Genomic DNA, 138,233 nt, shown 5'->3' with positions numbered 1-138,233 from the left:
AAGTAATCTCACCCCGAAGGAGCTGCAGCTGGGACAATTATCAGAGATCAGGAACAGGCCTGACTTCACCAGGCACAGCTGTGACCAGTGAGAAGAAGAGAGATATAAGAGAGTGGGTGGCTGGTGGAGAAGGGAACGGGGATTGGTTGGCTGCATTGTGAAGGAGAAAGAGTCAGTGCTCTGAGGAGCTGCCCACGAGAAACACCAAGGTGTGAAACTTTTGTGATAGGGAGACAACAGCATGGAACCCCTGTGATGAGATAACAATGCCAAAGGCTCTGCTTGGTCTCCCCAGGATGCCACCACTGCAGAGGAGCCAGGGCAGGCACAGAGGTGCCCTGGTGGGGCAGGCACAGCTGTGCTGAGGGTGACAGATGCTCAGAGTCAGCCTGAGGCTGAGCCTGGAGGTGGCAAAGACAGTGCTCAGGTGAAAAATGTTCCTGTTCTTCCTGGGGAAAAGCAGGCGGCGGGAAGGAAGAATTGCAGCTTCTGGAGAAAGACCGGCCAGTCTTCAGAGGTTTCAGATGTTGCTTCTGTCTTTTCTTTCCCTGCAGACAGCTCTTCCCAGCAGTGGGAATGGCATCAGAGACACGAGCTGCAGCTGGTGTGAGCTGGCCCTTCACTGCCAGAGGGTTCATTGGCCCAGCTGAGCCCTCTCTCCCTCTGGGTGTGCCTGGGGTGAGCAGGCCTGGCACAGCGAGCAGGAGGTGCTGTGACAGCTCACCCAGAAGATGAAAACACTCCCTACAAGGCTAAAAATAGGAAACATCTCTCCCTCTGTGCTGTTGCATTAAGAGCACAGACAGCAAACAGGACATGAACTGCTCTGTTTGCAGCTGCAGGTGATGGGGCAGCAGCAGCAGGAGGAGGAAGAGGAAGGAGCCCAGCTGCTCCTTGGGCTGAGGTTGAGCAGTGTGAAAAATGCCAGTCACTTTTTCAAAAAATTTTAAAAGTTTAATGATAATAAAATGGTTATTAAAATAGCAATATAGTTAGAGTAATAAAAATTTGGACAATTAGGTTTAGGGCAATATGAGACAATAGAAACAAAGAGTTACAGACAGTCTGAGTACCTCTTTCTGGCTAAAATAAGCCTGAAAAAGGCCCCATGTTAACAGAGGATTAACCCTTAAAAGCAACAGCCTGTTGCATATTCACATACCTCATCCATGGTGCATAAATTCCATTCAAACACAGGATTCTGTCTGGGCAGTGCCAGCTTCTTCCTCTGAATCCTGAGGGTGTCTTCAGGGCTAGCAAGGCAGGAAGAAGTTGGTTTCTCCTGATAATGGAGCAATAAATTCTCTTTCTCTGAAAGACTTGGGTGTCCTGTAGCTGCTGTCTGGTGTGAGTCCTTTCTTTAGAAAAAGTATCCTACATACCATAGTTTCTATTTTAACATTATGTTATAACCTAAAACTACATTTAAGACACTACTTAAGAAAATTAATACAGCATCACTTTCTAACACAACACATAGAATATTCATTTTAATATTTTTGAAAAGCCAATCATAAAACAGGCATTTTTCAGAAGCAGGAAGGAACCCAGCTGCTCCTGGGCTGGGCTGGAGGGGCTGAGGTTGAGCAGGAAGGAGCCCAGCTGCTCCTGGGCTGGAGGGGCTGAGATTGAGCAGGAAGGAGCCCAGCTGCCCTCTGGGCTGGAGGGCTGAGGTTGAGCAGAAGGAGCCCAGCTGCCCAGCTGCTCCTGGGCTGGGTGGAGCTGAGGTTGAGCAGGAAGGAGCCCAGCTGCCTCCTGGGCTGGAGGGCTGAGGTTGAGCAGGAAGGAGCCCAGCTGCTCCTGGGCTGGAGGGGCTGAGGTTGAGCAGGAAGGAGCCCAGCTGCCCCTGGGCTGGAGGGGCTGAGGTTGAGCAGGAAGGAGCCCAGCTGCCCCTTGGCTGGACTGGAGGAGCTGAGGTTGAAGAGGAAGGAGCCCAGCTGCCCCTGGGACTGGAGGGGCTGAGGTTGAGCAGGAAGGAGCCCAGCTGCCCCTGGGCTGGGCTGGAGGAGCTGAGGTTGAGCAGGAAGGAGCCCAGCTGCTCCTGGACTGGAGGGGCTGAGGTTGAGCAGGAAGGAGCCCAGCTGCCCCTGGACTGGAGGGGCTGAGGTTGAACAGGAAGGAGCCCAGCTGCCCCTGGGCTGGAGGGGCTGAGGTTGAGCCGGAAGGAGCCCAGCTGCCCCTGGCTGGGCTGGAGGGCTGAGGTTGAGCAGGAAGGAGCCCAGCTGCCCAGCTGCTCCTGGGCTGGAGGGGCTGAGGTTGAGCAGGAAGGAACCCAGCTGCTCCTGGGCTGGGGGAGCTGAGGTTGAGCAGGAAGGAACCCAGCTGCTCCTGGGCTGGAGGGGCTGAGGTTGAGCAGGAAGGAGCCCAGCTGCCCCTGGGCTGGGCTGGAGGGGCTGAGGTTGAGCAGGAAGGAGCCCAGCTGCCCCTGGGCTGGAGGGGCTGAGGTTGAGTAGGAAGGAGCCCAGCTGCCCCTGGGCTGGAGGGGCTGAGGTTGAGCAGGAAGGAACCCAGCTGCCCCTGGGCTGGAGGGGCTGAGGTTGAGCAGGAAGGAGCCCAGCTGCCCCTGGGCTGGAGGGGCTGAGGTTGAGCAGGAAGGAGTCCAGCTGCCCTTGGGCTGGAGGGGCTGAGGTTGAGCAGAAAGGAGCCCAGCTGCCCCTGGGCTGGAGGGGCTGAGGTTGAGCAGGATGCTGAGGGTGCTCAGCAGGATGCTCCTGCCAGCCTGAAATTGTTCCAAGGGCATCACCCTGAGGCAGCAGCCCTGTGGCTGTCCATGCAGGGATCCAGCAGACACACACCACCTCCCGCTGCTCAGAAGGCTCAGGGATGTTAAACTCACTCAGTCAATGTGGGTTCACTCCTCCTTTGCTCTGGCATTCCTATTAAGGACATCCAGGAACTTGGGCTGTAACAAAACACGAAAGCTGCAGAACAAAAGGCGCGACATGGTAAATTCTCACCATTCCAGGAAATCCAACCCAGTGCTGGGAGGACAGACTATGCTTTGAAACAGTGCCATGAGCCATTCACCTGAGGAAGCCACCAGAGACCTAGCAATGGTTCTGAAATACATTTCAAATACTTCATCATTTCTTATGCTCAGCCTTCAAAACTGGAGCCATCCTGATATTTCTATAGTAGCATACATTTTCATATAAAGTTTAATTTCAAAAATGTTAAATGCAATAGCAACATCCTTCTGTTTTCTAAAATAACTTCTAAATTTTTGTAAATATACATGGATGGTCAAACTGAGTTCACTCGCTTGGGAGAGAAAAAGAATGAAGGGCACAGTGGCCACTGAACCACTGTGCTGGCTCTGCCCTCTGGGCTTTTAAATCCAGCTCAGGAAGGGGCAGACGGGGTTGGATGTACAAATACCTGGAGCTGCAGGCAAGGCAGGTAATAGATGTGATTATTTTTATGAATGATGGGCAGGAGCTTTGATTTCCATGGGTGAACCTGTACCAGCTGCCAATTCCTGCAAACCCACCAAATAAATCTGCGTTTTGTGTACAACTTAATTTCAACTTCCCAGCTCAGATGTCTGTGTTTATTCCTGGCAGTAAGCACTACTTGTAGTTCCCACACAATGCAGTTCGTAATTTTTTCACACCTCTCAGCACAGGTGACAGCTTGTGTGCACAGTCCAATTCATTCTCACACTGAGCACTAAGTTGCAGTTTTTAATGCATCACAAACAGCACATCAAAACAATCCCACAGACAGACCATGCCCAGTCCCAAATCACCCTCTCTGTGTCCACTGAGGCCACAACCAGCCCAGCACTGTCAGGCCTCACTCTGTAATTCCCTCTTGTGCCAGGCTCCTTTTTAATGAATCCCAGGAGGCCTTGTTATGCTAATTGTTGTTCTGCACTGAGTTAATTTCACAGTGTTGGACTCTAAATGAATCTCCCCAGGCTATGAGACACCACGGGAAGGTTCTTTGGCTCCTGTGACCCCCTCCATCCCCCTGGATGCTGTCACTGAGCATCACCAAGCATCACTGCCCACTGATGAAGGTGACTTCTCCCTCCATCTGGGTGCAGGCAGCCACAGCCAGGAATTCAGGATCCTTGCTGAGAAGTCTTTGAAGCCCCTTAAGCTGTAACGTTCTTTGATGTGCCATAATTGCATTTAGTCAAGTTTTAGGTGTATTGTAATGGTATTGATTGTTAATAACAAAGCTGTGGCTGCTTAATGCCAGAAGATGATTCATTTTCAGTGGGAGCAGAAAGTCTGGGGGCAAAGTATTATTTTTGACATGCAGTCATTTCTTCTAGCAGGATTATTTTTCATTTTTTTTCCTCACCAGCTCTGTGTTCTGGAGGCCGATGAGTGAGTGGGCTCCTGGGCAGGGTGAGCTGTGTGTTCCCACGGGACAGGGAGTGCCTGTGGGTCCCCAAGGGCACCTCTGGTGAAGGGTTTAAGCCTCCTGCTCCAGAAAAGTGGCTGTAGCCAGGTGGGGGTCAGCGTCCTTCCAGGCAGCTGGCGGGAAGATGTGAGGAAACAGCCTCAAGCTACTGCAGGGGATGTTCATGTTGGACATCAGGAGGAATTGTTTCATGGAAATGGTGGTGAGGCATTGGAAGGGGCTTCTCAGGGAGGTTTGGAGTCCCCACCCTTGGAGGTGTCCAAGGAACAGCTGGAGATGGCACTCAGTGCTCTGGCCTGGGTGACAAGGTGGGGTTTGGTCAAAGCTTGGACTCTGTGATCTTGGAGAGCTTTTCCAGCCTCAGGGATTCTGGGATTCTGTGAATGGGCAAACACTGCAGCACACAGGCTGGGATGGAGCTGCCAGTCTGGGGCTCTGGGGAGGAGGAGGAGAGAGGGACAAGCTGCTCCCACCTGGAAAGGGCCTTTGCACTTTTGGGAAAAGCCCCAGGAAGTGGCATGGGCAGCCCTGGGAACGGCAGCTGGGCTGGGATGTTGGGATGCTGGGAAAATGTTGGGAAAGGTGTTGAGATGTTGGTATTTTGGAATGCTGGGATGCTGGGACCTTGGGATTTTGGGATGTTGAGATGTTGGGAAAGATCTTGGAATGTTAGGATATTGGGATGTCGGGATGTCGGGGTATTGGGATGTTGGGGTGCTGGGATGTTGAGATGTTGGGAAAGATGTTGGGAAAGATGTTGGGATGCTGGGATCCTGGGATTCTGGGATGTTGGGATGTTGGGATATTGGGATGTTGGCATGTTGGCATGTTGGGATGCTGGGATTCTGGGATATTGGGATGTTGGGATATTGGGATGTTGGGATGTTGAGGTGCTGGGATGTTGGCATGTTGGGATGCTGGGATTCTGGGATGTTGGGATATTGGGATGTTGGGATATTGGGATGCTGGGATGTTGAGGTGCTGGGATGTTGGGGTGCTGGGATGTTGGGATGTTGGGATGCTGGGATTCTGGGATGTTGGGATGTTGAGGTGCTGGGATGTTGGCATGTTGGGATGCTGGGATTCTGGGATGTTGGCATGTTGGGATATTGGCATGTTGGGATGTTGAGGTGCTGGGATGTTGGGGTGCTGGGATGTTGGGATGCTGGGATGTTGGGATGTTGGGATGCTGGAATTGAGATGTTAGGAAAGATGTTGAGCTGTGGAGCAGCTTTCAGCTCCCAGGTGAACGTGGGGCCACACCAGCCTGTGCACCTGTACACCCCCAGGGAGGTGTGATGAGCGAGGCCTCGTGGGGACTTGTCACATAAACAACAGAGAAGAAAACCCAGCAGTTTCCTCATTCTGAAATTCCCCCCACATGTCCCCTTTCTTGGTTAATCCTCCCAGTTAACAAAATAGAAGTTTCTGATTAGCTTTTAGCTCCCAGATTACTTATGTGCAATGCAAAGTGTATTAAAATGTAGTATACTTTTTAAAATTAGATTTTTTTGGTGATAATCCATTCAGCTATAAATGCTTTTCAGTCACAGTGAGAAGATGAAAGAGCCTGAGCCACGGCATCACTGTAAGTAATCAGGCTGGAGGCTAAGGGGGGCTTTCTTTTAGCTGACAAATGGAAGGAATAAATAACCTGGACACTAAAAGTTGCATTAGGCAAATAAACATTTCCAGAAGAATTATGCGTGACATTCAAGGGAAGGCAAATAAACCTTGACTTATGGAAAGCTATCAAAGCTCTCAGAGAATTAAATAACAGGAGATCATTATATAGCATTTGCAGCAGCTTTTGGAGACTGTCTTTCCTTTGGGTACTACTGGAAATTTGGGGTGGTCAGCTGGTGCCTGGTTCTGAGCAGAATGAATGATTTGGTTTCATCTGAAACACTTCTTATTTGTGAGAAAGGAGTTTTCCTGTACCTCTGCCTCTCTGTGCTGTTGGTGCTCCTGTCCCTGTGGGACCATTTCAGGTGTGATGGAGATTTTCCTACAGGGCTTGGCACACAGGCAGGGCTGATGGCACTAACAATGCCAGTCCTGCCCTGGGGTGGGAACAGCCCCACTGGGGATTGCATGGGCCTCAGAGCAGGGCACACAGTGAAAGCAGCTCCAGCTTGGAACTAAACCCCAGCTCTGACACCAGTACATGGAGCTCTGCCAAAAATGCAACAGCCAAAAATGCACAAATAGCACCAGCACTGCAGCCAGGCAGCCCCTGTGCCTCCAGTGCAAATCTCTCTTTTCCACCATGCCCAAACTTTTCTTCAAGTGCCCCATGTGTAAAACCTTGGTAAACCTGTATGTAGAACCTTGGGAGAGGTGGCAGGAAGTGGAGCAGGTGAAGCAGGAGGTTGGGCAGGTGCAGGGGAGGCTGGGCAGGTGCAGCAGGAGTTTTGCCACGCTGCAAGTCCACAGGGTCTTATGAAGGTCTCTCCATCACTGTTCCCACTGGATCCAAGAGCCAGTGCAGCTGATGCGTTTAGCCAGCCTGTTCTGGGGCTGTTTTGCAGTATCTGATCCCCTCAGGATTCAGCAGATCCTGCTACAACACCTTGACAGCATCTCCTGAGCATCCACGGCTTGTTTCAAGGCCTGGGTTTGTTGTTTTCATCTTTTCTGTGGCTGCACTGTTTGGAAGAACAACTTCCTGCTTAATTCAGATTATAAGAAGTTAATCAAATAACATGAAGGCAACACCCAGTGCTGTGAGCCCTCCTGGGGTCAGCCATGGCTGAAGGCTGCAGGAATGTTTGGTTCCAGCAGCAAACACCCTGGTTTTCAGTTTAGCTGATGGTCCTTGTGGTTAGTTGTGTGTTGTGTCTGCTGCACCACGCACACTGGACAGTTCTCAGCAGCAGCCACAGTGTTTTGCCACTTTTAAAAGGCCATTTTTCTCTGAGCACACTTTCTATTTACTGACCCAGTGAAGCATATTGGGATCAAAGCTGTGTTCTGAGGAGAAATTGATGTAATCAGCTGCCCAGAGCTCTGTATTTGTGACAGGAGAGCAGCAGGATGGGTTCAGTGAACAGGAGCTTAGCCCTGAGCAGGGCATGTCAGATGGAATTCCCTCCCCACTGCCTTGGATGATTTTTCCCATTTTTCCCAATCCCCATGGATGATTTTTCCTCTGGCACCTCCAATGCCCTCCAGCCTGCTAGAGCCACGAAGGAAATCATCCCCTCCTGTGAAGGGACAGCCCTTTGGGTTTACAGCATCCCTGAGCTCAGCCCTGGGCGTGGCAGAGCCGGGGCAGCATCCCGAGGCACTGGCACGCAGCCCATTCCCCCTGCCCCCAGCCCCTGTGGTGTGGGCACAAACCCACTGTGCCTTGGCATGGCAGCAGCTCTGCCAGGCCTGCACAGGCTGAGGGGGCAGAGCAGTGGAGGAGCTGTCCTGCCAACTGCTTGGGGACAGCGTGGGACAGCAGTGCTCTCTGGGGTGGTCACCTGGAGGAGAGATGGGGATAGAATGGTGGGGATGGACAGAGACCAGAGATCTCTGGAGCCAGGGCTTGGAACTTGGTGTTCATTGCAAAGGGCCTGGGGCAGGGCCCTGCTGGGAGCTGCCAGCCACAGCTCAGAGCAGGGCCCAGAGAGGAGAGGGGTAAAGAGGATGAGAGAGAGAGAGAAGATGAAAGGATAAGAGTGTAAGAGAGTAAGAGAGCGAGGTTCCCCTTTCCAATACCATAAATCTTCTTCTGTGCTGAATATTCTAATTCTCACTGACCAATCCAGTACAAGATACAAATCCTACAGCATTTACATACAGCCCATAAGAATCATTACATTACCACCCTGTGTTCCATTTTAAACCCCAAAAACTCCTCTCTGGGCCCTCCTGCCAGGCCAGCAGGGTCTGCTCTGCCCCTTGGAGCTGCCTGCAAGCAGAGGGTGTTGTTTGATCCCAAGGGGATTCCCTTCAGCTGGCCATGCCATTGTTTTCCAGGTGTTCAGTTACTGAGGGATCTCAGAGCTGCTTTCATTTTAACCTCACTTATAGTTTCCATATTCTCAAAACCTTTTGCCAGGCAATCCTATTTATAAGGCTTTCCTGTTTCACCTTCCCCAACAGTCACCCTCTGCTGGCATCCCCAGAACTGGGAGACTCTGGAAAAGCCCCTGACTGATGTGCTTCACTCCTCACACAGCTGCCAAGTGACCAAACTGAGGCAGTGCTGGGTTCCCTGACCCAAAACAGAGCAGAACACGAGGGCAGCACCTGCCAGGGCAGCCTGAATCCCTGCAGCACCCCAACAGCACCCCAGCAGCATCCAGCATCCCTGCAGGGCCCCTGGCAATCCCCAGCCCCAGGAGATGGGACCTGCAGGCTGCCAGGTGTGCCAGGGCCTTCCCTGGCCTGGCAGGGGGCAAAGAACAAGAGGTTCTGTGCCACAGAACGTGGCTCTAGAGATGGTTTTAAATTAATCAATTAGGGGAAAAGGAGCTGTGCAGTGTAAAATGTCCTTACTCCATAAGAGTCTTTTGAACTATTAGTTCTCTCGAGGAGATTAATTATGAGCGTACAGAGCTAATGCCCTCTTAATGGAATCAGTTATTCAGTTTAAGGAGTCCTGGGTACTGAGCAGGCAGGCATTAGATATTCATTGTGTAAGTTCCAGATCAAACAGGAGAGGATCAAGCTGATCAGGGCTCTTTACTCTGCTGAGCTGAGCCACACGTGCTGATCTGAGGCGAGCCACAGACTGGGAGTTGCTCAAATTGTCTCTCCTCCATATGTAATTCCAGAAACTGGCTTTTAACCTGCAGTAAAAGGGTTATTTACAAAGTGCATACATTTGCATCTCAACTACCTCTCCTCAGCTGGCTGAATCTTGGGGATGAGCTCTTGGCTTCTCCTGGCTGCTGGGTTGCAGACAGATTCCTCCCCACATCCTGCACGGCTTTTTCTGCTCCTCATTCTGACCTGAATTATCCATTTTTAGTGTCCCTGGTTTTAGGTGCCCATTTTAAGGTAGCAAAGACCTAAGCTCACATGGCTCCCAGCAGCCTCGTTAGTAATTGGAACAATTAAGGATGAGATGTGCAGACACTCCAAATAGCAGCACCAAGAGCAAATTCACTTTATCAGCAGCAAATTGCACATGGGGGATTGAAAGCAGCAATCTTTGAGAGAATTCTAGAAGAGAGGATCTTTCCAGAATACCTGAAGCCCCTCTAGGACTCCTTCAGAAGGGCATCTTTGGCGCAAAAAGGGTTTGTTAGCTGGGGTGAGGATGGGCTGTGAGCCTGGCAATCTGATTAAAGAGCCATGGTTTTTTACCAGGTTGAACCCAGAAATCTTGTCTGTAGACACAGGCTTCCTAGAGAGTCAATATCTGTTTTTTTTGTAGGCCAGCCTAGTCAGACATACCAATTATGGATCTGACTGGTGCTGCAGCTTTCCCACTATGGCAGCCAGATCCATCTCCAGTGTTATTCTTTTTCCATGGTAGAAACAAAACATTTGCTAAACCGAGGAACATTCATTAGCACACAATGGAAACGACCCAGTATTTTGGTTTCCCACTTGTCTAATTAGTTTTTGCAGATTAGCAAGCAGAACAGCTGAACAATCAATTGGACATATTAATCAGGCCTATTTTGGAAGCTTTAAATAGAGAATATGTTTCATCTCTCCTTTCATTTAGGATATAATGGCTGGTAAATGGACACACACAACATGAATTACACCCTCTAACAAGATGAGAGGAGAAAATGGTGACGTTGAAATAGGGAAAGCTGGAGGATTTATTGTCAACTCATTGAGCTACAGCCTCCCAAGCTGATGAGCAAGGGGGGTGCTGAGCCCCAGCCCCACCACATGCCCCAGCTCCATCCGCTCTTTCCTTCTTGGACCCATGGGTGAGGGCTGTTCTGATGGGCCATCCAAAGCTCCATGTCCCTCCCAGGGCATGTGACAACAGGCAGGGAAAAGACCCAGCAGGGAACAAGAGACACGGGATGGGATGGGATGGGATGGGATGGCATGGCGTGGCATGGCATGGCATGGCATGGCATGGCATGGCATGGCATGGCATGGCATGGCATGGCATGGCATGGCATGGCATGGCATGGCATGGCATGGCATGGCATGGCATGGCATGGCATGGGAGGTCTGAAAAACCATTCCAGGAGCAGCTCCTGGCAGAAACATCCCAGCCAGTGCCTCCAGCTCTGCACAGGGATGAATTTCCATGTGGGATCTCTGCTAGAGCTACTCCCACCTCCTTCCTTGGAGGCTGAGGAATAAGCAGCCATGGCTCACATTTCTTTGATGCATTTCTTAGGAAAAAATGGGAGTGTATCCAGCTGGGATTGCTGGCTGGCAGGTACAAATGGGGAGGAGGTTTGAGGTCCTTTGTTCTTCAGGTGGTCGTGACACCGGTGGAGCCTTCCTGAGTGACAGAATGGCTGAGCAGGGTGGCCTGGTGGGCACTGAGCAGCTCAAAGTTAAACTTGAGAGTGAGGTGCCTGGCTTAGGCAGGAGGGAGGGGAAGCAGCCGCTGTCTGTGTGCCCATAGCTGCTGGGAGAGCTCTGGCTATCAAAGGAACAAGGTCAGATGAGAGAGAAATCTTTTGTACCTGAAAACCTCTGCCATCAGATCCCGAGCGCTGCAGCTGACTCATACCTGAGCAGTGCTGCTGTCTGTAGGTGTGAGGCAGACACAGAGATATGTTTGATACATTATTCCTATTTGCAAAGGTTCAATAAAAAAATGTGTGGGTTGTTGCAAATTATTTCTCCCATCCTTCTTGCAATGAAGTTAACAGCTGAGCGCATTCAAATGCATCAGTTGTATAAATTCGTGGGGCATTTTCATGTTTCAATCTAGTTATGTATTTCTAGTTGACCAAACATGTTCAAATTACCATTAACTGCAATCCTATCACTTGGTTCACTGAGCAGAAAGGCAATATCTGTGTTTTAACCCCTGCAGAGCTGAGGCTGGAGATGGAGAGAAAGGAGGGGAAGTAGGAAGGGGGGTACACAGGTCTGATCTCCCTCCCAGAATTGGGAATAAGCCCCAAAATCCAGTTTAGGTGAGAATGAGGGTCTGTAGGGCAAGCCCTGCAAGAGAGGGGGCAGGACCAAAGGAGTGGAGGCAGCAATTCCTGGGAAGGGCTGCTGGGGTGGTCTCTGCCCCAGGGGCCCCAGGCAGGGCAGACCTTCAGCAGGCTTGATGCCTTTTTGGGCTACCTAAAAACAGAGGCCAGACCAAATCAAGGCAATAAAAAGCAATTCTATTTATTGAAGGCCTTCAGGGACATTTAGGGCAGACAAAGCCCCCAGGGGCTGCACCCAAAATGGACAATGGGTCACAGGTTTCACACTTTTATAAGTTTGGGCCATTTGCATCTTGGGGGTTCATCTTCCAATTCCAGCTTCAGCTAATGAAGTCATTGACCCCAAGTTTGCTCCCCCAACTCCCTTTTGTTTCCATCTCTCAGGGCCTGAGGCAGTGAGGTGTCCTTGATTGCCAGGCCAGTTTAACTTTGAGCTGCTCAGTGCCCACCAGGCCACCCTGCTCAGCCATTCTGTCACTCAGGAAGGCTCCACCAGTGTCACGACCACCTGAAGAACAAAGGACCTCAAACCTCCTCCCCACTTGTACCTGCCAGCAATCCCAGCTGGATACACTCCCTTTTTTCCTAAGAGGAAGGAGAGGAATTGTTGTGTCTGCCCAAAATGGGGAAGCAGCAGCTCACACTGAGTGTGGGGTTTGGAGTTTACTCTAAAGAACTGCAGGATTATAAATAGATGGAAAATATAAAAGCTGATATCCTGAGGCATCAGGTTCAGTGCCATGTCTGGCTCCAGCAAGGTGGGGACATGTCCCTGCATTCTCCTGGCTGCATCCCTGCCTGCTGAGGGCTGTGCTCATTTTATGACTGGCCTCATGTCCTGTGTCCTTCCAAGGGGTCTTCCTGCACTGCTGGCTGCTCTGGGAATTATTTCATCTCCCACTTCGGTTTCCAAAGCTGCTGCATCCCACATGAGCTAAGCTAAAATGAGGCTGTGCCAGGAAGAAAAGCAGAGCCAGGGCTGGCTGGCAGGCTGGTTTAACCCTCCCCTCTGCCCCCTGTGTCCTCCAGCACCCCGATGGATCTGACCAGCACCTGTCACTGACATGTTCTATAAAAAATCCTTTCCTTAGGATTTTTCCCTCCTGAAAGCTGAGAGGCCTCAGGAACAAACTGTAAACAATTCTTATCTGCTGCTGTGGAATGCAACAGAGGGCATCTGGGATTGGTCTCATCTGGTTGTTTCCAATTAAGGGCCAATCACAGATCACCTGCCCAGACTGTCTGGGTCACAGACAAACCTTTGTTATTCATTCCTTTTCTATTCTTAGCTTAGCCTTCTAGTGAAATCCTTTCTTCTATTCTTTTAGTATATTTTTAATATATTATATATCATAAAATAATAAATCAAGATTTCTGATACATGGAGTCAACTTTCTCGTCTCTTCCCTCATCCTGGGACCCTTGTGGACAATACCACACAGCACCTGCTGCTGAACCTGCCTGTGCCCCCCAGGTCAGCACAGCATGTCAGGCTCCTCACTGAGGATGTCCCTCCCTGGGGTGACCCTGTGGCAGCACCACATAGGCAGGGACTAAATTTGAGCACAGATTATGGTGCAGGAGTCCCCCAGTGACTCCCCCAGTTGATGTTGCCTGCCCCAGTGCTGCCCAGCCCCAGCCTGACCCTTGGACACATTTCCCAGGGCTGGAATCCAAGAGTTGGCCCTGGTGGAGCAGCTGTGGTGGTGTGCAATGCAGCCTGTGACACAGAACAGACATTCCTGACCCTTTCTAAGCCCCACAAGGCAAAAGAAAAGAAAGAGAAATGAATGTTAAAATCTCAGTGTGTAGCACACTGGAGATCTGTCTGAATACTGCTGCAAGGAAAATGAGACATGGTCTGAAGTCAGCATGAATGACACTGGAATTACCTTAAAAATTCACCTTATTTTAATCACTGTGATGCAGGAGAACTGTTTTTCACCTGCAGTTTGGCTCTGCTGCCCTGCTCTGCAGGAGCAGCTCAGCTCTGTTGCTCTTAGTCTGTGGGGCACCAGTCATTCCAGAGAGCAATTTCTGGGCAAATTGTTCATCAAAATTCTCCTTTCATTGATAATGCTATTTGATGCCAGGCAGAAGAGGTCTCCTCCAGCTCAGCCAGGGCTCCCTCAATGCAAACCAAACCCCGTGAAGAATGTGCAGTGTCTGGGGTCTGGCTCTGGCAGGAGAGATGGGGACAGCAGGGAGATCCCTGGGCAGCTCAGGAGATGCTGGGAGATTTGTGGCTGTGGATGTGGATGACATTGAGGATAACAGAGGTGAGGCAAGGCAGAGCAGACCCACTCATGTGTTCCTAAACCCCCCATAAAGGTTTGGGGTGTGGGAATCATCAGCAGGCAGCAGTAACTGACAACAGCCCTGACTGCTGCATGTGTCAGCTGGGACTCAAAAAGCTGGAGCAATAAAAAATAGATAAAGGAACCATTCCAGGCTGCTGCAAACCCCCTAAATTGCACTCCTGACTTTTAACACCCATCTGCCTGGTGCTAAAAAATCAATTTCATGCAGGTTGTGACGGGATGTGAGTCTGGAGGAGCCGCCACTCGTGGCTCAGCCCTGCCAGGACACCATGGTCCAGGAGGGCAGGACACTGCCAGCTCTGGAGGCACAGCAGGTCTGCCAAGGGGGCAGGTCAGAGCTGCCAAGCTGCTGGAGTCAGGCCAGCCCCACAGCTTGCTCCAGCTACTTTGGAGGAGCAGGAGCAGGCTGATGAGCTCGCTGTTTGATGTGAGATTTAACCTCGGGTCAGCTGGAAGCTTTCCTGCGCCCGGCTGAGGCTCTGCAGCATGAAAGATGCTCATCAGAAAGTATTTCACCTTGATGATATTCTCTTGTCTCTCTTCTGGCAACCAGCTAAGACACACCATTATGGTTATTTTGAGAAGTCAGTCTAACACAGGCTTTTCTCTCACTCAGTGTATCCCTCCCACGAGACTCTGCCTGCCTCACAGGGACCAGGCTCAGGCTCTTCATGCATTAGTCATTACCCAGGAAGGAGCCATAAATCTAATGAACATGCCAATGTTTCTTCAAGGTACCAGTAGGTACTTTCAGAAGAATTAATTCTCCGTAAAAATCAGATCAAATAAATAACGCTCGCCTGGAATGTCTGATACAATTCATCATTTCAGAGCCCAGGACTGGGGAGGATCACTGGATCGTGTCTCTCAGCTCGTTTAGAATGTGGCCCATCACACACAGTGTCTGTGAGGATGTGGCCCTTGTCTGAAGCCAAGTGGGGTTGGGCTGGGCTGGGCTCCTCTCCCAGCCATGGAGAGCATCCCCCTTCCCTGGCAGAACATTCATCTGCTCTCAGGACATCTCTCTCATCTGCCTGATGTGAACATCTCCTCCAATCCTCCTTCCATCTGCCCACTTGTTTTGCAGGTGCTGCCCAAGAGCTGCTGGCCTCAGTGGCAGGTGAGTGTTAAATCCAGAGAACAGGTGGAAAAAGCCACGGAGGGCAGGTGCTTGTAGTGGTCATTGCTCCAGAGTCTCACCTTTGGAGAAAGGGGAAAAGGCCTCACAGCATTTGCCTTAATTAGTGTCTAGTCTCTGTGCAACTTGACATCTCCATTTAATTTTGTTTGCAATATACATGCAGGGGGGAATGATAATGTAATACTGTAATGATCATTCCTGAGACAGTCACTTATTCAAAATATTACTCCTGTTTAATCAGTGCAGCCAAGTGATTTATTGACTTGCATAACCAATCTTGCCTGGCTGTAATTAAAGCAGCGACGTTCCCCGAGTCCATCACATGCAGTAAATTGTAAAGAGCCATGTCAGGGACACATTAGTGCTGATGATTCACAGGGTGACAGCCAAGGCCCTCCCAGCTGGGCTCATCCTCCTCCCTCTGCTGAGGATGGCAGGGCAGGCAGGAGCTGGAGCTCAGGGAATGTGCAGTCCTGGCAGGTGACAGGGACCTGCTGGATATTTTGGTGGTGTCCAGAGAAGGGGCATTGTGGGGGTACCAGCTGTGGGTTTCTCTGGCTCTGGATTGAAGGCACTTGAGGCAGCAGTTCATGTTCACACTCAGGTGTTTGTTATTTCTTATCACTAAAACAGTCTCACTGCTGGGAGTTCAGCAGCTTTTCATCAGAAGGCACAAAATGGCCACAATCTCTTGGTACAAGGGCTTTTCAGACTAAACTGTCCCATTAAGAGCTGACACCTGGATTATTTTCCCTTTTAACCCAATAACTGATCCCACAGAGCCCCAGTGCAGACTTTTCTGCCCAATTACAAAATGCCACCCAAACCCATGGAGAAGGAGGAAGAAGAACCATGAAGAAGAAGCCCAGGATGACACCCTGTGCCCTCCATCCTGCTGCCATCCACAGCACACTAAAAACCCCAAACCCTCAATTTCTCACCCAGTGACACTCCTGCACTGCTCTCTATAATCTGTTTCACACTTTTGTGGGTTCCAGTCTATTCTGGAGTTTAGGAAACTTTCTCCATGAGTGAGGGTCAAAGTCAGAGCTGCCCTGGGGGTCAGGGCACCCCAGAGCAGACAGAGAAATATTCCCAGTGCTCTGGGTTTCCACAGGCATTTAGGGCTTTTCCCAGGAGTGCTCTGGGGGAATGAGTCTGTTTTTATCAGGTGATGCTTGATCCCTTCTCAGTTTATGGTCAGTGTGAGAATCTCAGTGATGCTTAATCTGGACCAGAGGAGACCCCAAAGCTGGGGCAGAACCTGAGAGCTCTGAGTGAGCTGCTTGCTTCTTTCCAGGCCTTGACAGGAGTGAATGAATTTGCAGCCCTGGAGGCAGAAGGCAATGGTGGCACAAGTGTTTGAAATGCCACGAGTAAATCTGGTGCTCCTGGCTGTGAAGAATGGGAAGGTCACACTCTGTCCCCCATTCTCCTTCCTGAGCTCTCTCAGCAGGTCCCAGCACATCAGATCATCCTGACTACTGATAATTTCACTTTTATTACTGAAGAGTTTGTGAAAATCAGTTTCTTTTTTTCCCAAGTCAAATTCCAACAACCAAAACTCAGATATTCTAAAAAAAAAAAAAAAAAATGTAGTGGAAGATGTCAGCTTGTCATTGAGAAAAGAACAACTGTCAAAACCCAAAGATTTTCTGCCAAAACCCACTGAAAAATGTTGGCTGAAAACTGCAGAGCATGAGAAGCCAGTCCAAGAGAGTCAGTTTGGGAGTTGTCAGCCTTTTTTTGACAAAAATTCTAAATATTTTGAAGGAAGGGGCAGCCTCCAGGAATTTCTGTTTTCAACAGCTCCACATTCTGCAGGTTCTGACCCAGAATTCCCCAGTGGGAGCCACAGTGGTGCCTGCTACAGCACTGACCCACAGAAACCATGGAGAGAAGATCATGGTTGCAATGATGGGGCTCCTTGCTGCCCCCAGACCCTCTCCAGGAAGGAAGGAGTAAGGTGGGGATTGGAGAGGAGAGAGTGCCTTCAGCCCTGCTTCTTTTGCTGGTTTTTTATTGGTGTGGCAATGCCCTGCCCAGGAAGGATGCTCAGAACTTATACCCATGCTAAGAGCTGTCCCCAGCATCAGCCACGCCAGCCCCTCACTCCTGGGCAGGTTGGAGAGGTCTGGAGGATGAAAAGGAGACAAAATTCCTGTGTCCAGTTCTGCCCCTCAGTTTGGGGAGGATGTTGGGATGTTTGAGAGCATCCAGAGGGGGCAATGAGGCTGGAGAGGGGGTGGGAACACAAACCCTGAGAGGAACCCCTGAGGGAGCTGGGGGGGCTCAGCCTGGACAGACGGACACTCAGGGCTGCCCTCATCACTCTCACAGCTCCTGAAAGGTGCCTGTGCTCAGCTGGGGCTGGGCTCTGTTTGCAGGCACTGACAGAACCAGAGCTCACAGCCTCCAGCTGCCCCAAGGGAAATACAGGCTGGAGAGCAAGGAATAAAGTTTTCCATGGAAAGAATGGAAAAGTTCTGGAATGTTCTGCCTGGGGAGGTGGTAGAGTCCCCATCCCTGGGGGTGTTTAACAAAACCTGGAAGTGGCACTGGGTGCCAGGGGTGAGTTGGGGTGTTGGGGCTGGGCTGGACTCGATCTTGGAGGTCTCTTCCAACCCAGTGATTCTGTGAAGTTCCTGCTGTGGAAATGGAAAGCAAAGAGCAGCAGCCTGCAGTGAAACCATCAGCCCCAGGCAGTCACCTCAGAGAGGGCTGGGAAGGAGGCAGGGAAAGGACACGAGGTGCTGAAGGGCAGAGAAAACCATCTGGATGACTCTTGACTCTCACCCAAGGCTCTCGTCTGTGTGCTGGAGAGCTGTGGTGCTGTTAAAATCCACAAAAGGATTCACCTGGCAGGCTCTCACCTGCCTTGGCTGCTCACACTGGGCTTGCAGGGCTGTGGCAGCTGGTGTGGGGTCTCCACTTCCAGCACAGACAGCCCCAGGAGGGGTGGGGGTGTCACACTGTCCCCATGGATGTATGTGAGTGTCACACAGCCCCTGGCAGGAGCTGTCACCACCTGCAGTGTCCCTGGGGCTGCCTCAGCACCTCAGTCCTCACCAAGGAATTAAAATCCACCCCAGGTCAGGTTTTTAGTGCCCGAATGCCACTGCACTTTGGGGTCACTCTGCTCCTTAGCACTCCTGTCTCTCCTCTCCTGAGTACCTGCTGCTCACAGAACATTTTCCCCTGGAACTTTTTCAAGCCAATATTTTCCTTTGCATCTTCCTCATCTCAGAGATACAAGCTTGAGTGTTTGTTTTCCCTCGGGTCTGATGTCAGGTCTCCTTCAGGACAAGGGAAGGGGAATGAAAAATTCAGCATTTTTTGGCCACCCACTCCAAATAATTTTGCAGGAAACCCTTCCTCCTGTTAGGCATGGGACTGGGACCAGTGGCTGCTCACCTGAGGCTACCCCAGCCTGCCCAGTACCTGCTGCTCACAGAACATTTTCCCCTGGAACTTTTTCAAGCCAATATTTTCATTTGCAGCTTCCTCATCTCAGAGACACAGGCTTGAGCATTTGCTTTTCCCTCAGGTTCAATGTCAGGTCTCCTTCAGGACAAGGGAAGGGGAATGAAAAAATCAGGTTTTTTTGCCCACCCACTCCTAATAATTTTGCAGGAAATCCTTCCTCCTGTTAGGCATGGGACTGGGACCAGTGGCTGCTCACCTGAGGCTACCCCAGCCTGCCCAGGTGTGGCTGTGGGCAGGAGGTGCTTTTGGCTGAGCCACATCCCCCAGCACTGAGCCTGGCAGCCCTTGGAGCAGCTGAGGCTATTTCATGCTTGGGTAGCCTGACAACCAGGAGTGATTTATAGCTCCTGGGGCTGCTGCCTTCCCTGCCCAGGGCACTGTGTGCTGCTCCAGCAGTGGATGGCTCAGTGAAGCCATGCTCAGAAACATCTGGGGTTTCCTTCTTTAAATTAAAGGTGCAGCTGATGAGGTGAGGGGTAGGAGCTTGAAGGGGAGGGAAAGGTGTCAAACCCTGAGGGTTGCCCCACAGTGCCTGTCAGGAGGAGCACTGTGTGTGTGCTGGAGAGAAAGCTCAGAGGTGGGAGAGCAGACAGAAATCACCACCAGCAGCTCTCCCAGCCCTGCTGGCCCAGCCAAGTGCGTGGCTGCTGGGAAGGAAGGGGATCATGCTGGGGAGGAGGTGCTGGGGGCACACAGAGCCCTGGCAGTCCCGGGTCATGCAGGGTGTCACCATTAGGTTGGATGTGACATACACACACGTGAGCAGGGTCTAAGAAGAAAAAGTTTTTATTCTGCACGTTCTCTAGCTTATATACTCTTAACAAAGTGTGATCTTAAGTCATTAACTACATCACAATAACTTATTATATTCAGCCTCCCTTAAAATAGAAAATGTTAACCCCCTCTCTCTGAATTGCTATAAATTTTAAATTAAGGGGCTCTCAGGCAAAAATATGGGAGCAGGAATAACAGTTCTTTACTAGGGAAGAAAATAAAAGGATAAAATGAACAGTGCAGTGAACTAAACCAACCCTGGCAGAGGCAGAGCACAGCCTGACACCCTGTGGGTCAGGGGGCTGGCAGCAGTGCCACTGGAATTGTGGCTCAGCCCTCCTGCAGGGCCAGGGCTGGTTCTGCTGGAGCAGGGATCCTGGAGAAAGGTGCACTCTGCCTCTGAAGGGCCAGGGGAAGGGGCAGCTGCTGCTCCTCTGGGAAATCCAGTGCAGAAGCCATGCTGGTGTTCCAGAATCTCCAGATTCTATCCGGGTAGGAATGCTTGGCTCCTCCCCCTGGGCTCCCATCTCCCAGTGGGATGCTGCAGTTCTTATCAGCCATGCAGGGACATTCCATGGCCTGTTATCAGCAGGGGTCTCCTGGGGGAGGAGTGGGTGTGGGAGAGATAAGGAAAACTGCCCCTGAACAGGAGACAGCTGCCATACAGATGGCAAATAGAACACAACTTGTTGGCAATCCAGGACAGCTGCTCAGAAAGTAACCCAGGCTCTTTGAGAGCAGCGAGTGTGTAATGATGGGAGACCCTCTCCTGGCTTGGATCTGAGCTTGGATCCCAGGATATCGGGAGTGAGGGGAATAGTGGATTTGTCTTTCCAAACCAGCTCTGTGTCTCCTGGTAGGTAAAACCAGCACTGGGAGATAAAAGAAACAATGGGAAGGATTACACTGATTGACAAATGGAAAAAGAGATTTGCCTGTATAAATAAACTTTAGGTTTGCTGATAAATGAAATTGGACATTGAAAGATGAAAGAAAAAATGTGGAAGAAAAACCCCTAAATTCTGTAAGAATTAAAAATGAAAAGGGAGGGTTGTACATTAGAGGGGAACCTTTGGGATCAGGTGTTTTGGGGAGTCTGAACCTCTCAAGTACCTCAGAAATGTGGAAGAGAGAAGGGAAATGCAGCTGGGAAATTGGGATAAAAAGGAGGCTGCATCCTCCAAAAACTGGAGAGATCCCAGAGGATGCCCCATGGCCTTGATTGGAATAAAGTTCCAGGACTCCTCTGTTTCCTTTTTTGGACACAAACCTCTGACGTTTGTGGATGAATTTTCCTGACAGGTGTGAGAAGCGGATGGGGGGTTCTGTGCAGCCCCTTCCCCAGTCCCCGAGCAGAGCCTGTGGACGGAGCTCTCTCCTCCCCCATCGCAAGATGCGATTGCCACCTACAGTTCTGCTGGCACCGGCAGCGCCGCTCGCTCCTGCTCCAGGGCAGCGCTCCGGGCACCGCTTCAGCTCCTCCCAAAACAACCCCCTTCGCCCGGATGTGGAAATTTTCCTTCTCCAGGGCATGGGAATTCTCCTCCTGGATGCTTTGGGCATGTTCCTCCCTGCGCAATCCCCGGCTCCTGGCTCCGTCCGCGGTGCCCGTGCTCCTCCTCCAGCCTGGGTACAGCGCAGCCCCGTCCCCATCTGTGATTACAAATTAGCAGCCTAATCCTAAATATCTCTTTTGCCTGAAGATGCTTGTCTGAATCTGATTTTTAATCTGTCTTTACCAGCTGCTCCTGCTGCCGCCCTTTGCGATTTATTTTGCGTGTGACTTACGCTGGATAAAAAAAACTATCTGCCTAATTTTCTCCGATGTCAGACATCCTTTTTAGCTGGAGATGGTGTTTTTCATGTTCCACAGTACACGGGGCGCTCTGCCAGCTCTCTCTCTGCTTTTCCTTGGGGTTTATTGACTACAGAGAGGTCCTGCTCTAATCTTCTCCTCTCACACCCTGTTTCTTTTCCTAAGAACCACTAAGCTCCTTGAGTCTCCCGTATCATCTCTGTGATGGGCAGAGCTCCTCGCTGCTCATCCCCTGCTCAATCCCACTGAAGTGCAGGGCAGCGCTCCGCATCCCAATCAGCACGGATTTCTTTTTTTTTTCCCTTGAATAGCCTGGTTTATGCACGCTCTGAGGGAGACAACCAGCCTCCTGAAGACTAAAATCCTTCCAAAAGGGATTTTACGTATTTCAGATAAATCTTACTAATGGTAAATGTAGCTATTCACTCCCGGCTCTTCATACGAGGGATTTGACCCTTTTTTATGTTAATGCCGGCGCTCCGTAGGTGCCCCTGCCTCTCCCTTTTCCTGCCGTCTGCCACCAGCCATCCATCCCCGCCCCGAGCTGGGGGTCCCCAAGCCCCCAGCCCTGTTTTATACTGTGGAGGGGCAGCTCCTTCTCCTTCTCCTCTGGGAGCTCCGGGGGTGGTGAGTGCTGGGGGGGATGGCCAGCCCAGGGCAGGAGGCACCAGCAGCAGGGGCACAGGCTCTGTGTCACCGACAGGTGTTGTAATTTTTATGCTTTATAATGGTTTTGTCTTTGTATCCCTTTTTTTTCCCCCAAAATGGTTTACCCCGGGTTGTGTCCCCTCCCAGGGATCAATGCCAGCTCTCGGGGACAGCAGGGCGGAAGCGTGGCACTGGGATATTTTCTGAAAAATTCCCTCGCCAGGATTTCTTCTCCTGGCAAGATGAGAAACCTCAGCTTCTCCATTTTTTGCTGCTTTGGAATGTGATTTGGAGAATTGTTCACCCAGCATGTGAACTGTTTTTAATTAATGGCCAATCACAGCCAGCTGTGTCATATGGGTTTTTATATTCACTCTTGTCCAGCCTTCTGATGCAGCCTTTCTCTTTCTTTAGTCTAGCTTTAGTATATCATTTCTTTTAATATAATATCATAAAATAATAAATCAGCCTTCTGAGAACTTGGAGTCAGATTGTCATCTCTCACCTCATCCTGGGGACACTCACAACACCACAACAGGAACATCCCCTTTGGGAATGGTTTCCTTAGATGGCATTTCTGTCCCCAGGCTGTGCCACGCTGGCACCCCGGGGCTGTGCCCGGGGTGCCAGTGTGCAGACACTGACAGGGCTGAGAGAGAGCAAATCACTGTGTGCACACGTGTCTGCCCAGAGTTGCTGTGCAGAGATACCCTGCCGTATGAAACGAGCAACAAATTACACCGGGGTCTCACCAAAGAAAGGAAAGAAGGAATGTAAGAAGGCTTCTGGAAACGTTCAGGAGGAATTTCTTGGCGTTGCTCCCTCCTGCCTGTCTGGGGCTCGTCAGCAGCTGACAAGGAGCAGTAAATGGATCGGGCAGCGCTGTCAGGAGTGCTGGGCTCCTTCTCCCCCCGTCACTCAGCTCTGCCAGCTCCATGGAAGCTGCAAAGCGACATTCTCCGAGCTCCTTCCCTTCCCTTCCCTTCCCTTCCCTTCCCTTCCCTTCCCTTCCCTTCCCTTCCCTTCCCTTCCCTTCCCTTCCCTTCCCTTCCCTTCCCTTCCCTTCCCTTCCCTTCCCTTCCCCAGGGGAGCACCTGGACAGAATTCTCCCTCTGCCTCTCTCTCTCTGGAGGTGGCTGTGGCAGGGTGAGCTCTTCCCGACGAGATTCACCCCAGCAAAGCCCGGGGACTCTGCGAGGCTCACGGTTCCTCGGGGGAGCTCGAGCACTGAGGTTTCTGAGGAAATTCTGCCTCTCTCTGTCAGAAGCGCGTTCCCGCTCTGTGCAAACGCTGCCCTGGGAGCAGCTCCAGAGCCCAAACCACAGAATCACAGAATGGTGAGGTTGGAAGAAACCTCCAAAATCATCCAGTCCAACCTGTGCCCTAACACCTCAACTAGACCACAGCACCCAGTGCCATGTCCAGGCTTTTTTAAACACATCCAGAGATGGTGATTCCACCGCCTCCCCGGGAAGAGCATCCCAGTACTTTATTATTCTTTTGGTGAAAATTTCTTCCTAATATCCAACTTCTACCTTCCCTGCCACAGCTGGAGACTGCGTCCTCTGGTTCTGTCAGTGCTGCCCTGTGGAAGTGACCAATCCCACCTGTCTGCAACCTCCCTTCAGGGAGTTGTAGAGAGCAAAAAGGTCACCTCTGAGCCTCCTCTTCTCCAGGCTAAACACCCCCAGTTCCCTCAAACATTCCTCATAGGGCTTGTGTTCCAAGCCCCTCACCAGCCTTGTTGCCCTCAAAGGAACACAACGAGCCCGTGTGAAGCAGCCAGAGGAGGCTCAGGAGCCACAGGAGGCTCAGCAGCCACAGGAGGCTCAGCAGCCACAGGTGTTCACAGCTGAGTCCCTCTGAGCCAGGGGAACCCTTGCAATGACTGCCCCAACCATCCCCCGGGCTGCAGCAGCCCGTGCTGCAGCAGGGTTACCTTCCCTGATTGCTAATTTAGATTTTCCTGCCATCCCACACAGTGGAATCAGGGGAAATAAAATTACAGACTTATTCACTCTTTTTGTACAGCTGATGCACTGATTACCTGTCAATCACAGAATTGCATTAACATCTGACAGTGTGTGCATAACAATTACCCCCATCAAATTAAGGAAACCTTTCACACTCAGAGACACAGAGAGGGAGGAAATTCAATCAGCGTAATTAGTTCAATCAGAAAAGATCTTCTTTTCATCAAGAAGGGGAAAAACGTACAGTGGGAGCAGGGTGGGAGCCAGGTATGGCTCCAGGAGGAGAGGGTGGCTCAGCCAGTGCAGCAGTGCCTGGCCCAGCGTGGTGGGGTTGGATCCCCAGCCATGGATGATGAGGGTGTGCCAGGCTCTGTGCTGGTGGGGAAGGTGAAACAGGAAAGCCTTATAAATAGGATTGCCTGGCAAAAGGTTTTGAGAATATGGAAACTATAAGTGAGGTTGAAATGAAAGCAGCTCTGAGATCCCTCAGTAACTGAACACCTGGAAAACAATGGCATGGCCAGCTGAAGGGAATCCCCTTGGGATCAAACAACACCCTCTGCTTGCAGGCAGCTCCAAGGGGCAGAGCAGACCCTGCTGGCCTGGCAGGAGGGCCCAGAGAGGAGTTTTTGGGGTTTAAAATGGAACACAGGGTGGTAATGTAATGATTCTTATGGGCTGTATGTAAATGCTGTAGGATTTGTATCTTGTACTGGATTGGTCAGTGAGAATTAGAATATCCAGCACAGAAGAAGATTTATGGTATTGGAACAGGAACCTTGCTCTCTCATCCTCTTTTACTCTCTCTCTCATCCTCTTTCCCACTCTCTCCTCTCTGGGCCCTGCTCTGAGCTGTGTCTGGCAGCTCCCAGCAGGGCCCTGCCCCCAGGCCCTTGCAATAACCCCAAGTTCCAAGCCCTGGCTCCAAAGATCTCTGGTCTCTGTCCCTCCCCACCATCCTACCCCCAACACTTCTACCCCATGCTTCTTCCCCACCCCAGTTCAGGAGCTCCTGCACCTGGGCTCCTTGGTCTTTTAGCAATACTCCAGCATTGGAGGTGACATTTAAAGCACTTGGGGGTGGGACAGGATGTCCTGTCACTGGGGACACTTTTGAGGCAGAGAGGAGTTGTTGTGGAGTGAGACCGAAGGGTCTCCTGATGGATGTGAAGCTGGCAGAGAGCAGGATCCTCACTCTGAGCACGTGTACTGGAAGATTGTCAGCCAGGGACAGTGAGGGGTGAAGAGGCTGCTGGAGAGGGGTCACAAGGGCCAGGAACATCCCTGGGACTGGAGCTGCAGCCAGGCAGCCCCTGTCAGTGCCTGTTGCTGTGGTTCTGATATGCTCATTATCAGTTTTCATAACCCAGCTCTGCAGGAGTGCTGGAGGTGAAGGACCCCACCCCTGCCCACCTGCAGGTAACCAAGAGAGCAGGGAGGGAGGAGGGAGAGCCCCAGGCAGCCCTGGCCTGTGCCCCTGCCTCTCCTCTCTGAGCACAGATGTACAAAGCCACGTTCATTTTCTTTCCCCAAAATATGGTCTGTAAATGAATAAGCAAGTAAATAAACCCATCCTCTCTCAGCAGCCCTGCTGCCATCTGCTTACCATTACCACCTGGCACCCACCCAGAGCTTGTATCTCCCTTTTGCTCCAGAGGATCCAAAGCATTCTGCAAACCCGGGGCAGTGCTTGGCTCTCACTTGCACCTGTGCATGTGCAGAACAGCTCAGCTCTGCCTGTGTCCTTTGAGAAGTTGATTTTAAGGCTGTTTAATGCCCACTGATACTAGCCAGCCACACAGCAGCTGCCACCTTGGTGGCCTGGAGTTGGCATTTAGTGAGGGACCTGCCATCCCATCCAAGTGCCCTGGTGGCTCACAGGGCACCTGTGCTGCTGCCACTGTCATATTTTCTGGAAAATCCCTTCACCAGGATTTCTTCTCCTGGCAAGATGAGAAGCCTCAGCTTCTCCATGTCTTGCTCCTCTAGAATGTGGCCTGGAGATTTTTTATCCAAACATGTGAATTGGTTTTAATCAATGACCAATCACAGCCAGCTGTGTCAGACTCTCTGGTCAGTCAGGGGTTTTCATTATTCAAACTTTCTGTCTGTATCCTCCTCTTTCTTTAGTATAGCATAATATAATACTGTATAATATAAAATAATATAATATTGTATAATATAATATAATATAATATAATATAATATAATATAATATAATATAATATAATATAATATAATATAATATAATATAATCTAATATAATATAATATAATATAATATAATATAATATAATATAATATAATATAATATAATATAATATATATCAGCCTTCTGAGAACATGGAGTCAGATTCTCTTCTCTCACCTCGTCCTGGGGACCCTCATGCTGCAGGATTCATTTCCAAAAAACCCACCTGCTGGGCACAGGGAGTAGAGTGGGTGTGCTCTTCCAGTTCCTCAGGCCCCAGCTCTGCACAAGAATTCAACTCCAGATCCAGAGTCAGGCAAGGAGGAGCAGAGCGAGGAATTAGAAACAAATTGTGAGCAGATGTTGGGCAGAATAATAAGGAATGTGTGGGAGGCCCAGCAGGATCTATGGAGGAAGCAAAGCCAGCAGCAGCTGCTGCCCTGGAGGGAGCAGTATGGGGAGCAGGGACCAGCCTGGAGAGAGAAACTTGGGCTGTGCAGGTTCTGCTCCCCAAGGCTGCAGCAGCTCCTGCCCTGCTCTGGTTGCACGGTGTCAAAAACACCAATCACTTGTTTTTAAAATGTTTAAAGTTTAATAGTAATAAAATGGTGATAAAATAGTAATACAATTAGAGTCATAATAATTTGGACAATTAGGATTTAGGACAATATGAGACAAAAAAACAAATAGTTACAGACAGTCTGGGTACCTTTTCTGGGCAGCATAAGCCCAAAAAAGGCCCCATGTTAACAGAGGATTAACCCTTAAAAGCACCAGCCTGTTGCATATTCATACACCTCATACATGGTGCATAAATTCCATTCAAACACAGGATTCTGTCTGGGCAGTGTCAGCTTCTTCCTCTGAATCCTGAGGGTGTCTTCAGGGTGTCTCTTCCATCCCAGTGACTCTGCCACCCCTCCCTGCTCTCCATGGTTATCCTCAGGTGGATGGGGATCAGGTCCTCACCTCCAGCACAGTCCTGCTGGGTCATTCTGTGATGAAAGGGTCAATTTGTGCATCCTCATCCAGAGGAGCAGGAGCAGGAGTGGAGCCAGGACCTGGCTCAGCCCATGTGCCAGGGGAAGGTTGGGGCTGCAGAGCTGGGGCTGTGACCCTGGTGCTGCCCAGAGTGCAGGCAAAGCCTGTCAGGGCCCAGGTAATTTGATTGGAAATGACTTGGCCTACATCAGAGCCTGAAAAATCCAACAGATTTGCTGCTGATAAAATTAAAATTAGAAACTGAATTGATTAGCCTGTGCCAGCAAAGGAACCAAAATGTCAGAGGCACCAGCTGCACATTTGCATTTGGTACTTAGCAAAGTTCTCACCAAAGCGAGTGAGAGATGTTTGACATTTCCATGATTTCTGCAATTCTAATGTATGTTTTATTGATATTAATTTCAAAATGCAAGGGCACAATGAAGAGAGGAATGACAGGAGGGAGTTTGGTCATTCCAGCTCGGTGTCTTACACAGACTGTGGTGTGTGGCTCCTGCTCTGTCATTTTTGGGAGAAATTGGTGTTGGACTGGGTGTGTGTCATTTTTATGCTTATCATGCTGGAAAAAAGAAAACTTGGGGAGTGTAAATCCTGGTGAAGTTTTAATTGGGAAGAGTTATTTTGAAACATTTTCTTCTCTGATGTATTTTTCCTTGGGGACTTATTACTGTGGGAAAATCCTATCACGTTTATGCAAAGTTTTCTGCCAGAGTCTATTGGGATATTTTAATTTCAGTTTCACAATGAGATATTCAGGAATATTATGAATAAATTGGAATGATTTTACAAAGGGAAATTACGAACATTTTCACCAAAGGAGGAAATTTTTGGTCTTTTTTTTTTTTAACAAAAAGCTCCAAAAGTTCATTTTCCCCTCCTCAAATCCAGGGGCATTTCCAGGGTGCTGTGTGAAGCTGAGCCCATGATTGCTGGTTTTCAGCAGCTGCCCATTGCTGCCAGTGCCTTCCCCCTCCCCATCCCAGCTCTCTGCCATCCCTCACCATGCTTGGCTTCCCTTCTGTCCCTACAGACTAAAATTATAAATATGCCAGATGAAAAGCTTTGTTCTCTTGGAGTGAAGGTAAAGGAAAGCCTATAAATTTTGCAGCCTATGTCTGAGAATCCAAAGGACAGCTGCAAATTCCCTTTTAAAGAAAAATCCCTCCTGCTTTATAAATATTAATTGCAAGTCAGTGGTAAGGAGAGAGAGGAGCAGCCTTTGGCTCTGATCTGTGGTTGTTTGACTAATACAAGCAACAGCTGAAACACGCCAGTTATTATTTGATGTGACACTAAATTAGAAGTTTCACACTTCATATTAAAGCTTGGCTTATTAAGGGCAGGAGGAATGTCATTGTGCAGGTCAGGATGATGCTCAGCAGATCTGGAGATTAAATCACTGCCAGGTGGGTCAGGAAGGTGCCACCTGGGTGAGGTCCCCAGGGATGGCATGGCAAGAGTGAGGCTGTGCTGGTGCCTTTTTGGGGCTACCTAAAAACAGTGACCAGACAAAATCAAGGCAATAAAAAGCAGTTCTATTTATTGAAGACCTTCAGGGACATTTAGGGCAGACAAAGCCCCCCCAGGGGCTATACCCAAAATCGCCAATGGGTCACAGGCTTCACACTTTTATAAGTTTGGTCCATTTGCATATTGGGGGTTCATCTGCCAATTCCAGCTTCAGCTAATGAAGTCATTGACCCCAAGTTTGCTCCCCCAACTCCCTTTTGTTTCCATCTCTGGGACCTGAGGCAGTGAGGTGTTCTTGATTGCCAGGCCTGGAGAGGAATTGTTGTGTCTGCCCAAAATGGGGAAGCAGCAGCTCACACTGAGTGTGGGGTTTGGAGTTACACACTAAAGAACTGCAGGATTACAAATAGATGAAAAATAGAAAAGCTGAAATCCTAAAGCATCAGTGCCAGAGCACACCCCAGGAACAGAACTGCCTCTAAATCTTACAACTAGGCACTGGAAATGTGGGAAAATGGAATGTTTCTTCCCCCAGCAACATTTCCTTAGGGTCTGGGGGTCTGTGCAGCAAAGCCTCAGGAGAGGGTGGATGAGGCACAGGGAAGGAGCAGGATGCTGGTCCTCTGTTTTCCCCAAGAATACTCGGGCTGGCAAAGGGCTCCTGCAGCAGCACAGCCAAAAACCAGGTCAGGTGTCTGCACAGGCACCTGGGCAGCAGATGGTGGGGAGAAAGGTGTGGCTCCAGAGGAGCAGGGAGTGGGCATGGAATCAGTGGTCATTTGGGTGATCCAGGAAGGGCTGAAATTCATCCTGTGGTGCATTAACTGGGCATTACTTGTACCCACCTGCACCACAGGCTTTGGCGAACACAGGACATTGTTTATTTTTTGTGGCAATCATGAAATTAATTCAGCTGATGTTTGTGAGGCAGGTTCAGGTGATGGGTGAGCTGACAGCTTCCTGCAGTCACACCAACCCATAAACAGCACCAGTCCCAAAACCTGCCTGGGGCTGAACAGAGTCCTGTGGATCCTTTGGGAGCAGGCATACAAGGAATAAGCTAAGGATAACCAGAAAAACCTCCCCTGGAATCCAGGACCTGCTCACATCCCCTCACAATTCAAAGCCCAAGGCAGAGCGACCCTGAGTGACTCTGACCATTTGAAGTCTGTGCTGTAATGCTGCTAAAATTACCAAAGCCTCACAGTTCTTAGGAAATAGCCATTATCAGGAGCTACTTTTATTGCCATGGAAACAGAGAGATAACAGAGCAAAGTCCAGCCACATCTCCCAGCTGAAGGTGGCTGTGTGTGATGGTTATGGATGAGCTGCTGGCATGGGGGCACTGCCAGGCCAGGGGTGTGCAGGGTTCATGTGCACAGGTGTGTGTGCATGTGTGTGATGGTTAGGGATGAGCTGCTGGCATGGGGGCACTGCCAGGCCAGGGGTGTGCAGGGTTCATGTGCACAGGTGTGTGTGCAGGGATATCTGCCAGCCTGTAGCCCCACATTCCTCTTCACAGAGAAAAGCAAGGCACAATTCTTCCCAAGAATATTTCTGGGATTCACATTCTCTGAACCTCTCAGAGAGAGAAAACACAATTCTTATCATTTGCTGTGCCTGTGTTTGTGCCAAAGCAGAATGCAAGCTGGAGATTGTTTACCCAGAGATGGTGTTTTGTTTTCTTGGCCTGTCAGGGCCAGGTGTGTGTGTCAGGACTGTCATGAGATTCAGGGCAATGTGAGCAGTTGTGTGCAAAGCTGAGTGCTTGGCAGGTTCAGTTTTAGATGTATAGAATGATAATATAATATAATATAATATAATATATAATATAATATAATATAATATAATATAAGATAATATAATATAATATAATATAATATAATATAATATAATATAATATAATATAATATAATATAATATAATATAATATAATATAATATAATACTATAAATATATGAGATATTATAAATATAAAATATAAATATACTGTATAAATATTGTATATAATATAGAAATATATAATAGTATATAAGTATATAAATATATTTATATATTCATATATTTTATAAATATAACTATATAATCTATATATAAATATATAAAAGTATAACTATTTAAATAAGTATAACTATATATAGTTATACTATATATAGTTTTATATATATAAAAGTATAACTATATAATATAAGAAATACATAATAAAAATTAAAATATTATATAAATTCTATAATATATGTGATATATTAATTATATTATAAAATAATATAATAATATGAATAGAACTATACATATAAATATACATATAAATATAATGTATTATTTTAATGAGAATAAAAATAATATAATTATAAAAATGTAACTATAATATATATTAATATATTATATACTAAAAATAGAAAATTATGTCATAAATAACAAAGAATAATTAATTAGCCTGCTGATATCAGTGGAGTCCTCCTCATCATTCCTCCTTCATCAGGGCCCTCACAACACAGCTGTAGATGTGGAGAGGTTCATGTGCCCATTTGTGTGTGGATATGTGTGAGAGCACAGATAAAAATGTACCTGGGAACCTAAGGAAAAACCCAGCTTTGTGTCAAACCTCCAGAACTCTCTGTTGTGGCCAAACACTGAATTTTGTTTCTCTGGACTTGTAGAAGGTGTAAGATTGATTCAGGCAAAACCCAGAGCAGGAAGGGCACCTCGTTAGCCCCTGCCCCATCTGCACCCCAGATTCCCCCTTGTCCCTCAGGTTTGGGACGCAGAGCTCCAAGGTAGGGCAGTGGAGCATGGAAGGATGTGGGGCCGGTGCCACAGGAGCAGCTGCTCCTGCAGGGCTCTGGGGCAGGGCCAGCTGACAGAGCCCACAGGGCCTCTCTGCTCTGCAGAAGAGAGAGGTGATGAAATTTTAATCCCAACTTCCCCAAAGTGCACAGGGCTGTAAGGGAAGCCCTCAGAGTGCTGCTCCACCTCCATCTTGCTCCTCCTCTCATCTCAGGCCCCATCATCTGTGTCGTAATTCAGGACATCCCTCTGGCTGTCCTGGATTGCCAGGACCCCTGCCAAGGGGCTCAGAGACCTTGGCACAGAGCCCAAGACCCCTGTGCCTTTGATTATGACCCATGGAAAAAGTTACCAACCTTGTATGAGGATCTGCTAGCCACAAAAGTATAAGTAAAATAATAATCAGTTTGTCACGGGGTGAAAAATAGATTTTGGGGTTTTTAGAATGGGGTTCAGGGGACAAGGTGGAGGAATCTGGGCATGTCCTGCCTTTCTCCTTCTTCTTCTCGGCCTCCATCTTCTGCTGTGATGGTGGCACTTTTAGATTGGTTTAGAGTAGAAGCTCACTGTCTAACACAAGTGATAGGGATTGGAAAGTTATTGTAAATAATGTACATATAGTTTTTAGTATAAAAACTTAACAACACTGCCCCAGGGCAGGCGGAGTGTCTCTGACTGTCCTGCTGAATGGACCTCAGCAGGAGAAAGAATTTTATAGATAAGAAACAATAAACAACCTTGAGACTGAGAACTGAAGAGCCCTGACTCTTTCTTGCAGAGCTGGGCTGGGTAAAGAGACTTTGTGACACATCTCAGGGGCACTGTGAGCAGCTAGAAATGCCCTGAGACATCTGCAGAGCCACCTGAGCGTTTTGTGCTCAGACTTTCCCCAGGACTTCAAGCCACCCAATTTACGTTCCTTTGAAGCACTAGACCTGCTCAATCTCTAATTTATATTTTTAATTAGGACACCAAAGCGTGAGAGAGCTCAGGGGAGCCATGTCCCTTTTAAAAACAAAGTTATTGCTTTAATAAACATGGCAGGAAAGCAGTAATGGACATGAGAGCTTCCCCTGGTTAAAAATTTAGTAATCCAGCCCTGCTCTTAATGAGACTGAGGATGAGTCCCAGGGAACAGTCCCAGGGAACAGGAACCTTTTTCTTGGCAGTGTGATAAGGGTGGATGATGTGGGGAGTGTGAATGGCACAGCAGAGTCCCTCTGGCAGGAGGCTTTGGGGCTTCCTCACCTGCCAGCCTTGTTTGGGTCTCTCCATCAGGGAATTCATGGCCAGGGCACCCACACCTGGCAACCAGCTCTGAGGAGATGCTGTGATCTGGGTGATGACTCTGCACTCCTGTTAAATCCCATTTTGTGCTGTGCCTTTCATTATTCCTGTCACCTTCTCCATTCCCCTGCTCCCTTTGAGGCTTTGCAGCGGCCCTGGCTGGCCCCTGGTGGGGTCATCATTTCTGAGGAGCACATCTGCACAAGGACAGCATCTCTGTCCTGGAACAGAGGGACTCAAAACACCCCAAGGAGTGGCAGGGGAGAGGTGGGAGCTGGGGGGGCCCCACAGTGACAGTGACAGTGACACTCACAGCCTGTGGCACTCGGTGCAGCCCTGGTGACTGAGCTGTGGAAAGGCTGGTGTGTGGCTGGTGTGTTTTTAAGTGGCTTAAAAACAGCAGTAACACCTTTTTGGAAACAGAAGCAGTGACACCAGTGACTACCCTGAGCACTCCCATTTCTGTCAGTGCTCAGGGTAGCAGATTCAGCCATCAGGGCCAGCCCAGTGTCAGGCAGTAGGAGTCTGCCCCTTTATTCTGCTTTTCAGCTTCTCCCTCCTCTGTTTCCAAGTTAAAGGCATAATTCTCTGTCATATCTTGCTTGGCAGCATGTCAGGAGCCTGTGCCAGGCAAAGCAAGAAGTGAGACTAAAGGATTTCCTTTAGACACTCACTCAATGTAAGATTTTCTCTGTGTTCACCAGATTGTTTTGCGTTTGCCCTTGAAAATGCTTCTTGTGCAGAAAAGTCTCAGCCAGCCCTGTCCACCTGGCCTGAACCTCCTCGAGGCTGGAGCAGTGTCTGGCTGTTCTCTGGATGGCTCCAGCTCTGTTCCAGCAGCAGGAAACCCAAGGGCAGCCCCCAAGAGCACACACAGCCACGAGACAAACAGGAGGATGGGTTTTGCAAGACAAGCCAGTATAAAAGGCATTTATTCCTTCTTTATTGTTCATTACAGCTGAAATGAGATCTTTCTGCTCAGAATTCAGATGCTTGGGATCCTTTCTGAAAGTGCTGTGAGCTCTTTCATCTCATTTTGGAAGAGCTGTATTCACATTGCTCCTGATGCACTTTGTTGTGTCCCGAAAGGCTGGCAAATCTGCAGGCAGGAATTGCAGGAAAATGCAAGTAAACCCAGACAAATGGTGATTGCAGTGCCTGCCACAGACCCAGGCCAGGTGAGCAGTCACTGACCTGTCCTGTGGCTCCAGGCTGTGCAGGGATGGAGATCCCCACTGCACTGTGACCTCCTCTTGTCCCCAGCTGCCCTTCACAGTGACTCCTGGCAGGGCTGCTGCTCCCTCTCCCCCTGCAATCTCTCCTCCACCATTTAGGGATGTTTTCAGCCAGGCCATCCTTTCCCCAGCTGTAGTGCAGAGTGTGACACTGCCCTGCCCTGCCAGGGGACAGGAGCTGCCTGCTGCTGCCATTGGGTCACTCTGGGGGGTGGCTGTGTGTCCATCTGACATCTGCACTGTGCAACGTCCTCCTGATGCCTTGTTCTCCCTGCTCTGGGGTTCTGATCCCTTTTCTGGGGTTCTGATCCTTGTTCTGGGGTTCTGATCCCCTGTTCTGGGGTTCTGATCCCTGCTCTGGGGTTCTGATACCTGTTCTCCCTTTTCTGGGGTTCTGATCCCTTGTTCTGGGGGTCTGATCCCTGCCCTGGGGTTCTGATCCCTGCCCTGGGGTTCTGATCCCTTGTTCTGGGGTTCTGATCCTTGTTCTGGGGTTCCAATCCCTTTTTCTGGGGTTCTGATCCTCTGTTCTCCCTGCTCTGGGGTTCTGATCCTTGTTCTGGGGTTCTGATCTCTTGTTCTGGGGTTCTGATCCCTGCCCTGGGGTTCTGATCCTTGCCCTGGGGTTCTGATCCCTTGTTCTGGGGTTCTGATCTCCTTTGCTCCCTGCTCTGGGGTTCTGATCCTTGTTCTGGGGTTCTGATCCTTGTGATCCCTGCTCTGGGGTTCTGATCCCTGTTCTCACTGCTGTGGGGTTCTGATCCCTGCCCTGGGGTTCTGATCCCTGCTCTCACTGCTCTGGGGTTCTGATCCCTTGTTCTGGGGTTCTGATCCTTGCCCTGGGGTTCTGATCCTTGTTCTGGGGTTCTGATCCTTGCCCTGGGGTTCTGATCCCTGCCCTGGGGTTCTGATCCTTGCCCTGGGGTTCTGATCCTTGTTCTGGGGTTCTGATCCTTGTGATCCCTGCTCTGGGGTTCTGATCCCTGCTCTCCCTGCTCTGTGGTTCTGATCCTTGTTCTGGGGTTCTGATCCCTGCTCTGTGGTTCTGATACCTTGTTCTGGGGTTCTGATCCCCTGTGCTCACTGCTCTGGGGTTCTGATCCCTTGTTCTGGGGTTCTGATCCCCTGTGCTCACTGCTCTGGTGTTCTGATCCCTTGTTCTGGTGTTCTGATCCCTGCCCTGGGGTTCTGATCCCTGTTCTCACTGCTCTGGGGTTCTGCCTTAATGCCTTTGCACAATATATATGCATTTATTAGTCCTGTGTTAAGCAATTTAATGAATCCAGGCCTTTGGGGAGAATTAACAGTGAATTAACTCTGCATCTGAAAAATTAAAGGAATAGTCAAGCAAATTTCTTTTTATTGACTTTTAGTGAGCCATTTAATCCAAACATCTCGTTAACTGCAGTGTAACATACACCGTAATGGCTTCTGCAGTAAGAACAATTAGCTTTGCAATTAGCAGAAGAGTGAGCACTCTGCAAGGGCTGCACTTGGCAGGAGCACCCTGTGGAGAGTGAACAGCAGCATTTCCATGGGCACAGCAATGTTTATTCACTTTAAACCCCAACATTTCCCCTGCTGACCCAATGACCAAGGTGTGGGGTATTTGCTGGGTCCCCAGGATGAAGGAGGAATTGAGAATCTGACTCCATGGTTAATATTTTTGTGATATTATATGTATATATAATGTATATGATATTATATGATGATATATTAGATGATATTATATTAGATTAGATATGATATATAGTATATTATATTATAGTATATGTATATTATATTATATGTATCTTATATTATATTAATGATATAGATTATATTAGTATTATATTATATTATATTATATTATATGTATATTATATTATATTATATATTACATTATATTATATTACATTATATTATATTACATTATATCATATCATATCAAGCATATAATATTTTATTACATTATATTTTGGTTTATTTATTATATTATATTACATTATATTATATAACATCATCTTATATTACATTACATTTTATTATATTATATTACATTATATTACATTATATTATAGAATACTATACTAAAAATCTACTAAAGAAGAGAGAAAGGATACTTACAGAAGGCTTAACAAGATCCAAATGAAAAACTCGTGACTCTCTTCAGACACATCTGGATCATGATTCATCATTAAGTAAAAAACAATTCACAGGTTGGATAAACAATCTCCAAACCACATTCCAAAGCAGCAAAACACAGAAGAAGCAATCAGATAATTCTTATTTTCATTTTTCTCTGAGGCTTCTCAGCTTCCTAGGAGGAGAAATCCTGGCCGAGGGAGTTTTCTGAACATGTGACAGTGACCAAGGTGTGGGGTGCAGGCTGGCTGCCCAGGGCTGTCTCATTTCTCCCCAGTCACTGGCATGGCATTGATCCTGAAGTCATCAGCCTGTCCTGTCAGTGCCCATGGGCTCCCCAGGTGGGTGCAGGGTGGTTTTCTGGGGAAGCCTGGGCTACTCTGGAGCAACCACCCCTGGAGTCCTGCCTGCCCCAGGGATGATCCTGGCGAGCTCATGGCCAGGCAGGCTGCATGGCTGAGGGCACACACAGGTATTTCTGCTCCAGGAAATTTCTCTGCCAAAGGCAGAGTGTCTCTGTGGCTGCCCTCAAGCCTGTTTCTGGGAGAATATCCACCTGGGATTGTGCTGAGCTGTGGGATGTGATGGCTATCCACCACTCCAGGCCCGCTCTCTCTGCAGCTTCTCTTCCCTAGAAAACTGAAGACTACAAGCTTTGACATCTCAGCCTATTGAATAAATAATAACCATCAAAATGTCAGCATTTAGGTTTTATTTAAATCTCCTCACCAACAACTCTAACTTAAACTTTATGATGCACTATTACAGCCTCCGAGAGCGTTCTGCCTGCTGAACAATATGTTCCATGAAAACTGATATCATCTGCTTGTTATCTGCAGCACTGCTTTGTAGTGGGGCTTTATTGATTTTCTGCACAATCACAGTAAAAAGCCTTTTTTTTCCCCCCCCTCTGGTATCTTTTCATGATTCTGGATGATTTGTTTCCGCTCATCTGTCATTTTTCACCCACTCTTATCTTGGCTGGTTTATAATGGTGAAAACCCACAAGTCACTATTTATTTGCTGAGCCACATTAACAAACAAAAGCTGGAGTGGAGATGAAGAGAGAACTCCCCAGAGCTGCACAGACACACAGACACACAGACAGACAGCTCACAGAGGGGTGCCTGGAGCAGGAGACAGGAGCTCTGCCACCCTGGGAGATGCTGGGGATGTCCTGCCCACCCAGGGGTTGGTGCTCCTCTCTGAGGAGGAGTGTGGTGGGGAGGAATGTGCTGCCACTGGTCTGTCCCTGCTCTCTGCCTCAGGGACCAGAAAAGGGTCACAGCTGTCTCAGGGGGGCTGAGGGAGCTGTTAAGGCTCACTGAGATGTCACAGCAGTGGCTCTGACCCAGCCATGGGTGTCTGAAACCACCCCTCCCATGGGGTCAGTGTCCCCTTGCTCACACTCTGCTGCCTTGTCCTCACTCCAGCTCCAGCAATAATCTAAAGTCAATTTGCTATAACAATTGAGACTGTACCCTTTGATGAATTCCTGTTTGCCTTTAATTTGTTACAAGATGATGAGAGTTGGAGGAAATGTTCAGCTGTCAGGAAAGTGCACTCTCAGACACTTAAATTGGTGAACTTTGATATCATCAACTGAGTCATTTTCCAGGGGCTCTCTTCTAACTCCCAGCACTGTCAGAGCTGGGTTTTCTGTCTTTCTCACATTTTCTATGGCACCAGGCTGGAGATTTTACATAGGAAGCCTACCTGTGCCTTGGTGAGATTTAGATGCTTTGAAATGTCACTTGCCATATGTTGCCACGATTATTATGAATTACATTCAGATGAAGAGCAGCTTCTCCCAGGTCTGTAGTGCCAGACCTTTGCACTTCACAGGATGCCAAAGAGCTCCTCAGGAAATGCCACTAATAAACAAACCTCATCTCTGCCCAACCAGGCACTTACTTCATTTTAAGCTTTTGAGTTAGTGGCTTTTGAACTGGCTTTTCGACTTGACTTTTTTGCCTAGAACTTGCAAGGGCCATGGCAGGGCTCAGCAGGGACATTCTAGTGGCACCAGGGTCCCAGATAATGCTATTATTCCCAGATAATCCCAGCAGAGCCATTGCCTCAGCCCAAGGCAGGGGTGTAGGGCAGCACTGCTCAGGCAGGGGATGCTGGAGCTCAGTGCCAGACACAAAACTGGGATGGATTTCCTGCTTTTCCCCCACAATTTTGCTGCAGCTTCCCTTTAAAGCAGTCAGGGATACAAATGGGGGGGAAAAAAATCTCTTTGCATTTCTGAGGGTTATGAAATAATCAGGTGGCATTTCCCTTCATCACTACTAATCACAAGAACAAGCTCTCACAAGGAATCAGTTTGCACTAAACCTTCTGTAAATCCTCGAAGCCACAGACGAGATACTGCAGAACTGCAGATTATGACTTTTTCAAGTTAAATTCATTACCTCAAATTAGCATCAAGCTCCAGAGCCCTGTGAGCAGAGCTGATGGCACAGCCCCTGCCCTGAGCTGTGCTGCACAAACCCAGCAGCTCCAGGGGGCTGAGGCAGAGCAGACTTGAGAGCCAGGCTGGAGAGGAGCAGCTTGTGTTGCTTTGTGCTCCAAGCAGGGTCTTCTCTTGCTAGGAAAGATTACTGGGTTATTAGGAAAAATAGATTTTAGCATTGATTTCTCATCCCTTTCAAGACACCTTTTGCTATGCTGGTCTGTTTAAGCTGAGCTTAAGAGCCTGGGCATGGGAGCTGTGCCCCTGCAGCAGTGTGAGCCAGGGGTGAGGGAGGAGGAATCCTGCTCTTAGAGTTCTGGTTGGGTGAGCTCCCATCTCCCTGGCAGGGACAGAAAAGGGGCAGCAGGCTCTAGGGTGTTAGTTATATTTTTATCTATCAAAAAAAAAACCAAAAAAAAAGTCTGAAGAGAGGAAATGAGGGAGCTGCTGCTGGAGGTGGTAGATCTGCTCCCCTGCTCCTGAGGGAGAAATTATTACAGCTCCAAGAGCAGGGGAAATTTCAGAAATAATTTTTGAGACTGATGAGTGTGAAATTCCAATAAATCCTTGAGGGGTGCTGGAAGGACCTGGGCAGTGGGAAACCCAAAGCTGAGCCACGCTGGTCCTGCCAGGAGCAGCATGGTCTCCCTGGCTCCTCTCAAGGGGTGGGAGAGGAGCATGCAGAGGACAGGTCTGGCTCCTGGGAGCATCCTGGGAAGGTGGCACAGAGTGGCCCTGCCCCTCCCCGTGCCCAGAGCCATCTGAGGGGGCAGCTCATTGCTCAACAGCCAACCCAGGTTCAGTTATATGTGCACAATGGAGGGAAATGGCTTTGCTGTGGGATCAATCCTTCAATCTAACTCCTCTCTCTCCATTGTAACTGCATTTCATGACCTGCTAGAGGATTTTCAGGTTTTTCTCTTGACAGAACAAGAGCTGTGGAGAGAGGGACGTGAGGATAAAGAGCTCTCTGCTTTCCATTCAATACAGAATGACCTGGGCAGGAATGAAAACTCATGAGCTGTGATGATACACTGCTCACGTCGTGCTGCTCTGTGTTGTGGCTTTGTGGGGTTTTAAAGCAGGGCTCACCACCTCCTTAAGCATCTTCTGCCACTCATGAAATGCTCCTGCCAGCACGTGGCTGTGCCTCAGCCTCTGTGCAGAGGAGCAGGGCTGGGCAGGCACAGCCAGAGCTCCTCTGCCAACCCAAAGGGGATTTGGCAATGTCAGAGGGGCATCGTGAGGGTTCAGGAGGTCCTGCAGCCCACATTCCCTGGAAGGCTTTTCCAAGCAGCCTGCCTGGCAGCTGCTGTCTCAGGGCTTTAGCTGCTCAGAGTGACCTTGAGATGTGTCACAAAGTCTCTTTTCCCAGCCCAGTGCTCAAAGAAGGAGTCAGAGCTCTTCATTTCTCAGTCTCAAGGTTGTTCATTGTTTCTTATCTATAAAATTCTTTCTCCTGTCCAGCCAAGGTCTGCTCAGCAGGACAGACAGAGACACTCTGCCTGCCCCTGGGTCAGTGTTGTTATCTTTTAATACTAAAAACTATATGTACAATATTTACAATAACTTTCCAATCCCTATCACTTATGTTAGACAGTGAGCTTCTACTCTAAACCAATCCAAAAGTGCCACCATCACAGCAGAAGATGGAGGCCAAGAAGAAGAAGGAGAAGGGCTGGACATGCCCAGATTCCTCCACCTTGCCCCCTGAACCCCCATTCTAAAAACCCCAAAAATCTATTTCTCACCCTGTGATAAATTCACTATCATTCTACTTAAACTTTTGTGGCTCTTGGTAATTGTTTTTTCCAAGGGTTAATCAAAGGCACAGGGGTCTGGGGCTCTGTGCCAAGGTCTCTGAGCCCCCTGGGCAGGGGCTGGAGTCCTCCAGGGCAGCCAGAGGAATGTCCTGGGTTCTGACACTGCTGCAGACCTGGAGGCAGCCACAGCACTGCTGAGTGCTCACCCAGCCTGAACCAAAGGCTGTGGCAGTGTGGGGATGGCCCAGCCCTTCCTCTGTGCCTTCAATCAGGTGATGCTCCAGTGAGCCAGAAACTGAACTGCAAAAGCCATTAGATCCAGCAACAGCACAGCCAGGCTCATGCTCACAGGCACACAGAGCTGTCTCCCCAGGCTGACCCAGCACCTCTCCTCCCAGTCTTGTTTTCATCCATTTTTCATCACCCTGGGCTGCAGCTGCATCGGGGGGTCCCAGGAGCAGGGCTGGGTGGGTTTTCCATCATGATTTTGGAGCAGACTGGTGAGGGGAGGGCATGGCCTGGAGCCCTGGGCACAAGCCAGGAGCAACAGGCTCCAGGGCTGTGTCCTGGGAGGGACCAAGGGATCCCCAAGTGCCACCTGGTCCCCAGACAGCAGCAGGCTGAGCCCAGGTGTTTCTGGCAGCACCAGCCCTGTGCCAGGAGGGCAGGACAGGAATGTCCCATGCCCGACACCTCCCTGCAGGAGGCACACCTCCCCACAGCAGCAGTACCCTAACAGTCCGTTTGTCAGGACCCAGGACATTCCTCTGGCTGCCCTGGGTGACTCGAGACCCTGGCAGGGGCCTCAGAAACCTTGGCATGGAGTCAAAACCACCTGTGCCTTCAATTTTAGCCCATGGAAACAATTCTCAACTTTGTGTGAAGATTTACAAGCCACAAGAGTTTGAGTAGAATGATGGTGAATTTGTCACTGGGTAAAAAAGTAGAAATTTGGGGATTTAGAATGGGGGTTCAAGAGGCAAGATGGACGAATCTGGGCATGTCCTGTCCTTCTTCTTCTTCTTCTTCTTGGCCTCCATCTTCTGCTGTGATGGTGGCACTTCTGGATTGGCTTAGAGTAGAGACAGACTGTCTAACACAGGTGATAGGGATTGGAAAATGATTGTAAATAAAGAACATGTAGTTCTTAGTATAAAAAGCCAACACCACCCCAAGGGCAGGGACTGTGCCTCAACCTGACCTGCCAGACAGACCTCAGTGTTGGGAAGGATCAAAGTTTGACAAGAAAGTCTCACAGATATGTGTGCTTGGCAGAAAGATTTCTGAATGTAAAATCTGAAGAAGGAATAGAGATGGAAGCAAGTTTTGATATAGAAGAAAAGAATTGCTGAGCCAGTCTTAGTGGATAACCAAGGAGGCAAAGGGTGTGTGAGTTAGAAGGGGTTTTTATGGCTTAGAACAAAGGATAAACCCACCCCAAACAAGATGATTTTACCAAGCAGGAAGAGAGCACAGGCAAACAAGTCAGCAAATGTGGCAAGCAGAAAAATGGTCTCAGAATTTTCCACTGCAAGAAAACTGAAAACCAACTTCGAGCTGAAACTGTAATGTACTGACTGTGAGTGACTGGAGAGCAGTGACATGAATATGGTAATTACAGTAGTTATGAGAGGCTATAGATAAAAGTTAAGGGATAGATTGGTTCTACTCTATCAAGATGCTCAGCAAAGGAAAGTATAGAATGCATTGTAACCAAAAGAAAAGTATAGAATGCATTGTAACCAAAACCAAAGGGTCTCCAGGCCTGCCTGCAGCTGGAGCTGACAGCTGTGGGCACAGCTCTGTCACCCATGACCCCGGACTGCTGTAATATCCTGGATGTAATAAACTGCATTTTGAAGAGCCTTTGGAGTCCCACATCTCTCATTCAGGCTCTTAGACCTCAGCAGGTCAGAGAAAGAATGTTATAGAGAAGGAAAAATGAACAACCTTGAAAAGCAGAACCAACGAATCTCAACTTCTTCTTTGGTCACAGGGCTGGGAAAAAAGAGACTTTCTGACTTTCTTGGGAGCCATTTCAAGCACAGAAACCCGAGATCCATTAATTATGCCATTTAATGAGATGACAAATATTCATATTTCAGTAATGACTCTGCTGGTGCTGCGTGCAGCTCCTCGGCTGCAGTGACGCAGCTTCCCCCCGTTCCCTCACTCCTAATGAACAACCACTTAGAATTTTAAAAAGTGGAGAATATCTTTCTGAGTTAATTAGCTTGAAATTAGCTTAATCACAGCTCATTTAAACTTATCTAAACAACAGCATGAGGAACTCTAGGAAAACTTGGGCTCAGCCTTACTCAGCTTTCCACCCAGCGAGCCGGCCGGCTGGGGGTTTTACTCCTCTGTGCCAGGCTGATTTGAATATTAATTGTGTGTGACCTGTTGCATTCAGCTCATGCAGATCCAGCCCACAGCTACTTTATTTACCTGCTCTGCCTCCTGCAATAGCTGTCAGGAGGAATGAATAGACCCTGAATTTGATTCTGAACAGAGAAACGTCATGCTGGAACAAGTTTATTATTTCATGTGCTTTTCAGGGCTCCTGAACACGGTGTTAAGATCTGATCAATTGAACATCTGGGTTTCCTGGAGGCTGAGGCAGGATCATGCAATATTTACACCAATAGTCTGAGATCAAAGAAGGCAGCGAGTCTTCAAGAAAACCTCCATGCAGAGGGATGAAATGGAGTGCAGGAAACCACAGCTGAAATCCACATCAAGCCCTGTCCTGCCCCACTGGAACCTGACAGAGAAGGACACCAGAAGGTCCCTCAGTGCCACAGGGAGCTGCTGGGACTTGGGTACCATCAGAAGGAAGGGATCCACGAGATCCTGGGATCCACTTGGCCCTCTGTGGGTGGGAGCACACCTCAGGAGTTTGCTCTTGTGCCCTCCCACCCAAAGTGCCATGTTTTTAACCTGCTCTTAGCTTCAACTTCAAAGGAGGCAGACCCTTTAATGCTGAATTTTGGTCTTCAGAGCAAATTCCACAGCACATTCCCCCCACAAGCAGCTGGGAGCTGGATGGTAGCAGGAGATGCAGATGGCAGGGCCAGCCCTGCTGCTACTGCAAATAGGAGGAGAGAGAAGGGTGAAGGCAGAACCCTCAGAGACCTCATTAGTAGGAAGCATCCTCCAACTGCTGCTCCATGGCTGTCAAAGCCCAGCCTGCTCAGGGCTCCAGCACGGCCCACAGAACCATGTCCTGGGCACAGAAGGGAGCAGGAACAGGCTGGGCTGGGCTGGGTTACCTCTGAGCAGAGGGCTCTGGGCTGCAGGTTGTTCCTGAGCTGTGCCACTGCCCATCTCCTCGCTGCAGGAATGGAGGAGCACCCACCCATCCCCACTGCAGAGATGGAGGAGCACCCATCCATCCCCACTGCAGAGGTGGAGGAGCACCCACCCATCCCCACTGCAGAGGTGGAGGAGCACCCACCCATCCCCACTGCAGAGGTGGAGGAGCACCCACCCATCCCCACTGCAGAGATGGAGGAGCACCCACCCATCCCCACTGCAGAGGTGGAGGAGCACCCACCCATCCCCACTGCAGAGATGGAGGAGCACCCACCCATCCCCACTGCAGAGGTGGAGGAGCACCCACCCATCCCCACTGCAGAGGTGGAGGAGCACCCACCCATCCCCACTGCAGAGGTGGAGGAGCACCCACCCATCCCCACTGGAGGGATGGAAGAGCACCCACCCATCCCCACTGCAGGGATGGAAGAGCACCCATCCACCCATCCCCACTGGAGGGATGGAGGAGCACCCACCCACCCATCCCCACTGCAGAGGTGGAGGAGCACCCACCCATCCCCACTGGAGGGATGGAGGAGCACCCACCCACCCATCCCCACTGCAGGGATGGAGGAGCACCCACCCACCCATCCCCACTGCAGAGCAGCTGCTGATGGAATCAGAGGTGGAAAGTGGGAGGTTCTGTTTCAGTTCCATTACACCAGTCTGAGGCTTGTTCTGTTGAGGATGAGGAGCAGCTCACCCCAAAATGCTCTGCTGAGGATGAGGAGCAGCTCAACCTGGCATGTTCTGCTGGGGATGACAGGCAACTCACCCAGGTCCCTCTCTAATTGCCGGTTTGCTGCGTGAGCAGATTATTTTCACTGTGTCAGTGCTTCCCAGAAGGAGCTCACTTCAGGGACACTTTTATTTCCTGTATCATGGAAAATGTAAGCAGTATTTAGGGCCTGTTTCACCACTCTGGTATTTGTGCCACTCTCATTAGCTGTGTGAGGCAGCACTGTGCTTCACCAGGAGTGACACAACTCCTGTGTTTTTAAATCAGACACAAGATCAAAATACTTGAGGGCTCCTTCAGCAGAGAAACAAACACCCTCTGCCCACTGCAGTCATACCTGGTCCCTCTGGTTTAGTCACTACTCTGCAGTTAGCAACAAGGTGAATTTTAATTCCAGACCATTTTTTCAGTCCTGCTGCTCCTTGTGTGTGTTGTGTCTAATAACAATGTGAGCCATATGGTGCCTCCAGCGCTGGGACTGCAGCCATGGGGTAACAGATGCAAAATGGCCCAAGATAATAGATGGAAAAGTTTGTCTTCTCACTTTTGAGGAGTTTGAAGAGCTACCAAAAGCAGCAACATGAAATATTCAGCGAATTAAAAGTCCAGCCCAGCTGGAAATAAGTTCTTCTGGGGACCCTTTCTAGGACACGTTGGAGGCACAGCTCCAGAGCCATTTCTGCAGGATGCACTGAGAGCTGCTAAAACATCTCCTTCACTGATCCTTTTAGGAACTACCCAAAAAATGTCCATCAGAGCCAACTGGGCTGGGCCTGGAGCAGGGAGAGGGCTGAGATGGCACCCTGAGGTCCTTCCCTTGGCTGCATTTGAAACCCCCAGACTCTTTTCCTAGCCAGATGCTGGCCTTGCCTACAGCCCACAGCTGAGCTCTGCAGAATCCTGCCTTACCCAGACAGCCAGGTCCCCTTGTCCCAGAATTTCTAAACTCGTTGGCACAAAATAATTGAAGCAAAATGAAAGTTAGATTCTAAGGGATAACTTTTACAGCTCCTGCAAAGAACAGACCTGGTAGAGGACAAGTCAAAGCAGCTCCCAGCCCATGGCAGTACTGAGCTGAGACACCACGAGGGCTTGGCTTTGCTGTCAGCTCTTCCCAGCCCTTTGGCTGCTCTGACACAGGGAAAGGAGTGACTGGGGGACAGGAGGGGATTGAACACCAAGGAAAGCTCCTGAGGATGGTGTGTTTGGGTTCACTGCTCCCAGGGCACAGCCTGAGTGCTGAGGAGCTGGTGTTGCTCATTAGAAAGGCATTAAACCACGATTTCTAATGACTGTGGAGTTCCACAAATGCCACCGCCCCATCAAACAGTTATTCAGTTATTGATTTGCATTAAACAAGTAGATAAATACTTGATCTGAGTAGCAGCAGCACTCTCATCATAAAGTGAATTAGTGCCTAAAATGTCTCTGGCTCATTAGCAGGCTCAGAGCTGTGTCACTGCTCCCAGGGCTGCAGCCAGAGCTGTTCATGACCCACATCCCCCCAAGCCCCATGGCTGAGCCCCACAGGCTGCAGGACATGAAATGAACTGCAGAAAGATTCATTTTTAGAAGTGCTAAACTGATTGAAGGTTTTGTCTCTTCACGCTGTTGGTGGAAAGGAAAGGACTGGGGGAAGAAAGGTGTTCTAAAAGTTTATTTAGTTCTCATCATTCTTCTTTTCATTCTGTTAATAAAGTTTTCTTTATACCCTTTAAAGTTTTGAGCCTGTTCTGCCCCTAAAGCATTTTCTCCTATTGCTTATCTCAACCCCATGAGCTTTATTTTAACTAGTTTTCCGCTCCTCTGCTCCAGCTGTAGCAGAGGAAGATGAGTAAATCATTTTTGTGAGTGCACTGGCCTTTGGCCAGCAGTCAGCCTGCTACAGGGAGCCACAACCTGCTTTGTCCAGTGCCTCCAGAGGATCCTTGGGCAGCAGGAGCAGCTTGGGGGGACACAGCCTGCTCCCACTGTCGCTGGGAACTGAGGCACCTCCCATCCTGCCTTCCCTCAGCACCCCAACTCAGCTGTGATGAAGTGTGGAGAGCCAGGGCAAGGGAACAGCTGGAATCTGTGCTCCTGCAGCTCCTCCTCTGTGGCATTCACATTCTCTGAAGAGAGAGAGACAGAATTCTCTCTCTCTCTCAGTTTTTTTTCCTGGAGAAGCACAGAGATCAAAACTATTCTTATCTCCTTTGCTGCTGCTGTGTTTGTGCCCATGTGGAATGTGTTCTGGAGATCATTTACCCGAGGTGACCAACTGGATCCACGTGTGTGGGTTGGGACTCTCGGGCAGAGAGTCACGAGTTTTTCAGTAGTGTTAGCAGTTAGAAGTGAGTATGGTTAGTATAGAATGTATCTCTCTTTAATATAGAATAATGTGATATAATATAGTTTTAATAAAGCGAGCATTCAGCATTCCAAAGCCATGGAGTCAGATGCCAATCATTTCCCAGACATTGGGGGCTCCCTGTTTTTACAATACTCCTGTCTGTCCAGGGGCTGTGCTGGGGCCCTGGTAATTAAGGTTTTAAAAGGTAATTAAAGACTTTGGACAACTTTCTTATTACAGGTAGGAACTAATATTGATAACCTTCTTCCTGAGCTATTCTCCTGTGGAAGGACTTGCTGCAGGAAAGTAACTGAGCAACATATGAAAAAAAAAATCCATTCTCATCATCCCTTTTCACATCCCATCCTGCTTCCCAGGGCACCTCCTCTCCTCCTGCCACCTTTCAACAAACAGTTTGGCTCTAATTGCAAAGGACACTCTTTAGAGCTGGGAGCTTTGAGCCCAGCAGGATGGATGGGCAGGGTGGGATGGATGGGCAGGGTGGGGGTGGGATGTTCCCACAATGGCACCGTCAGCCCCCCGGGATGCATAGGCAGGGTGGGGTGGGATGTTCCCTGCACTGACACCATGAGCCCCCCAGGATGGATGGGCAGGGTGGGGTGGGATGTTCCTCACACTGACACCGTGTCCCAGCACGGGGTGGGAGCAGCCTGGGCTGATTTACTCCAGATTTGAGCTGGGAGTAAATTGGAAGGCATGAATCATCCTGACGCAGCCGCTCCGGAGATGGATTACCTGCTTTGGCAGCTTGCTCCTCTCTTTCCACAGCCGTGCTTTTCTCCTCTCAGTGAAGCTGCATTCCAGACACAGAAGCTTCCTGCTCCATGCCCATGCCCCAGGGAGCCCCGTGTCACTCTCCAGGTGCTCCCATGGCCAGGCTGGACCCATGGATGCCGTGGCACTGGGTGATTTCTGCAGGTTGGAAGCTGGTGTCCCCCTCCAGACATGGGCTTAGGGCCCCCTCCTTCCATCTGGCACCTCCAGACTGTCAGCCACAAACAGCACTTGGGTTAAAATAGTGCCACATTGGCTCTGTCCCCTGTGTCAGTGGGTGCAAAGTGCACAATCTCTTTCTGTCCAGGCTGCTATGGGTGTTCAGCACAACCCTTCCCAACTTCTTCCCCCCAAGAATTGCATCTTCTTTTGTCCCAGACTGCAAGGCAAATTGTGTTATATTTGCCATCTGTATGGCAGTTGTCTTCTGTTCAGTGGGCAGTTTTCCTTATCTCTTCCCCAATCACTTCTCTCTCAGGGGAGACCCCTGCTGATAAGAGGCCATGGAATGTCCCTGCATGGCTGATAAGAACTGCAGCATCCCATTGGGAGATGGGAGCCCAGGGGGAGGAGCCAAGCATTCCTACCCGGATAGAATCTGGAGATTCTGGAACACCAGCACGGCTTCTGCACTGGATTTCCCAGAGGAGCAGCAGCTGCCCCTTCCCCTGGCCCTTCAGAGGCAGAGTGCACCTTTCTCCAGGATCCCTGCTCCAGCAGAACCAGCCCTGGCCCTGCAGGAGGGCTGAGCCACAATTCCAGTGGCACTGCTGCCAGCCCCCTGACCCACAGGGTGTCAGGCTGTGCTCTGCCTCTGCCAGGGTTGGTTCAGTTCACTGCACTGTTCATTTTATCTTTTTATTTTCTTCCCTAGTAAAGAACTGTTATTCCTGCTCCCATATTTTTGCCTGAGAGCCCCTTAATTTAAAATTTATAGCAATTCAGAGAGAGGGGGGTTGCATTTTCTATTTTAAGAGAAGCACCTGCCTCCCTTAGCAGACACCTGGCTTTCCAAACCAAAGCATCTTTTAAGACCTGTAGCTGAGCAGCCACATGCAAGGCCTGGAAGGCTGCTGCCCCTCCTTGGCAAGTGACTTTTGCCATCTCCATCCCTGTAGAAACCAGAGCTGGAAGCACAGGGAATAGTGGTGCTCCACATTTCATTCACCAGGCAGACAGACTCCCACTGTGATCTCTGGGGCTCCAGCAAAGGGCAGCACACCTGAGAGAAATCTTGACTCACTTGTATGATGAGGCAGGACTCAGCCTTGCTCAGGTGCAGCAGGCCTAAATTCCCACTTAAATATGGCCTGACACCTTCTCACCTTAAAGAATTCAGCACTTCAACACCACAAATTATGAGCTAAACAGGCAAATAAGCCCCAGCCCCGTTTTGCAGTGATTGCAGCAATCAGAGCCCAGCTCAGGCTGGCTCCCAGGGACTGTAAATCCTGAACTCTGCAGGCACAGCCCCGGCTGATGGTTGATAGCAAGTGATTAGCCTTAATTCCACTCTTCCTCTCTTTTAAGATGGTTCATCTGGAGCCCCCATGGTGTTCCTCTGATCACAGCCCTGTGCAGGAGCAGCACAGGGGGCAGAGGCTGCCTCTGCTCCTGCTCAGACACCTCCAGCCTCCCCTTCCTGCTTTCCTTGTCTCCAGCTTAACTCCTCCTGGCACGGCGGTTTTCCTTGGTGGGAGGGGGTTTGGAAGCAGAGGAAAATCTGGGGATGGAAGTAGCCCTCTCCTGAAGGGTCCTTAGAACAGCCCTGCACCCGACACAAGCTGCTGCTTTGGGGCAGGTACATTTTGGGAGCCAACTTCTCCTGCCACTCACGGCATCCAAGCCCTGACTTGGGACATCCCCAGCTCTCCCCAAAGCTGGCATTCCCAGACTTTGCCATTCCCCAATGTTCCCAACTAGCCTGTGGGGCTCTGAAGTTAACAAGCAGGTTTGTCTGCATTTATTTTTAAGAGGTGGTGGATTTTTGATCACAGCCTTGCTTCCACCCTCCTCTCCATCCCCTTCTCCAGCTTTCTTTGAACAAATCATTCCATTTGCAGAGTCCTGTTGTTTAATTTTGCCAGTTGCTGAGTCTCAACCTCCCGTTAATTGGTTTTGCCCGTCTTTGTGCATTCTGTTAAATGAGAAAATGCCACACATAAAATTTTAATTTTGAAAGCCGCCTTGTTTGTTTTATATTGAAATTACCCACGCCACGTCAGCCCACAGAAACAGACGCTTTCTCATTTCATTAAAAAACTCTTTGTGATGATAAAAAGCAGCAGAAATGAGATAAAGAGTGGTGTTTCCTTAAAGGCACATGAAAGTGAGAGAGATAAATCCCATGTATTGTAGGGATCAAATGCAGCGCAAGGCTGCGAAGTGGCGATACGAAGGAGGCTGTGCCAGCAGCAGTGCAGCAATAGCTCCTCTCCCAGGACGCTGCAGGCTCTGTCTGGCCTGGCCTCTGTCACCTGCCAGTGCTTCTGCCCCCTCTGTCATCCACCAGTGCTTCTGTCCCCTCCATCACCCACCACTGTTTGCCCCCAGGTATCTGTGCTGAGGTGCACAGGAGCCCCCCAGCTGTGTGCACCCCAGCCCTGTGTGTCCCCTACCCTGCGTGTCCCCAACCCTCTGTATCCCCAGCCCTGTGTGTCCCCAGCCCTGTGTGTCCCCTACCCTGCGTGTCCCCAACCCTCTGTATCCCCAGCCCTGTGTGTCCCCAACCCTGTACACCCCAGCCCTGTGCACCCCAGCCCCGTGTGTCCCCAGCATTGCTGATGGCTGGCATGGTAAAACCATCAAAGCACCAAGGGCAGAGGGGCCCTTTGCTGCCTGGCAGGTGGGTATGGGGAAGAGGGAGCAGCTCCTTCCTCTCCAGCCTCGTGTTTCAGACCTGCTGTGTGAGCACACACAGGGGATTTAGCCAGCTCCTCGTGAGGGATCCTCAGAAGGACCAAAGCCCTTGATGCCTTAGGTTTTAGCTTTTATATTTTTCAGATTCTGTGCTGCTTTAGTGTGTACTTCTGAGCTTCATATTAAGGGATGGTAGGATCTCTTCACAGAGTAGGGAGACAAAACAATTTCTTCTCCAGCTGGGGACCAAGGCCAAATGATCCAAATCTCAGACCCAAGAGCACAAACACCGTGGGCTGAAGAGAGAAAAACAAGAAGGATGGGACTGCATAACCTAAAGCTGTAATTGGACAATTAACTCCAAGATGCAAATGGAGCAGAACTTATAAAAGTGAGAGACCCTGTGCATTTTGTGACCATTTTGGTTCATCTTGGGTGCAGCCCTGGCTGGGCTCTTGTGCTGACAAAGTGTATCCATTGAGACCTTTTAATAAATACCTATTTATTCTTTAACTCCATCTAGCCTCTGTTCTAGCTCAGCCTTCTCAAGGCATCACCCTCAGCAGCTTGAGACACTCTCCAACAGCTGCTGGTCGTGGCAAAGCAAATTTATTGTCACCACTCTGCTGTCCCTTGCTCTGGGGCAGATGTGACCACTGAGCACAAAGGGAGCTGAGGCCACTGGAAGGTCCTGTGCACAGGGAAGTGTTCACTAATCCCCTGGGTGCTCAGTGATCCCATATTTATTCTGCCCAATGTGATCTGTAAATCAGCACAAATGAAGAACAAACTTTCAGCTTCAGACTTGATTGCTTCACTTCCCTTTACATCAAAGTGAGTTTTTTCTACTTGATTTTCAATCTTCTTCAGCAGTTGCTGAATTGCTATTCAGCTTTGCACAATTTTTCCACCCACTGCCATTTTAAAGGTCATTTAATTATTATTACAGAGAACTACAAAAAGATAGAGAATTGTTTAAATACCTTAAGCTACAACAGGTTATTGGCATGGATTTTTTATAGTCATGTTAAATGGATCAGTATTTACTGCTGGAGTCTTTCATTGCTCTGTAACCTGGTGATGCTCAGAGCAGTGAGCCAGCCCAGCAGCACTGCAATGGGAGGTGCTCAACCTCTCCCTTCAGGAAGAGTCAAAGGCATTTCTTTGGAAATTTCAGACTCCTCATCCCCACAGCATTCCTCTCTGGGCAGCTCTGCAGACCGTCCTGCAGGACTGTGGAGATTCTGGAGCAGCCTGAAACAGCAAAACCCAGAAACTGAGGCTGCTGGTGTGGCACAACACCTCCTGAGGAGTCAGAACAGGCTGCTGGGTCAGTGCTGTTCATGGTTCTTAGGGAGCTACTGCATGCACAGGCTTTTCCTTTCATTTCATCAGCACGTTAATGTCTGTTAAAGCAAACTGGGATGGGAAGCAAAATCCAACCTCCTGTTTTCGTGAAAACAAGTTTTCTACCAAAATGGGCAACTTTCCACCCTCACAGAAACACTGCATGGAGCAGGGAGGAAGAGAAGGAGGTGCTGCTCTTCCTGGTTTGCAAAGATACAGGATTGCAAACGGGGACAGAGGTGAGGCACACCAGGTCCACCTCCTGCTCTGAGCAATCAGAATTTGCTGTAGAGAGAATTGAGATTATAAACCTAAGGACAAGTTTTCATTTCTGCCCATCAGACTGGACCAAAATCCCAACGAAGAATATGGGTTTATCAACAGAACTGGAAGAGGCATTAACCAGCCTTGGCAAATCGTTAACCTGCTTTCTGCATCTCATCATCCGTCTCATCCCAAATGCTCGTTCCACCAAGTTGAGACAATAAATCAGGACATTTAGACTAAGCTGTAAAGCCTCGCTTAGGCCTCTAGGTGGAAGGCTGAGAAAGGAAATCTGTTTCTTGGGGAAAGGGGCAGTTGTCCCAAAGAGGAAAACAAACGTGCAATCCCTTCTTTGCCCCTTTTCTTGATGTCAGCTGTGAATCAGGTGTGTGGGCTTGGGAGGATGTTAATACTGGCAAGGTCTTAACTGAAACTGTCTGACAAACAGACCTCAGATCCCACACACTGAATATTGTGTCTCTTGTGCCTCCGCTCCAGAAGCTGTTTTGCAATAAATGCATCACTCCTGCACACAGTTGTGTAAAAGTGGAAAGACAGGCTGGGGCCGGGCAGGGCTCTCCCGTTGTGGTACAGCAGAGGGACCAGGATTTGGGCTGGGGGTGGCAGTGCCTCAAGCCTCCAGCCACAGCATGCTGAGTTCCGTGCTGTGCCAGGGCAGCTCCCGTGGCCCGGCCAGCACACAAACAAAGCCCCAGCTCCCGGCTGCAGGCAGCGCCCGGCTCTGCTGCGGCCCCAGAGCAGCAGCACACGCCTCGCAGCGGGAAATCCCCAGCCGAAGGAAGGAGCGAAAGCACGGTGTTGCCTCACTCCGCTGGGTGTTCCCGGAGCAGGAGGGGAGGCTGGGGCTGCTCGCTGGGCTGGCGGCGAGCGTTGCACAACTGCAGCCAGGGCTGCTCCGCTCCGCTCCCGCACCGCTCAGCCCTCCTGCCCGGCACTGCGAACCTTTCCCCTGCTTCGCGGGCCGGCTAACACCTTCTCCAGATGGAGCCTGAGCAGGTGGGAAGCACCTCCTGGCCCCTGCCTGCCGCCTCGCTGACACTCCCTGAGTCACACCGCACCGGCCGCTGGCGCTGACATCACGGCAGCGGCGAGCGGGGCTGTGGCTGTTTGTCTGTGTGTCCCGCTGACACACATCCGTCCCGTCCTGAGGGACGCCAGCCGCTGCCCCACATTGCGCAGGCCGGCGGGCAGCGGCACGGCCCCCACGACCACACGGCCCCCATGACCACACAGATCCCATAACCCCAAGGCCCCCATGACCACACAGATCCCATAACAACACAGACCCCATGACCCCATGGCCCCCATAACCACATGCACCCCACGACCATACAGACCCCATAACCAAATGGCCCCCACAATGACACAGCCCCCATGAACATATGGCCCCTACAATCACATGGCCCCCACGACCACATGGACCCCATGATCCCACAGCCCCCATGATCCCACGGCCCTGTGGCTGGGGTCCCCACTGACCCTGCTGGCCCACAGAAGGAGGAAATTAATTTCCTCACAGGCAATATGTGGTGAGAACCAGGACCTCGCATTCCTAAGAAAAGCATTGGGGAAACTCAGCCTGTCCCCCAAGTGATTCACCAGCCAACTTTGCAGAGAGGGTCCCAAAGTTGTCCAGGAGTTAACTGGTGGGTTTGGGATTTCAGAGGGGCTGCCACGTCCTTCCCTGAATCCTGGGGTGCCCAGGGCAGACACTGCTGCTCTGCTTTTCCGTTCCTTAGGAAAACCACTTCCCAGATGGATGTGACTTCTTAGGAGGTATTTGCTTAGCAATAGGCATAAATCTTCTGCTCTTCACATCAGTCTGGGTGAGATAAAATATTCTGTGACTGTCTATTTAAACATCTTATGTTAATACCATGAAGTGTTTGTTCAAGTTTTATTATTCTTTTAGTTCTGAACTAGGGAATGCTCCCAGGCATGTCAGAGTACAGCAAATCCAGAGGTGCAGACACTGCATCCAAACTAAGCTGGGGCTGAGCAGGCAGGGATATTTTTGGATAAGGGGACCACTGACATTTTCCGGCAGAGAGGCCGCAGCTGGGAAGAGCTGAGCAAAACAGTAAATGCTGCTGTCACAGCCACTTGCACAATCGCTCGGTTTTCCCCAATCATTTATTGCTTGAATTTGTTGCTTCTCTCTGCTCTTGATCCAGCTGCTGAAAGCTGAGGTTGCCTGGTGGGCCTGGAGCACTGCTTCAGAAGAGAGAGGGTGCTGCTGGAGTGAGGATGCTCTGGGTGCTGCTGCTGGACACGATGCTGGGATGAGGTGATGACAAAGGGAAGGTATCACCAAACACTAAACCCCTGATGCAGCCTGGGCAGGGACAGTGGGACTGTTCCCCCCTGGCTTTGGCACAGGGGTGTCAAGGAACTGCTTGCAGCTGAAAGCCCAGCTGATGGTGAGGCTTCTGCTGCCTCTGCCACTTCCGCCCTCAACAATGACAGATTTATAGCCCAAAAGGCTGTCAAAGGACAGTTCTTTTCCTTGACAAAAGTGCATGAGAAAAAAATTGTCAGGGTGTGCCCAATCCATCTGTCATTGAGGAGATAGGCTCATCCTATAACTTAATGCCATCAATCACTAAGACCAAAGGTAGAGATCAAGGCTGCTTACTCAGAGGAGTACCTAAGGCCGTGTCTAGTCAGACACACAGTGACAGCCAAATAAATTTCCTTGGTATGGTCCCTGGGGAGCTTGCACTCTCCTACAGAACTCAGAAACATGCCTGCTCTGCAAGGAGCCCTCTGGCTACCCAGGGAGTAGTTACTCTGCAGAGTGCTTACAAGGATCTCCTTGAAGCCCATGGAATAAGTACAAAATAGAATGTTTCAGAGAAAAATCCATCCATTTGTCTGCAGCTGCATAGGAATCCCATACTTGGGAGGAGCACAAGCAGTGTGACAAGGACTGCAGGCATACAGGCTCAAAATGTGAGTTCTGCACATTCTTGATAAGCTCCTCCTCTAGTCCTCCCTTCCTACATTTTCCTTTTTTCTGAGAAGAGCTGAGCTTCATTTTTCCTCCGGAATCACTGCAGCACACAACACCAGGGTCTGGAGGCCAGGAGCTCTTGCCCAACACACAAGTGGGAGGAATCTTCCCTCAGTGCCTCATGGCACTGGGCATGTGTCCAGCCTGGCTTTGCTCAGCTGGCAGTTTTCCCTCCAGCAACCTGTGATGGTTGTGCCATCAGACCCTTGTTCATCAAGGCCAGTCAGAGCAGCAGATCTCTCAAGTGGCATCTCCATGAACCTGAGTGGCTGCACTGTAAAAACAACCATAAAGGGATGTTGCTCAGCTTTGCTTCCAGCATTACTGCTCAGCTTTCCTCATGTGTTGTAGTGTGTGTTCAGTTCCCAATTGAGTTATCTTCCCTGTTTTGTATTGTTTTGTGATGATTCCCCTGGTCACAACCCTATACCCAGTTCGATGGTTCAGTCCTGGTTCCCCCTTTCCCTCGAATGGTATCCTCCCTGTCTGGGCTCGCTGCCAAGCCCTTGTCTCCACCCCCGTTCCCCTGGCAACTGCCCCTTTCCCCTCCTCCAGAGCCCCGTTCATCTCCTGAAACCCCCCCATCCTTCCAGAAACTTCTCCCTTCCACAGGGGGTGATTGGGCAGGTGCCCTGAGTCCCTCCTTCGTTCGTGTATCACTTGTTGCCACCCCGTCAGTCATGTTGAATTCCCCTCCTCAGTTTCTCCCAATTGGTTCTTGTACACCCCTTTATATACTGCTTCTCCCCCTTTTGTCTCGTCTTTTCCCGCCTGGACACAGTGGTGTCTTTTCCCGCCTGGACGCGGTAGAGAAATGATACATTAAAACCACTGAGCTACACCGGGCGTGTCAAGACCCTCTTTTCTCTCGGCTTCTCCGCCTTGCCGCTTCTTTTCGATACTGTTGCTGCTGTCCTGCCGAGGAAGGCGCAGCCCGGACGTCCCTGATGGATCTGGGTAGTGCCCCCTTAGCTGCTAGCTGCTGCTGTGCTCCGAGCTAGCCCCGGCCGCCTTCCCCCCCTGCTCGGACGGGAGGGGAGTGCTTTCGACACAGCAGCCGTGGCACTCATGAGGCATGATTACACTTTTCCAAAGAAAGGGTGTAAATCATCATTTGTTTTCCCTTTCATTCTGGAATGTGCTGAGTCCTCTGTAGTAAATTATACTGCTTGCTGTAAAAGAAAATGCAGAGGCAGCTCTGTGAGCCTCTTGAGTTGCAGGTGATGGGAGAATTCAGTTCATCACCAGAAGCACCTGTGGGTGAGTGCAGTGAGATGAGCCATCAGGTCACTCCACAGATGAGCGAGGAACTGAGGACACCAAAGGACACAGATCCCAAGGCAGCCAGTCCCAGCCCTGTCACCTCTCTGAGAAGCTGAAGAATGAGCTCACCTTGGAGCAGGTGCCTTAGTAGGTACCTCATTGCTCAGGGTTTGTCTATACAGGATTCTTAAGAAAATTAAATTGAATTAACTAATTCTAAAGTAGAACATTGAAATTCTGCATAAAATTCTCATTCAGAATTAAAGTGGCCTTAATTCAGTTTAATTTACTCCCAAATGCTGCTAAATAAGGCCATTTAAGTTGTCTTTAATTAACATAATGGTTCCACATAGGCTTTTATAAATGAGATTTAATTAGCCCTTTTTTAGAAGTGAGTTAGCTGCCTTGAGCTTCCATAGGGAAGCAGCCAGGTCCAGGGCCACTTTGGTGACAGGGCTCCTGGTTGTGGCTGGTTAGCAGGAGTTGCAAAGAGCTGGCATCACCTCCCAAGGAACTGGCACAAGGCCAGCTTCTTCCCCACCAGCAGATAATGGGAGCCTTGAATATCATCTATTTTGGCTGTGTTAAATGCATGAGTAGGTGATGAAAGGCTCTGCTACAGGATGAGCTCTTTAAAATGTGGGACATGGGGGTGGTAATCCCTAGAAAAATGTGACATCAAGATTTTGAAGGCTTGGTCATGAACAAGGAACCAGGCTGGAAAAAAGCTTACACTGAGTCAGCAGAGAAGGGGATGGAGGTGGAGGACGGGCAGAGACTGACCCCGCCTGCTGTCATAGAGCATTTTGGGGTCCCTGCTGCCCCTGGATGCTCTAGTTCCTTTTTTGCACACCAGAGTTCCCAGCTCAGCAGGATGAGATGCAGCTGGCTGCTCCTAATGACCATCCTGAGAGCATCTGGCCTCGCCAGCCCCTGTCCTCCCCTCGGTGTCACAGGTTCCTCTTGTAACAGCCCAGTGCTTTCTTGTGCTCTGATGGGGACTTCCACCTCTTTCCTGTGGCCACAGATGTGTCACAGAAGGACAGAGGCTCAGCAGTGCCAGCTGACACCTGCAGAAAGGGCATGATGCAGCTGCCCTGCTGTGGCACTGTATCATCATCATCATCATTGCTGTCTGGAGCTGGAGAGCCTCAGTGCATCCACAACCCCAGCAAAGTTCTGTGAATCTTCATATCCTCAGAAACTGCAGCCTCCACCATAGCCCTTGCTATAGTACCAAAACAAAACAAAACAAAACAAAAAAAAACAAAACAAAACAAACAAAAAAAAAACCAAAACAAAACAAAAAAAAAAAGTACTGTTCAAAGCAGTTTGCAAATGTGGAAAAGAAAAAAAATAGTCAAAATCACCCATGAGGAGCTCTGAGGTGGGACCGGCATGTGACTCCCTCTGACTTTTTGGGTGGAGAAGCCAACAGCCTCCCACTCTCCTGGCTTCTCTTTCGCCAAATTGGAGCCATGTGGCTGCTGCCACTGCTTTGCATAAATCAGGAGATTCAGCTTCGTGCCTCTTCCTTGGGGTATGTCCTATAGGAAGTACGTCTGTGGCCATACTTTCTGGTGCAATAGACTTCAGCCTGGAAGCAAAAGCACACAAACAATGCTAAATTCATGCTGACTGGAGTAGATTCCAAAGGAAAGAAGTGTTGGGAAAGCACCTACTTAAGAACTGAGTAAGGATTATCTCTGATCTGAATCTCGCTGTGTGTGTGTGTTACTGTTGAGCACACAGTGCGGTTTCAGACACGGCCAGAGACAAGGAAAAATGATTGTTTCGGGGTAACCACAAGGAAGATGAATGCAAATGCATTCCTGTAACTGGGAGAGTTCCTCGCTCCTGAGCTGAGCTCCGGTACGTGGCCTCGGGGAAGCAAATTTGCAACTACCTTCATTAAATTGTTTAGGCATGATTAATCAGAAGTCAGAGATGTGAAGTTTTTGCACGTTTCACAATGTAGATTTTAACCCCTGCAGTTCCATACAGGTGCGGTTTAGCCCTTGGTAAGGGACAAGCACTGGTAGGTGACAGATGTTTCCTGCCAGCGCCTATCTCCTCCGCACCGCCGGGTTGATAAGCCACCAGTGGCTGAATCACGGCCACCTGCATCGCTGGGACCCAGGTGGTGCAAGGGACATGTGTCACGGAGCCCGGCCCCGCGGCGGGAGCCCGGCAGCAGGAGGGCCGGGTCGGGCTGTGGCGGACTGGGCCGGGCCGGGTAGAGGCTGCCGCTCCACCCCTCGCTCTGCCCTTCCGCCCTGCGCGGCTCTCCGTATAAATAAGCGGCCGCCGCCCGCCTTGCTCTGGCCCCATGGAGAGGCAGCGGCAGCCCGGCGGTAGCAGCGGCCCGGTGAGCGCGGGGTGCTCGGGGCGGGGGCTCGGGCTCGGCCGGGAGCGGAGCGGGAGGCTCGGGGCGGGGGTTTGGCCGGGAGCGGAGCGGGAGGCTCGGGGCGGGGGTTTGGCCGGGAGAGGAGCGGAACCGTGGCGGGGATTCGGCCGGGAGAGGAGCGGAGCGGGGGGCCGGAGTTCGGCCGGGAGAGGAGCGGAGCGGGGGGCCGGAGTTCGGCCGGGAGAGGAGCGGAGCGGGGGGCCGGAGTTCGGCCGGGAGAGGAGCGGAGCGGGGGGCCGGAGTTCGGCCGGGAGAGGAGCGGAGCGGGGGGCCGGAGTTCGGCCGGGAGAGGAGCGGAGCGGGGGGCCGGAGTTCGGCCGGGCTGCGGGGCCAGGGCCGGGCTGCGGAGCCGCTGCTAACGCCGCTGTCGCCCCGCAGGTCCCGGCGGCGAGCGGAGGCCGCGAGTCCTCCGCCGGGAACCATGAGCGCGGGCAGCGTCGCCCCGGGCTGGCCTGAAGCGCTGCCGGCCGCGGCCCGGCCCGCAGCGGGGATGAGCGGCAGCGAGAGCCCCGAGGGGCCCGGCGACGGCCCCGAGCTGCAGCTGAAGGTGGATTTTTTCCGCAAGCTCGGCTACTCCTCGGAGGAGATCCGCGTCGTGCTGCAGAAGCTGGGCGTGGGCGCCGACACCAACACGGTGCTGGGGGAGCTGGTGAAGCACGGTCCGGCCGAGCGGGACGGCCCCGAGGCCCCGCCCGAGCCCAGCGAGGCCCCGCTGGTCCCTCGGGGCGGCGCCGGCAACAAATCCCCCGCGCCCGGCCCCGAGGAAACGGAGAGCGACAACTTGAAGCCCATCGTCATCGATGGCAGCAACGTGGCCATGAGGTGCGTCCGGGCTGGGCGCGGGGCAGTCGGTGTGAGCTCTGCCAGGGCTCGGAGATGAAAAGCTGTGAGTGCCCTGCTCAAAGCAGCCTCTTCTGGGTGCTGGGAAGGGGGCTGGTAATATTTTCCAAGGTACCTCGCCGACACACGAGGACGAGCATCACGTTTGCCTTTGCGGGCCTGTCTTGCCACTGCTCTGCCTGCCCAGATCCGCCAGTCACAGGGCAATGGTGAGGGCAGCAGTGCTTCCTTTGAAACAGACACTTCCTCCTGTGCTCTGGCGCTGGGGGGATAACTGAAGAGACGTTGTCCTCTCAACTAGTGGCTTTGTGTAAGTTTCCGTAGCAGGAAGTTGCTCAATAAATAATCACAGGGTTAATTAGAGAAGGCTTTGTAATATGGAGCTCCATTGGAGACTTGTCTCCACATTGTGCCTCTTGTATATTGGTGAATTTCTGCACAAGGGAGAGAGCAATGAGATGTCAGAGGTGTCACCAAGGCAGGGCTGTGACTCATGCTCAGCATTTCACATGTCCCAGTGTTGCTGGAGCAGGTTCTGTTGGACACTGACCAGAGCCCCCAGTACCTATGAAGCATTCAGAATCTCAAGGCTGTATATTTATTGGTGTGATATCCCCATTTTCACCCTGGCTTTTGCTCCCACTTTGGTGAGCTTTGCTTGCCCTCACCCCAACCCCAGCAGTATGTGTTCCCCACCTCTGCATAGCAGACTCTTGAAATTTAACACAGCAGCTTCTGAACTGGGTCCTGAAAGCTTTTTTCTGTTGCAGCTCAGAATCCGCCTCCTTTGTTGTTTATGTTTGTGTATGTAGATTTATAAAAAATAACCCTGGCTGTGGGTGGAGCTGCCGTGTCGCTTGCAGTAGGTTTGTCTGAGGTGAAAGTGCTGTGTGGAGGTTTGTTTGCAGGTGTGGTTTTTGCCAAGCCCTGGCTGACAGTTCTGAGAACAGAACTGAGAGATGGGGCACAGATGAGCCCCAGGGCAAATGGGGAATAGTGGTGGCAGTGGAACAGGGCAGGAGAGTGAGAGCCATGCCTGGCACCCCTGAAGAGAACCTGCTCCAGTTTCTGCCCTCTCCACAGCTCTGGGAGCTCTGTGGAAAATGGCCTGTTGTGAGCCCAGGCTGATAAGTGACTCTGGCAACAAAGTTTACCTTGGATCAGTTCTTGGGCTTTAACAGCAGGATTGGCTGTGTTTGTTAGTGAGGAGCCTCTTAGTGGTGAAAGTTACCCCAAAATGCAGAGGGGAAATCACAGCAGCTGTGAGTCAGGGCAGGCCAGAGCCCAGGGTCTGACATGAGAAGCAGTCTGGCGTTTTTTAAGCAATTCGCTAGAAGGGGAATTCCATTCTGAAACTTCCTGTATTGATGGTGTGATGTTCCCTGCTGATTCATTTGCAGTATGTACAGCGGCCTCCCTCAACAGCTCTTGACAAACTTATGCAAATCATAGTGGAAATTAGCTTTTACTTCCTTCTAAGGGAATTTTTCCCTGGCTGCTGCCAAATCAGATCAGCCCAATTAGCTGCCTTCTGGAGGTTGGAGGTTGGTAGCAGAGACTCAAAAAATAAAAACAACCAACAACCCAAAACAAAGACAAACCAAGAAAAAATCCACCAAAAGTGATTTGTTTCTCACACTTATCTCTAAAAAATTGTAGTAACCTGTGCCTGGCTATTTATAGCTAAATCCATCTGATATTGGAGAAAACTTTTAGAGCATCTTCTGATGGCGATTTTCAGCCTTTTGTAATTTAGGATTCTTATTGAAGGTGTGTGAGGTGTCTCTTTAAGTCTTAGTTCTGTTGCCAAGTGTTTAGTTCTTCTAGAATAAGTACTTTTGTACAGCTCTTCAACTTCCTTTGTAGTTTCAAGAAAGGGTGAGGCTGGGAGGGGAACTGAAACTTTTCTGTAGTGGTGCTGCAACAGTGCCACTGCAGGAATGGCTCTGGTGAGGGGCTGGTGGGGACTGAAATGCCATTCAGGTGCAGATGGAAGGAGGAAGATTTGGGACAGGTAGTGACCAGGTGAGGCAAACCTTCCTGAATTGTGAGAGCATGCACTACTTTTGGTGTAGTGCATGTTCCCAGAATGCTGTCACAGAACATGGGCAGTTGGATCCCCACAGTGACATATCAGGCTGGAATAGAAGTGTGGCAAGCTTGCCAAATCCACTATCAGCAGAAGAGCTGATTGCACTGTAAATACTAGTGCTTGTAGAACAGGAGGGGTAGTTTCCTCCTAGAAGTTCTGGAAACTTATTGATATGACCTAATGAATAATTAGGAAGCTTTTTTGCATCAGTATGTGGCTTCTGACAAGGTTGTCAAACTTTGTTCTCCAACTGTCATGAGCTGTTCTCTCATCCAGCACTGATGACAGGAGATGATGCCATTTTGTGCAAATTGTGCATTTGTAGATGAGGTTTGGAGCCATCATGGAATGAATCATCTTTCCTTGAGATGAGAGTGCATATAAAATACCTTGTTTTCCTGAAGTGATCAGAGCAAGTTTGCAGGCCAAGGCCCAGTGAGGGTACAGTGCACCCTGTCAGGAAACAGTCACTGGCATTAGCTGTCAGAGTAGCACAAAGGGGTTTTGGGTCACATTGTGCTCTGGGCTAAAAATAACCATCAGAAGGTTTGAAGCAGAGACTGTTTCAGAGCAGCTGCAACAGTTCCAGCTGCTGCCTCCTTCCCAGTGAGCATTTGGGTGTTTACTGGTGTCCTGAGGTGCTGACACGGGCGAGTGGGGGTGCTGGGCAGGCCTGAGTGAGGGTGTTGTTACACAAGACAAGCATCTGTGTTTGCTGCCTGTGCTCCTCAACACTTCACTGAGGCTTGTCCTAATTGCCAGCTCCCTTTGCTCTGTGCACTGCCTGCCTGGTGTGTACTGAATCATGAAGGGATTAAAGTCTTAATTTTCTCCTTTGCAGCCATGGGAATAAAGAAGTGTTCTCCTGCCGAGGTATCCTCCTGGCTGTCCAGTGGTTTTGGGACAGGGGACACAAGGATATTACAGTCTTTGTGCCATCGTGGAGGAAGGAGCAGCCCCGACCAGATGTACTCATAACAGGTAAGAAAATATGGAAACTAAAAGTAGCTTTTCAGGCTGACTGCTCTGTCACTTAGTGAGCTTGCAGAATTCTGGCTAAGTCAGTAATTAACTTCAGAATGGAAAGTCTGAGTAGTAAGAGCTGCAATGAGCTGAACTGACCAGGGAGTATTAGTCATTAACTTCTACCCTAAGCCAGCTTTTGCCTGAATCAGTTGGAATATTTCAGAAAATAAGGAATGTAATACTGCTGTACTTCCTAATGCCTTGTCTTTTATTTATTGATATTTTTCCTCTTGCAGGGACATGCTTTGTATTTAACTGAAGCATATTTAGCCAGAATTATTCAAATTGAGGGGAGCTTGCAGAGATCTGAGATTTGAATAACTCAGAACAGTGATGAGCAGGGCTGTATACAGTCTGGGTTGTGGAGAGACAGAATAAATGTTTTTGTTTCTTTATAATGTCTTGTATTTGTGGGGTTCCCAGACAAAGGGAGGAATGAGGAATCTGACTTAACGTTCTTAGAAGGCTAGTTTATTGTTTTGTTACTATATTATATTAAAGAATACAGAAAGATACATACAGAAGGCTACAAAGATACTAATGAATCTGGTGACTCTCTCTCTGGAGTCTGAAACAGCTTGGCCCCAGTTGGCCAATAAGTTAAAATAATTCACAGCAGAAACCAATGAAACAATCACCAGTTCAATAAACAAATCTCCAACCACTTTCCAAAGCAGCAAAACACAGGACAAGCAAATGAGATAATACTATTTTCCTTTTTCTCTCAGGCTTCTCAGCTTCCCAGGAGAAGAATCCTGGGCAAAGGGATTTTTCCAGAAAATATGACTGCCACAATAATGCTATTTCATCTGCGTGAAGGGCTGTGCAGATGTGTCACTGTCATATTTTCTGGAAAAATCCCTTCACCAGGATTTTCTCCTGGGAAGCTGAGAAGCCTCAGCTTCTCAGGTTTTGCTGCTTTGGAATGTGGCCTGGAGATTGCTTATCCAATGTGTGAATTGTTTTTACTTAATGGCCAATCACCATCAGCTGTGTCAGACTGAGTAGTCAGTCATGAGTTTTTCATTATCATTCTTGTTAAGCCTTCTGTCTGTGTCTTTTCTCTATTCTTTAGGATAGGATAGTTTTAGGATGGGATAGTTTTAGGATGGGATAGTTTTAGGATGGGATAGTTTTAGGATGGGATAGTTTTAGGATGGGATAGTTTTAGGATGGGATAGTTTTAGGATGGGATAGTTTTCGGATGGGATAGTTTTCGGCTGGGCTAGTTTTCGGATGGGATCGTTTTCGGCTGGGCTCGTTTTTCGGACTGGGCTCGTTTTCGGCTGGGCTCGTTTTCGGCTGGGCTCGTTTTCGGCTGGGCTCGTTTTCGGCTGGCTCGTTTTCGGCTGGGCTCGTTTTCGGCTGGCTCGTTTTCGGCTGGGCTCGTTTTCGGCTGGGCTCGTTTTCGGCTGGCTCGTTTTCGGCTGGGCTCGTTTTCGGCTGGGCTCGTTTTTCGGCTGGCTCGTTTCGCTGGGCTCGTTTTCGGCTGGGCTCTTTTTCGGCTGGGCTCGTTTTTCGGCTGGGCTCGTTTTTCGGCTGGCTCGTTTTCGGCTGGGCTCGTTTTCGGCTGGCTCGTTTTCGGCTGGGCTAGTGTCCTCATCCCCCTTTCCCGCCCCTACTACGCATAGCCGGCTCGCCGGGTCGGCGGATAGCCGGCTCGCCCCCTCGAACAACCTCCCATATTACACCTAATCCCCTCCCCATCTACACCATCCTCCCCACATCTAAGATACTACTCACTTAGCCTTCTGATCTCACTGGCGTCCTCTTGACTCATCTCTTCCCTCGTCCTGGGGTCCCCACGAGTGGCACACAGGCGTGCTGATAGCTGTGTTTGCTCCAGACCAGTACATCCTGCATGAGCTGGAGAAGAAGAAGATCCTGGTGTTCACGCCGTCGCGGCGCGTGGGCGGCAAGCGCGTGGTGTGCTACGACGATCGCTTCATCGTCAAGCTGGCCCACGAGTCCGACGGCATCGTGGTGTCCAACGACACCTACCGCGACCTGCAGAACGAGCGGCCCGAGTGGAAGAAGTTCATCGAGGAGCGCCTGCTGATGTACTCCTTTGTCAATGACAAGTAGGGCTCTGCCTTCTGTTTTTTTATTTCTTGTACAGCATCAGTGCTTGACTCTGAGCTCCATATGGAGTGTTAGTAAGTTCTCGTCACACGTTGGTCAGATCTTGTATTTGCGGGCTTCCCAGATGAAGGGGGAAATGATGCATCTGACTCTGTGTTCTTAGAAGGTTAATTTATTATTTTATGATCTATATTGTATTAAAGAATACTATACTAAACTATAGTAACGGATACAGACAGAAGGCTAAAAGGTACTCATGGAAACTCATGACTCTTTCTCCAGAGTCTGACACACCTTGGCACCAATTGGCCATTAAGTCAAAACAATTCACATGAAACCAATGAAACAATCACCTGTTCAATAAACAAATCTCCAACCACATTCCGGAGCAGGAAAACACAGGAGAAGCAAGTGAAATAAATATTGTTTTCCTTTTTCTCAGAGGCTTCTCAGCTTCCCTGGAGAGAAATCCTGGGCAAAGGGATTTTTCCAGGAAATTTGTGAGTGACAGTCAGACAATACAATCCTTCTGGGCCTGAGAATCAAGGGCACCCTCTGCCTCAGGCCCTGAAAAGCATAAACAAAATTGAATTGGAGGGAGGGGAGCAAAATGGGGAATATGACTTCATTATCTGAAGCTGTAATTGGACAATAGACCAAACTCATATTTGTGTGAAAAACTCTTGACCATGGTCCATCTTGGGTGTAGCCTGTCCAAGGCTTTTGCACTGCCCAAAGTGTACCTGTTGAAGGCCTTTAATAAATACCCACTTTAATAAATAAATACCCACTTTAGTAAATACCACTTTATTCTCCTAACTCTAGCTAGCCTTTGTTTTAGGTAGCCACTCCCTGGCATCATAGTCACATCTTCCTGGGCTTTTAAGAAAGATTTGTGTGACTTTATTCTAATGAAGCAATAGCAAGTGATGCATGAGAAGAGCAAAATGCTAGTGAAGAAATAATGAAAGGCTGTAGGATACAAAGCCAAAAGAAGTTGGTGGCATCTCAGTAGCTGCTCCTAATTTGGAGCTAGGAGCTCCAAGGAGAGCTCCAGGGTGTGATATCCTCACAGGACAATTGTTAGCAGCAGGTAGCAATTCTGGTCAACAGTCAGGCATTGAGCCTCTTCTGTGCCTGAAGGGAATCATTTTGTGCTGGTGTGGACTGGATGGCAGGAAATGGGAGAGCTTTGTAGGGCTCAGATAGCTTTGGATCTTCAATGAAATAGGAGGCTTTGAGAAGAAACCAACCTCAACTCAAAAACATGAACTCCTTCTGACTGAGATTTGTTTTTCTTCAGGTTTATGCCTCCAGATGATCCCTTAGGGCGTCATGGCCCCAGTCTGGATAACTTCCTCAGGAAGAAACCTGTAGTTCCAGAGCACAAGAAACAGCAGTGCCCTTATGGTAAGACCTGCCCTCTTAATGTGGAGAACAACTTTCCTGTGCAAGTGTCACTCCTAATCTAGTCAAATCCAGCTGGTAATTTCATGCTCTGGCTTTCCTTACAGGGAAAAAATGCACTTATGGAATTAAGTGCAAGTTCTACCATCCTGAAAGGATCAACCAGCCGCAGCGCTCGTTAGCTGATGAGCTCCGTGCCAACGCAAGGCTGTCTCCAACCAGAAGTACCAGTGCCACTGAGGAGAAGAAGGGGAAGCGGGGTTCCCAGGCAGAGCTCTTGTGCTCTGTGCCCACGGAGAGTGACAAAAGCTCTGTACAGAAGGTCTCTGCAGAGAGGAAGAGCTTGGCCCACAAAGCCAAGCCCAGCGACGCTGTGCTTCAGACCAAAGGTTGTGTGTCAGGCACTGTCTCCCCTGACAGGTATCAGCAGCCTCCCATGGATTCTCTGTCTTACATCACTCAGGAGCATCTCGACTCAGGCATTGGCTCTCTGGAGAACCAGCTGTCTGACATGTGGCCTCACAGATGTACCAGTCACTGTGACCATTCCCACGCAGAGCAGGTGCCCGTCTGCACCTGCGGCAGGCAGAGACCTGTCTACCCACATTCCCCCAGCTTAGAGCAGAATGGTCTGGTCTCTTACAACCACAGCTCCCACAAATCTTCTTCCTCTGGTGCTAGCTTCTTGCAGTACAGCCCTGAGATGCCTCGCTCAGGGGCACCCCACTCTTTCTCAGGGTTTGGAGTGCCCGTGCACACGGGTGCAGCGGGGCAGTACAGCCTGCCCGGTGAGTTCGGCGCCGCCCTGCCACGCTCACAGGAGTTCTGGTCTGAGCCCTACCCTCTGCCACAGGTGAGATCCCCCGGTGTGCACAGCCCCCGCCCGGTGCACGGGGCCCCAGGGCTGCCCTACAGGGACTCAGGGCCCTGGGCTGCCTCGGAGCAGTTTGCTGAGGAGAGGGCCAGCGTGCACGTCAAGCTGTGCGGCATCTTCCACCCGCGCCTGGTGGATGCTGTGATGAGCCGCTTCCCCCGGCTGCTGGACCCCCAGAGGCTGGCAGCAGAGATCCTCACCTACAAGGCTCAGAACCCAGGTGTGTGAGGCAGGTATGGGGAGAGCTTGAGGGGCTGGGTTTGCCTCTGCAGCTGCCACAGATGCCTTCTGAGTGCTCCTTCTTATTCCTTTGGAAGTACTGGGTTCCAGCTGGAGGCTGGGTGCCAGAGGTGGTGTGCTCACAGCAAATTGTGCTCACAACAAATTCTGTTCCAGCTCTGACCACGTGCCTGTGGGAGAGTTGAGAACACCCCAGCATCTCGCCTTCCCCAGGGGCTAAGCAGGAAGGGAGGCTGCAGCTCTGGAGCAGGATTGTTCCTTTGGGGTTCATGGGAGTCTGGCACACCCTGAGCTCCTGCAGTTGACTATAACTAGATGAGAGAAGTGGGTGCTGCTTTTGTAGTGGCCTAAGGCTAGTTTCTGAGGACCCAAATGCCTTGTCAATGCTGTTGTTAGGTCTTGACTAAGCCTCTCTACTAAATCCCACCATTCAGATCTGTGGCAGATATTGGGTTATAAATGTAATCTGGAGCTGGATTTATCTGACTGGTTTCACTGGTGCACTTCTTGAATGATATTTTCCACACCCCTCCCACCTCAGCTGATCTTCCTGAGGTAATTGTGCCCCATGGACCACAAGTGCTAAGTGAGCTCTCAGCTCCCAGGAGCACAGTCCTTGCTCTGAGGAGTGGCTGGACACTGCTCCAGAGCTGTGTGTGAGTTGTGTGTTGGGTATGTGCTGACAGCTGCAGTGTCAGAGCAGGTGAGTGAGCTGAGCATGCTGTGAGTGCTGCTCTGGAACTGTCTCTGGCCCAGGCTGGCTCTGTACAGCACTAACAAGGATTTATTATGTGCCTTTTGCTTTCAGACAGCAATAGAACAGCTACAGTCACATCTGGACTGCTGCCAGGGGCCTTCCTGAGGAGTCTTTAATATTTTGTGTTGTAAAGCTGTTGCTTCCTCTTCTTCCTCACCAATATTCCCCTGTCCCCTTGGCTGTGCCCAACTAGAGCAGCATCCAGTATTGCAGAATAAGAATTATTTGGCAAGACTGTTTCTGTTTCTTTTCCTCTTACTCTGTAAGATGTTTTCTATTGTAGGTACTGTAAGAGATTTTAAATATGCAAAACCAATTGCTGTAGTAATTGGTTCTGGTCCTGTTATTTTGCTGTGCAAGGGATGCAGAAATGTTCCTGGCACTTGCAGGCCAGAAGCAGTTGATTTGTTGATACACATTGTATCTGCGTGTGTTGTTGTTTTCTAAATACAATACGCCCTTCTGTGGTTAAACAAGGTTATTGAGTGGCAAATTAGCAAGGGGAGAGTGGAAGGCAGCTGGTCCTGAAACCCTCCTGGGAGCAGGGTTGTCTGTTCTGCTCTTCCCTCTGCTGTCCAAGGAATGACCTGCCCAGACTGGCACCATGTGCTATGAGACCACAGGGACACAGGAACCTGTATACCTGGTTAATAAAGATACATTACAAATTAGTAATGTTTCATGTTAGTAAGCAAAATGCTTCTTAATTTTAAGTAACCTGATACTTTGCATATTTGTAAATTACAGATAAAATGGTTTTTAATGTTACTGTTCAGCACCTTGCTGCTTGCAGTTTTAATCAATGCTGTTCTCACCTCAGGCACGTGTTACTTGGCAAGGTGGGTTTGGGTTTCTGGTGGAATGCTGGTATCTGCAGCCTCTCTTGCAATGAGAAGATTAACATTTTGTACTCCCCAGCTGACACTTGCTGAACTTTCTGTATCACTATGCAGTATAGTCATGTACTGAATAGCCATGAGACAGCCCTGGCAAAGAAAAACTGTGTTATATAAATAAAAACTGCTGAGTTGACATATTTGGTCTCTGGTGGCTTTGTGGAGGAACATTCAACATTTTGGATGGCTTTCCAGGAAAGCCAGAGAAATGATCCTTCCTCCCTGGGGTTCCTCTGACTGGCTTTGATCTCTGTGTGCAGTCTGAGGGCTGTTATTGACAGGCTGTTAATCGATGCAGTGCCACCACAACATCCATGTGCTGTGGCAGATAAGGGCATGAGCAGTGTCTGCTGCAGATTTGGCTTCCCTGGGGTTGCTCAGTGCCTGGGGCAGGTGGGATGAGCAGCAGCACTGGCTCTCAGTCAGCACCACAGCATGGGTGTCTCAGGTGCTAAAGCTGCATTTACTGCCATTTAAAGCAGCAAAATTGCCACACTCCTGGCAGTTTTGGAATCAGCATGGACTGTGTTTGGCTTTAAGGGGCAATTCCACAGTACAGCCTGGAAATGAATACATATTTTATCCAGTTACAGTATATCTGTGACAGATACTGAGTGTGGAATATGTGAATGGTAACATGTCCCGGGTTTGCCCTGAAGATTTGTTACAGACTGGAAGTGCAGCAGGAATATCAGTGCTCACCTTGTGGTGTAAGGATCTTCCCCCTGCTCCACTGCTGCACAGCATGTTCTTATCTCACTGGTTAAATAACTTTATGGTCTGTATTGAAACTTATGCTCTTCATTTACCACAGGGCAGTGGCTCTGTAGTTAATCAGAAACCAGGGAGGCAGGTGCTCCCAGAGACCAGCTGCATTTCCAAAACAAACCTGCAGCTCTCAGTCTGAAGTCTTTATTGACTGTGGGAGAGGAAGCCTCTGAGGCTGTCACTGCAGTGACAGAGCTCGTGTGGCTCTGTGTGTGTAGGGTGGGGGGGATGTAGAGGTGTGTCAGGGATCTGAGCACATCTTTAGCCAGGTGAGGAGTTTGCTGCTGTCCTTAATGGGAACTGTAGTTGAAAAATGCTGCAGGATTTTAAGGCTGGTGTTCCTGTGAAGGACAATAGGTAATTCTAGTTTTACAGGATGTGTAAAGGGGTAAATGTTTGGTTTTGCTTCTCAAAGCTGCAGAGAGACAATTAAAGGGATCAGTGCAGAGGTTCATTATCACAACCAGGAGAGGAAGAGCTGGAGCTGACTGACTTGGGTTGTGATGTTTCTCCTGCAGTGACAGTCCTGGGGCACATGGAGTAGTTTGGAAGGGTCAGGCCCTAGCACAGATCTGGGTTTCTCCCCCAAACTGCTGTGTGTGCTGCTGGGGCAGCCAGCAAGCCCAGCCACCACCCAAGCCACTGCTGTGCTCTGAGTTTTCTCCTCATTCACACAAAGTTCTGTGTTGTGTCCCCATTCCCCAAGCTCACTGTGGTGCCAGAGATTGGGGAAATGGCAATGCTAATTGGAGCTGTTCCTGCTGCTCATTTTTTCCCCTACACACTCCTCAGTGCCAGGAGTGGTGGAGCTGCCTGCCTGCACACCTTGGAACCCTGCTGGGGTGTTCAGGTGGGGGTTTTGGGGTGCATCCTCTGGTTTACCTTCCTGGGGCTGGGGGTAGAGCCTGCTGTGATGCTGGGTGTTTGCTTTTGGGTGTTTTGCCAAACTGGGTCAGATCTGTGTCAGCTCTCTGGGCTGCTGGAGGGAAGGAGGTCACACATGGGCCTGTTGAAGGTTTCCTGTGCTCAGGGGCTTCCCAGCCCTCATCCTGTCAGCTGTGTGCCACTGCAGCCTCGTGCTGAGCTTCAGGAGAGGCTGGTTCCTCCAGGCAGGCCAGCCTGCTCTCCAGGGCTTGCTCATCCCCCCACTGCCCTGTGCTGCCCTTGCTCCCTGAAGTTCCATTTGAACTCAGCTTGTTCCTCCCCTTGGGGCTTTCCAGGAGGTGGCCAGCTCAGTTCCAACAGCTTAAAGCATTTCCAGAGACAGGAATGGGGAAGGTTCCTGTGCAGGCTGTGGGAAAGGGGATGGGGTGTGTGTAACATCATGGGGGTGCAGTGATGGGAGCAGGTTCAGCATCCACCCCCTGCTCCCCCAGTGCTGAGCCTGCTGCTCTCCCTGTCGAGAGGAATGGATGTGCTGAGCATGGCAGCAGCTCTGCGCCCTGTACCCCAAACTGCAGCTGCAGCACAGCCTCCCTGTGAGACAGGACTGCAGGAATTGAGTAACTGCAGTCAGTGTTGCATTCAAGAGGAGGGAAAGGTGCTGGGGAGGAGCTAGGTGCTGCCCCAGGGCAGTGGGGGGAAGCTGGGGTGGGATGAGGTACTGATGGTGGTGCTACCTCTTTCATTTCCTCTTTAAGATGTTTTCTATTGTAGGTACTCTAAGAGATTTCAAACATCTAAATTAAATTACTACAGCAAAACCAATTGCTGTAGTAATTGGTTCTGGTCCTGTTATTTTGCTGTGCAAGGGATGCAGAAATGTTCCTGGCACTTGCAGGCCAGAAGCAGTTGATTTGTTGATACCCATCGTTTCTGTGTGTCTTGTCGGGATGCTGTCAGCACTCGCCCTCCAGCCACATGCTTTCCTAAGGGCCCTGAATACCCTGGAGCCCCCCAAGGGCAGGGGCTGCCCCTGGAAGCCAAAGCCCTGTGTGGGGCAGCAGCAGCCTGCTCAGCCCTCCTGCCCTGGCCAGGGCTGGGGAGCAGTGTTGCACAAGCATGTTGGAGCAAATGCAGCCTCAGGTTAAGCAATAGGTCAGGAGCTTTGTCTGGGGAAGCTTTCTGTGGCTCTTGCCTTGCTGCAGGTGCTGTGGGGAGGGGCTGCTCCGTGGGGGTGCAGAGCTGGTGGCTGTCGCTGATGCTGCTTGATGTCACCCTCCTCCTCCTCCTGCACCCTTCTCCCTGTGGGCTGGCTGGGGATTTCCAGCCCAAGGATTACCATGGAGGGCTGAATGGGGGCTGCAGCAGGAGCAGGACCTTGTCACTGCCTGGTGGTCCCAGCAGGGAGGGTGCTGTGATTCCTGCAGGAGTTGGGGCTCCCATGGCACCTGCCAGCTCAGTGGCAGGACCTGGTTTTCTGTGGCATTTCTGCGCAGCACGGGGCAGTCCCTGGGTGCAGGGTGAGTCAGGCTGTGCTGTTGGCATTGCATCAGTTCCCTGCATGTGGGAGCTGCACAGGCACGTTGGGAGGACAGATCCCTGCCAGTCCTGCTGCTGCTGGAGCCCAACCCTGACTGTGGGTGGGTGCTGGTCCCTGCTCTGCTTCAGCCAGAGCTCATCCTGCCCCCCTCCCCAAAAAGCTGGGGGTCTGCAGGGCTCTGGTGCAGCTGTCCCAGCTCTGCTGGGGAAGGACCAGGCAGACACAAGCAATGGAGAGCAGCTGCCTGTATTGAACAGGGGGAGCCTGGGGCAGGGCACAGCCCCCTGTGCTGGGCCAGGCCCGGGCACTCGGCAGCCCCTCAGCCCTGCAGGCTCCTGGGCCAGGTGTTGTGGCCAGCACAGGACCCTCAACTGTGCCTGGGGAGCCAGCTGCCCTTGACCCCTGTCTGAAGGAGCCGGCCCAGGGTTGTGACATGTGTAGGAACAGCTGGAGAGGATGGATCTGGCCCATCAGGAAGTCACTGGGTGAGTTTTGCAATCCCTCACCCCAGTGCAAGGTGACTGAAGCTGCTGCTGACCAGACTCTTGTTCCTGGAACTCCCAACTAACAGCAGAGCAGGAGCATGCTCCTCGGTGGGCTTCACCAGGCAGTCAGCCTGGGGGCAGCCCTGGGCAGGGAGGGCTCTGATGTGTCCTGAGGCATACCCAGGGCCAGTGGCTTGTCCTGACCTGTCTCCAGCTGGCCCCTGCTCCTGGGGAATGGCTGCAGCTCTGCTGGGTGGGGCTGGGCCCAGCCAGCACCAAGGGATGGATGGAGGCACATACAAGGGTGCAGCTGGGACTGCAGCAGCCTGGGCAGGGAGGGATGTGTGGATCCTGCCTGGTTTGCTGAGGCCCTGCTCACAGCTTCACTTACATTTTCTGCCTGTCACGCTGGATGGAGCCACGTACTTGCTGAGGTGTCTCCATCCACGGGCATCCTGGAAAAGAGCAAATGAGAGAGGGGACACCAGTGGGAGCACCCAGCCAGGCTCCTGCTGGGCACAGAACTGGGAGCCTTTCCCAGCACCTCCCTCCCCAGGCTGCCCAGTGCCACCCAGTGCCCAGGTGGGAGCTGGTGGATCACCCACACTGCCCATTAGCAGAGGTCAGCACGTTGCCCCCTCCCAGCCACTGCCTCCCCGTGCCCCTCCACAACTCCCAGCCCCTACCTTCTGGGCTCTCTCCCTCACTCCCACTGGCACTTAGGTCCTCTGCTTCCCCCGGCAGCTCGGGGCTGTCCCCACTGTTCCAGGGCAGCTCCTGCAGCTGGAGCAGGGTGTGAGGGTCGGGGCTGGCACAGGAGCTGGCACCCCCCGGACCCCCTGGCACTCACCCGTTGGCGCAGGCTCTGCTGTTCCCGCAGCAGCTCCAGGAACCGGCTGCTCCACAGCAGCTTCTCAGCCCCCAGCTCGGTGCAGAGGAATCGGACATCGGCCTCCAGAGCCTCCAGCCTCCCCAGCACAGCCTCGCTGGCCTCGCCGCGCCGCTGCCACTGCCCTGGCAGCACAGCTCAGCTCCTGCCACCCCCCCATGGCACTGCCAGCCCCAGGGACACCCCTGGGCCAGGGACCCACCTGTTCGTCCAGGATCCCATGCAGAGTCTGAGTCCACGTCCTCCTCCTCCTCGCTCCCCTCCAGTCTGAGCTGCAGGGCTGTGCCGAGCTGGAACACGGACAGTGGGGACTCGCAGGTCCATGGGCAGCTGAGCCCAGCTGGCCCCTGGCACCAGCCCTGCCTGGGGAGCCCCCCTGGTGCCACCCAGCAGGCGCTGTCACCGGGCTCAGCTGTCCCGGGGCTTGCCCAGGGCTCGGGCTTTCCCAGCTGGGCGTTACCTCCTCGGTCACCTGGAAGGCGCCATCCCAGCAGCTCTTGTAGCACATCAGCAGCACCTGGGGGAGAGGAGGGCTCGCAGCCGCCCTGAGCAGTGTGCAGAGCCTGGAGCGGCGTCCCCAGGGCCTTGAGCCGAGCACCCCACAAGGGACGAGGGTGCCGCTGCCGCACCGGGTGTTGCGGTGAGGCGCTCCCCCGCCCGCAGCACCAGTGCAGGGATTGCACCCTGCCCCAGCTGCAACACCCTCCAGCCCCCCCAGCAGCGGTGCAGAGATTGCACCCCAGCAGCGCCCCGTTTGGAGCCGGCCGAGGATCGGGGAGCTCCCTGGGGAAGGAAGGGCTGTGCGGTACCGACCCACGCCAGGCTCCAGAGCCGCCGCAGCCACCGCAGCGCCGTTCCGCAGAGTTCCAGCAGCCGGCGGCCCCCGGCGCGCAGCAGCCGCCCCCAGCAGGGCCCGGCCGGGGCTCGCTGCCGGCCCATGGCACCTGCGGGCCGGACACGGACCGGCTCAGGCTCGGCCGGGGGTCGGGCTCTGTCCCGGCTCGCCGTGAGCAGCACAGCGAGAGGGGAGCGGACACGCGGGACCCCCGCCACCCTCCCCGCTGCCCCCTTACCCAGCCGTGCCCCGGGCGTGCCCCTCCTGCCCCTCGGCAGCCAGATGAACTCCTGCCTAATCCTCTTGGTGACGAGGCTGTGCGGGGATTAGCGTTTCCCTAATGCTCCACCTTTGGGGTCCATAAGGACAAGGGCTGCTCTTCTGCGCTTTCCTTTGCTCAGGATTCATCTCTCACAAGCAAAGGACTCGGGATATATTTCTAGCCACTACTTTTAGCTTTAATTAGCTTTCAGGTAAAGTCTGTGCAGCTCCCTCTGACTCCTGTGCCCGGGCACTGGCCATCCTGGGGGTCTTTAGTCACTCAGGCTCTTTAGGAAGTGTTCAGAAGTCAAATGGAAGTTTCAGGCACAACTGCTGGAGTCAGGACCCAGTGGGGAACTGCTGATCCTTTGACTGAATCAGGTGTGTGCCATTTCTCTTTCTGCCCCATCAATGTGCCCCCCTCAGGCTGCAGAACAGGCTGTCCCCTCCTTTGGTGACAATTACAGCCAGAGGCAGGAATGGCTGCACTTTGTGTTGTCCCTGCAGCATCCCAATGTGTCACAGGGAATGTAGAGCTGTCCCTGCCACACAACCTGCCTGCACACAGGCTCCGAGCTACAGCAGCCCTTTGCTGCTTCTCCAAAATGTTCCACCCAAAAAAGCCTGGCAGCTTTCCTCGAGGGCAGAGGTGCAGCAGAGACTTCAGCCTCTGAAATCCAGGTGCTCCAGCCATCCCTGCTTGGAGCAGCAGCAGCAGCAGAACTGTTTATATACCAAGGCCAGGGAACCAAAACCATCAGCTGAGAATACTTTTTTCCAGAACTACAGAGGAGCAAGGCCTTGTAGTTTATGCTGTTTCCTAGATCTTCCACCCCCCTGTACTTAAACTGTAGCTTAAAACACAGAAGTAGGCCAGCTTTGCAGCTTGGCCTTTAAGCTGCTCTATCCTGACTCCCCCCCCCGCCCGTGGACGAGCAGCCGTAAGTCCCTGAGCAGAGACAGCTCCCTGCAGGATAAGCCAGCTCCCTCCAGGAACAAATACAGAGCTGCCTTGATCCCCAGATCACACCCAGCCTAGAGCAGAATTCTGCTCCCTCGCAGTCCCAGTGCTTGGAGAGAGCTGAGGAAGACCCCAAACCCCAGGGGAGCAGAGGTGCAGCAGAACACCCGAACCCTCGGCTGTTCCACGGGCTGTGCACACTCTGGGGACTCAGTGACAGCCCTGTCCCATGGCCCCTGTCCCACATCCCAGCATTGATAAAGCAATTTCACACAGCTCAGTTCAACAGCAGCAGCAAGATTCTGACGTGGCTGCTGCGAGAAGCACCCAGCCGTGACTCCTGTCCCTCTCCAGGGACAATCCAGCTGCCTCATCCCTGATCTGCAAGCAATATTCCCTCACCAGCAGAACCATGGACATTCCAGTCATGATTTGCAGCAGCATCAGCCAAACACAGCTGGAGATCAGAGCCTGGCACTCCTTGCAGAACTCAGAAACACCTACCCCGAGGACAGAAAGCACCCAGAGAACCTCCCAGGGCCACGAGACAAGGAACAGCTCCAGTGCCAAAGGGGAAGAATCCCAGCAAGTCTCCATAAAGCAGGGGGACACTAAAAAGCAGCAGGAGTCAAAGTTTGGACTGAATAAACCATGAGAAGAGACAAACATGGAACTTTTATTGTTTATGTACAAATGACAGAGGTTTGTATTAAAAAGAGAACCCACCCAAAGTCAGCGACAGTGAAGAGTTGGCTCTGAGCTCTGGCCCTTCCTGCACCTAATGCACTGAGGAATATTGAGAGATGGTGTTTAAAATGAGAGAGAAAAGGGTTAAACTGCCTTCTTCTCTTCTTGAGTAAGAATCAAAGCTGCTCCACAAAATGAAGAACCTTCCACTACACTGACTAAACAAAGAAACCCAAAGTCAACTTGTAGCTATACACTTCAGCTTTAAAAAAGGCACAACAAAACCAACAAAATAAAACAAAACCAAAAAAAACCAAACCTGCAAAGCTAAATATCAGCAACAAAAGTAATTTAAGCCTCGCAACGTGGATGGGACACACTGAGTCCTACCCCAGTTCCAGTGGAAAAGGAAATGCCTCTCTGTGGGTCTGCAGGTGACAGGGGGCAGCAGTATCAGCCTTTTCAGCAAGTTCCCAACCAAGGTGGAAGCACAGAACAGTCAGGAATTCAGAACTACTACCACTACTACACCACCTTCGTCTTCCTGCAACTCAGGTGATTTAAAAATGATGCAAAGTACATGGTCCAGGGTTTCCTCCCCCCATCCAAGTCCCTTAGAGAGAGTCACTGCAGCTGCCATCCTGCTTCAGGGCTTCTCAGTGGGGAGTCACAGACCTAAATCCCAGGAGCATCAGCACTGATGGCTCTAGTAGTCCTGCAGAGAAAGGACAGCACATGCACATTAACACCTTCCCACCTCCGATTCTGCTCTTGGAGCTGGGGGGTCTCAGTCCTCTCTCATCTCACACACCACTAGCTGCAGGCAAAACAGATCTTTTTCTTGTAGCTAAACACTGAAAAGCAGGACCCTTCCAACCTTGAGTATCAACTCAAACCAGATGCTTTTGATGCTCCAGATCATGACAAGATAACAGGATGCAAAGCAGCTTTTTCCATGAGAAGCACACAGGAGTTATCTGTGACCTGGGCTCAGAACAGCCCACCTGGGCTCAGCTACTGTCACAGCCAGGGGACAATGCTGATCTCACACTGCGACTCCTCAACCATGACAATAAGAACTCAAATGACAGCAGCAGCAGCAGCAGCAGGAGGGTTTTAAAGCTTGTGAGTCAGCTAGCCCTTCCAGTGAGCAATGAAAACACAGACAGAGCACGGATACTTACGGCTCTTGGCTTTTTGTTTAACTTGAGATCAATCCTGTGGTTGGAAAGACAAGAGAAACGTCCATGTCAATACCTGACCCAACACCAGAGTTACTGCACAGGGCACAGCTAGACAGACTATGGTTAATCCATCCACTCCCAACTGGCTGAGCCAGGGGCTGTTCCCAGGGTTACTGGGCATGAGAGCAGCACAGGAGAGCCGAGTTATTATTTGCCAAAAAGCAGATTCCATCCACTCCCAGACAGAGTTAATCAAGGGGCACAATCAATCACAGGGCACTTAGGCAGCGAACAAGGGGAACTAGGCATGCTTTATGTTAATTTAATCTGCCAGAGGTGTAGCTATGCCACAGGTAATTAGCCAGACATAGCCTGAGAGTTATTTACTTGGATAGACAGAGGAGTTAGGATGACAGGGATTATATGAGCCAAAATTACTGAGTTAAGTACATTTTTCCAAAAGGAAATATCCAAGTCTATACTTATCTCCTTAAGCAGCAAAGCCAAAAGAATCAGTTTTTAAACTAAGTTTTAAAGTTAAAAGGTTTTATCTATTCAAATATGAAACAGAAAGGTAAAGAAGAGTGAAGTTAATTTATAATTTGCTGAAGTTATTAAATAAAATGTTACCTCCATCACGCTTTTCTGTTTTTAAAAAAAACTTCCCAGCCTAACCTAATATACATACCTACAATTAAACAGATAAACTAGGGGTTAGCGAGGTCTCAAAAGGCACATCGGTGTCTACACACTAACAACACAGCACAAGTACTAATTCAAGTCAAACTTACTCAAAGTCATAATCAAACATGCCAGACGGGCTGAGGGGCAGCATTTGAAAGGAAGAAAGCAATAGAAATTAATATACTAATGAATTAAATCAATTAATTGATTAGCCACCCTAGCGAGACTGCTAAAAAATAAAATGAAATAAATAATAAAGCCAGTGTTCAAACACCATCAAGTTCTTCAGATATCTTAACCAGCACTGGACACAAAAAGCACTCTGGCTTGGCAATCCAGAGTCCCCCTCCCCACTGGATTTCTGGGAACAAGAGGTGTTAGCAGAGGTGGGTTTGGGTCACACAGGGGATTTTAGGAGCTGGAGGAGGGGCAGCTGCCAGACCCAGGGGCAGGACAGGAACCCAAGGGCTTGGAAAACCAAAGGGAGGGGTCAGGAAGCTGGGGAGGGGGCTGGGCTGCCAGGGCAAGGCAAAGCTGGTTCAGGCAGAGGTGACACAGAACTTGGTGCCCAACCCTGCACTGGGCTGTTCCCCCCACACCCCAACATTGCTGTCCCCAGCACTGGTGGCCCAGGGACGTTGGGCCAGAGCTGAGCAGGTTGGTGACTGTCCCACCCCCCATACAGGTGGCCTCCAGACACAACTGTGCCCACAGCTGGCAGGATTGATCATGGAATCCCAGTCCAGGACTGCACTGCTAAGAGCAAACAGCACTGGGCTCTTTCAAACCCAGCTGAGCACACAGAAAATCTCCACGCTGGCCTTGCTGTGGGGTGGCAGGGAGCAGAGGGACAGCACAGCCTCTGCAGCCACACCTGAGGCCCTGTGTGCACCTGGAGCCAAAGGTCCCCAAAGGGGAAGGCAGCGAGGCCAGGCTCCTGCAGGGCCCTTCCCCAGCACCTCCCCTTCCCCAGAGTCGTGCTGGCAAGAGGAAGAGCTTCTGAATAAAGAGAAAAGCCAACATTTCTTTTTATTTTTCTCTTTGTCATGCCAGACCCCTCAGGGGACAGACCCACAGGTCTGGCTGGAGCACCAGCAGGGCCTGGAATGCCTTTGCTGCCCGTTGTTGCTGGGGTGTTTTTAGCCTAGACATACTCGAGAATTCTTTGGACTTGTCTGCCAAAATTTAGGGGATACTCAGTAACAGCAATCACAATTTTAACAGAGCTTTTATTACAGACAAATTTAATGATCTTTTTGTCGTTTTTAATTCTCTATCTGGCCCTGCTAAGCATTACAAACAGTCAGTTCCTGCCTCGCTGAGCCCCTTGGAGTGTCTGAAGGGGCCTGGGAACACAGAAGCTGCCACAGGTGAGCAGGGCAGGGCTCCTCTGTCCAGCCAAAGCTGCACAGGGGGGATGTGAAGGAACCCAGAGCCACACAACCTGTTGGGGGGCAGCTTCCCCCCAGCTCCAGTCCCTAAAGTCCAGGCCATGGACCAGAGCAAAGAGATTTCTGTCAGTTCCAGCACCTGCCCTGCACCCCACCATGTTGCTGGCCATGGTTTGTCCAGGGAGAATATTTTATAATTTGTTTGAAATGGCAGTTTTCTTAAGCTGTACTTCAGTTTTACAGGTTGTTTCTCTGGACTTGTTCACGGATGTAGTTTCTTGTGTTATTCCTGAACTTCTTCCAAATATCTACAGGCAAAAAAAGAGATTTGAACTTCTTTGGATTCCCAGCTCATGGGGAACCAAAGGGACATCCAGTCCTTTCAGATATCTGCCCAATTCAGGCTGCTGTAGGAAGGAAATTCTGACCTAAGAATTAAAGACATGCTAATGACTCAACACTTAATGAAGGCAAAAAAGGAGTTAAGCATTTTTCAAGCATTGTACCTACCTCATGTCCCCAACCCAACTGCCCCCAGCCCCCTTTTAAACCCTTTCTCTAATTGTATGGCAGGTCCCTTAAAGAGGAGAGTCTGTCCCTAGGCAGAGCCAACTGCTCAAAGCCAGCACAGAGAGAACTTTTAAAACTCTCTGGTTTTAAAAGCTCCATTACTTCTATGAAATCCTTAGGCCCCAGCTTCAGCAATTCTTCCAGACAGCTCTGCAGTGTCTCCTCTCCAGGGTTTTCCTCCCTCAGGGCCTGACTCACAGGCACTGTTACTGCCAGAGCCTGGACTGAGGGCACAGGGACCAGCTCATTGCCCTCATTAAGCCTTAGGGGCAGAGCTGGACAGGTAAATCCAACCAGAAAAGAGTGCAAGGAATCTGTTCCAAGTGAATTTCAGGTCAGTTTAATAACAAACACTCTCAGGTGAAGGTGACACAGCAACTCCTCTATGCCAGCACTGACACTCGGTTGGGATGTGAGAGCTGGAAGGGGCTGGAGTGGAAATCCAGACACAGGGAGCATCCAAACCCTCAAAAACATTCCCATTTGCTTTCCACCCTCCCTCAAAGCAGGCACTAACATTCCTGTCCTCCTGGGCTCGGCAGAAACCAAGCAGCAAGCTCAGGAGGTCAGGACCTGCTGGAAGGAATAAGCTTTATCCTGGAGAGATGGGAGAGCTGGAGAAGCTGCCCAGAAGTGCCACAGCTGGAGTGAGCACCCTGTGCTGCTTGTTTAACTTCCTCAGCACTCTCCTTTCCTCTTCCAAAACCAGGAAAACCACCCAAAGAACTGACCCCAGCTGCCTGTTGGTTATTCCAATGTGTTCCCTTCAGGCAATAAATTCAATCCAGCCCCAGCCAACTGTCCAGGTGTGGTGAGTAGGCTGCTGGTCCCACTGACCTGTGTCTGTTTTTGTTCTTTCTCTTTTTGTGGCTGCTGTGGTGGCTCCCAGAGGAAGTGGAGGAAGCAGCTTTCTGGGGCTTCACACCCTGCACGGAGCCATCCAGCTCTTCAGCATCCTCCTGGTTGGGCTCATTTTCCTGGTTGTGGAAGTCTGGGGAAGTGTCACTCTCTGTGCCACTGCCTGGCTCCCCTAGAGCAGGACAAAGCCAGGTGAGCACCAGGGTGAGCTCCTGGCACAGCCCTGAGGGGGAGAAACAACCCCAGAACAGCAGCAGAGGCACCTGAGCCCTGCAGCAGCAGGTGAATCACAGAGCATGGGAAACAGCTCTGTAGGATGGACAGGAAGCTGCTCTCCAGCACTGAGTAACCACATCCTACTTGGTGCTGGTCACAAAAAGGTTTCTCAGTGTCCTGGAGGTGAGCAGTCCCTCCCCAGGTCTCCTGTGACTGACACATCTACAGTGATGCAGGGCTTCAGCTCATCCAGCCTCTTCCTCCTCAGAGCACCAAACCAATTTCAATCCCTTTCACACACACCAAAGCCCTCTGAGCCTGGAAGGAACTCGGAAAGTCAGGAGGAGCCTGAGGGCAGCAGACACAGGGGCTGGGAAGGGGAGGCAGACCCCAGGCTGAGGCAGGGCTGAACGGTGGGGAGAGTGTAATTCTTCCCAAATTCAGAGAGAAATGACAAAGGGACTTACGCTTCTCAATGAGCTGGTCCTGCACTCCAGCTAGCGCACTGACAGCCTGCAAAAGCAAACAGGATGTCAAGCCAAGCAGGGATTCACTTCCCAGGGCTCAAAGCACAGAGCCCAGGTCACACAGACACAGTGCCTGTGGCCCCACGTGGCACCAGGCACCAGGGGCAGAGACAAAGCCAGGGTACAGCAGTGACTGGCACCCTCCCACCCCCAAACATTCGGAAAGGGGCTCTGGAAGAGGCTGCAGGGTGGGATGGGGATGCTTAGGGCAGGGAGTCAGGGCAGGTACAGGATCTCAAATGGGGAACTCATTCTGCAGGTGATCACAGCAGGACTGAGGAACCAAGGGACAGGGATGGGATGGGATGGGATGGGATGGGATGGGATGGGATGGGATGGGATGGGATGGGATGGGGATAAAACAGGAACAGGAATGGGGACAAGGAAAGTGATGGGATGGGAATAAAACAGGAACAGGAATGGGGACAAGGAAAGGGATGGGGACAGGAATGAGGAGAGGTATGGGCATATGGTCAGGGCTCATCCCAGCACTCACCGCTGCTGAGGTGACCGAGGACTTGCTGAAGAGCCTCTCGGCCTCCTTGAACTTGCGGTTCCTGCGGTCGTTTTTGCTGTTGGAGTTCCTGAAACAGAGACAGGGGCGATGGCGGGGCCGGGCTGGCGGGGGGGGGGGGGCGGGCGGGCAGCGCCTCCTCCGCCCCTCACTCACTTCTGGTTGGTGAGATAGCGATCCCAGCCGCGGATGATGTTGCCGTACATCTGCGTGTCCTCCAGGTAGCTGCCCTCGAAGGCGTAGATCTGCCGTTCCAGGTTTGCCAGCGTCTCCTGCCGGGAACACCGCCACGCATGGAGCAGGCCCGGCCGCGCCGCTCCGGCCCCGCCGCTCCCCCAGCCGCTCCGCCGCCACCCGCACCGCACCGAGCCCCTCCCCGGTGCTCACCGCTAGCTCCTGCTTGCGTTTCACCAGCTCGGCGAGCTCCCGGCGGGTGTCCGGGATCTGCGGAGGCCCGCCGGCCTTGGCGTGCAGCGCGGCCATGGCGGCGCGGCCTGCGCGGGCGGGGCGGGGCGGGGCGATGCCGGCGGCGCCCGCCAGGGGCGCTGGCGGGGCGGGAGGGGCGGGGGCGGCGGGACCCGGGCTCGGTGACAGCGACACCGGGGCAGCCGCGGGGCTTGGAGCGTTCGGTGGTTCTGCCGCTAAAAATACTGCTAAAAATTCAGATATCCCCCGAGTCTGTGGTCTTTAGGGTCACTCTGAAAGGAAGGAGGGGTTTGTCTTTACAAAAAAACCGTAGGTAGATAAAACCAGCACTGAGAGATAAAAGCAATGGGAAGGATTCCACTAATTGATAAATGGAATGAAAGGTTTGTCTTTACAAACTGTAGGTCTGCTGATAAATAAAATTGGATACTGAGAGATGAAACAATGGGAAGAACCACAAATTCCATAGGAATTCCACTGATTGGCACAAGGAAAAGAAAAAGGGGGGGGTGTACATTAAGAAGGGGTCTCTATTAGGTGTTTTGAGAAGTTTGTACCTCTCAAGTACCTCAGTCAGTGGGGAAAGAGAGAAGAGAAATGCAGCCAGGAAATTAGGATATAAAGGAAGCTGCATCCTCTATCAACTTGAGACCCCATGGGAAATGCTCCGTGGCCCCTCCCTTTATTGGAATCAAGTTCCTCTCTCTCCTTTTCGGACACAAACCTCTGGTGTTTGTGGATTAATTTTCCTGAGACCTCCAACCCAAACCTTTCTATGATCCTGTTGAACTGTGTCACTCCGATCCTCTGCAGTGACACTGGGGGCCCACTTTGCCCTTTTGCAGTACAGCAATTCTGTCACTTCCCAGTTCTGTGAGAACCCTGTCAGGGGACACAGAATGAGCCACCCTGGGGTGAGAAAGGGGTGCAATACAAACCTCCTGTGCTCACAGCCACTCCAGGATACAAATTGTGCAGTTTTGAATTATTTGGTTTCTTTACTACAGAAACAAGTACTGAAACTTCAAGTCTTCTGAGGAAAAAAGAAAAAAGGACACTAGAAAAATATTACAACTGAAAGCAATCAAGGCTAAATTTACAAATTGTTTATTTAAAAACCCTTGGAGTAGATATAAAGGAGCTCCTCCTGCTCAAACCCCATCCTACCCATCTGAAACCCCACAGCAATGCCCCATATTTACACTATCCATGTGTACAACAAGCACCTTTGTGTACAGTCTGTACACAGCAGGGACAATTAGGTGAGACCACAAACACCCAGGTGAGTCAGTGAAGTGTGGGACACACACATTGAACATAAAGCAACACTGGAGAGACACCAAAAACTCTGCAACTCCCAGTGAGTGGGACTGGTGCTTCTCTCCCTAAACACTGACTTCTTCACTGTTAAACAAAGGACTTGGGTAAGTTTTTATAAAAAGAGAACTTAAATAGTGCAAAACTTATAACATGTCACCCTATCAAAGGTGTTTCTGTCTGACACAAACTAACCCTGGGGTGGGGTCAGAAATAAGGGCTCTAGCTTACAACCCAGACACTCCACATCCAGGACAGTTTCAGCATCGTGTGTGGGAACAGGAAACTTGGGTCACAGTCTCATCACCTGAAATTCCAGGAACTGTTTAACTTCTGTTTCACATTCCCTTGTGATTTCCAGGCGGAATTCCAGTGAAATGCCTGTCCCTCAGTCACCATGAGACAAATTAAATACTAAAAACATACAAATACATGAGGATCTTTGCCACATTTCTGCCATTTTAGCAGTGATCCAGGTAAATTCTCCTGTCAGAACTCTCAACAGGCAGAGGAATTTGGCAAACTACGGAACAGGACGTGCATCAGGTACTCTCTAAGTTTTCAGTCTGTAGCATTTTCAAAGGGCTATAACAAAACAAGTCATAAAAATAATTTTCCAGATGCTGTCTGTGTTTGACATGGTTTGCTGGAAGAGTCTGGCAACATCTGTGGAGAGTTTCCAGCACCAGAATTTTCACATCCAGGTGCTCTTCGGCTTCTTGGGAGAAAAATCAAATAAAAATAAAGCTGTATTTCCTGATATGCAAAACTATCAAACACTAATAACGAGCAAAGCCCCCCAAAACAAACTATGAGAACAGACCAGCAACAGAGAAAGGACTTTAAGGCAACAAGAGGCATCAGTGCTGCAATGCTCCATGTTCACATCCCAGTCCCGTTCAACCGTAAGGAGTTTCCCTCCTCTGCCTCTCCCCAGCTTCTTCCTCATCCGTTAACTGTCAGACTCTTCCTCCTTCTCCTCATCCTCATCATCGTCCTTGGTGTTGGCCTCAGATTTGTCTGAGGACTCGTGGAGCAGGACGTACTCCCTGCTGCTGAAGCCAAACTTGAGCACGTCCTTCTCCTTCAGTTCATAGTAGCGCTGGGGCTCGATGCGCTGGTTGTTGAGGAAGGTGCCGTTCCCCGAGCCCAGGTCGATGATGTAGGGCCTCACCCTGCGGCCCACGGTGCCGTCAGCTCGGGTGTACTCCACCAGCCTGCAACAAAAACCACTGCTGAGCCACCAGACAGACTGCAAACGTGCTCCTAAAGCAGCAGAGGCAGAAATTGTGCTCTGTGGGGAGGTGGGGTTCCACTGGTGTAGAAGATGGCTTATAACTGAGTGTTGTAACTTTTTAACCTAAACTGTCAAAATATGAACTAAACTCACTTTTCTTACTTATGTAAAAAAACCCCAAAAAACTGCATTACCAAAACCACTTAAAAACTCTTAAATGCCTTCCAAACCCCTCCCAGTCCCAAGTCTCACCAGAACTGGAAGACAGTGTGCTGCTTGGAGCAGGAGGGGTGGTCGATGGGGATGGGTTTTATTAATTAATAAATCTTTAAAAATCCTTATAACTAAGTGCCTTTAAACTTTTTAACCTATACTGTAAAACCATCAACTAAACTCACTTTTCTTACTTATGTAGAAAAAACCCACAAACCTGCATTATCAAAACCGATACAAAACCAATTTTAAATTCCTTCCAAACTCCTGCCAGTCCCTGAGCTCTCATCGGTACTGGAAGATAGCTTATAACTAAGAGCCTTGTAACTTTTTCACCTATACTGCAAAAACATGAACTAAACTCACTTTTCTTACTTATATAGAAAAAAAACCCTGTATTATCAAAACCAATTCAAAAATCATCTTAAATTCCTTCCAAACCCCTCCCAGTCCCGAAGCTGCCTGAGCTCTCATCGGTACTGGAAGATAGCTTATAACTAAGAGCCTTGTAACTTTTTAACCTATACTTACAAACACGAACTAAACTCACTTTTCTTACTTATGTAGGAAAAAAAAAAAAAAAAACCTGCATTATCAAAACCAATTCAAAAATCATCTTAAATTCATTCTAAAATCCTCCCACTCCCCAAGCTCTCACTGCTATTTGAGAACAGCTTATAACTAAGAGTTTTGTAAATTTTTAACTTATACTTAGAAATATGAACTAAACTCACTTTTCTTACCTATGTAAAAAAACCAAAGAACAACTGCATTATCAAAACCAATTAAAAACCTTAAATTCCTTCCAAACCCCACCCAGTGCTGAGTCTCACCGGTACTGGAAGACAGCTTATAACTAAGTATAACTTGGAACTTTTTAACCTATACTGTATAAACATGAACTAAACTCACTTACCTATATAAAAAACCCAAAAACCACACTGCATTATCAAAACCAATTCAAAAATCTCATCTTAAATTCCTTCCAAGCTCCTCCCACCACCGAGCCTCACCGGTACTGGAAGACGGCGTGCTGCTTGGAGCAGGAGGGGTGGTCGATGGGGATGTCGGCGATGCGGCGGTGCCGGCCCAGCAGGTAGGCGCTCTGCCGGTGGATGTACATCACGGGCAGGAACTCGTCGTTCTTGAACGGGTACAGGCGCCAGCGCGTCTTGGGGATGCGCGCCTCGGGCGGCTCGCTGTACTTGATCACCACGCCCCGGAAGGTGTTGCTGTCCTCCAGCAGCGCCCCCGACAGCTCGAAGCTCGGCTTCTCCTTGTTGGCGGCGGGTTTTTCTTTGGATTTGCTCTCTGACTGCCAGGGTTCTGCGTTGGGCTCGCCCTGCCGGTGCTCTCGCCTCCTCTCGTTGTGCAGCTCCCTCTCTGCCTGCTGCTCCCGCAGGTTCTGTGCGTCCCGCTCATGGCTGCGAGCTCCCGGTCGGTCACCGGGGTTCTTCTTCCTGTCGGAGTGCTCCTTGTGCCTGTCCCTGTCCCCGCTCCTGTCCCGGTCCCGCCGCTGCTCCTGCTCTGCTGGGTGCCTCTGCTTCCTCTCCTCGTTCCCCCTGCGACAGTGATCCTCCCGCTCCTGGAAGGACAACCAGAGTCAAACAGCAGCACATCTTCCTCGGCCTTTTGAAAAAGGCAGCGTAGCCTGCTCTGGGGAAAGGACGCACCTCCCAGGGACGCCTGTGCTGTGGCACCCGCAGGGCTCCCACAGGAGTTCCTGGCACGGGTGGCACAGCCTGAACTGGGCAGCGGGAGCTCCTGACTCGCCCAGATCCCTTCTCTCCTCATGTGGCACCATGCAGGGCCCAGTCAGAAATGACAAATGAAGAGGCACCTTCAGTGCCCGCCACGGCCGAGTCCCCGGGATCCGCGTCCGCTGCACCGACAGCCGCACTCACCTGCTTCACCCTCACAGCACCGTAGTGCGGGCTGTGGCTGCGGCTCCTCCTGCCTCGCGGGGAGCGGCTCCTCCGCCCGGACCTGCTCCTCCGCCGGGGCGACCTGGGAAACAACGGGAGGGATTGAACGTCGGGGCCGAGCCGAGCGTGGTGGCGCCGACCGGCTGGGCCTCCCTACCTGCTGCCCGCGCGCGGCCCTGCCGGGCCCCGCCGCTCCTCGCTCGGCGGCGACGGACTGCGCCGGGGGCTCCGCCGCTCGGCCTTCACCGCCACCTCCCGCCGCCGCCGCCGTTCTCTCCGCCGCTCCTCCGCCGCAGCCTCCATGGCGCCCGTCCCGACGGAAGTGCCGCCACTTCCGGCCCGCCAGCACTTCCGCCCGTCAGCGCTTCCGCCCGGGCGTTGCTGCGCGTCGCGGTCGCCATGGTGACAGGGCCGCGGCCGCCATGGCGGCGCCGCCGGAATCGCTGCTGCGGTACTGCCCGCCCGTGCTGGTGTCCCGCCGAGCAGACAGGTCCTCCGCGGCGGTGAGCGCCCAGGGGGCACGCAGGGGGGCACCGCGTCCCACCGGGGCTGAGCGGGCCGGCGGCCGAGCGTGCCGCGGTGCCCCGCCCGCTCCTACGGCGCTGTCCTCTGGTGTTCCCGCAGGCCCAGCGCACCCCCGCCGGCTTCTCCGCCACGCAACAGCCGCAGGAGCTCCTGAACGCCATCCTGCCGCCGCGGTGAGCGGGGCCGGGCCGGGGCCGGCGGTGCCCGGGGGTCCCCGGTGCCTCCGGTAACGGCCGGTGCTTGTCTGGCAGGGAGTGGGAGGAGGCGCAGAAGCTGTGGGTGCAGGAGGTGTCCACCGCGCCCAGCACCCGCCGCGACGTCGTGCAGCTGCAGGAACAGCTGGACCGGCAGCTGCAGCAGCGGCAGGCGCGGGAGACAGGGCTGTGCCCCGTGCGCAGGGAGCTCTACACGCAGTGCTTCGGTCAGTGCCCGACACGCGGGACAGCCTGGCAGGGCATGCCTGCACCTGAAAAACAGCCTTGAGTCCTCGTAGTTATCCTTTAGCTGCACTTCAACTAAGTTTATTTAAAGTAACTTACAGCCGTGTGTGTGTTACACACTCTAATGACACGGTGCTGGGCTCACAAAGGTGAGGGGTTGCCTGCACGTGAAAAACAGCTTTAAATCCTCGTAGTTATCCTCTAAGTTTCACTTCAACTAAGTTTATTTAAAGTTACTTATAGCTCTGTGTGCGTTACACACTACAGTGTGGGCTCCCAAAGGTGAGGGGTTGCCTGCACGTAAAAAAACAGCTTTAAATCCTCGTAGTTATCTCTTAGCTGCACTTCACCCAAGTTTATTTAAAGTTACTTATAGCTGGCATTATCTGGAGGGTTGCACAACCACTCTGCTTTTACCTGCTGTGCTCAATGCTATGGCTGCAATGTAACAAAACAAATCAATTATTACTGTTTCTAGGACATGTCATGTCCTAGATATGGGTCCATTTACCCCAAAGGCCTGCATTTACCTTTCCAGAACCCTTTCTATTCCCTCAGAACCCTGTTTACCCTTCTGTAGAAAAGCTAAAGCTTAAAGCATCACTTCCAGGACCCCATTTATTCTCTGACAACCCTCTTTACTCTTCCAGGACCCCATTTACATCTCAGGCCCCCACTGACCCTTCAGGACCACATTTACCCCTCCAGAACCCTCTTTTACACCACCATGTAATAGGGACAATTACTATTAGAAGTCTTAAGCTGCACCAAGGGAAATATAGGTTGGATATTAGGAAAAAGTTTTTTATGGTAAGGGTGATAAAGTACTGGAATGGTCTGTCTGGGGGTGTGGTGGAGTCACCATCCCTGGGTGTGTTTAAAAAGAGATTGGACGTGGCACTCAGTGAGGTGTTGGGGCTGGAAGATCTCTTCCAACCCAGTGATTCTGTGATTCCATGTGTGATTCTGTGTCCCTGGCTGTGTGGCACAGTGAGTGGGTGAGTGTCAGCTCAACAGGTCCTCACCTGGGTAAATAGTGACATAGACTACCTACATTTTACAGAAGACTGATAATTTACTTTATTAAGAAATTCATTGTTTTTTTATATCCTAGTTCCCTACACGTAAACCTAACTGGTCCTTTACTTTAAACACCATCACCATTGGCTAATTAAGAAACCACCCTTTGCTAAACACATCTCCATAACCCATTCCACATGTTCCCAACACCAGGTGCAGCAAATTAAGATAAGAACTGTTTCTCATTCTTTTTTATGATTTTCTCAGAATGATATCTGGGAAAGCTGTCTGTTCCTCCCAGTGCCCAGAGAGCTGTTCACTGAGAGAGCTGTTCATGTTCCTCTCAGAGACTAGAGAGCTGTTTACTGTTTCTCTCACTGGCCAGAGAACTGTTCACTGTTTCTCTCACTGGCCAGAGAGCTGTTCACTGTTTCTCTCACTGGCCAGAGAGCTGTTCACTGTTTCTCTCACTGGCCAGAGAGCTGTTCACTGTTTCTCTCACTGGCCAGAGAACTGTTCACTGTTTCTCTCACTGGCCAGAGAGCTGTTTACTGTTTCTCTCACTGGCCAGAGAGCTCTTCACTGTTTCTCTCACTGGCCAGAGAACTGTTTACTGTTTCTCTCACTGGCCAGAGAACTGTTCACTGTTTCTCTCACTGGCCAGAGAGCTGTTCACTGTTTCTCTCACTGGCCAGAGAGCTGTTCACTGTTTCTCTCACTGGCCAGAGAACTGTTCACTGTTTCTCTCACTGGCCAGAGAGCTGTTTACTGTTTCTCTCACTGGCCAGAGAGCTCTTCACTGTTTCTCTCACTGGCCAGAGAACTGTTTACTGTTTCTCTCACTGGCCAGAGAGCTGTTCACTGAGAGAGCTGTTCACTGTTTCAGTGCCCAGAGAGCTGTTCACAGTTTCTCTCAGTGCCCAAGAGAGCTGTTCACTGTTTCAGTGCCCAGAGAGCTGTTCACAGTTTCTCTCAGTGGCCAGAGAGCTGTTCAGTGTTTCTCCCAGTGGCCAGAGAGCTGCAGCCACAGGTGAGCTGTCACTATAGGACACGAAACAACATGACATGGACTCACTGCTCTTTCCAAGGTAAAAAAGGGACCTTTCTTTTTCTGACTCCAACATTTATAGATTTCCAAAGTGACAGTGGATTGGAGGGTGACAGTGTCACCTCTCCAATGACACTGCACAAACCAACAGCCCATAAAATTCCTCCTCCTCCATAAAAACTGCAAAACAATAAGTCATTTACACAAATCGTGCAAGAAACTTTGTCACAGGAACATAACCATCAAAAGGCTTAGAAAACCTTCAAAAATCAGCGCACCGGCGAGACGAGCAGCCGTGTCCCTTGCAGAGGCACTGCAGGCTCTGTCCCTGCTCCCTTGCAGACGAACTGATCCGGCAGACCACGGTGAGCTGCGCGGAGCGGGGGCTGCTGCTGCTGCGCGTGCGGGACGAGCTGCAGCTGACGCTGTCAGCGTACCAGGCGCTCTACGAGAGCAGCGTGGCCTTCGGTGTGCGCAAGGCACTCAAGGCCGAGCAGGGCAAGGCCCACCTGGAGAAAAGGGTGAGCCACCTCTGTTGTAGTGTGGTTTCATACTCTGTAATACTTGGAAGGAGTTTTGGTTTTGTATGCCTATTTTTCCCAAATGGTTTATGCCAGATTGTGCCCCCCTTTCCTTCACCTGTGTAATCCCTCTCCCTTGCTGAGGTCATCCCCAAATCCCCACCCTGGCTCTCTGTCAATCACTCAGCATCCCATCCCCTCCATCTAGAAGCTTTGGTCCAGGATGTCAAGTGATTAGCCAGAGGCTAGAGGTCAGCCCCCCAAGCATACACTGTCCTAAATGCCTATCCCACAGTACCCATCCCTTAAGGTCACTTATTGGTTAGTAAAATGTTATCTACTTTAGGTTTCCACCTCCCTTTAAATGTAACCTTGGCACCTCTCCCAGGGCCCTCAGCAGGAGGCCCCTGGAGGTGTGGGAGCTCCCAGGAGCTCCCGATAAAACCTTGGATTAACTAACCCCTGCTCAGAGTTGGCCTTTTATCTTCCACCAATGTCTCTAGTGTCTCTTCTGCTGCAAAGGTGACCAGCCTAGCTGCCCTCAGCACCCTCGGGGCACGAGACAGTGTCTCCCTGGTGTCTGCCGACCCAGGGCTGGCCAGGGGTTCCTGAGAGGCTCCCAGAGGGACAGAGACACACAAAGGGGTCCACGCACAAAAGGGTCTAAAAGCCACGGGGTGTAAGCAGATTTCCTTACCAAACTACTTGGGTTCCTGTGGTAGTGTTCGCAGGGGTCCCAGGACGAGGGAAGAGATGAGAATCTTGACTCTGTTTCAGAAGGCTGATTGATTATTTTATGATATATTAAAAGAAAATGATATATTAGAACTATACTAAAAGAATAGAAGAAAGGATTTAATCAGAAGGCTAGCAAAGGAAGGAAAGGAATGATAATAAAATCATGTGACTGACCAGAGAGTCTGAGACAGCTGGACTTTCATTGGCCATTAATTAAAGACAACCACATGAGACCAATCACAGATCCACCTGTTGCATTCTACAGCAGCAGATAATTATTGTTTACATTTTGTTTCTGAGGCCTCTCAGCATTTTTCATAAAATATGTCCTTGACAGGTTCCACCAAGGCACTCTGCAGGCACTGTGCAGACTGTGGGAAAGTTGTTTCATTTCCCATAGTCTGTACAGTGGAATTTTGGTCTGCTGTTCTAATTCCAAACCTCCACCTTGACACCTTCCTGTTTGCCTTACAGTGCTTATGTCAAGTTTCTGTTGTGGTTGGGTTATTTTATGGGAAGATCCTTCTTTGCTAGTGTTTAGAGAATTTCTGCTCTTTAAATCTTTAAAGCTTCCCATTGTACAATGGATTCTAGATAATTACATTAAAAACATAGTCTGCTGTCTCTGCTTGCCATGTATGAACTATGATACTGAATTTCTTTGTCTTTTACTGTTGAAAACAATGCAAAAGCAGAGTTTCATTAGTCCCAGTATCCCAATTAATATAATACAATTATTTTACTGAAACCTGGTATCTTTTTTCAAGTCTCCCCTGAAAATTAAAGTGAGACAACACGAGTGATGCCTTGGGGCCCTGTGATGGAGCTTTCTGCACGTGACAATAGCACATTTTATATCCTTACATTCATTGTCTCCGTTTCCACAGGATGGCAGCAAAGACCATCAATATACTCAGCCCACTGTCCTCAGGCTCAGCTGCACTTCTGAAGCTTGTTGCACAGCTTTAAAGTCTGCACCACACACCACTTTGTCCTGATGCCTTAAATTTTAGCTCTTGTGTTTTTCAGATTCTGTACTGCATTAGTATATAACTCTGAACTTCATATAGAGTGTTAGCAAGTTTTCCTCACAGTTCAGTTAGCCAAAACAATCCTTTTTCCTTTCTTGAGAACACCATTATAGCTTCAGGCCCAAAAAGTATGAACAGCAAATTGAGGAGAGCAAACTGGGAGGATGGGACTTCATAACTTGAAACTGTAATTGGACAATTAACTCCAATATGGAAATGGACCAATACTTATAAAAGTGTGAAAACTCTTGACTCATGGTGCATTTTGGGTGTAGCCTTGGCCAGGCTCTGGTACTGCCCAAGGTGTATTCTTTGAAAGCTTTTTAATAAAACCTCCTTCATTCCTTTAACTCTGTCTAGCCTCTGTTCTAGGTAGCCTCTCAATGCATCAGTGCCATGTGAACTGAAAATTGACTGTTTGCCAACAAAACTTGAGACATCTGTACTCTTTTTCCAAGATTGCAGAGCTGGAAGAGGAAAAGGAGGAGCTGGAAAAACAAGTGAGTGAAGAGAAAGCGAAATGTGAGGCCATTGAAAGGCAAGAAACAGAACGTCGAGAAATAGAAGAGAAGAAACACAGTGAGGAGGTTCTGTTCCTCAAACGGACAAACCAGCAGCTGAAGGTCAGTAAAAATCCAGAATTCCAAATACTAGTGGTAAAATTCTCATTAAAACCATTAAAGCCCTAGTAACACAACACACCATTTAACATTAAATATTACCCAAGAACAACTGTGCAGGGACCAGATAATTATTTGAGCTTGTGGCTTTGGGGAGAACAGAACTTCTGCTCTGTACTTTGTTTTTAAAAGGAAAAAAAACAACCCCACATCTTTTGAGTAAGGAAAGAATGTCTTCCTGAACAGCATCAAATGTTTCTGGCTACAGCTAAAAACATTTCCCTTAGAGCAAGCTGCTTTTCCTGCAGATCCTACTTTCAAACTCACATTTTCAGGCTGCCTTGGAATGTCTTAGGACACAAAATCTTAGATCAGATGTGTGTTGCCCCTGTATCAGATTCTTCCTTGAAGAACCTGTTTTTGACCAGCTGTGTGTGCCACTGCTGAGGGTTATTGTGGTGGCTACTCCCATCCATCCACTAACTGGCATCAAATTTTCTCAGTAATCACAAAATTTGCTGTTCCCAGCTACTCTTGTCCCAGAATCAGTTCATGTTCCAAATGCTAAAGAGCCAAATACTTAATTTAGCTCACATAGTCCAGCTTCAAATCTGAGAATTCAGACCACTGTTTCAACAGCTTTTATTTAATTTCCTCCTCAATGCTTCACATTCTAAACAGAGTCTCTCATCCTACAGAGCCAAGGCTAGCTCTGTTCTCCTCAGAATGCAACAAGTGTGCATGCCAGGAACGACAAACTAATTTATAAAACATGTAGGAATGGAATTGCTGGGGAACAAACCTGGCCTGGCTCTCCTGGCAGCAGCACAGCATCCCTCAGCTCCTTGCTGTGAACATCCAACAGAAAATTTAGACCTTCACAGCACTGAAGGTTCATTTTTTAGGTTAGGAAATCTAATTTGTCTCGCTGTCTCATTTGTTTTTCAGGCCCAACTTGAATGCATCATTGCAGCAAAGAATTAATTGTTTTGTTGTCCTCAAGGCAGGCTCAGAAGAGCTGTCAGAGCAAGAAGCTTGCAATTAGTGACAAAGATTTTTCTTCCTAAAATGATCTTGAGTTTTCACTTACCAGTAACAGCAGGCAGTGTAACTGTGTTCTTTCTTTCTCTCTTGAAGAGTTGAAATTCAAGACCTTTATTAATTACTGCTCCCTCCTTCAGAGCCATCTCAGCAGTCAGCTCTTTGAACAGTGAACTTGTCTGGAACTTGCCTGTTGGTAATGTGCTAATGACCTTCAAAGCAATAACTAATAAACATTTTTAAATGCAAACATCTCTCTGACATTATTAATTTGAAAACTATGTAGAAGATTCAGAAACAATACAGAAGTGCCTACAAGCAAATTAAGTGACATGCACCAAGAAAGAAATGGCAGCTCACTCTTGGACAGGTGGCTTGGGGGCATTTCCTTGAGTCCCTGCAAGCTGGTGTCAACTGTACATGGAAATCCCTTGTCAGAACCATCAGCGGTAACTGAGCACAGGCAACACCAGAGCTCTGGGTGTGACTGTTTCTGGTGAAAGGAAAGGGCACAATGGCAGTCAGATTGACTTCTCAACGGAAGCAAATGAAATCCCTGCTTGAGGTACCTCTGGGAGCAGCTGGTTACATAGAAGGTGAACAAGGGAAAGAGAATTCTCTGTGGTCATGTGAAAAACCCCATAAAGCCAGTTTCCAGAACAAAACCCACCCAAACCCCACCAGTGAGCAACACTGGAATAGCTGTTTGGCTACTGCAGTGTTTGCTGGCCTGGGACAGCGATGTGGAAATACCATCAGCTCCAACTGCACAAAGAACTTTCAGATGATGCAGAAACAAAGACAGAGATGCTGCTCCTCGGGCCAGGACAGACCGGTCACACTGGGCTTTGAACAGGAACCGCAAGTTTTATAGTAAAAAAAGCCACCGCATACTAGAGCTGTTTTATGTAAAATTTAATAGAATAAGCAGCTATTGCTTATGGTTGTATTTTTTGTGCTTTGATCTTTGTCCCTCCAAGCCAGTTTTTTTCTTGTTCTTATTCTTATTTTTCACGTTGTGAGTTTCATAATACCGGACTCCGACTTTCTTGGAGCGCTGCTGCCTCTCGGCTCGTCTCCTCTGCAAACACAAAACACATTAGCAAATCCCCAGCATCCAGAGCCTCAGTGTCTGCAACTCTCCAATGGTGTTCACTTTGCATTCCACACACGTTAAGTAAAATAAATAATTTCAAACAAAATGTTACTGATGTGACTCTGTATAGAACCCACCCGCCCTGCTCTTATGGGAAAAAGCTCCACTTCAGTCTACAGCAAGACACAAGATTCAATCTGGTGTGCATAGTCAGGTAAGAAGGGGGTGACAGAAGTTGTCACAGAACATTCATAACAGAAATCTGTTTTCATTCCCCTTCTGTTCATGCCCAAAATCTCAAAGCTCTTTAGTGACAACAGGCTCGTTAGTGTTATCGCCAGGATAAAAAAGCCAGCTTATTTCCCTGCTCAGTTGTGCTAGGAAAGCACACTTACTTCTTTGGATGTGAGTTTCTTACAAGGCTGTTTACCCAACTGGTCATCATCATCATCATCACTTTCCTCTTTCATCTTTCTTTTCTTCTCTGTGCCTGCAAACAGCAGAGATCATGCCCTTGGTATCTTCCAGAACACTCATTTGTTTGAAGAATTGCAGGCTGAGGTCACCATTTCAACTCCTTGAGCAACATATTCCCTTGGCTGTATTTAAGAGCTTCTACCAAAACAACACGAATGTTCCTCAGAGTTATTACTGTGAACACTGCTCTCGAGCAGCAGGTTGCTCCAGCCCCATCCAAGTCCAGGAAAATTCCACAGTCCTGTCAGGACAGGGCTCTCCCACCTGATTGTGCCTTTGCTCAAACTGACAACAACTCAGTAAAAACCTATAGCTTGAACTGTATCTGCTTTTATACATCCCAAACCCCATCCACTCCTTCCTATAACACTCAGGGCTGCTCTGGCTGCAGCCTCTGGGAGCCCAGGCTGTTGAAACTCAAAAATTGCCTTCCCTGTATCTTCCCTCCTGAGAAGGAGATCTCCCATCACACACACACCGCTGTTCCACAGGAAGGCTACACCCTTGAGTCAGCTGAAGGGAGATTTAAGTAGTTTTAGGAGAAAAGATCCAGTGGATGCTTCTCCCCTTAATGCCATTTTTTTTTCTTTGGCTCATAGGATTTCCAAATGTAGATTAAGAACATCTACTGATCTTGTTTTACCTCTGTCTTCAGTTTCTTTGGGTTCTTCAGCCTTCATGTATTTTGCAAACACTTGGTCAGTCAGTCGCTTGGGGATTCTATGGAAGATAAAACCAGCAATAAAAGATTGTTGTTACAGTGACCACCTCTGAGAAGCCGTCAGACTCCAGCAGATCCCAGTCCCCTGTCAGCATCAAAGCCAGTCTTTGCACCAGAATATTGCAATACTGTGCTTGTGTGCTATATGAGAGAGAGAATGTAGCACTTAAACCTTCAAATCTCCCTCCTCACAAGGCTGGTGGGTGAGCTTTGCTAAAACTCACCCAGGGGGGTGAGTATGGGCCAGGATTCACTGCACATGCACAAAGACCGAGGCATATCCAGCCTTGGGATTACCCAGTATCAAGGAGAGATCCGAGGATGCAGTATTGCTGCCCAGATAACCAAGGTAATGCTAACTCTAATCCATAGTTTAAGAGGCAGCTTTCCAAAAGTGAGAACGTTTTTAATTTGCTGGTAAATACCAGCTCTTGGAATAATCTTTCAAAAACAAAGTGCTACTTGGCCCAATTCCCAACCCTTATAGCTAAGCCAGATAAGCTGTGGAAACTTATGTGTGTCAAGCAAGTCAGAAATGGATTCAATCTACAGCAGAGTCTTATCAACCCTTTCCCCCCCTGCAATGTATTGGACAGATTCAAGTACCTTATTGCTGAGAATCTCTTGGCCTTAGCTTTATCCAAAAATTTTCTGTATTTTGCAATCTTGTCTTCCAAAGTCTTAAGAATTGCTTTAGAGCTCTCCTGGGCACCTGGTGCCACCTGCAATTCCTCCTCTCCTGGATGCTGATGTTCCTCACTTTCCTCTTCCTCCTCCTTCTCCTGCTCCTCCTCTCCACAGGAATCATTGTCTGTGTCATCAAAACCTGGCACATGCACAGGAACCAGGTCTTCTTCTGAGAACTGAGGGGCCACATTAATCCTGCCGAAGTTCTGCCGAACGTGGGACATGAGTTGCCTGATTTCATTGTTTGTGTTGTTCTCCTCTTCTGCTGCCTCCACACCTGGTGCCACCAACTCAGAGACTTTCTCCTCAGTGATATCTTGGCTGGATGTCACAGCTGCTTCCAACACAGGAGTCTGCAAGGAAGAGCAGGATATATAATCCCCAAAGTCTGTCCCACCACCTCCAGGAACAACTTCCATTTTCTCTCAGAAAAAGCCTAAGATGACAACATGATTAGTAACATTTCTGTAGTAATGACTCAGACATCTCTGTAAAGAGCACTGCTACCTGGTCCTCACCAAATTCAGGTTTCACATCAAGGACCATGCTTGGGCAGAGCCCAGGACATGCACTGCCCAAGTTCCATGGCACTCTGGGAAAAGTAGCAGTGAATACCATTAGCAAAATCAAATATGAGGGAAGAAGAGGCACAAGCATCCCATTCTTACCTGGGGACCTGGCTGATCTAGTTCTGCCATTGGTGGCATCACAAAGAAAGGGATTCTGCCCCTCTGCCAGTCATTGAGAACCATCTTGCTCACAGTCTGCAAGTCAGGCTCACCACCCTGAGAAAAACAGGAACAGTTTATGTCCATGTTTGTGGGGCACACAGCCCTCCTGTGCCCCGTGAGCAACAGAAACATTGCCATTTCCCATGTTCAGAACAGGCCACAGGCTCTTCCAGCCCACAAATGCAGGAAGCTGGCACACCTTTAGCAGTTTTCCAGTCCTAGCAGCAAGTTTCTCAAGGAAGTCTTCTGCATCCGTCCAGGAATCAATTTTGTATGTCTTCCTGATGTACTCTGCTTTGGCTCTTTCCAGCACAGCAACAATATGGTCTTCAGGGCTCTTAATCTTTTCAACTTGAACCTGAAAAAGCACAGCAGAGCATCAGGAGAGGATCAACCCTCTGAGATCATCACAGTGCCAAGAAGCAAAGCCTTCCAGCCCCAGTGCAGGCACATACCACTCCCTTCAGCACAATGTCTGTCTCTGAGTCTCCTGATGGATAAACCACGCCGGGGCAGTCGATGAGAAAGATCCGCCGCATCAAGGTGATGTACTGCCACACCTGGAAGAGACCAGCAACTCCCCATCAGCACCTCCACACAGGCCTTGTCTCATTTTTGAAGACCAGAGTCAGCGAAACAGAGCCTGACCCAGCATTTGGATCAGGGAGTGAAGGCAGCTGAGCATTCCCATCACAGCCCTGCAGTACGGCAGGGTGGGAATTTGGGAATGCTGCCAGAGCAGGGCCTCAAAGCAGGGGCTGTCCATGAGCCCCTCCTCAGGGTCATACAACCTGTGCAGGGCAGGGCAGGGCAGAACCTGACAAGGTCATTAGGCTGATTTCACATGACCACATTGGTATCTTTAGCACTGGCATGTCCCTACCTTTGTCTCCCCTGCAATGGGGGCCACGCTGCAGACCTTCTTGGACCGCAGGGTATTGATCACTGAGCTCTTGCCAACGTTGGGGTAACCAATGAATCCCACACTGATCTGCTTCTTGTCAGAGTGTAACTGGTGAGAAACAACAGATCCTTTCACATCTTGGAGTGAGGGACAGAATTACCACTGCAGTCCTGAACCCTAAACGCTAAGAAAGCAAAAGGCCACACACAGTAACCCCCCAAACCAACCACAGATCCCCAAAACTGTTTTGTACCTTTCCAAATTGCCTGAGGAGCTGTATGAAAGCACCTTTGCCAAATGGGTTTGTGAGGCTGGCATGGAAAGCAAGTGTTGGATACTCCTGGGAAAGTACAGCAACCCAGCGCTTCTGGAGAGGCAAAGAGAACTGGATTAGAGACTGGGGCTGGACAGTGACACTCTGTGCTCAGAGAGGAGCACACAGCATCTGCACTGGGCTCACAACTGCAACTGGCCATGAATATTGCTAGAGAAGAACCTTTGAAGCACTTCCCCAGCCCAACAGCTAAAAGCTCTGAGTATTGTTTGTATTAAAGACAAACAATTTCCCAAAAACGCCTTCACTGCTAGCTAAAACTCATTAGTTTAATGACATAAAGCAAACCAGCTGGGGTGGATATGGATCCTAGGCAGACTAACATTTAGCACACTCTGGAGACAACAGCTGAACTGTTAAATCCAGACAGAGGAAGTAGGGAATTTGTGGCTGGCGTGTGTTGCTCAACTTGGCCAAACTTGGACAGATTTACATGGTAATTGTTACTTTTACTGCAGGCAAGCAGAGAACTCCCAGCACCCCAGTTGCAGAACGCCCTTCCAGACCAGCATGGGGACTGGCACAGAGCTACAGCCACAACAGGAACAAAGAAGGTCCACAGAATAACAGGCAGGACTGTGCTTACAGTGGCCCAGGTAGGAATGAGATCACATTTGTTCAGGACGAAAATGAGATGTTTCCAGGGCTTCTCCTTTTTAAGGTAGGATTCCACATGAGGGGAGCGAGTGCCCATGGGATCTCGGGCATCAAGAACTTGAACAACAACATCTGATGAGTCAATCACCTGAAAAATTGAAAAAAAAAACCACAGAGAAGTAATGGATTTTGCAGAAAGCAAGATACCTGTACCTCCCAAATAAAAACTAGTCATATTTGAAACTACATCATTAATTTAAAAACTTTGTATCCTTCACAAACTGCTAGTTCCCCACAGAGTAGTGAAGTTCAGTCTAACATCCACTGATGCTCTACTCTCTCCTCTCCAAATTCAACCTGGACACCTGAATGACTTTTACCTGTTCTTATGCACCAGGGAAAGAAAACATTACACCCAAACTGCAGCACACAAACCCCCAGTGTTCATCCTCCATTCAGCAACAACTCCCTTCTACCATTTCCTAATGGATCATGGTATAAAAGATGTTTCTGGACCAATATGAAACACACAACCAAGCAGGAACCTGCTGTTAGTCCACGAAGCAACTACAGCAGGGAGCTGTCATTTTATGACTTGTTTCAAGCCAAGTGAATTTGTTTCACAGCTTTTTCCTGCAGTTTTGGCAGCCTCTTACTGAAATCTGTTTTGCTCAACCATTTCCAGTGCTTTTAGATCCAAATGAAAAGGTTTTAAGCTACATTCAGAAATTCAGAGCAAAAAGTCAAGCAATTTCACACCTAAGAGCCACTGAGAGCACACAAACTGCTCATACCACCCCAATTCACTCAGTCTCCATTTCTCTGGCAGCCATGGTGGCTCATGGGGGTCAGAGCTCTCCCAAGATGACCCCATCAACATGCCAGATGTTTTTAGCCTAAAGAAACTTAAGGAAACATGACTCTTTTACTAATGGTGAAGACCCAGGAATCCAAGAGAAACTTACACTTTCACTCTGCCAGTCCCCTTCTAGATCATGCATTTTAAGAGTGTTTGTTCCTGTAGGACAAGAGCTCAAGAATCAAGCTCAGTCAGGCAGAGCTTCAGAAATTAAAATCTACTCTTTTTGAGTTTCTGTCATTGTTGCTGTACAGGATTTCAGTGCTGTGCTGAAGCCCCTAACTGTGCAAAGGCTGACATATGTGACTGCTGCAAACTCCAAGTGCCATTTACCTTGTAGAGCTCACCCCAGATTCTTTTGGACTGTCCTTTCTTAAAGATTTCCTCTTGTGCTTCATCCCTAGAAGACATCACCAGGAACATCAGCACCACAGATACAGGGTCAGGATCTTCTCCTCTCTTCAGCCATTTACAGACAAAAGAGGGGACAAAGCCTAAGTAACAGTTGGTATTTAGCCAAAATCCCACATTCAGCTAATCTCATTTTCATTCCTCCTCATACAGTAACAGCACTGATGGAGGTACCAGATCCTTCTTTGAAAACAAGGCTGGCTTTTCATACATGTATACAATGAATAATTTTCTTCTCCAGTCACCTTACACCAGTGTCCTCTGTCACCAGGTCTCTGTCCTTGCCCTGGTCATAAGACTCTGACGAGGCCTCAGCATTCTCCACCAGAGACTGCACATCACTTGCAGACAGAGTTGGTCTTTTCCTTTGGGATTTGGGGCCAAACGTTGTTTCAAATGTTTCTGTGTCAAGAATGTGAACTCTGGAGGTCTGAGGAAAAACAGACTGGTTAAAAAAAAACAAACCCCAAGCACCATTTTTTTCCCATCTCTCGTGACACACAGGGAAGTACCCCCGAGTTCAACACAGCCCTGGCAGTCTCTAACAAGTGACAGACACTTCCCTAACAATGTTTGAGTTTTCCACTTCAAGCTTTGAGAAACACAAGAGTGGATACTTAATAAGCAACAAAACATTCTGCACTTGCCAACGAACCATGCTTCAGTTCTTACACCATAAATGGTGTCAAATGCAATTACAAGCACCGTGATGAAAATTCAGCTGCTATCTTTGATCATTGCTTGTTTTTCTAACAAGAGCACAAATCTCGCCAAATTCTCAGATTTTTGTCATGGATAATTACAATCAAAACTAGATTTTAAAGCTTGCAATGAAAGCCAGCTTGTCTTGGAACAGCAAACAGTCCATGGCTGAAAGCAGCAATTTGTTTTGGTAACGCATGTTTTAACACAACCTTTTCCCTAATTTAAATAATGTTCTTATGACATGAACTTACAAAGTTTCCATATGACAAAACAGCTACCAATAGTCCAAAATAATGGTTTAGACACAGTGAAAAAAATGGCAGTAACTAAAACTTGATGTGCTAGAAATGAAGGCTGAATGAACAAGAATTTCTGACACAGGGTAAAACACATGTGTTTCAGTTCCAGTTCATCATGTGAGTGTCTGCAGGGTGAAGCAACCTCAGGAAAGGCACAGAAGCTGTTAAGAGGCATTAGAACTTCAGCTGGCACATTAACCTATCACCAATCACATCATAATATGACAGTATCATAACCTATCACAGAAGGCTTTGGGCTAGAAGGGACCTTAAAGCCCATCCAGTGCCACCCCTGCCATGGCAGGGACACCTCCCACTGCCCCAGGGTGCTCCCAGCCCTGTCCAGCCTGGCCTTGGGCACTGCCAGGGATCCAGGGGCAGCCCCAGCTGCTCTGGGCACCCTGTGCCAGGGCCCGCCCACCCTGACAGGAAAGAATTTTTGGAGTCATTTCCTATTTGACAATGAGAATTTTTATTAAGTAATGTGTCTTTCTTTGTCCTCACACTTGATGGCCACAGTGACAGGGAATCAGAACCATCCTTCCCCATGGAATCCACTACAGCTGCCCCTTGCAGAAGGCAGTGTTTCCTAGACCGAGCAGGGACAGCAGAGCTGCCCCCAGGTGTGCACACACCTGCACAGCCAGGGATACCCACGTGTGGTTTGATCCGATCGTAGAACAGGGACATGGGCAGCTTCTTCTGCTTCATGATCACCCTGTAAGGATCCTTCATCACAGTCTCCATCTCCTCCTGGAATTTCTGCAGGGATGATTGCTTGATCACACGAGTATTTCCTGAGTGTAAGAAACAACCATCACACCTGGCCTTTCCTGATCTCCAACTGGGGACACCAATAAAACATGAACTTTCCATTTGGGAACAAAAATACCAGTGAAAACCAAAAGGGTTTTACTTGAGACCAAGCCCAAAGAAGCAGCCAATCCCTTTCTTTCCCACCATTTATAGGAAATTTTAAAAGGATCTCTAGGACATTTAAAAGCCATTCACATGGGCAAACCATGGGGAACAAAACAGGAGCCAAAATAACCCCCCCTAGGGAAAGCAAAGCCCCAAAGCACAGGTACAGGCAAGGGGTGACAATGATGCCTCAGGATTTCAGCTTTTATATTTTCTATCTATTTGTAATCCTGCAGTTCTTTAGTGTAGAACTCCAAACTCCACACTTAGTGGGAGCTGCTGCTTCCCCATTTTGGGCAGACACAACAATTCCTCTCCAGGCCTGGCAATCAAGGACACCTCACTGCCTCAGGCCCTGAGAGATGGAAACAAAAGGGAGTTGGGGGAGCAAACTTGGGGTCAATGACTTCATTAGCTGAAGATGTAATTGGAAGATGAACCCCAATATGCAAATGAACCAAACTTATAAAAATGTGAAAACCTGTGACCCATTGGCCATTTTGGGTGCAGCCCCTGGGGGCTTTGTCTGCCCTAAATGTCCCTGAAGGCCTTCAATAAATAGAACTGCTTTTTATTGCCTTGATTTTGTCTGGCCTCTGTGTTTAGGTAGCCAAAAAAGGAAACAAGAGCAGCAGGGGTCCTTCACCTTCCCACACAGCTCTCAGACCACCATTCTGAAAATAACACCTTGCATCACACTAAATTCAACAGTTTTGAAGCTTGCTGAGTCTGGAAGTTGGGTAAAACTCACCAAACCATTTGATATTTGGTTCCACTCTTGCAACAGTGCCTGGTGCCACAGTTGACTGATACTGCAGAGGTTTGATGACTTTGCCACGTTTGTTCCTAAGGGACAGATGAAGACATGTCAGTGCACAGAGAGCAGCATTGACCCCTGCAGCCCTTGTGTGTGCCAGGCCAGAAGCAGAGACACAAAATGTAGAGGGACCCTTCCCCTGCAGTGGTGAATGCTGCCATGCACCCCATGGGGGTGAGTTAACCAACCCTGAGTGGCAGTGATGGCAGCCACAGCCCTTGGTCTCACTCCAGCCTGGCCAGACCCTCCCTGCAGCTGCTTGTGACAGCCCAGGAAGGGCTCCTGGGACTGCAAAAGGCACCAGTGCTGTTTTCTGGCAAATCCCACTGAGTTCTCTCACAAAGCCCTTTAACCAACTCTGCAGGACTCACCCACACAGGATTTGCAAGATGAGACCTGGTTTGAACTCAGCAATATCTCAAAATCCCTCCTCCCCATCTGCTCCCCAAACAGTGGGACATTTGGCACAAGAAACCAAACAAGGTGATGTGAAACAGGGCTCTCAGAACTGCCATAGCACAGACACGTGGGTGCTGCTCCCCTGCCATGGATCTCTGTGTGTGGCACAGAGGGGAACAGGGGGACCCTCTCTGGAAATGCTGAGGGAACTGAGGCTCTTAAGGTGTTTTGGAGGAGAGTTTGAGCTGTGCTGCTGTGGGAAATTCAGGAATTCTGGGTGGTTTGGGTCTCTCCAGGCAGATGCATCAAGTGTTTCCCAGCTGTATACCTGGTACATTGCTGGGCTGCTGAGAGCTCGGGATCAGGCTGAGATCAGGCTTGGGATCAGGCTCAGATCAGGCCTGGGATCAGGTCCAGGATCAAGGTCAGGATCAGGCTCAGGCCTGAGATCAGGCTCCCAAGTTCACAGGGTTACAGAGCCCACCACAGAGTGACTTACAAAATTTCTATATGACAAAACAGCTACCAATAGTCCAAAATAATGGTTTAGACACAGTGAAAAAAATGGCAGTAACTAAAACTTGATGTGCTAGAAATGAAGGCTGAATGAACAAGAATTTCTGACACAGGGTAAAACACATGTGTTTCAGTTCCAATTCATCATGTGAGTGTCTGCAGGGTGAGGCAACCTCAGGAAAGGCACAGAAGCTGTTACGGGCATTAGAACTTCAGCTGGCACATTAACCTATCACCAATCACATCATAATATGACAGTATCATAACCTATCACAGAAGGCTTTGGGCTAGAAGGGACCTTAAAGCCCATCCAGTGCCACTCCTGCCATGGCAGGGACACCTCCCACTGCCCCAGGGTGCTCCCAGCCCTGTCCAGCCTGGCCTTGGGCACTATCAGGGATCCAGGGGCAGCCCCAGCTGCTCTGGGCACCCTGTGCCAGGGCCTGCCCACCCTACCAGGAAAGAATTTTTGGAGTCATTTCCTATTGGAAAGCGCGAATTTTTATTAAATAATGTATCTTTCCTTCCCAGTACCAGTCCCGAGGTGTTCTGTGGTCTGTCCCTGGCGCGGCCCTGCCCGGCCGGTGCCGGGATCGCGGCCAGGCCAGGCCGCTGCTCCCCCGCGGGCCGGGCCGCTCACCTGCGCTCCTTCTGCCGGTACATGTTGAGGCGCCGGATGGTCGCTCGGTCCCGCATGTTGTTCCCTCCCTCGCCCCCGATACGATCTGCAGAGACAAGAGAACATCAGCCCCGGTTCGGTTCGGTCTGCTCTGGTCCGGTCCAGCCCGCCCGACCCGCGGCCTCGCCCGTACCGGGGTTGGTGCTGGCGCGGGAGGGATTGATGGAGCAGCGGCCCTTGTAGCGCGGTTTCACCATGGTGCCGGTGTCGATGCGGGTGCCGGTATCGGTGTGGGTTCCGGTGCAGGTGTGGGCTCCGGTGCCGGTATCAGTGTCGGTGTGGGTTCCAGTGCCGGTATCGCTGTGGGTGCGGGTTCCAGTGCCGGTATCGCTGTGGGTGCGGGTTCCAGTGCCGGTGGCGGGACAGACCCGAAGACCTCGGGCCGGGCCGCGGACACGCGCGCGGCACTTCCGGCGCGCGGCAGAGCCTGACGCACTTCCGGGAGCTGCCGCGCGGCGGCGCAGGCGCAGGCGGCACCCCCGGGCCCGGTTGCTACGGCAGCCTCGGCTCGGCCTGCCCGGCCTCGGGGTCTCTTGGTGTCCCCCCGTGTCTCCCGTGTCCCCTTCGTGCCCCTGTGCTCCTGTGATTTGTGTCGCTGCGCTCCGTGTCACTGCCCGTCTCTGGAGTGGCAGTGCCCGCCCGCAGCGCCGCAGTCCGGCCGGGTGGTTGAAGGCCCGGCGAGGGCGCTGGCACGGGAGCCCCCATTGTTCGGGAAGTGGAGTTTGTTCAGTGACACATCATGGAAATCGTTCGGGAGAGCGGCAGGAGCGCTCCCTGCCTCTCGCTGATGGGTGGGGGCTGCTGGTGTGACACTGGGGTGGCTGGTGGGATACTGGGGCTGCTGGTGTGACAGTGGGACAGCCAGACGGACACTGGGACTACTGGTGTGACACTGGGGCTGCTAAAGGGGCCCTGGAGCTGCTCGTGTGACAGTGGGGCTGCTAAAGGGGCACTGGGGCTGCTGGTGTGACACTGGAGCAGCCAGAGGGACACTGGGGCAGCCAGAGGGACACTGGGGATGCTGGTGTGACCCTGGGGCTGTTCATGGGACACTGGGATTGCTGGCGTGACATTGGGACAGTCGGAGGGGGCACTGGGACAGCCAGAGGGACACTGCCACAGCAGAGACTGGAGCACAAGGCAGTGCTGGTGGGTGTTTACAGGCACACGGGGCTGTTCTTTCTGGGTTACTGGCAAAGAATTTTAGAAATTAGCAATAGCAACGCTGCGTGTTTTCATTTGCAGGTAGAGAACTGCATGGATGGTGCATTAACAGATCAAATCTCTGCAAGGTCTGTGTCCAAAGCCCACATCCCTGTTATTACTGCCAGTCTGTAATAGCAATTTGAAAGCTCCTCACCTAGGGGAAATGAACAAAGCTGAACTGAAACTGTGTTAATTGATAGCAGAGCTTGGGCTAGAGCCAAGCTCAGCACCTTGGGGAATACTTGCCCAAAACACAGCTCTGGCCCATCCTTCCCAAACCCTTATTAGCAGCAGAGCAATGTCCTTCTGGTGCTGCTAATGCTCCTTTAAACCCAAAACAATAACAGAGCTGCTGGGATTTTGTTCTCCTAATGATTTTCAGCGTTTTGCTGTGAGGTGTAGAGTCCCTGCTGTACAAGGGAGCCACGATGAGTCAGGCCTTGGGACATGTTTTGTAAGACTGAGTCTGGAGTTGGAGGCTGTTTGGCTTAAGCCTACACGTTCTGGTTTTTCTCTTAATAGAATTATCTGTGCCTTGGGCATTGAAAAAGTACACATTGATGTGGCTATAAAAAATCAATTCCAAATTGTAGATAATTGTTTAAGCTATCAGACTCGAGGCTCATGTAGAAGAGTTTTCCCGGGACAAGTGTGTTTTCTATTAGAGTCAATATCAATCTGTCAGAAGAGCCTTTTGATTTTCAAAATTTTAGACTAAATAGTTGAGTAATACTTTTGCTCTGTTCTCCCCAACTCTTTCTTCCTTTCCCTTAAGAAAACTCCCTCTTTATTGTTAGCAAGACATCTTGGGGAGCAGCCAGAAAGTCGCCGTCTCTTTCTGTGAGGGAACAGACCCAGCCAGCTTTGGGCAGGAGGCTGTGGCAGGGAGAGTTTGTCTTGGGGATGCCCTGGAGTTGGCTGCTGAATTCCCAGGTTGGAAGTGTTGCTGGGAGGGCTCAGACCCTTTACCAGCCATTGGGGTGGGCTATGAGCCTGCATTTTGTGTCATAAGATCCTACTGATAATGTGTGGGGCCTGCTTCCAAACTGGCACCTTGCTGTGCCTCTTTCCTCCCCCTCACATATCCCCTGACCAAATTCCAGCACTGGGGCCAGCAGTTGGTGTTGAACTTGCAGCATCCCTGAGGCTGCAGCTGCTTATTGTGTATCTGATAACGTGCAAGTCAGATATTTTGCTCCACTAAACTGATGTTTTGTTGCTCCATGACTCACAGCTTTTCCTTTGCTGTTGATACATCCCCCCCATTTCAATCTTTAGCTTTTTCTCATTCTGTCCTGGCCACAACCAGCCAGGACAACAGGGTCACAGACCACTGTCCATCTCCTCTGCTACGTGGCCTCAGCCTCTCTGCCTGACCAGGGCTGAAATGAAATAATTTTGAGTTTTATGTGGCCTCATCTTTGTCAAATCCCAGTGAATGTGGTTACATGATGCCATCAGAATGACTCATTCCCATAATTACATATGTTCTGAGGGGTTATTCCCATTGTATTATTAAAAACTAGTGATGTTGGATTTTTGGCAGGGATTGTCTTCCTCGTATGATCTACAGATTTTGTCAATTAAATGAAGGAAAAGTAGATTTCCAAGAGTTCAGAACAAGACTGGACTTGCACTCAGAGCCCTTTTTCAGTGTGGTATTGAGCTCCTCTGTTTTATTAACAAGATAAAGCAGCCTCAGCCATCTCCCTCTGTTGTAGCAGTTCCTTGCAGAGCACAAGTGGATTTTGTAGCTCCTCTTCAAAATCACAGCAGAAGATCTTGTAGGCAGTTTATCACCACAGCAGCTTTCCCAGCTCAGTTCCTCAGGCATGGCTTCCCAGGGATACAGGAGCAGGAGCAGGAGGGAGGGCTCCTTGGCAAAGGATTCCAGGTGGGACAGGAAAGACAAAGTGATCCTGGATTGTTGCTTTGAATTTGGAGTTTCCAAAATGGTGACTGGAAGCAACAGGGGAACTTGGGAGGGAGGAGAAAACTGAAGTCAAGGAAAAAGGCAGGGAGTTGTTAGAGGGCTTTAAGAGCCCAGGCTGAGCTGTGGCAGTGGGGTGCAGCCCTGGGAGGGTGTGGGGGCTCAGAGCTGGGCTGCAGAGCCCTGGGTTTCACTCTGGGAACATCTGCCAGTGCTACAGATCCAGCAGGCACCAGTGCTCTGGGAGAAAAAGCAGTTAAAGAGAAATGTTTCCTCGTGGCTTGATTTGAACAGTCAGGAAAAGTAACTTCTGCCCTTATGGGCTCGGCTCCTCTGTGGCCCTGTCAGTGCCTCTAAAGCAGCATTTTACCTCAGGCTGGAAATTACAATATACCACCTACCTGGCTGCCTCTCTCTTCCTGTTCTTCAGAAATCCTGGAAATTCCAGCAAGCAGCTCCATCCAAACTATGGTTTGGCATCCAGCTGGGTGTGATGTATGACAGAGTACATAAATGCCATCAGGGTGATGGTGACTGACATTTATTGATGGTGATTGATTAAGTACTCTGGTATTTCTGTACTTTTAATATAGATTTTTTAAATGTGATGGCTATCATGTCTCTCTGTGAAGTCTATTGACTTCGTAAAATTTGTAAATATATATCTGAATTATCCCTTTTAGTGTTCTCAGACAATGTAATCCAAACCATAGTTTTAGAGATAACCTCTTTCACTATCCTACTTTGTTTCCTTTAATCAAAGCTAAAATTTCTCCTGGGTGAGAAATCATTTAAACATAAACATGGGCTAAGGAGTATATACATTACCTCCACCTCTCTGGGGGTGGAAAGTCAGTGAATTACTGTGTGAGGAGTGTGTGTGCACACAGTTCCTTGACTGTAGATGATGAAAAATACAGATTTATATTACCCAGAGAGGGTCAAGAATGTGATAGAACCAACATGTGTTTGGTGACGTTCATCTTCCTTAGGTTCCAAATCTCAGCAAATAAGAGAGCAATGAAACAGTTCCAAACCCACAACTGCAAGCTGTCCATTATCCCTGGCCCTCTGTTCCCCCCATGGCATGGGATGTATTGCTCCAAATCTGAGGAGACAGACTAGAACCCATCCTGCAGATTCTGAGTTAATGGAATTCTGTCCAGCAAATAATACCAGGGAAAATGAAGCTGTTCCCTGTGCAGTGGAGTTCCTGCCAAAGCATCTCTGTCTGTCTGTCTGTGCATCCAGCAGCTGCTTCTCCTGTCTAGCACCAAGCTGATCAAAGCTGAGAGTGGGAATAGGTGCAGGAGCTGGAGCAGTGACATTCCCAGCCATGATCCATGATCCATGTGGTTCCTTGGCTCTCAGATGTGGGCAGAAGCTCTCAGGAGAGGGTCCTGTATCTGTGGACATTTTTAATCAGTTGGGTTTGACTCCAGTTTTGGTGAATAAACAAATGAAGCTGGTTCAGCAAACCCATTTATTGATTTATTTGTTTAAAGACATGTATTTTACAGTGATGCCACGGAGACAACACCACAACAGGGTAATTTAGTGCATGGAAAGAGAGCATTCACATGTGTGTGAGTTGAGGTGACATCACCCAGCTAAGGACATCTCAGCTTGGACTGGGGAATTCAGTGTGCAGTTCATGTTGGTCAGAGGCAAAATGTTCCTAAATTCATAACTGAACCAGCTCTCTGGGAGTGGGAATAAGCACAATTCTTGAGCTGACTCAAAAAAAAAAAAAAAGAGAAAATAAATTTGATTTATTTTTTATATTTTTTCTCCTAATTGTTCTAAAACAATTTAATTTTAAAATCACCCCTACTGAAAAATTTTGGATATTCTTAATATGCATCTTAAACTTCCTGTTGCCTTTGTCCCTTTTTCTTCCCATTTTGCTCTGAAAAAAGGAAGAAAGTAGGGGAAAGGCTACAACAGAAAGAAGTTTGTCAGATTTTCTAATAATCCCTAGAGTTCTCTAAAATAGGTTCTGTTGATTTATTACATGCAGTTTAGTTTTGAAATTGTTGTGCTAATAGTGCCAGGAGTTACTGTAGGGAATCAAGTTATTACCAGAGCCTCATGTAGGAAACTTTCCTAATGCATTCTCCTTTCCTTAATCCTCTCTGAGATCTCAGTGGGGACGTGGCTCCAGGAGGGAGGCACAGCGAGCCAGGGAGCTGAGCTTCACCAACGGGTGCTGGTAAAACTGGAAGGGAAAATGGTTCTGCTTGCAAGCAAAATACTTCTCTCACAGGCTAGAAAATAGAGCAAGGTTGGATCATTCAGCTGGGAAGCTTTCAGAAATCATATGAACATGATCCATAAGCAACTTAAAGGATGACTTTTAAGAACCTCTTTCTCCCCCTGCTTGGTATGCTGGTCGTTTATCATTGTGCTGAAATGGAATCCCCTTTCAAAGATGGAATAGCTTCTTGTTTACTTAAACACAAAGTGGATGATAGGCTGAAAGGTTTTCCTGCCAGTAGAGCAGTCACGGAGAGCTTGGTACAGCTCTGGAGCCCAAACAAAAGTGCAGCCTCCATGCCCTGCCCCGAGCAGAGCCAGCCCTGGGATGCCTAGGTGAAGGGAATTGGGGTGTCCTGTGCCAGAGCTGAGTCCTTGGTGGGCACCATGAGCCACAGGAGAACCAGGGCTGGGGGTGTGACCCTTGGAGGGACAGGGAGCTCTCTCCTGCACACCTGTTGGCTCGCTCTGCCCTCCAAACCTCAGAGCTGAGGGTGCTATGGAAGCGAGTACAGCGAAGATTGGATTCACCAGGGTCAGTCTGGGTGAGGTTTCTCCTGCCCTTTGCCCTGCCAGGGGAGTGGAGCTCCAGCAGCACGTCCCTGATCCACCCTGAGAGCCATAGCACATCCCTGGGGAGCAGAGAGCTCCTGCTGAGCTCTCGAGAAATGAAATGTGTCTCTATGTGTTTATACAGAGAAATCCCATTTTAAAACCCCATGGCAGGGAGGGGGAGCCCCCCTGTGACACTGCCCTGAGCAGAGCAGGCAGCAAAGCCACCCAGGGCTTGCCAGCTTTGGCTGGCACAGTCCTTGTCCCAGTGCCTCTGCTCAGGTATCAGCTCTGGCAGAGCAGGAGAATCCAGGGAATTCCAGACAGTGCCATGCACACAGGTAGTTTCTACCCAATTCAAAAATTTCTTTCTCTTCTGCAGGGCCTGAGCTGTGCCTTCCCCCTCCTGCTTGCCTCCCTCCTGCCACACGCCGGGGTGACACCAGCTGTCCCCAACCCGGGATTGGCCCACAGCTGGGACCGTCCGAGCGGAGTCACAATATTTCAGCAACCTGTGGTTTGTTGTAACCTCTCATTTCCTCAATCTGCTGTGTGTTAAGTGGGTCCTTCAGTGGGGAGTTCCTCGGGGCTCAGCGGGGTGCAGCTGGGGTCCCTCTCGCAGGACGGCTGGTTTGTGCTGGCAGCATTTCCTGGGATTTTCTTAAAGCTTTGGTGAGTTTCCCTTCCACAAGTGAGTCTCTGTCCTGTGGGACACCAGCCTCCATAGGGGCCAAGGTATGAACCACACACTCAGGAAGCTGGTTGTCATTTTGATTTTGGGTTATTTTTTTTTTTTTTTTTTTTAATTTGAAATACTTCTTTGAAGCAGATTCAGGGCAGATGCCACTGACCTCTTACCACAAACACATATTTGCAATGATAAAGTCATACAGCTTTTGTGTTTAAAACACAAAATAAGGGGTGAGGGAAGAGAAAGAGGCCCCTGCTGTGTGTGTCTGGGTCCCAGGTGAGGGAGCGTGGCCACGTGGCTTCAGTCTTATCCCCTGGCTGAGTGGGGCTGTGTGCTCGAGCTCCATTTGAGGCCTTTGATCATGAAATCAATCCCATGTCTGGGTCCTTCACTGGTTTATGCTCCACCTCTCCTCCCTGCTGTCCCCACAGAGCCCTGGGGACGCTGTGGCTTTGCCTCCACGTGTGCTCCCACTCCTCAGCAGCGTTCTCCCACAGCCCTGGGCGGGGTGTGTGTGCAGCCTCCTTCAGGATGTGTGTGTGGCCTCTGTCAGTCCGTGGGTCAGTCTGGAGTATATGTCTGTCTCTGGACACGTTACATGGTGTAGCAGTGCTCTGTTCAATAAAGCTTTCATATACATAGCAGCAATGGAGTCTTGCCATCCGGTGACGCACTGGCCAGCTACTGGGCAGGGCTAGCGGGCGTCACGGGCACCGTGGCCCCTCTCTGTTTGTTCTTCCTCTTCTTGTTGCCAGACTTAGTGTCTTTGGTGTCTTTCCGATTTCTATTCCCATTATCTTGCTTTCCTTGCTCTTCCTTTTTCTTCCTTTTCCCTGCAGAAAAGCAAAGGGACAGCGTGAGGTGGAGCGAGGCGTCGGGGAACAGATCGGCACTGTACCCTTCACCCTGTCCCCCTGGTTAATTCCTGTGCATTTAACCACTGCTCAGAGCCCTTTCCCCTCAGAACACTCAGCACAGCTGCAATCCTTGTCCATTCTGTAACAAGATAACCAAACCATCCTTCATCCTGCAGGCTGTAATTCCTGGGAAAAACAGACCTATTCTGGTAGAGAGCTCCCATCATGGCAGCACACAGGCATGCACCCCTGGCTGGAAAAGAAAACTAAAATGGTGTTTTTTTGGCATGGGTTGGACTGGATCTTGAAGGTCTCTTTCAGCCTTGCCATTCTGTGAATTCTATAAAATAGGTGAAACCTGTGGCACACACAACAAGCTGTGCCAAGGATCACCCCCATGGGTTAGGGTTAGGGATCACCCCCATGGGGGCCATGCCCCTTCCACCTGCATCTCTCCCAGGTGCCATCACATCCCTATCCCCTGCACTTAAGAGGAGTCAGGAGCTGCACAGCACATTTGTGACCCTGACAATTGACTGCTTGTGCCTGAGCTCTCTGGGCTGTGGGGAGGAATGGGGAGCCCCCCACCTCTGCTCACCTTCGGGGCACTGGTTCTTCTGCACCGTGCAGCGCCGCACCTCCGTGGTTGCAGGACACAGGGACACGTCCCCAGAGGGAGCCTGCAGGATCCGCCGTGTTCGGTCCTCATTGCCCTTCTTGAAGCCACAGAGCTTCCTTTTCTTGGAGCAGGGCCCCCACGGCCCCCACTCACTCATTTCACATTGTGCTGCAGATAACAAGAGAGCCCAGCTGTAGCTCCTGGTCCAGCCCAGGCCACCCCAGATCCCACCACTGCACCTCTTCCCCACCCTAGGCTGCAAGGGAGTCTGTGTTTCCCCAGCAGGTTCCTAAATCCCTGAGCATCCCTTCCTTGCCACACCACACCAACTCTGGGTCACAGCTCACAAACACCAGGGGCTGCTCCCCATCCAGGCTGGTTCCCAGAGGGCTCTGCCCCACAAAGGGCTCGAGAGGGGTACCATGAGGGGTTTGGATCATCATCTTCACCCCCTGCAGCAGTACCCAGGGGCAGACATGGCAGTGCAGGGCTGCTTACCAGGACTGCTGCACTCCATGGTGCCGTTGGCAGCAGTGTAGCCTTCTGGGCATGTGACGTAACATCTCCCTTTGTGCAAATACAAACCTTCCTTACATTTTGTGCAAAAGTTTCGGCTGAAACAGGACTCACAGTTCTCAATTTTGCATTCTGGGGGAAAAAAAAAACAAACAAACACCAAGGCCATCATGTGGTCCAATGTGAACAGAAGACTCAAGTAGCTCCACACTGCCGACCCAGGGGTCTTGCAGCAGCCAGGTCTCTGAGCATCCTGCCAGGCATGGCTGTGCCACTCTGAAGTGAGCTTTCTTTGCACCATTCCCCGTGCAGGACAGCCCTGTGCTGCAGCTCTCACAGCCAGCCAGCAGCAGCCACTGCCAGGCCAGAATCAGGCAGGGTGGGAAGGTTTTGGGCTGAGGTTCAGCTGAGCATCAGTCAGCCAAAGGGGACGGTGCAAAGATACAGCCCTGGCTCCAGCTGCAGCTACAGGACAGGCTGCATGGAAAGGGAGCTGGATGGAAAGCTGGCTGTGAGGGTGATGTGCATGGACCTGCCAGGGCAGTGATCCCATGTCTCCGTGTCCAGCACTTTCTGGTGCTCTGGCTACAAGATGCAAGTCAGGAATTTCACTCAGAGCCGCCTGAGTCTGACGAGCAGTATGGCAGGAAAAGAGGCACTAAGTGCCTGAAAGGATCTCCCTCCTCCCAGAGGCTGCCAGTCTGGCAACCCATGTAACAAAACTACGCAGAGGTCCTGCAAGATCCCATATCCACAGCATGCCTGTGCAGTGCTGAGCAGGGCTCCTCTCAGGCTGTCATGCTCAGCCCTGCCTCAAACCTCCCTAGAGCCACAGTGCTGTGCTGTGATTTCAGGGTTTACCCCAGAACCTCGGGTCCCTCCCCTGAAGATTCCCCCCCAGGTGTGTCAGTCACCTCTCCTTTCCCCTCCCAGCACTGTCTGTCAGTCCTGGCATTCCAGAAGGGCTCCAGTGATTGGCAGGTTCAAAGGATGCCCTCTACCCCTGGGGGGCACTGGGCCATCCAGGTGTCCTTTGTCCCTTGGGACCTCCCCTCCTGTACCTGGCTGGTGGCTCCCTGCCCCTTCCCTGCCCTCTCCCCGGGGTTAAAAGGAGCAGCACCCACGGGGTCAGGAGTTCTGCTGGAGCTGGGGCTGGGGTCAGAGGCTGTGGGCCAGAACAAAGCTCTGGATCCAAACCCTCCATCAGAACCCACTCCTTTCCTTCCCCATGGCCTTAAAGCTTCTCTGGCAGAGGGAAACCCGAGGAGCAGCCCCTGTGATGGGGGGAAGCTCCATCCTGCAGCCACCAGAGCTCCTGCACACCTGGACTTGTCCACACTTGCCCAGCTGGAGCACCCAGCCAGCCAAAAGTGTCTGTGGGGTGAAACACCACCCAGCCATGGCCAAAAGTGTCTGTGGGGTGAAACACCACCCAGCCATGGCCAAAAGTGTCCCTGGGGTGAAACACCACCCAGCCATGGCCAAAAGTGTCTGTGGGGTAAAACACCACCCAGACATGGCCAAAAGTGTCTGTGGGGTGAAACACCACACAGCCATGGCCAAAAGTGTCTGTGGGGTGAAACACCACCCAGCCATGGCCAAAAGTGTCCCTGGGGTGAAACACCACAGTGCTGCTGTTTGGTTCAGCAGCAGAGCCAGACAAGCTCAGGCACGTCCTGTCCAGCTGTATTGGTAAATATTCCAACACCACAGCAGCTCCTGCCCCTGAGGAGGGGCTGCCCCCTGCAGAGCCCTGCCCTTGCCCACCCCTTCCCCCAGCCCCAACTCACTGATGCACTTGTTCATGTCCGTGTTGCGAAGGCCAAAGTATCCCAGGGGACAGGAGGGCAGGCAAATCCCAATCTGTCGGATGTCGTTCCGCTCCAGGAGGATGAAGAGTTTGGGGGAGCACCTCAGGCACCCGTTGAACTCAGAGCACAGGTCACAGCCCCTGGCACAGCCCTGGCTCAGCTCCGTGCTGACTGGAAGAGCAGGAGAGAGGCACCGGTTAGTGCTGGGCTCTGCAGCACCAGCTGTGCCCGCAAACCACTGCACCAGGGGCAGGAAGGGCAGGAGCTGGGGCACAGCAAGGCTCCTGCAGCACTGACAGCACTGCTGTGATGGCCACAGAGCCAGAGCTGTGCCAAGCAAGGGCACAAGAGTCACACCATGGCTCTGCTGAGGAGCTGAAACAGCCCCCAGCTGTGCCCAGGACCCAGCACTGTCCATCCCAGCCCTGAAACAGCCCCCAGCTGTGCCCAGGACCCAGCACTGTCCATCCCAGCCCTGAAACAGCCCCCAGCTGTGCCCAGGACCCAGCACTGCCCACCCCAGCCCTGAAACAGCCCCCAGCTGTGCCCAGGACCCAGCACTGCCCACCCCAGCCCTGAAACAGCCACGAGCTGTGCCCAGGACGCAGCACTGCCCATCCCAGCCCTGAAACAGCCACCAGCTGTGCCCAGGACCCAGCACTGTCCATCCCAGTCCTGAAACAGCCCCCAGCTGTGCCCAGGACCCAGCACTGCCCATCCCAGCCCTGAAACAGCCACCAGCTGTGCCCAGGACGCAGCTCTGCCCACCCCAGCCCTGAAACAGCCCCCAGCTGTGCCCAGGACCCAGCTCTGCCCACCCCAGCCCTGAAAGAGCCACCAGCTGTGCCCAGGACCCAGCACTGCCCACCCCAGCCTGCTGCCCCCCAGCCCTGGTGCCCACACTAACATGGGCATGTCCCAAGGGGTCCAGCACCTCCTACTGCCTCCCCTGCAGGGCCTCCATGCCAAGGAGCAGAGTTCATGGCCCTGGAGCAAAACTGTTCCATTAATTCTGTCCCAGGCTGGCTCTGACTCTGACCCTGCCTCTGTTAAATTCTCTCTGGCAGTCAGGAGGTGTCACTGCCCCCAAAATAGAGATGTGTTCTCAGCTCCTACATTCAGTCCAAGAAAAATACTCAATCCCATGTCTTGAGAGTTTTCTGCTTTTAATTATCATATAAAATGTTGCTTGTTTTGAAACCAATCGCATTCTTTGCAGACTAGAATGCAGGTTATTTTTATTGGTTTATTATGCAAGCCATGTTCTTGTTTATAGAAAAGCTGTGTATTTAAAAGATGTATTCTTTTAAATACCATGTTTACTACACTTCAAAAGCAAGCACAGAGCAGCACAGTGCTCAAGTGTCAGGACTAGAGGTGAGAGAGCTGCCCTGTCCCCCTGCCATGACCCAAGAGCTGCTCTGTCCCCCTGCCATGACCCAGAGCTGCTCTATCCCCCTGCCATGACCCAAGAGCTGCTCTGTCCCCCTGCCATGACCCAGAGCTGCTCTGTCCCCCTGCCATGACCCAAGAGCTGCTCTGTCCCCCTGCCATGACCCAGAGCTGCTCTATCCCCCTGCCATGACCCAAGAGCTGCTCTGTCCCCCTGCCATGACCCAAGAGCTGCTCTGTCCCTTCACCATGACCCAAGAGCTGCTCTGTCCCCCTGCCATGACCCAAGAGCTGCTCTGTCCCTTCACCATGACCCAAGAGCTGCTCTGTCCCCCTGCCATGACCCAGAGCTGCTCTATCCCCCTGCCATGACCCAAGAGCTGCTCTTTCCCTTCACCATGACCCAAGAGCTGCCCTGTCCCTCTGCCATGACCCAAGATCTGCTCTGTCCCTTCACCATGACCCAAGAGCTGCTCTGTCCCTCCTGCCATGACCCAAGAGCTGCTCTGTCCCCCTGCCATGACCCAAGAGCTGCTCTGTCCCTTCACCATGACCCAAGAGCTGCCCTGTCCCCTCACCATTACCCAAGAGCTGCTCTGTCCCCCTGCCATGACCCAATAGCTGCCCTGTCCCCCTGCCATGACCCAAGAGCCTGGCAGTCCCTTCTGCCTGTCCCAGCCCCATTGCCAGGCCTGTGGCTGCTTCAGCCCTGAAAAGACACCGAAGGCAGGGAGTCCTCAGCCCCCAGCTGCCAGGAGGGTCCCCTGGTCTGCACTGGGACCCCCTTGGCACTGTGGGCCTTGGCCCCTGTACACAGAGACCCCCAGGGATCCAGCCCCATCTCTCCTGGAGTGCTGGGCTCTGGTGCCAAGCTCTGCCTCCATGGCAAAGGTATCAGCTGGGCTCTCACTGGAAATTGCCCTTTATAGCATCAGCCATGACGTCAGGTTTTCCTTGTTCTCCCAGGGCTCAGCAGTCCCAGTTTTAATATAAAATCAATTTTCTATAATTTAATTTAAACCAGTTTTAATGTAAAACAGCTCTAACATGAGCTCACATGAAGGAGGGCAAACGCCTGTGGCTGCTCTGGTGCCAGCTCTGCCTGGCTGCCCTGCATGAGCCCCTCCAGGGACCCTCTGGGCTGGAGACAGAACTGACCCCCCTGTGACCTCAGGGGACAGGTCAGGGCACATGAGGAATGGGATTTGGGGATCTCTGCAAGCTCTTGGGGCACCACAGGCCCTGCCCAGCCCCCTGTGCTGCAAACACACTCACACCAGCACGGCATCACCAGAGAAGAGAAGAATTTCATAGAAAAGAATTTCATACATACTTCGTCTTTGCCTCTTGCCCTTCACCACCTTGCTGCTGCCTGTTAGATCCATGGAGCTTAGCAAAACCACCACCACAAGCAGTCCAAGCTGCATAGTAACTCTCCAGCGCTGCAGCCCCTCCGTCCTGGGGTGGCTGGGGGAGCCTGCTCCACAGCTGGGCTCTCTGCTGCCGCTAAATCCTCCACGCTGGGATCAGAGCTGAGAGTCTGTGCACAGAGCCAGGGCTGGGACCATATCCATAAACTGCAGCAGCACCAGCCAGCTTAGGTAGCAGGGAACATGGCTCTACCTTCATCCCTGTCAGGAGTGCAGTAGCTCGGCCCCAGCGCCGGCGGGGGCTCGGCAGTGGCTGTTGGCTGCTTGCAGCTTCCAGGGGCGCTGGCAGGAACTGCAAAGGAAGAGGAGAAGGGGTTAACTCTACAGACAGCTTCACTCCCACAATGGCTGGGGGTGAGCACTGGGGTTGTGGGGTGCACTGGGGGTGCTGGCAGATAGTGCTTTGGGGAGAGGTATGCTCCAGCCTCATCCATAAGTCCTCATCACAGAATCACAGAATCACAGAATGATGAGGTTGGAAGAGACCTCTAAGATCATCAAGTCCAACCCATGCCCTAACACCTCACCTAGACCATAGCACCAAGTGCCATGTCCAGTCTTTTTTAAAACATCCAGAGATGGTGATTCTACCACCTCCCTGGGAAGAGCATTACAGTGCTTTATCATCCTTCTGGTGAAAAACTTTTTCCTAATATCCAACCTCTACCTTCCCTGACGTAGCTTGAGACTAATAACCAGCACTCCTCTGAATGCTCAGTGCATCTTTGCCATCTGCCAGTGCTGCAAACAGTAGTTAGAGCTGGAACTTGTTTAAAACAGAGCCAGACCTCTGGGCTGCCCTCCCCGAGTGGCAGATGGCTGCTGCGGGTGCCAGGCACACAAAATGTTTCCCATCAAGTGGGCACCTCTGGGGCTGGTAGTCAGGCCTAGCAGAGAGCGAGCCTGCAGTGCCCAGCCAGGGCTGGGGCTGTCTGGGGACGGGGTGGGATCCTCTGCGAGCTGCCCAAAACGCTGCCTTTCTGCTCGGAGGGAATTTCCAAACCTCCCATCTCCCGTTCCCCGAGGCGCAGGGCAGGGTCAGCGCTGCCTGCGCTGCGCTGAGCGCGGGAGCTGCTCTGCCCCGAGCTCACCGGCAGGGACAGCCCGGCCAGGGGCAGAGACACAGCCTGGCACAGGGCAGAGACAGCCTGGTGTGGGGCAAAAAGCCTGGCATGGGGCAAAAAGCCTGGCATGGGGCAGAGACAGCCCTGCATGGGGCAGAGAGCCTGGCACGGGGCAGAGAGACAGCCTGGTGGGGGGCAGAGAGCTTGGCATGGGGCAGAGAACCCAGCGTGGGGCAGAGAGAGCCCGGCTGCGAGTGCCATGCTGCCCTCACCAAGCCATGGCACAGAGTGCCCAATGTGCCTGGCAGGACAGAGTGATGAGTTGGCAGCACCAGCACGACAGGCTGGCACCAAACCAACGGCTCTGCATGAACTTCGGGAGAGAGAAGAGAAGCCCAGTTGCCAGCCAGCAGCCAGGACTCCACATCCTTTCCTGAGAGTGCCCAAACCCTTGCTCAGCTGGCTCCTGACAGGGCATTTTCCCTGTACTTTTCAAGTGGTTTTCCCTGTGCCTGGTGTGAAGGAAGGGCAGGTTCCATGCTGCACCAAGAGATCTGGCACTGCCAGGGCCCCTCTGCTCTCTGCAGCTGGCAGAGCAAAGCCCTGCCAATGGCAGACATTGTGCTGGAATAGAGGCGACAACATTTGCTCTGTGAAGTCAAACGAAACAGAAAATTGTTTTAATCCCTTTATAATAACTGCGCAATCACCGATGCCCCAAACAACTGGTGGTGACAGTGCTGGAAGTGAGCCCGGCCTCCGCCTGGGATGGGCTCAGTCCCCACGGGGCTGTCCCCTCCCTGGCCCACCCTGGCTGGGGGACCTGCTGAAGGGCTGCTGGCCCAGCAACCCCCCTGCCCCAGCCCACCTAAGGGGGGTATGGCCACCAGCAGAGCACCTGGAGGGAGGGGGCTGCCCCAGCAGCAGGCGTGGGCTGCTGTGACCTGGGAATTGCTGAGCTGTGTGGCAGCCCATGGCACAAATACTCCTGGTGCCTGGCTCACCTGTGCCACTGTCCCCCTGCCCTGGTGGCTCTGAACTTTTCACTGTGTGACCCAGGTATTGCTGAGCCTTGTGGCAGCCCATGGCACAAACACTCCTGGCACTCACCTGGGCATTGCCACTGTCCCCCCTGCCCTGGTGGCTGTGAACTTTTCCCTGTTCCCCCACCCTGGTGGCTCTGAACCTTTCCCTGTCCCCCCACTCTGGTGGCTCTGAACTTTTCCCTGTCCCCCACCCTGGTGGCCCTGAACTTTTCACCGTGTCCCCGCCGCGCCTGCCGGGGCAGGAGCCCAGCGCTCGCCATGTGCTTGTCGTTACAGCCCACGGCTCGTCCGCAGGATTTTCAAATAAATAATTAGTCACTTGTGTAAACACCGACTTGTTCCGCACTTCCAAGCTTGTTTGCTGCAAGCTGCTTTATAAACACTGTCAAGTGTTTCAGGCGGGCTGGCGGAGTGTTCAGGGAGCTGAGCAGAGGGGGATCCCCGCAGCTCCTCCGCACTTGTGCGGGACTTGAGGGCAGCAGGGTCCCTCGGACAGGTGCTGCGGGACAGTCCCCATGCCCAGCACGGTCACAGCACGCTGGGGATGGCATCAGTGCGGCACAGCCCGAAGTGCCCCGAAGGAGCTCCGGTGCCGCCCCCGGTGTTCAATTCCGGCGGCTTTGCGGGCGCAGCGCACGCCGAGTTTACACAACACTCCCAGCTTGGGCACAGCCCCCCGGCGTGGGGACAGCAGCGGGGATGGATGTGCTCAGGGAGCAAACACAGCCCCGGTGTGCCAAGAGCCAGCGTGAAACTCGTGCCAGCACCACGGACCCCATCGCTGAGGGCAGCCGGGGCAGGGAGTGCCATGGGAAACCTTGAGGTTGCAGCACAAACCAAGCGAGCACACACTTCTCCCTCCTGGTTTCCTTGCTTTATAGCCCAAACAGAGCCTGGCCTTGGCCACAGCTGCTGCCTCAGCAGAGAAAGGCCACCGGCGTGCTAGGTGCTGTCCTGGCAGGTCACACCCAATCCACGGGTCTCCAAATCCCCCCAGAGCACCTGGGGGTTTGTGATGAGCTGTCTGGCTGGACTGCCTTCCCCACCCTCACTGCAAGACACGAGTTATGATTCTTTCTGTTACTGCAGCCATCAGTCAAGCTCGGGTTGCTACAAACAATTTCCAGTCTAAACATTCGCAGGATTTATGCCATTATCCAATCTACAGGAAGAATCTGGGGTAACCTGAATTGTTCAGAGTTCATTTATGGAGAGACCTGGCCCCTGAATCTGAGATGGCACTAAGCCTTGTTTGCAATTCAATCAGGATAAATTGGTCCTTGGGAGCTCCAATACAAGCCAGAAAATGTAAACCATCCAGATAATTTGCCATTAGTCCTCCTACACACAAGGTGAGAAAGACCAACATTATATCCCCAGGATATTTGAGACCTAATCCACAATAACTAAATTGCTGATATATTGCCTTTTGCTGAATGTACCAGGGATCCCAAACGTAAACAGGCTCTCCAAAGGTTTACTGAGCCTTGGAGAGAAGGACCAGATGCTGGAGGCAGGACAGACACACAGCAGCAGCAGGAATGAACCCCTGGGAACTGCCAGGTCACTGCCAACAGCCCAGCTGTGAGCTGGGGAGTTTGGGTTTCCAGGAGCTGGATAGAGAATTTGAATTTCCTCTGTGTGAATATGCACAAAGTGGCTTCCTGCAGGAGGAGTCATGGTTTTGCAGGGTTTGTTGTTTGGTCTCACATCTCCCAGCCCCAGTCCAGGGGGCAGCACCCAGGACACACCACCCTGAGGGCTCCCAGCCCCAGGACACACCACCCTGAGGGCTCCCAGCCCCAGGACACACCACCCCAAAGCCTCCAGCCCCAGGACACAGCACCCCAAAGCCTTCAACACCCAGGACACACCACCCCAAAGCCTCCAGCCCCAGGACACACCATCCCAAAGCCTCCAACACCCAGGACACACCACACCAGAGCCTCCAGCTCCAGGATACACCACCCCAGAGCCTCCAGCCCCAGGATACACCACCCCAAAGCCTCCAACACCTAGGACACACCACCCCAAAGCCTCTAACACACAGGATACACCACCCCAAAGCCTCCAGCCCCAGGACACACCACCCCAAATCCTCCAACACACAGGATACACCATCCCAAAGCCTCCAACACCCAGGACACATCACCCTGAGGGCTCCCAGCCCCAGGACACACCACCCCAAAGCCTCCAGCCCCAGGGCAGAGTCCAGGTCTGGAAGGTTGTGGGTGGCAGCAGCAACTCCCCACTGCTCACTCCCCAGCCAGCCTTTGTGGAGCTTTCAACAGGCCCCTCAAACACCAGAGATGGCAGCTGGTTATCCCTGGTTATCTCTGGTTATCCCTTGTCCCTGTTCCACAGCACCCAGCCCACGCTGCTGATGCTCCCTGAGCCTGCTGCCTGCCCTGCCTGTGCCCTGTGCCCTGTGCCCTGTGCTGGTGTCCCCATGGCAGAGCTCCCTGCCTGTTCCACCAGCCCTGCAGTGGCAGGGAAGGGCTGAGGGAGCAGGTTTGGGCCCTCATTCTCTTTGGGAAAGTCCCTCTCTGCTGCTGTGCTCCCGAGGGCTGGCAGGGCTGATGCTCCAGGAGCAGCTCTGTGAATCCCTCGGCAGTGGAAGGTCCCACCAGGCTTGGCTCAGCCATCCCAGCTGCCACAGGGTGTCTCACATGCCTCTGGCACACATCTCTGCACATGCACAGGCAGAGCCACTTTATTCTGCTCAATCCTTGAAGCAATAAAAGAGGGCTGCATTAAGTCAAATTTCCAAACCAGAAGGTCTTCATTTGATAGCAGATCCCAGAGCCAAGTTCTGCAAAATCCCCAACCCATAAACTTCACTGAAAAAAAAATAAAAATAATAAAAGCCCAATCTGGCAGCAGAGCTATCCACAGCATTGCTGAGGTCTGACTTCCTCCACCAGCTCCTGCACTGCATTCCCTGTGCTGTGACACACTGAGGAGGGGCTGCTGCTCTTGGCCATCCCTGTGCCCTGCCCTGGCAGGGGGAGCTGCTCCAGGGCCAGCAGCTCCAGCTCAGTGCCCTACAGTAGCTGCTCCAAGAACCATAGTGCCACAGGCCTCCCTCCAGGAGCAGAGTGCTTCAGCCCTGTAAAACATCAGGAAATGTTTTACAGGGGGATTCCCATGGCCCTCATGCCAGCACACAGGCTGCTCTGGAGAAGGAGGAGGAGGCAGAGCTCTGAGGCAGGCAGGCTGCAGGATCTGTGCCTGCTGCTTCTCCACAGAACCAGAGCAGCAGCTGGAGCTGCACTGGAATCACCCTGGCCAGCACAGCTCTGTGCTCTGAGGATCTCACTGCAGTAATAGGAATAGAAAATCTGTGTGTGTTGGACACAACAGGCACAGCTCTGTGCCTGAGCTCTGACTGCAGTAACGAGCAGCAATCCTGTGTGTGTTGGGCACAGCAGGCACAGCTCTGTGCTCTGAGGATCTCACTGCAGTAATGGGAGCAGCAATCCTGTGTGTGCTGGGCACAGCAGGCACAGCTCTGTGCTCTGAGGATCTCACTGCAGTAATGGGAGCAGCAATCCTGTGTGTGTTGGGCACAGCTCAGGTGGGTTTGAGCCTCCTGCAGATCAGTAACTCACCACAACAGCACAACCAAATTTCAGACCAGGGAACAGAGCAGCCCAATCTGGGGTAGCACAGAACAGGACACTGAAAATCTGAAAATCTGGCTTTTCCCCCAAAAGGGCTCCCTAAAGGCACATTGCTGAGCAGGGGGTGGACACACACCGTGTCAGGGCTAGCCCTGGGGGTGGCAGCAGGGGGGTCTGACACAGACCCAGAAGCACACACAGCAGTGCTGAGGCTCATCCTGCAACAAGTGCATACATCCAGCTCAATACCCAATTTTCCTCTTATTTCTCTGGAAATGCATGCAAACAAGGGCTCACAGCTCCTTCCACCTCAGACCCTGCCTGCCAGCTTGGTAAACACAAATTTCCAGGCTCACAGGGGCCTGATGAGCCACGAGCTGCTGTGCTGAGCTGCCAGAGCCTGAAGCAAAGTCCTGAGCACTCCTGGGGCTCCCTGATGGCCATGTGCACAGGAGCCATTTGCCAAGAGGAGCTCCCTGAGGGGATCCCCAGTGCTCTGGGTCTCCCTGACATCACTGAGCCCTGCAGAGCCAGGAGTAGCACCAACTCCAGCAGCAGAGGAAAACAAACTGGGGAAAACAACCCACAGCTCCAGCTCTGGGTGTGTTACAGGACAGAGCAGGAGGGAATCAGGGTGTCCTCCAGACCAGTTGCAGCTCCCAGCCTGGACTGAGCCCATCCAAACTCTGCCTTTTTGTGGGATGACAGCCCCCTGCAGCACTAGGGCAAGGGGAGCAAGGTCTGAGCTCTGCAGGCCTGGCAGTGCTCAGGGTGGCTTGCAATGAATCCTACAGCCAGCCCACCTTGCCCTGCTGCCCCAGAGGACCTCCCTGGAGGAGGCTGGTGGTGGGCATGACAGGAAACCTGTTGGTACTTGACTGGTCTTAGGCAAAACCAGGCACTTCCATCCTTGGCAGGGTGACAGGTCACCCTCACAGGGCACGGGGAAGGGTCTCTGCTGCCACTGCCACCTGCCTCAGCTGCATGGTCCCCTCTGTCCCCCTCCAGGGCTGTCCCCATAGCCAGGAGGGTTCACCTGCCCTTTGGCTCTATCAATCTCAGCCTCATAGTCCAGGAAGGGCTGTGCCAGCTCACATCTGGCTTGACTGATGGAAATGTGGGGTTGTGCTGGGCTCAGCTGCTGCCTGCACACGGTGCCACAGCCAGCTGGGCTTGGCAGTGCTCAGGGCATCACTGCCCTGCATCTCCAGAGCTTTTGACTATGCTCAGGGCATCCCTGACCTGCATCTCCAGAGCTTTTGGCATCTCTGTCCTGCATCTCCAGAGCTTTTGGCCACGCTCAGGGCATCCCTGCATCTCCAGAGATTTTGGCATCCTTGCCCTGCATCTCCAGAGATTTTGGCATCCTTGCCCTGCATCTCCAGAACTTTTGGCAGTGCTCAGGGCATCCCTGCAAATGCAGAGCTTTTAGCCGAGCTCAGGGCATCCCTGCCCTGCATTTCCCGAGCGGGTGCCTGCTCCCGGCTCCTCCCTGCCGCGTCCCTCAGGGTGGTGCTGCTGCTCTCGCAGCGGCCGCGCAGGGGCCGGGGAGCCGATCCAGCTCAAACGAGCCTTTTTCCAGGGTGGTTTCCAGGCGTGTTGCAGCCCTGGCATTGCCAGCCCCGCGGTGCTGTCGCCATCCTCCCACCCAGCCCGCACAGTCCTGGCCCCGCAGGTGAGTGGTGGAGTCAGGAGTTCACCTGCTCCAGGGTCACCAACAGAGCTCAGACACAATCCCTGTGGATGGAGAACCCTCCAGGGAGAGGTTTCACTGCATTCAATCCCTGGGACATCTCAGCACAGACCTGGCCACCCCACACAGCACTGTAAGCACTGGCCCAAGCTCACAGACCTTCAGGTGACAGATTTTTTTGTGGGGGTACCTGCTGACCCCCGTGCAGCAGAGCAGAGGCTCCACGCGTGCCTTGGCATTTTCTTCTGCCAGTCTTACCCTATTTTAATGCCTTTCACTGTAAGTGCCTCTTTAAGCCCAAACCACACCACCTGAACGCCCCTCCTGGGTACCCAGGGCCCTCAGGGGACCACACATGCCTGAGACTATAAAACACTCCAAGCCCAGTGACCCCCAGCCCCGTCTCACAGCACCGAGGCTGAAGCCACCTTGACCCTTGGGGAGCAGTGTCCCAGCCGGGCTGCAGGAGCCCTCACTGACCCCTCACTGCATCCAGCAGCACTTCCCTGCACATTATCAGCAGCTCTAATTACTGCCATCATCCCCATTAATTATCTCCCCGCTGATCCCCCATTCCAGCTGTACTTACCCAGCGCTCTCCGTGCCCCCATGGGTGCGTGGCAGCAGCCTTGCCTTAGGTGCAGCCACAGCAGGACTGAGCCAGCCGCAAATTACCTGTCCTTCCTCCCATCGCCCCTGTGCCTGGCACCAGAGGGAGGGCAGAGGGCACAGCTGGACCCCACAGCTGGCCCAGAACCAGCCAGGAGCTCCAGATCACCAGCCCAGCTCCCTCTGTCCCTGTCCCCAGCCCGGATGGTAACACGGTGCCAGGGGACACAGAGAGCAGCCCAGCTCCCCTGCAAGCCCCAGCAGCTCGGGGGAGGGGAGGGAGCGAGCGAGGGAGGGAGGAAGGGGATCCCACAGATGGTGCTGTGATTCCGCACAGCTCTCATTGTCTGCGCTCATTATCCACGTTGCACAAGGCAAGCCCGCGGGCAGATGCTGACACGGCTCGGGTTCTTCATTAGCAGCCCGCATTGCAAAAGCTCCATGGACACAAACATGCATGCCGAAGCCCTTACCTTCAACTTGTCACTCCCTCATCACTGCGGGAAAGACTCTACCGGGTTCTCAGATTTAAAATGCTACAAGAACAACTACAAAATTCCTCAGTTCCTCCAGAGAAAGTTACGCGCACGTTTCTGTCAAAAAAAAAAAAATGAAAAATAGATTCTTGGCGAGTTCATGGAGAAGCCCGGTGCGTTGGGATGTTTTGGTGGCTCGTTTTTTAGGGCGGGTTTCTAAGGGGGTCGCGGGTTTGGCACAGAGGAACAAACCCTTCTGCGAGGTGCAGGATCTCAGCTCGTAACGATCGCCCGGGCTGGCTCCTGCTCCATCAGCCCACGCTGCTCCCTGTGCAGGCAAAGCAGAAAGTTTGTGATCATATCAGAGCAATTTGCACATTCATAAATCCTGCTCTCGAGCCGCAGACTCCGTCCCCATCCACCGGCTAGGGGGCTTTATTATTATTATTATTATTATTATTATTATTATTATTATTATTATTATTATTATTATTATTATTATTATTATTATTATTATTATTATTACCAGAGTATCCAGCTTTGTAAAGGCATCCAGTGCAAACTCCTGCATGAGGGAATTCCATCCCACTAGTACCACCTCCTAAGACAATATCCAGCCAAAATATTGTGACTGTTGCAAAACCCGGACTGGAGCTCCACAAAGGACCTTCCAGCCTCGCATCCAGAGCCAACAGGGTCTCAGTAAATTACTGCAGAGTGACACACCATCCAGTTGTCTTTGTAGTCTTTTTTATTTATGACAGCTAATTCCGAGTTATTACTAACATTTTAGTGGTAAGTGGCATATGAAGTCATCAGCTGTCACAACTGCATCTGTTAATAAACATGTCAGATATTAAAAGCAGCTTATTATCCTCTGGAGGGGGGAAGGCATGAAGGCAAAGAGCTCAGAGCCTGCTTGTTTTTCCACTGCTAGCTGTGCAGCAGGAGGAAACACTCCTGCTCAGGAGAGTAGCATGGCTGTGGTGGGACTGCCTGGGACAGCTGCCCTGCAGCACCCCTGAGCAGCCTGGGAGCTCTCCTGCCTGTGCTGCCAGCTCCCTTTCCCTCCTCCACCTGCACTCCAGGGTGGACACATGCAGGGGAACAGGGGACACCTTCCCTGAGCCCCACCTTGCCTGCTGGGGTGAGCAGATCCTGCACAGGGGCTCAGGTGCTCCCAGGAGCCACGCTGGATCCTGGCCAGTGCTCCTGTGCAAGCCACACAGAGGAGCTGGTGGCCACCAGCCTCCTGAGGGCCAGCAGCCATGAGTGACCCTCATCTCCCATCCTCACAAGGCTGATGTGCTGCTCGGGGCCATGGGGCTCTGCCCAGAGCTGTTCCAGGGGTGGGTGACAAGCTGCCAGGCAGCCCCTTGGTATGGTGTGCCCTGGCAGTGTTCTGGGGAGGCTCCCTGGGCTGGCAGGGCTCTGAGCTGGCAGCCAGGGGGTCCAGGCTCTTTTAAACCATGTGAGGAGCTCTGGGGTGGCTCCTGGATCCCTCCTGGGTCCCCTGCTGGGGCCAGGGCAGTTCCCCTTCAATTCTCTGCTGGCCTGGAGCCCCCAGTGAAGGGAGGTCCCTGAGTGTCCCTGACAGCTGCTGGCACCAGCCCCGGAGTGCCCAGTGCTCAGAATGGACCTGACAGCCCTGAGGAAGAGGAGGGTACAGAACAGGGCACCAAGCACCCCCCAGACCCAGAGATCCTCATGAATTCCTCACACAGAGCTCGTGTGGGGGCAGCTGTGAACACAGAGGTGCAAAACAACCCAAACTCGGGCAAGAGGGGAAACTCAGCCTTTCTGCAGCTTTCCCTTTGTGCTGTGTGTGCTCATGTACATGGATGTTTTATTCGTCCTGAACTCTCCTTGGCACCTCGTTAAAGGTCCCTCGTTTCCTATTTGTGAACGTTGTCACTGAGATCTTTGCTGTCTCACAGGAGTGTGGTGAGTGTGTGCTGCTTGCTGGCAGATGCTGAGCAGTCCCTGCAGCAAGTCTCCATATCCAAGACCTTTTTCTATTTATATTTAGAGCTTTTTTTAAAACTTTCTATTCTAGGAAATTCTCAAGTGCCGTCAAACGTTGTCAGGACAACATCACTCCGTTGACTGCATGAGTAAAAATCTGGTGAGCCCAAAATCTGTATTTGATGCACATTGGGCAGCCAAACCTCCTTTCTGATATTGGAGTGGTGCAGCCTCAGCTGACAGCTGTAGATCAAGTTCCTAACTGAGCACTAAACCCAAAATCAGAGCTCTGTGCTGGCAATGCTGCAGCACCATTGCAGCAGCAGGGCTACCAGCACAGCAGTAACCAGCCAACAGAGCTGTGGGGCTGGCTGAAGGCAAAGGGACACACTCCTTGGTGTCACTGCAGAGAAATCTGCAATTTTAGTGTGAATCTCACACTGAAATTCACAATAAACCCAGCACCAAGTCCTTCATTTCCTCCCCCTCTGACAGGAGCTCATTTACAGGCTTGGTTTTCTTTAGCTAATGGCTCTTGAGGCTGATCCCAAATGAATCCCAAACAGGTTGTTTCTCTCCACTACAAAAGGACATGAAATTCCCTGGTTTAGCAGGAGAAGAGGCCAAGCTGCTCCAGATGGAAAGCAGAGGGTACCTTGACACCCACAGTGGGTTCCCTGGGCTCCTCTGGCTTGGCACAGTGGCTCTGAGGGGACAACCCCACTCTGCTTCAGCACAGGGAGTGCCAATTCTCCAAATCCTCTAGCCCACCTTAAAGGACATGCTTCTCCTCCACATTAAAAACTTGCAATATTTTGGTCCAATTTCATCCCTCCACAGTTCCTGCTTTGCAAAAACCCTCTGCCTCTCTTGAGGGTGTCCCCATGGAAGGCTGACCCTGCCCAGGGGATGCAAGGACACCAGGAGCCATATCCCCTCACCTGGTGCAGCTGAGGACAGGGGGGCTGTGGCTGTACCCAGGCAGGTCCAGCACTGAGCCCCACAGCTTCTTTCAGACCCACATTAACCCTCCCAGTGCCCACAAATTCCCAGCTGGCACAGAAAGTGCATTACTCATCCCTGGTGCCTCCTCAGCCTTTGATAATATCTCAGCATAAGCAAAAAGCAGAAAAGACACTTACAGAGGAAGCAGGAGGAAAGTGAGTATGTCCTGAAGTGTCTGTGACCCTCCCAGACTGGACATGAGGTCTTTTCTGGCTGCTGCTCTGGGGTTCTCTCTGCAGGATGAGTGATAGCCCAGGCAGTTTGTAACAGCCCCTGAACGTCAGCAGAGTCTCAGGAGTACAGTTCTGCTGGTGCCTGCCCAGTGCCTCCACTCTTTCCCTGGCTGCAAGGCAATGCCTGTGCTCCTGGCAGGGCTCAGAGGGATCACAGCTGATACAGAGATGGGAGAGCCAGAGGATGTGGAGCTGACTTCCTGACAGGATGACCCAGGCATGCCTCTGCTCCCCGAGAAAGCCCGGGCTTCCCTCCAGCCCCTGCTGCTGGCTCCTGTGGGAGCCTCTCCATGGGGATTGTCCCCATCCTCATCCTCGTCCTCATCCTCATCCTCATCCTCATCCTCATCCTCATCCTCATCCTCATCCTCATCCTCATCCTCGTCCTCGTCCTCGTCCTCATCCTCATCCTCATCCCTGCTAGGAGCCCCTCCATGGGAATTGTCCCCCATCCTCATCCCTGTCCTCTCCATCAGGGATTGCCCCCATCCTCATCCTAAACTGGGAGCCTCTCCATTCCTGCTGGGAGCCCCTCCAGTGGGGATTGTCCCCCATCCTCATCCCAGGCTGCTGCTGAGAGCCACAGCTGGCCCAGGGGAGGCCAGCATGGGGAGGATGAGGAGGGAGAGGCACTGCAGGATGAGGCTGGGATGGAAGAGGCTGGGCAGGGAGCAAGGCTCAGGCGGCCAGAGCTGAGCAAGGGGAGGATGAGGAGGGGAAGGCTCCCTTGGTGGGAGGGACCATGGCACCACCATGGCAGCTCTGCCCTGTCTCTTTCTGCCTTTTGGCCCCTTCCAGTTTTTGGATGCAATCATTATGGGGAGCTGGAGGTGAGGCTGGCCCAACCTGCAACCCACAGCAATGTCAGAGGTGCCAGGCCATCCTGTAATGTGACTGAAGTATTCTCTCTACAAATTGGGAAATAAGAGACAGAGGGTGGGGAAGAGAGAAACAGAGAGAGAGCCCTGTGAGTATAGACTGGAGTTGGTCTTAAATCAGAATTTCCTTTAGCTTGTGAGTACATCAGACAACCAACATTATTCAGGATATTGTGAATGCCCTTTTCTTATCTCAGCACAGCTGCACAGCCACCCCAACTCCTGCAGTGTGAAACCCTCTGTAGGTGTCAGGACAGCAGGACCCTGTCACCCCGGAGGTGGGGGTGAGGTGCCCCATCCCACCCAGATGTGGGGCAGGCAGGAGCACCCCCTGCCCCCTGGGCTGCTGGGGAGGGGCCCAGCAGGACTGTTCTGCTCTGGGCTTGCCATGCCCAGGGCAGGGGTGGCTCCTGCATGCCCCACCTCGCTGTTCAGAGCCCTCCCCAGGCCCTGGCATGTCTGCTGGCACCCTGTCTATGCAGTCTGGACATTCCCCTCTCCCCAAGGAGCAGCTTTCTGTGCTTGTTGGGAAATGCTCCTTTCCCATTTGCTCCCAAGGCCCTTTCCCCTGTTGTTTGAGGAATGTTGTTTGAATTAGCTGCACGGATTGCAAACAGACCCCCTTGTTTTCCTTTCCCAGTGCAGGGAGGCTTCTGTTCTCTCTGGCCTGCTGGATTAACCAGGGGCCTTGCCCACTGACCTCTCTGCAGCTCAGGGAAGCTAATTTAATCCCAATATTGTTACAGATCACAGCAGGACGGATGTCACAGATTCCTTGAGGCAAAGCAGCCCGGAGTGCTGGCAGGGACAGCAGCAGGCTGTGTTTGTAGAGGCAGGAGCTGCTGCAGCTTTCCTGTTAAATTCCCTCTGCAAAGCTCATGCAGCTGGGGAGGGCAGCAGCACAGGGGAACAGGGGGATCCCCTGAGCACAGAGGCCTGAGGAGATGCTCTGCCTGCATCCCCAGTGCCCCTGGCATGCCAGGGGGTGGAGGGTGCCTCTGAATCCTGGCAGAAGAGAGGGAGATGGAGACTCACGTCTCCTCACTATTTCTTTCTTGTTATTATTCTTTTTTCCTTTGGTACCTGCTCCTGGAAGTGATCTGTGAAGTGATGCTGAGCCTGGAAAAGGGTTAGCACCCTCACAGCAGGGCAATCCCCACCCCCCTCCCTTGTATTTTCAGGGAGAAAATCTGCACTCTCATTCTGCCCCAGCTCTGCCTCCCCTGGCCCCACCTGAAGCCATCTCTGTCCCAGGATGGGTGTCCAGCCCCCCAAGCAGGGCAGAGGGCTGCAGGAGCCACCAGGGCTTGGGGGGAAGTCCTGCCTCTCCCAGCATTGCTCAGGGGGCTTTGATGCTTGGGAAAAATAAATTACTTTGGGATACTATGAAAGAGAAGTTTGAATGATGACACATCACAGGGCTGGGACTTCCAGCATTTCTTGTAAACTCCATCCAGAGCTGGAAGTAGAAGAGGCCACTGGCACAGCCAGGAGGACATGAAACCAAGAGCCTCTGCAGCAGGAGTGGCTTTGTGAGCAGCTTGTCCCTCTGCAGGCATTTGCTCCCTCCCTCCTGCCTCTGCTGCTGCTGCAGATGTCCCTGAGGAGCACGGGCAGAGCTTGAGGAGCACGGATGGGGCACCCAAGGGAGCCACAGCCCTGGGAGCCAGTCCTGGGAGACTGGGACAGGCATGGGAGCTGGGCATGCAGCCCCTGCTCAAGCCCATCCTTCTCTCAGCCATGATCAGCTCTTGGGAACATTCCTGCTGGATGACATTTCCCAAGGCATAGAGAGAAAAAAAAAAAAAAAAAAAAAAAGAGAGGAAAAAAAAGCACTTTTTTCCCAATATAAATTCTTGCAACATTAAAAACCCCACACAATAGTTGTAAGCCCTGGAACGGCTGGGGGTAAAAAAGTTACAGTTCAACATGGAAACAGCACTGCCATCTCCAACTGGTGAGTCCCAGATGTGGGACATCATGTGTGACAAAAGCCCACAGGCAAGACATTCAGGAAGCCTGGAATTGTTGGGGGCTCCCATCACGGTGTGGGGACAACCTTGGGAGTCCCGTGGGTCACCTGCCACAGCCAGAGCATCCTGGGCTGGCACTGGCACTGCCACAGAGCTCCTGCAACCTGGGCTGGCACTGGCAGTGCCACAGAGCTCCTTTCTGGCCCAGCTGTGCCCACAGAGAGCAGGCTGCAGCAGAAGGGACCTGCAGCAGTTTTGGGGCCCTGGGGTGATTTTGGGATGCTGGGGCAGTTTGGGAATGCCCCAGGCATGAGCTGGAGGTTCCTGCTTGCCCACAGAATAGATGCTGGTGCCCTGGGTTGTCCTGGCTCAACAGCAGTGGTGGGAAGTGCCTGTCTGTGTGTCCTCACCAGCAGTGGACGTGTGTCCCCTGGGCAGGGAGCCCTCCAGACTGGCCCAGGAGCCTCGCTGCACTGAGAGCAGCTGAGCAGATCAGCAGCAAACACCTGGAGGGGAGACCTGTGCAGCAAAAGTAGTTAGAGATGTGCTCGCTCTGCTGTATCTGAGCCACTTACAGAACATATTAATTACATGTAATTACTCTAATTACAGCTTGGCACTCTCCCAAGGGTGCATGTCTGCCGTGCTCAGCCCCCTTCTGCCATGCAGCAGTCCTGCAGAACTCTCCAGCAGGGCCAAGAGCTTTGCTGGTGTGGATGGGGAATGTCCACATATTGTGTCTTAAACTGTATAATTAATTGGATGCAGCACTGAGCAAGGAGCTAATTCTGCCCGGGCGTTTTGGTCATTGTACAGACATGGAGGAGAGAGGGGCCCAGGCTGGCACTGCAGGATGAGGCTGGGATGGAGGAGGCTGGGCAGGGAGCAAGGCTCAGGCTGCCAGATTCAGGGCATGGGGAGGCCAGCATGGGGAGGATGAGGAGGGAGAGGCACTGCAGGATGAGGCTGGGATGGAAGAGGCTGGGCAGGAGCAAGGCTCAGGCGGCCAGAGCTGAGCAAGGGGAGGATGAGGAGGGGAAGGCTCCCTTGGTGGGAGGGACCATGGCACCACCATGGCAGCTCTGCCCTGTCTCTTTCTGCCTTTTGGCCCCTTCCAGTTTTTGGATGCAATCATTATGGGGAGCTGGAGGTGAGGCTGGCCCAACCTGCAACCCACAGCAGTGTCAGCCCTTTTCTCAGCTCAGAGTTTGCACACAGATACTGTGTGGGCCTTCTGCCAGACCCTAAGAACTTCCTACAAATCCATTTCCCCCCCAGCAGCCCCTGGATCACCTCACCCCACATCTCCCTGTGCCACCAGCCCTCCTTACTGCCCACCATCCCCAGCCAGGCACCAAGAGCACACACCACACACTTCAGACACCCCTACCTGCATCTGCATGGATTTTAAATATCTGCAGGACAACAACATGAGAGAGAGATGTATTTTAAATATCTACAGGACAACAGCCTGAGAGAGAGATGTGTTTTAAATATCTGCAGGACAACAGCATGAGAGAGAGATGTATTTTAAATATCTACAGGATAACAGCATGAGAGAGAGATGTATTTTAAATATCTGCAGGACAACAGCCTGAGGCAGAGACAGGCCAAGCCTGACTTCTTCAGGAGGCACAGCACCCCAGAACAGGGCAGGACAAGCAAGAACACAGCCAGGGCAGCTGTGGGGCAGGGGAGCATGAGGTGGGGCAGTCTCTTGTGGTGCCTCTGCCCTGGGAGCTGTGGGGTTTCATTTCCAATTAAGTTTTTCATCTGGTAACATTCAGAATTTTGATGGGAGATGAGGCTACTTTTGCCTAAGAGAGAACATACTTTCACTGCTGTGCTTAGCCCAGGAATGAATTCTCCACTATTAAAATGTAATTTAATTTATCTCCATGGGTTTTGTGATGACTGGGATTTGTTCTAAGGAGACCTTTAAAGGAGAATTTTTGCATTATTGAATGTATGTGCTAGGAAGTTGAGTTCTGGCATCCTCTGATAACCAAATTTCTTTTCTATCCTCCACTGTATCAATCATGATAAAAGCCCCTGCCAAAGCCCTAACTCAAGCCATGCTTCTGGCATATTGTGAAACAAATCAGCAGGGGAAAAAAGTAAAACCCACAAGATGCTCTGGTCCAGTACTTTTAAATGTAAATTTCAAGGATATTGATGGTTTACCTCATCAGGTAAATATTTGCAACACAGTTGCTTTCCCAGGGTTAAACCAGGAGCAAGTGGCTGCTGAAACTGCAACTCATTTACTCTGACAGACCCCAGGCAGCTTAAAAATGTGTTTTGCTGAGATCTGAGGCCTTGCCCATGCCAAGCAATGGCACTGGTGCCTTCCCTGATGGACACTCAGCTGCCACAGTTTCCCAGGGCCCCCCAAACACAGAGGACCCCACTGAGCTGTGGGAGAGCTCTGTGCATGGGTGACAAGGGACCCTGGGCCCTTTGCCTCTTTGTGATATCTCCTGCACAATGAGGACTCTTTTCCAGAACCTCAAATTCATCACTTCCCTGACACTCAGTGCACCAGCAGCAAACCACCCTGTGGGAAGAGCTCCCCTCCCTGAGAGCTCCCCAGGGCACAGGGCAGCAGGGAGCCGAGCTGAGCTCAGCACCGGGGCTGGCATCCCCACCAGGACTAGTGTGGCACTCAGGGCTGCCTGGCACGGCCGGTGTGGCCACCTGGCGGTGCCCGGCTGGCCCAGCACCAGGTGCCTGTGTGGTCCCGTCTGCCGGCTGCTGAGCTGCTGCTCTGCTTTGCGTATAAGTCAAAACCTGGGAGCTGCTGCTACAGGCACTCGGCTCTGGAGTGGGAGAAGGGAGAGAGCTGCCAGCTCCAGCTGCTCCCCGCTCCAGGAGCTGATGGAGGATTAGCCCAGCAGCGTGTCTTTACAAATTGTCAGCTCCCAGAGTACACAAAACAAAGCTCTGAGGATTGAATGTCTCAGCACAGAGGCGAAGTCAAAGACTTTGGGAACCTGATAGCACTTTCCAGCCAGACACGGAGTGTGGACCCCGGCCTCCTGCGGCCCTGCAGAGCCCAGCCTATCCCACAGCAGCTCAGCCTTGGTAAGCTCAGCTTTGGGGCTGGTCATTCCTGCCTGCAGCCCCGCCGAGCCTCTCCCTCTCTAGGCTGGAGCCCCACAAACCAGAGAGGGTTTGTAAAGTCTCCAGAGATCCTTCCTGGGATGTCCTGGGACACAGAAAGCCATTCCCTGCTCTCCAGTGCCCACTGGCACTCTCCTGCAAAGGGCTGAGGCCTCCCCTCCTGCTGCCCTGCCACACACGGTGGCAGAGCTGGAAGCTCTCGTTACTTGTTCCACGGGAACTTCCGACATTTCAAAAATTGTTTTCATTCTGGCTTGGAATGAAGACAAATATTTCAGAAATTTCCTGGATAACATAAAGTTTAAAATATCCTCCAAACTAAAATAGCAGTGTTGGGCTATCTCAGCTCTTGCATTATGTCATATCATGCCAGCTCGCAGTGCACTATGCAGAGTCACAGATGACTTCTCACGAGGAGACGTAAACAAAAATACAAATAATGTCAACAAGGGAGGAGAAGTGAAACACTGAAATGACAAATTCTCTAAAAACTACTTTCCCCCCCCCTCCCCTTGTGCAAATTAATTCTCCATGGGAAATCGCTTGGATTTTTTTTTTTTTTTAAAAAGAGCACACTCTGGCCAAAGCAGCTCTGCTGTTCTCCGGAGCAGAAGGGACGGGATGCCGGCGCTCCCCTCCAGCCCGTCCAGCCGCAGTCCAGCAGCGCTGCTCCCGCAGCCGGGCTGCTCCGGGATGTCCCTGCCCCCGTCCTCCTGGCCGCGCTTGACCCCTTCTCATGCTTCTCGCAAAGCCAGGGCAGGCGAGCCCGGAGCTGCTCGGGGCCCGGCTCTCCGAGCACAGATAACGCTGGGAGAGATCGCACCGGGAGCGCAGAAAACTCCGGGATGATCGCACCGGGGAGCACAGAAAACTCAGGGATAGATCGCACCGGGGGACACAGATAAATCCGGGATAGATCCCACCGGGGGCACAGATAACTCAGGGATGATCGCACCTGGGCACCGATAACGCCGGGATGATCGCACCGGGAGCTGGGATAGATCCCACCGGGGGCACAGATAACTCAGGGATGATCGCCCCGGGTGCACAGATAACGCTGGGATGATGGCCCCGGGGGCACAGATAATGCCGGGATAGATCGCCCCGGGAGCTGGGATAGATCGCCCCGGGGGCCCAGATAACGCTGGGATGATCGCACCGGGAGCTGGGATAGATCGCATGGGGGGCACAGATAACGCTGGGATGATCGCCCGGGGGCACAGATAACGCCGGGATGATCGCACCGGGAGCACAGATAACTCCGGGATAGATCGCACCGGGGGCACAGATAACGCCGGAATGATCGCCCCGGGGGCACAGATAACGCCGGGATGATCGCACCGGGGGCGCGGGGCGAGCGGCTCCGCGGGAGCGCAGCGCGGCGTTCCGCGGTGCCGCCCTGTCCGGTGCCGTGGCACGGCGCTTACCTGGCTCAGCTCTGCTCGGCCGGGGCTGGCTCCTGCCCTCCCTGCGCCCCGCACATCGCCCGCCCAGGCGGCCGCTCAGCGCCGCGGCGGCTGCCCCGAGCCGGGGCTCCGCGCCGGGCAGACCTGCGGGCGCCGGCTGGCACCCATCCCCCTGCCTGCCCCGTGCCTCTCCAGAAAGGCACTGCTGGGAAGGAGTGCCGGGGCTCATGTCTCCGGTGCTGTATCCACCCCTTCCCACCCTCTTGGGGTTCGGTCCTGCCAGTTCCACTTGTGGGCTGTCCTCACCACTTTGGGCCTTTCTACCGCTCCCCTTCTTGTGGCTCTGGATGTCACCACAGACACGCTTTTATGAGAGTGGGCTTGTGCAAGGCTTGTATAAAGTGTTCTCAGAAATACGAGGTCCTGTCATTTGTAAAACTAATAAAAATGTCCAATAATTTTTACAAGGGAAAAATGAGTCATTGGATGGCACATTTCTCATTACTGGCATTTTACAATTAAAATGAGCATCTATTGAATCAATCCAAAGCTCTTATTGTTAGCAGACACTAATAACTTCCTGAGCTATTGAAGATACTTTTTTTCTGAAGAAACATGACCCTTTGCCACGGCATTTCTCGTTGAGAGTGGTATCCAGCTGAGACCAGCTCTGCTCAGCTCCTGCTGGAGGCTTTTCAAACACATCCTGATGAGACTGGTGGCTATAACTGGGTGGGAAATTGTTTTTAAGCCCTCAAAAATGTTCAAGATTTCAAAATTTTTCCCGCTCCACATGGGGACGAAACCAGAATTGTTCAACATTTTTACCAAAAAAAAAAAGATAAAAAAAAAAAATAAAGTCCTTA

The 138,233-nt window shown here is 51.2% G+C and overlaps 6 protein-coding genes and 1 long non-coding RNA gene across 15 annotated transcripts; 3 read left to right on the top strand and 4 right to left on the bottom strand.

Moving 5' to 3' along the window:
• Window positions 1-58,164: 58,164 nt before the first annotated feature.
• On the top strand, window positions 58,165-68,642 carry ZC3H12A (zinc finger CCCH-type containing 12A). Of its 2 annotated transcripts, XM_050983423.1 has the most exons (6): window positions 58,165-58,253; window positions 58,671-59,114; window positions 62,066-62,205; window positions 64,097-64,331; window positions 65,636-65,742; window positions 65,847-68,642. In XM_050983423.1, the coding sequence occupies exons 2-6, from the start codon at window positions 58,714-58,716 to the stop codon at window positions 66,839-66,841; spliced, it is 1,878 nt and encodes a 625-aa protein (XP_050839380.1). In that variant the 5' UTR covers window positions 58,165-58,253; window positions 58,671-58,713; the 3' UTR covers window positions 66,842-68,642. The 2 variants fall into 2 exon arrangements, with proteins under 2 accessions (XP_050839380.1, XP_050839379.1); XM_050983422.1 differs by lacking the exon at window positions 58,165-58,253 and having other exon boundaries at window positions 58,340-59,114.
• Window positions 68,643-75,782: 7,140 nt separating this feature from the next.
• Window positions 75,783-82,265, bottom strand: MEAF6 (MYST/Esa1 associated factor 6). 5 transcript variants are annotated; one of them, XR_003945252.2, is made up of 8 exons: window positions 82,146-82,262; window positions 81,915-82,030; window positions 81,741-81,828; window positions 81,185-81,230; window positions 80,481-80,673; window positions 77,629-77,686; window positions 76,999-77,032; window positions 75,783-76,529 (listed from the first exon to the last, which is right to left on the bottom strand). XR_003945252.2 is itself a non-coding variant. In XM_030232646.2 (8 exons), exons 1-8 carry the CDS (start codon window positions 82,239-82,241, stop codon window positions 76,521-76,523), a joined length of 612 nt encoding a protein of 203 aa, XP_030088506.1. In that variant the 5' UTR covers window positions 82,242-82,265; the 3' UTR covers window positions 75,783-76,520. The 5 variants fall into 5 exon arrangements, 4 of the variants coding, with proteins under 4 accessions (XP_030088506.1, XP_030088507.1, XP_030088508.1 ...); XM_030232646.2 differs by lacking the exon at window positions 77,629-77,686 and adding an exon at window positions 77,790-77,819 and having other exon boundaries at window positions 82,146-82,265; XM_030232647.2 differs by lacking the exon at window positions 77,629-77,686.
• A 1,010-nt stretch (window positions 82,266-83,275) lies between these two features.
• Window positions 83,276-87,211, bottom strand: SNIP1 (Smad nuclear interacting protein 1). The gene is made up of 4 exons (XM_030233659.2): window positions 87,034-87,211; window positions 86,856-86,958; window positions 85,965-86,536; window positions 83,276-84,718 (listed from the first exon to the last, which is right to left on the bottom strand). The coding sequence occupies exons 1-4, from the start codon at window positions 87,177-87,179 to the stop codon at window positions 84,454-84,456; spliced, it is 1,086 nt and encodes a 361-aa protein (XP_030089519.2). The 5' UTR covers window positions 87,180-87,211; the 3' UTR covers window positions 83,276-84,453.
• A 19-nt stretch (window positions 87,212-87,230) lies between these two features.
• Window positions 87,231-94,738, top strand: DNALI1 (dynein axonemal light intermediate chain 1). Of its 2 annotated transcripts, none has more exons than XM_030230720.2 (6): window positions 87,231-87,379; window positions 87,501-87,574; window positions 87,653-87,822; window positions 90,252-90,430; window positions 92,658-92,822; window positions 93,768-94,738. In XM_030230720.2, exons 1-6 carry the CDS (start codon window positions 87,299-87,301, stop codon window positions 93,801-93,803), a joined length of 705 nt encoding a protein of 234 aa, XP_030086580.1. In that variant the 5' UTR covers window positions 87,231-87,298; the 3' UTR covers window positions 93,804-94,738. The 2 variants fall into 2 exon arrangements, with proteins under 2 accessions (XP_030086580.1, XP_050839385.1); XM_050983428.1 differs by having other exon boundaries at window positions 87,245-87,457; window positions 87,507-87,574.
• Window positions 94,739-94,760: 22 nt separating this feature from the next.
• On the bottom strand, window positions 94,761-105,418 carry GNL2 (G protein nucleolar 2). The gene is made up of 16 exons (XM_009097571.3): window positions 105,147-105,418; window positions 104,975-105,059; window positions 103,354-103,448; window positions 102,339-102,478; window positions 100,923-101,107; window positions 100,600-100,666; window positions 99,397-99,555; window positions 98,730-98,843; window positions 98,456-98,584; window positions 98,028-98,132; window positions 97,772-97,930; window positions 97,510-97,626; window positions 96,761-97,194; window positions 96,077-96,153; window positions 95,352-95,446; window positions 94,761-94,941 (listed from the first exon to the last, which is right to left on the bottom strand). The coding sequence occupies exons 1-16, from the start codon at window positions 105,208-105,210 to the stop codon at window positions 94,792-94,794; spliced, it is 2,175 nt and encodes a 724-aa protein (XP_009095819.1). The 5' UTR covers window positions 105,211-105,418; the 3' UTR covers window positions 94,761-94,791.
• A 58-nt stretch (window positions 105,419-105,476) lies between these two features.
• Window positions 105,477-112,292, top strand: LOC108963181 (uncharacterized). Its single transcript, XR_001991887.3, has 2 exons — window positions 105,477-106,305; window positions 111,340-112,292. It is a non-coding gene; the product is annotated as an uncharacterized LOC108963181 (long non-coding RNA).
• On the bottom strand, window positions 109,619-137,611 carry RSPO1 (R-spondin 1). 3 transcript variants are annotated; one of them, XM_009097570.4, is made up of 9 exons: window positions 127,311-127,579; window positions 127,037-127,112; window positions 126,782-126,901; window positions 118,467-118,565; window positions 118,177-118,383; window positions 115,431-115,622; window positions 113,623-113,772; window positions 113,104-113,292; window positions 109,619-112,481 (listed from the first exon to the last, which is right to left on the bottom strand). In XM_009097570.4, exons 5-9 carry the CDS (start codon window positions 118,268-118,270, stop codon window positions 112,330-112,332), a joined length of 777 nt encoding a protein of 258 aa, XP_009095818.1. In that variant the 5' UTR covers window positions 118,271-118,383; window positions 118,467-118,565; window positions 126,782-126,901; window positions 127,037-127,112; window positions 127,311-127,579; the 3' UTR covers window positions 109,619-112,329. The 3 variants fall into 3 exon arrangements, with proteins under 3 accessions (XP_009095818.1, XP_050839382.1, XP_050839384.1); XM_050983425.1 differs by lacking the exon at window positions 127,311-127,579 and having other exon boundaries at window positions 127,037-127,118; XM_050983427.1 differs by lacking the exons at window positions 118,177-118,383; window positions 126,782-126,901; window positions 127,037-127,112; window positions 127,311-127,579 and adding an exon at window positions 137,389-137,611.
• Window positions 137,612-138,233: the final 622 nt, after the last annotated feature.

This window comes from Serinus canaria, chromosome 23 (genome assembly GCF_022539315.1).
Source record: "Serinus canaria isolate serCan28SL12 chromosome 23, serCan2020, whole genome shotgun sequence".
NCBI classification, from domain to species: Eukaryota; Metazoa; Chordata; class Aves; order Passeriformes; family Fringillidae; genus Serinus; species Serinus canaria.
This window is presented reverse-complemented; position numbering and strand designations above follow the sequence as displayed.

What these genes read in the sequence shown, in the direction of transcription:
- MEAF6 (XM_030232646.2), bottom strand. Translation starts at nt 82,241, where the DNA reads ATGGCCGCGCTGCACGCCAAGGCCGGCGGGCCTCCGCAGATCCCGGAC. An exon ending in CGCTATCTCACCAACCAGAA is followed by an intron (nt 81,829 to 81,914) that starts GTGAGTGAGGGG and finishes TCTCTGTTTCAG; the next exon opens with GAACTCCAACAGCAAAAACG. An exon ending in ATGTTTGATTATGACTTTGA is followed by an intron (nt 77,033 to 77,789) that starts GTAAGTTTGACT and finishes TTCCAACCACAG; the next exon opens with GATTGATCTCAAGTTAAACA.
- ZC3H12A (XM_050983423.1), top strand. Translation starts at nt 58,714, where the DNA reads ATGAGCGCGGGCAGCGTCGCCCCGGGCTGGCCTGAAGCGCTGCCGGCC. An exon ending in TACTCCTTTGTCAATGACAA is followed by an intron (nt 64,332 to 65,635) that starts GTAGGGCTCTGC and finishes GTTTTTCTTCAG; the next exon opens with GTTTATGCCTCCAGATGATC. An exon ending in GAAACAGCAGTGCCCTTATG is followed by an intron (nt 65,743 to 65,846) that starts GTAAGACCTGCC and finishes CTTTCCTTACAG; the next exon opens with GGAAAAAATGCACTTATGGA.
- DNALI1 (XM_050983428.1), top strand. Translation starts at nt 87,299, where the DNA reads ATGGCGGCGCCGCCGGAATCGCTGCTGCGGTACTGCCCGCCCGTGCTG. An exon ending in AACGCCATCCTGCCGCCGCG is followed by an intron (nt 87,575 to 87,652) that starts GTGAGCGGGGCC and finishes CTTGTCTGGCAG; the next exon opens with GGAGTGGGAGGAGGCGCAGA. An exon ending in GCTCTACACGCAGTGCTTCG is followed by an intron (nt 87,823 to 90,251) that starts GTCAGTGCCCGA and finishes GCTCCCTTGCAG; the next exon opens with ACGAACTGATCCGGCAGACC.
- RSPO1 (XM_050983427.1), bottom strand. Translation starts at nt 137,596, where the DNA reads ATGAGCCCCGGCACTCCTTCCCAGCAGTGCCTTTCTGGAGAGGCACGG. An exon ending in CACTCCTGACAGGGATGAAG is followed by an intron (nt 115,623 to 118,466) that starts GTAGAGCCATGT and finishes CTGCTCTTCCAG; the next exon opens with TCAGCACGGAGCTGAGCCAG. An exon ending in GGACATGAACAAGTGCATCA is followed by an intron (nt 113,773 to 115,430) that starts GTGAGTTGGGGC and finishes TTTTTCCCCCAG; the next exon opens with AATGCAAAATTGAGAACTGT.
- SNIP1 (XM_030233659.2), bottom strand. Translation starts at nt 87,179, where the DNA reads ATGGAGGCTGCGGCGGAGGAGCGGCGGAGAGAACGGCGGCGGCGGCGG. An exon ending in GTGCTGTGAGGGTGAAGCAG is followed by an intron (nt 86,537 to 86,855) that starts GTGAGTGCGGCT and finishes TTGTCCTTCCAG; the next exon opens with GAGCGGGAGGATCACTGTCG. An exon ending in CACGCCGTCTTCCAGTACCG is followed by an intron (nt 84,719 to 85,964) that starts GTGAGGCTCGGT and finishes TTTTTGTTGCAG; the next exon opens with GCTGGTGGAGTACACCCGAG.
- GNL2 (XM_009097571.3), bottom strand. Translation starts at nt 105,210, where the DNA reads ATGGTGAAACCGCGCTACAAGGGCCGCTGCTCCATCAATCCCTCCCGC. An exon ending in CCGCGCCAGCACCAACCCCG is followed by an intron (nt 105,060 to 105,146) that starts GTACGGGCGAGG and finishes TTGTCTCTGCAG; the next exon opens with ATCGTATCGGGGGCGAGGGA. An exon ending in TCTGGGGTGAGCTCTACAAG is followed by an intron (nt 99,556 to 100,599) that starts GTAAATGGCACT and finishes TCAATTTTTCAG; the next exon opens with GTGATTGACTCATCAGATGT.